At 38.4% G+C, this 144,179-nt stretch overlaps 2 protein-coding genes and 1 long non-coding RNA gene across 3 annotated transcripts in view; 2 read left to right on the plus strand and 1 right to left on the minus strand.

Moving 5' to 3' along the window:
- The first annotated feature begins 26,871 nt into the window (after window positions 1-26,871).
- Window positions 26,872-113,806, plus strand: LOC131054846 (ras-related protein Rab2BV-like). The gene is made up of 2 exons (XM_059209840.1): window positions 26,872-27,577; window positions 112,915-113,806. Exons 1-2 carry the CDS (start codon window positions 27,413-27,415, stop codon window positions 113,401-113,403), a joined length of 654 nt encoding a protein of 217 aa, XP_059065823.1. The 5' UTR covers window positions 26,872-27,412; the 3' UTR covers window positions 113,404-113,806.
- An 8,642-nt stretch (window positions 113,807-122,448) lies between these two features.
- On the plus strand, window positions 122,449-123,342 carry LOC131054858 (uncharacterized). Its single transcript, XR_009108065.2, has 5 exons — window positions 122,449-122,514; window positions 122,611-122,679; window positions 122,776-122,844; window positions 122,937-123,050; window positions 123,166-123,342. It is a non-coding gene; the product is annotated as an uncharacterized LOC131054858 (long non-coding RNA).
- A 20,267-nt stretch (window positions 123,343-143,609) lies between these two features.
- Window positions 143,610-144,179, minus strand: part of LOC131054857 (uncharacterized) — an 833-nt gene continuing 263 nt past the window's right edge. Inside the window, exons 1-2 of the mRNA XM_057989482.2 lie at window positions 144,076-144,179; window positions 143,610-143,739 (exon numbers count right to left, since the gene is read on the minus strand). The exon at window positions 144,076-144,179 is cut by the window's right edge and continues 263 nt beyond it. Coding sequence (XP_057845465.2) covers window positions 143,723-143,739; window positions 144,076-144,179 — 121 coding nt within the window. The 3' untranslated portion in view covers window positions 143,610-143,722. The remainder of the gene's footprint in view (window positions 143,740-144,075) is intronic.

Raw genomic sequence — 144,179 nt, forward strand, 5'->3', positions numbered from 1 at the left:
ATTTCATAGGGAAGGTGAAGAATTCATCCCTTCCATTCCTATTCCATTGTCATCCATAGAAATTTCAGTTCAAGAAATTAAGACTTTGCAACAACAAATGAGACATGACTAGTCCTAGCAAGCATAGGGATTGGTTAGAAAAAATGATGAGGGAAGTGATAGCCAGGATACCTCTAATCAAAAGGGAATCATTATCATGTCAACATTCCTTCTCTTGTGAGACCATTCAAACATGCCAACATTCGTTCTCCAACAAAATCATTCCTACTTCATGTCAACCAACATTAGAGTTAGTTCAACCAACTTTTTCTTTCAACCCAACATATCAATCGTATCAATCACATCAACCCAACATTAAAACCTCTTTCAACCAACATTAAACCTCTTTAAACCAAAGTCCAACTCAACCATATCTATCCATCATTTCATCATCCCCTAAAGTCACACAAGAACAATCCACACCATCTCTATCCAATAACACAATCTCCCAAGGGCTATCCATAATACAAATCCAATCTAGATTCCAAGTCATGATGCTAGTCCTTTCCATGCTTCAGAAATTCAAGATCCAACGCTGCCATATATTCCATTTCTAAGAAAACCCACTTCAAAGAGTCTCATTCAAAATCCTTTCTCATCAGGCCAAAGTGTTGAAACCTTCCAAAAATCTCCCATACATATCCAAACTCCTTTTTGTGTCAAGAGGATAATCCAAAATCAAAAGAAATGAGTCATGAAATAAATCAAAATCAAGAACAAACCCTTTCATCCTACTCAAATTTTTATCAAGATTCTACCTATCAAGAATCCTATGATGATCCCCTCATTCTTTTCTATTCCACTCATAATGATATCCTTTTATTTGAATAACAAAGTGTCCTTTCAATTCCCATCCAACATCTACCTCATAAGCAAGATCTGGACATCCCTTACATCCTTCCTAATAATCCCTTTCCAAGTCAAGATCAAAGTATGCATTCACCTTCATGTCCTAAACAAGATCCCATTATTTCTCTAGATCCTTATCAAGATCCCTTCATCTCCATATCATAATCCTCCATATCCCTCACAAGAATTCTACTCACCAAATGAATCTACCATTTCTCCTAGTCCCCCTCATGATCTGAATGCCTCTACACGTTGTTCATGAACCCCTTATCAATGAAATTACCAATCCAGATCATACTACATAGGGCAACTTGTCAACACTTGTATGTGCACCCTCATCAAAAAGCAATATAGTGAGTGTAAAGTGGAATTTTGAACCCTAGTGATTCCCCACCTAGAAGAGAGAAAGCAAATCACTAGGATGGTTTTCACTTGGGAGATACTTTACATTCAAAAGAGGGGTTGAATTCACTAGATCCAAACCCTAGAGTGAATAAGGATTTGAATACTAATTGAATTGCAAGGGTGCAATGCAATTTACCCTCTTTTGTAAGCAGAAGAGTTGACTTGTTGACTATGCAGAAAATGAAGACAAAATGGGTGAAATAAGGAGCTACCAATTCAGGATCGCGATGTAACTTCAGATATGAGATATTTAGACTGATATAGATCTACCTTGCAAATTTGGAGAAAATTCGTCAGGTTCAGGTTGAAGTTGCACCCGGTCCTCCAAAAAATCTGCAAGTCGAAAAGGGTTTTTTCATCTTTGCAAATGAAGCCTAAATATGCAATTACAGTTGTGCACCTACAACCTATACACAGAAAAGAAGGGAAGAAGGGTTGTGGATAGGGGTTTTCCTTAGTCAAACCCCGGTTGAGGAATCAACCTTGAAATAAGGTAATTGCAAATGCTTAAATGTAAATAATGGAAATGTATACCTTGTAGATCTGCAATTTGATGATGATGCTTGCTTTGCTCCTTGAATGTAATCACAAGAGTTGCATAAAATGGCATGTAACATGACAAAAACCTAACACACACATGCTTACAAATGAATGTTGTAATGTTTCTCCAATAGATGAATGAAGATGACACATGAAGAAGAAGATTTGATGGATGCTTGACGATGATAATGAAGACCTTCTGCTTGTTTACCCAATTCTTGCTTATCTTTGTTTATCTAATTTATTCTTATGCAAATGAGAGGACTAGATCAATTTTTATACTTGCCTAGGAAGATTAATTTTCATCTCATCGAAGACCGACATAGGGGAGATTAAATCCTGAAGAGCAAATTGGGTCCAAGGGTCAGATGGACCCATTTTAGGGTCACCCAAAGAGGGAGGACAGGGGTGCCACACCCCTATCCAAGGGGACAGGGGCACCATGCCCCTATTGTGCCCTATTTTAGGGCTTGGACAAGGTCACAAGGTGATACAAGGGCTGAAACAGGAGGGGATTTAGAAGAATGATGTAGAAAGGGGTCCCAAATGACTAGGTAGATGCAGTCGCCAATGTGAGGGCCTAAAACATGGTAAAAATTGTAAGGGTTGCAATTTTATGATGCTACAGATAGAAACAAGCATAACACCAGTTAATGGGATCAACTCTTGGTTGGATTCATCATCCTCTTCAAGCACATCAACAAAAACAAGCGTAACATATGTTAATGTCACAACTACAGGGCCAAAATCTCTTATCCAAGGAATCAATAATATCTCAATAACCAAAATAGGATCAATAATTGCTTTGCATGACTATGAATTCTTATCTCTTCACAACAACAACATGGGAGACATAGACAGATCTTATGACAATCTCCCAACAATAGATGATGGAATCACTTATGAAGATAAGGAAATAGATCCAAATTCCTTGAAAAGCCACTATGATAATTAGGCTTGCACAATATCGATAATCCATAAATTTGATAGAAGTATTTATCTCACACACCCACACTTGAAAGATTGGGGGCAAGAAATTCTACCATAGCTAGATTGGTTTGAAAATAACGAGGCTATAGTAGAAACTGTACATGAAATACACCCAGCTGAATATCCTATGAAAAAATAAAGGTTTATCCAACTCTTCAAACAAATACCAACAAACTACCTACACAAAACTCCTCGACCCTATGAACAAAATGCACCTATAAAGATATTACATCTAAGGGATGGGTTTGTTTAAATTTTTTGTACTGTATTTGCATATTTCTTTACTGCATTGCATCACATATCTCCATTTCAGAGTGCATCATAATTGCTTGCATATCACCATTGCACAACATATAGCTACATATCATTATTGCTTTCTCATATAGTTGCATCAATAAAACAAAGACCATTGTTTGAGTCATTTCACATGTCTGCACTGAAAGGAGCAAAGGTAGTCTCATTTCCTCGACACTGGAACATGAAGTTTGTAGGAAGCCTTAGAACACTTATCTTCAATGTCATTTTGTGATTAAGATTTATCCATGGTTGGGTAGAAGTTTCACTATTGAGTCTTGTTATCCAAAATCTATCAATTGTTATATCTCACACATTAATCGTATGCTCTAAGTCATTATAGATACCTAGTTGGTCATGTGGCTAGTGAAAAATCCAATATTCTACTTCAACACTGCTGTAATCGTCATACCCAAGTAGGTTTCATTACTTACAAGTCAAGGCAAGAAAATAAAAGAAAAAGTGTTATGCCAAAATCCATATAAAAAATATCAAGGCAAAAGACCAAAGATATATAACCGAAATATCATGCATACAAGTGCAATAAAAGCTTGATTATGGGAACATGCAAGTAACTCCATCAAGGCTATGGACGCCTGCTAGCAATAAAGCAATATTCGAGAGATTACAGTGTATAACCTCATCGAGGCTATAAACATTTAACTGGTGTAGCGAGGCTCTATCCAAGATGCTTTTGAAGTCAAAATAACTCACGTAGCTAATCACATTGGATTCTAAGGGTCTCTAATGGTTATAAGAGTAAAAAAAAATTCAATTGCACACAGATGGGCAAAATAAGTTCAAAGTCTCAAGATTCGGTGGGGAATTTTTCAATGTCTCCATTTATAAATCTTGGTTACATAGTGTGTTAAGTTGGATGGTCTAAGATCTTCTAAGAATGGATTGAACTCCTATCTCTGAAACATTTCACACCTTTAATTCAATTAGTGCATTTCAGAATAAAAGACACATACAATCATCCTTGTTTGAATTGGAAATGCATCTTTATCCTACATACTACATTAACATAGGTCATGCCAAAAATTCATTGTCTCCATGTGCATTTTGTAGATCAACATATCATACAGGTCTGCATACTGGGGGCATAGCTGACAAAATCATAAAAATCATAAAAAGTCCTGAAAAAATCCTTAAAAAAAAACCTAAAAAAAAAGCAAAAATCCTAAAAATCAGTTAATGTCCTGAAAAAATTTGAAAAAACAAAAAATTACCAAAAACATTAAAAAGTAGAAAATACCAAAAACATAAAAAATCCAAAAATCAACCAAAAACATTCAAATACGATTATGAAAAAACCCTAAACATCGAAAACTCGAAAACAAACTAAATATAGAAAAAAATTAAAAACTTGCAATAACATGTCTCGCAAGAATCAAACACCCTAGTAGATATCCAATAAACACTTCGCACGAAGTTCACAAAAGATAAAACTATCTAATCAACATATGCAACCAAACTGATCAAACTGTCTTATCAATTGTATCACTATCCATATCAAGTGATCATTATCTTGTCTTAAGCAGAGATGGATACACTCGAAACTAGACAGGTCACTCTTAAATAGGGTCCAAGCTTTCTGAAAGCAGACATTATCAACCATCACATCAAGCAATCAAAATGAAGACATAGATCATCAAGGCTACCAGATGTTTGTCCTATTCGGTCTTTATCTTTTTATCAATTGGCGATCAATCATGTTACTATGCTACTCAAGGATGTCCAGAAGTGACTAGATGAGCCGTGATGTGCATGATCTTTTTTTGTTTATTTTTTTGTTTGTGGTGTGAACCAATGAAGTTCTTGGGCAATAGATCTCGTGGGTGTTTATGATTAGTACGTTCATTCGACAAGTATCCTATGCAAAAATTAAAGTAAGAGATATCTATGCTTGTGACTATCGCACATACCTCGACCCCTGGCGCTATTCCCAGAATGGAGGGTTCACTCCTTGTTTGCTACTTGTTTGTTTCTACAATGAGATATCTTTACATCTTGGTTCCTTATACCATGATGTACAAAGATTAATTGTTACATAATAAGGCTTAGTGATGAATATATATTGCGCTATGAATAAAGGCACAAAAGTTTGTGTATCAATCATTAATCTCATCATGCTAATTGTATCAATCAAGATCATTCTTTTATCAAGTATCTTTTCGTGGATCGACCTGATTATTCTTTCTGATCATTTCATTCATCTAACATGGTCTCTCTCATCACTTAATTCCAATATTTTCATCTATAATTCTTTCATTTTCTCACATCAACTATTCTATATCTATCAATCAATTATTCTCCACTTTCATCATATTTCATCTTTCATCCAATTTTCATCATATTTAATTATTTGTCTTATACAGGATGTGTCCTTCCTGAAACTAAACGTTGTGATCATCTATTTTTGTCTTATACAGGATGTATCCTTCCTGAAACCAGACGTTTTGATCATCTTTATCTTATAGAAGACGTGTCCTTCTTGAAACCAGACTTGATCTTTATCCTATCAATCAAATCAATCAAATCAATCCTATCAATCCAATCAATCAATCTAAAAATCACTCTAACCATTTCTTTTCTCTAATCAAACCCATTCATGTTATCAAACTAACCATTATTCTATCTCTCATATAACACTCTTTTTCTTTCAAGAGATAATCCATGCCTTCAATGCACAAATAGTCTCTTGAGGGGGCATCCTCCCTCCATTATCGAGGCATAATTTTTTTTGTTTTCTTTGAAACAACATCGTTTCGACATTGTCTCAAAGAGGGACAAATGTAGACACCTAAAAATGTCTCATTAATTATGCACTAATTATTCATCCTATTAGTTAAATAAATCTTTAATTATTTAATTAATCTAATTAATCTTATTCTTCTAACTTAATCATCATCACCGATCTCATTAATTAATCAATTTCTATTCTTTAATCAATCCATCACCAAACCCCTTTCTCAAATATTAAATTTTTAATTATTTATGATTTATTCCTTAATTAAATACTCTTTATTATTTGATTAATTCCATTTCTAATGATTAAATAATTTCATTTAAATTATTTAATTTATTTTTCCAATTTCCCTAAATTCAAATTTCAACTAATTTCATCTAATTCCAATTTCCCAAATTTGAATTTCATCCCATTTCAATAAATTTCATGTGCATTTCATTATTCGAAAATCAAAGTTCAAATCCAAATAAACATGAAATTGAATTTCAATTTATATATCCTACAACACATATTGAAAATCAGGATTGATTGATCAAATCAATTAACTAATCATTTAACCCAGTTAACTCTCCAATCTCTCCTTTTCTCTCCAAATCACCTTTTCTGACTAATCAATCAATTAAGTCTTCTCCTCAATCAATCTAGTTAATTGGCTAATCAATTGAGTCATCTAGTCAATCAATTGATATGTCTCTTCAATAAATCCACTTAACAGATCAATCAAAATAATTTCACTAATCAATCAAATCAGTTCAACTATCAATCAACACTTCAGTTCAATTTCTCACCCAATCTATACAAAAATCTATAAAAGAAAGATCATTTCTCCATTCTCAACAATCATGAACTTTAAAATCTTTGTGTCACTTGTAGGTTATCAACGCAATATCTGAGAGCCACCATACCACAAAGATGAGAAGAACAATGGACGTTAAAATGCAAAATATGGAGTTCTATTTGTTAATCATTTGATCTTATTTTACATTTATTTCTATTGATTTAGGTTTAGAATTAGTTTAATTAGTTAAGGAATTTCATGATTGTTCCTTATTTCTTAATTCGCTATGATTCCTAATATGATTTTAAGCATGAACCAAAGGTCATTGTATGATTTATCTTGTTGAACATATATCTAACATTTGATATATCTAATGTGTGCATCTAGCGGTGTAGGCTTGTGTACAGGAACATGTCGTAGGTCAAGACATAAGAATTTATGGGAAGAAAAATCTCACGTATGAGGTGACAAGTTGGTTAGTTGAGTGTTGCTTAAATCATAATTCATTGTTACAGTGTGTATAATTATAATATTTAAGTAATGTTGTAATTTGTGATTGTTTAAAAGAAAAAAAATTGTTGCCACTTTTTAGTGATGTTCGCTTGAGTAAGAGTGGGCATTACACCAAATATTGGGGAGTGGGATGCTTTGGGCGACCTGCTCCCCCCAGTGCGGCCTCAAATTGGGAACTAAAGTCCAAAATGAGAAGGAGATGCCAGAAACAGATGCTAAATTGGGATTGGATCAAGCATGTTGGGCACAAAAGGCCAAGAATGCTAAAAAGGGGCCTAGCTAAGCAAAAAATTGCATAGGAATGAAATTTATGATGCTATAACTACAAATTGATCAAATTAATTAATTTAATCTAGGACATTACATGTATCATCCCCTCTATGCACACATGACAAATGATTATAGGGATTATCTCTTGTTGATTCATGCCTATTGGAGATTGTGTAGTTCCTAAAATATTGTTGAGCTCTCACATTGTACTAATCTATAGAGCTTAACATCATTTGAAATATTTTTTCTCTCCCACTATGTGAAATGTTCATTTTTCTCCCTCCACACCCGCGTGGTTTAATATTATTGGCTATACCAATATTGAAGGTCCATTTCCTTGTGTTGAGGTGTTCTTCTTCTAGGGATACCACATATGATCATGGTTAATGTAAACATTCCAAAACATAGAACACTCTCCAAATTGAGATATGACAAAAAAAAGTCAAAAGAAACATAATTCTATTTGTAGACACCTAAAAGTTGTACAACAAATTAAGTGAATTTTATTCATTTAATTATTCCCAATTCTTCCAATTAATTAAATTAAGATTTAATTAATATTCGCATTCTTCTAATTAGCCTATTAATCAATTTAAAGATTTGATTAATATTTCCCTTCTTCTATCTAAGCCATTTAATTAAATCCCCCCTCTAGCCGTTTTAATTAAATTCACATTTAATTAAAAATCTCCATTTATGCCCTTTCCCCTTTTAATTAAATCCACATTTAATTAAAACCCCCTTCGCAAATAAATAAATCAAAATTTATTTATAAATCTTCCCACTTGCAAAATTCAAAATTCACATTTAAATAAATTAATATTTATTTAAATCTATCAAATGCAAGTTGCAACCAACAATTGAAATAATCAATTTTATTTTAATTAAATCCTATTTTCCCTCACCCACTTGCAAATCCTACATCTCCCACATGCCTCCTAATTATCCTTCTAGAAACCTCTTAATCCCCTCCTAATCATGTCTAATATCCTAATCATGTCCTTTCCCTAAATTTGAGGAGGCCACTTCTCAAGTTTGGAAGAAAGTCTTATAAATGCATTAAAGACTTTATCTCTTCAACAAGTTAACTTGTTGAGTTCCCCAAATTTGGAAGGATTCTTTCAAATTTTTCCCTCAAAGTCCTATTTGTTAGGGTTTCAAGCAGATCCGAAGCAAATATGAACTAAAAATTATATGCTGATTTAAATACAAAAGATAAAGGAATAAAATAGGACACAGATAACACAGAGATTTAACGTGGTTCACCCAGAATGGGTTACGTCCACCATACACAGCCGTCCAATCTTTCTTATTATCCAGCAAAAATAGTACATCAACCTTACAATGCCTTAAGCATCCCAGCCGCTTATAACATGCGTTTTTAGGGCAACAAACAAAGTCGGCCTTTTTAGGGTTTTATTACAATGTCGGTTTTCATCAACAAAAAAATGGCAAAATTTTTTTCCTCAGGGGCTACCGCCCCCGAACCCCCGTAGCGGGCTTCACCCACTTTGGGGGCTGTCGCCCCCAAACCCCCACCCAGGGCCCGGCTCGGCCCCGGATCCCAACAAGGATACATGCTGAGTGTACAGTACTTTGCTGATTAGTCGCCACATTTAAACACTATTAACCATTAATGGTTAATTCAACCTCCCCTCATGGTTAGAGACTTTCTCTCTAACTTAAATCTCATATAACCCAAGGGTCTCATCAAGCACTCATGCCTTTGACCCTAGTTATCCTATTAACCCTTGCACAAGAGTTTACCCCTTGGGTAAAAGATTTAACCATTTGTTATCCACTAAACCAACCATAACCTTACCTCCTAAGGTAACCACCATGTCTCCTCGGGAATTTAATGCCTCTTACATCTCCTCTGAAGCCCTCTCAAGGTGACATTTGTCAACTTGGGATTGGATTGAATCTATCCCATGGATTGATAACTTTCAATCCTAGTCCTTGTTGAGTTTACTCAATCTCAACCATGAATTTCTGTATTTTCCCTATAAATAGAGCCAATTCCTTCTTCAATTTATCCAGGGATAACTTTAAGAAACCACCCCCCGGGCGACTATGTAAAATCCTGGTGAATCAGACATTATTTGCGGGGGGGAATTTTCATATTGATGGCGAATTTGTTTTTCAAAATAGGGCAAAAAATTATTTTGTATTGGCAATTTTTTTCTAGGGTACGAAAAATTCCATAAATTTCTGGCGAATTATACCTTGTTCTGTGGGGAAAATATATATTGTAGGAGGCGAATAATTTTTGTTAAAAGGAACAAATATATAATTGTATGGGCAAAAAATTTTACTCCCAAGGAAAAATTATTTAAATGTATTGGCGATTTTTATCCACCGCTTGAAAATTATTTAATTTGTTTTGGCGAATATTTTGTTATTTATGGAAAAATATATAATTTATTGGCGATTTCATGAATTCATTGCTATTAATAGACAAGGCACATCACATCACATTAGTACATCACATTGAGTCCGACCTCTGCACGATGTATCAATAAACGTGGCCTCTTTGACACGTGAAGGGTGACACATACCTAAAATCGATCAATGATTTTAAATCGTTCAATGATCGTAGATCAATGGCTGAAGTTTTATTTTAGCCCATTTTTCTAAAGAGAACATAGCTCACCAGAAAGTGCCCAGAATGGAATTGGATTCAATAGACACGTATCAAATGTCAGGAATCACGATCGATAATTTCGGTCATTTAATATATATCTATTCAATTACTGCAATCCACTCCGTCCCCATGACTTCCAATGTGGTACTTGCCAACTTGGTACTGGTTTATAGTTGTTTCCAATTTCGCACACTCGTGCATTTATGGAAAAAATTTATAGAGATATAAAATATTTTAAAAAAATTAAAGCAATTAATATGGTTAAAGAAGTAATTATTACAATCAAGAGCTTCAATTATTTATATACGATCTCTGCTTCTTTAATCTTAATTAGCCCTTGCCATTTTCTAGATAAATCGTCAGAGCTCATGATATTTAAATTCTTCCTTTGGTTTAGGTTTATAGGCACAAGTTGTTTAATTTGTTAATCTAGTTTCTCAAGATGGACACTCCCATCCGCTTGAGAAGCATTTCTGTAGAGGACCAAAGGGCCTTTCTGGGCTTCATGAGAGACCCAACCCTCCAATTAGTTTGCAAGGAGGTTGGGTCATTCACCAATGAGGTTGTACGGATGGTGCTGGGCAGAGAGTTTCTGTGAAACGAAAATAGATACCGTGTTAACATGGATATTACATCTCGATTCTTGGCATCTTTTTAGGATTTGGGAGGAGACAAGGTGGATATGTTGATGTTGTTGAGGAAGGTTTTTAAGGAAGACTTCCTTGGAGATGACATTACTGTTGTCGTCCTTGCAGAAGTAGGGGTGGGGATCCCTTGGGCGAGTGAATTATCCAAGCTTCTCCTCCCTGAACAAACAGTGTCAGTGGCCAGGCAACCGTTTCTCCTAAACCTGAATGCGGAGCACTTGATGCGTCACATGAAATGGGCGCAGATTGGCAGGGACTTCCTTCGGAAATGGTTGCTCCTGGATGACTTTCCAAATTGGCAGGGACATGTGGCTTGAAGAATTCTCTCAGCTTATGCTCTCTGAAGAATTCTACATGGAAGGAGGGCCAAATTCTTAGGGCAAAGCTATAAATCATCCACTACCTGTGCCCTAGCCCCGACCCCCTAGTAGTTTTTTTTTTTTGCCTATGTCCTCGAAACCTCACAGGCTCAGTGACTCACTCATTTTGGCTTTTAAGTTTTTGAGGGATTCAAGTCTCAAATGTAAAAATTGTAAATTTCCAAAGCATAAATATTAATGATAATTGTTCAAATTCCAGTTTATTTCAGTTTGCCTCTTAGAGTCTTATGGATATAAAAATGTTTTCTATAATTCTATTTCATTTTTATTAATGAAAGTTTTTGAAATGCTTTTTGTCTATGAGCTACAATATTTCAATATATTTGTTAAACAATGGAAATAAATTTAATATTGTGATCTTTTTTATGTAATGCTTCTTCCTCTATATTTAATATATAAAAATAAAAATTCAGTTCATTCCATTAATTATTTGTACATTGATTATGGTTGATTATAATTTTATAAATATATAGTTAAGATTTGAACTAAAACTCCAACTTACTTGTTAAATTTTTGAACTAGTGCATGTGTGGGTTGGTACTGGGTACATGCTATGATTTATAGTTAAGATTTTGTCATAATGAAGAAATTTGAGACATTTATGAAGGGTAGATGGGATCACTTTCATGGAAGAGAATAAAGGGCAAGGATGTCCCAACTTCACACAAAATTGATCTGAAGTAGGATTTAGGAATGATAGCAAAAATGACATCTAAGCACTTAGTACCAACCTTAATGGGAACAGGAAGAGTAATAGAACCTATAGTAGGACAAGATAAACCATCTAAGAACTTAACCGCTAATCAAATTTATCATATCAATATGTTACTTCATGCAATTGTAAAGTATAAAGATATTGTTAACTTATTACATTCACCATACATGTTGGATCAATCATCAATGAGAACCCCTCGTGAGAGTATGTCTTCGACCTTTGCAGGTGATATATAGACTTATAGTGGGCCATCAGGTGTTTCAAATTTCAATTTCCAATAGTCTCACTAGGATCAAAGCCAAAGGTAATCCATATTGCATAGGTCCTTAGGAGGTGTAGGTTTATCAATAAGATTCACCACATTATTTATAAATAAAATTATATTAATTAAAATTTATATTAAACTAAATTTATGTTGAACTTTTATATATATTTTTAGTCTTTATTTATTTATTAAATTAAAATTTATATTACACTAAATTTATGTTGAACTTTTATATATATTTTAAAACTATTTTTTAAAATTATATATCGTAAACATATTTTTAAAGAATTTTGTTAAACTTTAAATTAATATTTTAGATTTAATATTGTGAATGTTTTCTTTTTTATATTAAACTTTTACCTTACAAATTGTATATCAAAATTTATATTTTTATTTAGTTATTTGTTTTATTCTAGAAATTAAGTTTCATGTTCTATACTATTTTTGAATTTCATATTTTTACAAATAATATTAACATTATATTTTTAATAGTTATCTCAAACTATTGCACATCTTTAAATGTCTCTTATTATGGGACTGACGACATCTGACAACAAGTACCATCGTCCATTGGATGACCAAAGATCAACACCTTAAGGTGGATTTCGGCACGAATGTGAGAAGTGAACACATTTGTGAGAACTTCGCCAGGAATTGAACATTTTAAATTTAATTAAATATAATTAAGTCTTTAAAGCTCTTTTTCGGGCGGAAGTTTAAAATGATTAAACAAACTTAAAAAATAGTCTCGAAAAGTGACACAAGTATGGTGACGTGCCCGAAAAATGGCAGAAGTCATGGGACCCATGACATCTGACAACGTGTACCATCGTTCGTTGGATGAGTAAAGATCAAGAACTTAGGGTGGATTTTGGCCCTAATGTGATAAGTGAACACACTTGTGAGAATTTCGCCTGGAATTGGACATTTTAAATTTAATTAAATTAAAATATAATTAAGTCTATAAAGCTCTTTTTCGGGCGGAAGTTTAAAATGATTAAACAAACTTTAAAAACAGACTCGAAAAGTGACACGAGTATGGTGACGTGCCCGAAAAATGGTAGAAGTCATGGGACCCACAACATTTGACAACAGGTACCATCGTCCATTGGATGAGCAAAGATCAATGGCTTAGGGTGGATTTCGGCCTGAATGTGGGAAGTTAACATATTTGTAAGAACTTTGCGGAATTGAACATTTTAAATTTAATTAAATATAATTAAGTCTATAAAGCTCTTTTTCAGGCAGAAGTTTAAAATGATTAAACAAACAAAAAAAAGACCCGAAAAGTGACACAAGTATGGTCATTGGTGACGTGCCCGAAAAATGACAGAAGTCATGGGACCCACGACATCTAACAACAGGTACCATCGTCTGTTGGATGAGCAAAGATCGATGGCTTAGGGTTGATTTCAGCCTGAATGTGGGAAGTGAACACATTTGTGAGAACTTCACTCGGAATTGAACTTTTTAAATATAATTAAGTCTATAAAGTTGTTTTCTTGGCGGAAATTTAAAATGATTAAATAGACTTAAAAAACAGTCCCGAAAAGTGACACGAGTATGGTGACGTGCCTAAAAAATGGCAAAAGTCATGGACCCATGACATCTGACAACAGGTACCATCGTCTGTTGGATGAGCAAAGATCAATGACTTAGGGTGGATTTTGGCCCGAATGTGGGAAGTGAACACATTTGTGAGAACTTCGCCCAAAATTGAACATTTTACATTTAATGTCCTCAGAATTTATACTGAAGTAATGAATGTTTTGTCCTTCAACATCAAATACTTATTAATAATAATTAATAAAATTACAACATGATTCTAGATATTTTGCCCTTTAGGTATTACTTTTGTACTTTTCATAGTTTTCAAAATAAGAAACTCATAAATCATAATCGTATTTCATTTCATGGACAAACCAGTAAATCGAGGGAGATTCAGAAACAACTACTAGATTGACGAATGCAAGTTGCAACAGAGATTGGTTGCGCCAATCTAGTGAAATAGAAATTCTGGGTAAAATCTAGAACACCTACATCCCGCCTTTTTTTCTTTTTTTAATCTCATGGTCCAATTCGAGGGTTAGCATTTTCAGGTTTTTATCTAGCATTATTTTGAATTATTAACAATAACAACGATGGGGAAAACGGGAAGTAGTAGTTCAACATGAAGCCAAGTTAAAAAAAAATGTACCTAACCGAACTGGTTAAAACACCAAGTTTCACTGATGAATACCATGATATTTATGACCTTTCTATCCATGGTGAAAAGCGTATCATAGATATTAGATATGCATTGTCTAGTAAGGTGGCAGATGCATGCATGGCAAAATTTACTGTTTTGAACCCAATGTTAAAACAAAGAACATATAAAATCGCATCGTGGGATGCTGGATTGGGAAGCATGGTGTTACTTGAAGTATTCCCTTGCCTTGATTTTTTCATGGTCTGTGCCGAAATTATGATGAAGATAAAAAATCAATTGTCAATAAAAATACAAAAGAAGAAATTCTATCCATAAACGAGGGAGAATTTGCTTGTTTGTTGAACCTAGGATTTGAAGCCCAAAACTCAAATGTCCAAATTGACCTTGGAAAGCTGGCAGGGAATTATGAGAGTCTCGATCCAAGTCATAGAAATTCATTTATCAAAGCTCTAATAAAGAGTGGTACTATTATTGTGTTGGATCAGAATCATAAGCCTCCTTATGATTCTAACATTTTTGTTCCATGGGTTGGGGATACTATTTCCTTGCTATCGTTTTGCCTGGGATTGAAAAATGATAGGGAAGTGGGTGCAAGCCTTCTTGAAATGATTTATAATATCCATTGTGTAGGTCAACTAGTAAGATATAATTTTATTGAGCACATTGTTAAATCCATGCAAAAACAATTACTAATGATCAAAAAAGGTTCCTATGAGACATTTAGGTTCTCAACCTACTTGTGCTATCTCCTTCTATCCAAGTATCGTGCAATATTCGAAACCAACAAGCTTCAAATTATGAACTATAAGATTGATGAGAAGAATGGGAAGAGAATAGAGTGTCCAATATATGAATGGACACCAAAGATAAGGATGCATGATAATAGAAAGAACTACAACCATTTTGTAGACTTCTTTTTGGCACCAATGTATAATGAAATTACAAGCACTCCAATGCCTAGGTTGCCTATGTCTTGTAGAGATTGCATTCAACTCGGAAGTCAAATAGAATTGGCTGAATGGTTCTTCATGGAAGAATTCACTATGTTAAGGTTTTACGGATTGGCAGTAAAACCATACAGACTTCCAATACATGTGACATAGAGGGTATTTGCATTGGAGTATGTACGACAATTGGAGAGCACATATAGGCACTTCCATGGTTAGCAAAAGAAGAGCATATTTCCTTCCTTGCCTTTCTCATGTGGAGGGTTCACATTTGAGAAAAAAACAATTCAATGTGGCACGTGATTTTTTAATAGTTTTTAACTTTGGTGAAGAGGGTCTCTGGCAATATGATCCAATCGGTGTACTAGTTCAAGAAAGGCTTAAGAAAAATGGGAACTCTTCAACATTATGTCAACATGAAAGTAAACCATTGCTAAAAAATCTTAGAAACATGGACTCCTGGGATGAGGTAAAAAAGAGATGGAGAAAATTGTAGCTGACAATAGCATTTCAACAGAAGAAATTTCATCACATATTATGACATTGCACAGACAGAGGACAATAGAGGAGGGTTAGGGCATCCAAAATAGGAGGTCCTACAATTTCTACCAAAAATTTGCTAATCCATCTAACAAATCTATTCCCAAAACAATTCTGCAAGAATGTAAAGATTGTTTTTGAACTGAAACCAAAATAAATGATTTTTGGACTATGAGGAAGAATCTGGGTGAACCAAAGACCAGTGCAGAATTTGAGACCATTGACGAGGATGGAGAGTTTAGAAAATTGTGGAATATGGAGCATCCCACAACAACATATGACATGAGTGAAGATGATGATGAGTATGAGGTTGAGCCCACTCCAGCAACTACTACAGTCCCTAAAAGATTAGGTGGAGTCAATGAGTCCATGAAAGAAAAATATAGCAAAGGGAAAGCATTGTGGAAAAAATGGGTTTTGAAGGTGGTGGTATAGGTCACAGAGGAGAGGGCATTTGGTATCCACTTTAGGTACAACTTCCATCAGATTCAAAATCAAAAGCTCCTATTAAACCAGTCAATGGACTTGATTTTTAGATTTATCACAGATAAGTACTGCTCACTACCCTCAGGGTCCATCTACATTTGTTTCAAGTTCAAATCCACAACCACCTATTAATCTACATCATGGTATTCCCATTGGTGGTGAATCAAGTGCCACTGCCACAGGTGGAGAATCTGGGGATAGCATTCCCATTATTGTTCAGTCAAGTGACGTTGTGATTGGTGGGGTTGGCATGGGTACTACTACTGATACTAGTTGTCTTGGTGTTGGACAAGGGCTACAACAAAATATCTCTCACAAGAGGCCACTAGTGTTAGATACTCATACTATTCAGAATCCTATATCAAATGCCACTAACACTACAAAACAATCATTTGCAGCTTTAGATCACACACCTAAAAAAATTATGAAAACTACACATGAAAGTGTCAGTGGGAGTGGGACAAGATCAGGAATTGTTGTTGGTAATCCTAGTCAAGCAATAGTTAAAACCATAGGAATAAGTGGAATTGGAGCCTCTGGTATTTCTATGTCACCTTTCAAACATTCAATTGCTTCAGCAAGCCCAAATTTTCAATTTCGTGATTAGTATGAAAAATATGAACACACAACAAAAGAAAATAAAGAAAAAAAGAAAGCATTTCATAGGGGTGCCTTGACTAAAGTTTTAGATGAACAACTTGCAAGGAACAGGGTATTTCCAACATATGACCCACATAAAGATATGATGGAGTTCATGGTTGTTATGCCCCTAGCCACAACTAAAGATAAAAATCCACCAACAGTTAGATAGATCCCTCTGAATTTCAAGTTAGCACCCTCCAAATGGATTTTTCCAAAGTACATAATGTGGACAAATTAATGTGTCAAAAATTACTAATGAAGTGGTCTACACTTCACTGCTAAAGGTAGAGATAGAAAAAAATAAACTAGAAAAACAAATAGAAAAGCTACAAGCAGACCTGGCAAACGAAAAATCAAGGAGGAAAGTAGCAGATAATAAGTGCAATGATTTACAGAAAAGGATAAAAAATTTGGGCTCTGCAGTAGAAATTGCAGAGCAGGAGAAGATGGATGCAAAATTGAAGGACCTGACAGAAAAACTGGCTAAAAGCAGTAAAATGATCGATGAGGAAAGAGCTAGTTTTAAAAAAAAATACAAAAGTTATGAGTTTGTTGCTGCCGAAATAAGAAAAACACAGGACCTATTGGATCATGGGAAGGAAAAAGAAAAACATTTCCAATAGGAAGTAGAGGAAGAAAGAAAAAAATGTGCACAAATGAAAGAAGACCTGCACAATGCAAATGATAAAATAAAAACTTTGGAGGATAGATTGAAAGATAATATGAAAAATACAACAAAGTATATACAAGAAAACATTTGGCGGCAAATAATGCAGAGGAGTGACAAGTTGTGTGAATGGTTTGTGTAGACACCTAAAATTGTCTTGTCTAATTAAACAAATATCCTTATTTATTTAATTATTTTAGCCTAATTCTTCTATTAATTAAATAAATCTTTATTTATTTAATTAATTCATTTATCCTCTTTTAAGCCTTTCCTTATTTAAATAAATACTTTTATTTATTTAAATTATCTTTTTCCTAAATTAAATAAATACTTTTATTTATTTAATTGATCCCACTTCTATTAATTAGATAAATATTTATTTATTTAATTATTTCATTAGCCTTTTCTATCTATGACACGTGTCACTCATCTCTTAGTTCCTACACTACCTACCCTCTCATTATTTACTTATTTCTTTTACCTACCCTTTAATCCTAGCCGACCATTTATCTTTTACACCTCTCAATCTTATCCCTCTATTTCTTATAGTGTCTTCTATATAAGGAGATGCTTCTTTCATTATTAACCCTAACAAGTTATTCAACTCCCCAACTACGCTTTCAAATTTTCATATGCGATCAAGCCTACTTGCAACCACATTTCCGTTCTTTGTAGAGCTCTTGTGCACACATAAAATCTGAGAGCAAATATATGAAGCAAGATCAATGGAGATAGGAAGAATGAAGATTCAAACCCTATTGGACGTGTGATGGTATAATCTTTGTGATTTCATTTGATTTGCATTGTCTTAGGTAATCTTCATATGTTATGGTGGATCTTTGTTGTTGTTAGGTTAGGGTTTTGTGGTTGAATCTATTTAGTCTTTCAATATTGTTGTTTCCACTTTTCACCATAAACAGTTTGAATTGAATGGAAGTCTGAGAGTAGTTTATATGAAAATCAAAGGGCACTTTGAGAAGAGCATACATGTTTATTCAAAAGAGGATATGGCAAAAAAGATTATGTAAGAAGTCTACAAAACCAGTGACAGCTACTTGGCATCCAAGGGAATTAAGAGCCGCATTGATGCCACAATTAAGACATCATCTATCATTCAAAAATGCTAGAAACTAAGGGAAACATTAGAAGTTATGGAAAAATGTGGAAAAAAGATATTGAAGTTGCAAGAAAAGAAAAATAATTTGATTAAACTTGGTTTGCCTAAGACCGTTGACCCATCAAATAAACTCATTGGAAAAGAAGCTTACAAAAAAAAACATGGAGATAAAAATGAAGTCTGATTTAGACTTGCTTCCTAAGGACACAACTCCCCAAAGCTTTCTGGAATTCATCCAACCATTTACAACTCTAAATTCGGTATTGGATGAAACAGTGATGTCAAGTCAATCTTCTAAATATGGATTGTTGACGAAGTTGCAGTTGACTTTCCATAGTTTACAGAATATTGACCTTCCATTAGATGAAGAGTGGAGCACCCTACAAAAACTGGCACATAAATCTTAAGAATCATAGTATGTATTGCACAATTTTCTTCTTTTACTCTTAATTTCAAGGTTTTATGTTTTTTTTTGTTTGGAATTTGGCATCGCCTGAAATAACTATGTTTTGTGAATAGGAAAAAACCAACACTCGCTATTGCTAATTTGCTAATCCAGCCTATGAATCTATGATGCACAGTGTAAAACTTCAGCCAGTAAATTTGTATTCTCAAATTATCCCTTGCTTTAACATTTTTGCATTTATCGATTTTTGATTACTAGGTTTTAGGCACTGCTATTATCTATATTTAATTTGTCATGGCGTGAATTAATATTTAATTTTGAACTCTATTTTTTGAACAGGAGATATCAAATATGTAGCAGATGTTAAATTGCTAATACAGTTTGTGATGGCCATATAAATTTTTGTTGAGTTTGTGATTTTGATGTTGAGTCTTCACATGTTGCAAACTTGCAATTCGACCTGAAGCTGTTGTTGCTCCCTTGTTTCTATAAAAAGGAAATATCAGGGTTATTTGCAAAGGGTTCTGAAACTTTGTATTCACTTTTGTATGGACATTAGAGAATCACACAGGAGTTGTTTTTGCTCTCTTGTTTCTATAAAAGGGAATTCAGGGTCATTTTCAAAGGGTTCTGAAACTTTGTATTCACTTTTGATTGGTGTATTACTATTGAATGAATTGTATCATATGGATATAAGCCTATATATTGAAATAATTAATGAAAGTCTAAGTTCTCAAACATGTCTAAATAAACAACAAACATCTCTGTATCAATAAACACATTATGGTATTTTATTATGCTATTTTAAATCTAGAAATAGAAAGTTGAAAAATACAATTACAAATCAATATTAATTCTAATTGCAAAAAGTAATATGCTTTTGTAATATGAATGATGAGATACAATAATAAGATTAATAAATACCAGTCTCTTACAGTTTCCATTCATCCTCATCAAATTTAGGGCTTTCTTGATTCTTGTCTGTGGTTTCTTCACTCTGAGTCTTCATACCTTCATTGAACTGCATCTCAATGCTACTAGTAGGTCCAGTACATGAGTCAATAGTCCCATTGGAACTTTGGTTTGAAGTGTTGCCCAAACCTCTTTTTTCACTTTTGGACCTCCAAATTTGCAGTGCCCCATTGTAAGGAAAAGTGTGGACATCATACCTAGATGTATAGAGCCTCAAGCAATTTTCCAAATTTTTGTCTAGTTTATTTCTTAGCTTTGATTTTAGGAACCCCAAAGCACTGAAAACTCTCTCATCTTCCATCGAACCCAACATCATGGTAAGACATAAATCAGCAAGCTTCAAATATTCTGGCATTGAATCACGCAACACTACGTTCTCAGCTATATATTTCCAAAGCCTTGTTACTGATCCCTCTTTGCGGGGGTTCTCCATTTTTCCATATTGTTCTCTCAAAGTGTATGCAAAATGAGATGATTTCTCTCGAAGATGAGTTTCATCTAATATTCCATTTATCGTTACTCCATTCAATTCTCTGGATATGCAAAATTATTTTATCAAAGTGAGTAGCTTACTTCGAAAATTAGTTGCACTGTTGAGGCTCCAATATTGAGGAAACATAATAGACATGGCTTTGAGTAGGTTGTCAGGAGGGAATCTGCTTCTAATTTGTGAGGAAAGTTAATAGGCAATTTTCTTCACAGAAGTAGTTATAGTTTCAAGAATCTTGTCGAAATCTTCCCTTGTAACTCTCGCTAGTTGCTTCCTGGAGTGTTTTCCTAGTCCCTCGGGGTTGACCATGGCATAGAAATGCATTGGTATCTCAACTCCCCGTACATTGGCACATACCTCCCTATTTGCACCGATTTGTAAAAAGTTATCAGGATTGTTCAAATCTGTGAGTGTCCGCCACTTAACAAATTTTTCATCAGATAGTGTTGGTTGATTTCGATAGAGATTGTCGAGGGTCATGCATGTCATCTTACATAGAGTAGCATATTCTGCAATATACAGAGCTCTTTTTTGGGCAGCCTTCATAATATTCCTCATTTCCTCTAGCATGGGCAGAAGAGCTGCTAAAGTTAATAGTGTCTCAAGATTACTTAACTTCCGAAGAAGGTCAAGAAATTTTGGTTGTTCTGATTCGTCGCGAGTTGTGTGAAATAGTCCAATCAAGGATGGATATTCTGAAAAAACTCGATGCGCTGGACCATCCAAAGAGATCCATCTGGCATCATTATCCTTGAGAAGCTTGTTCCCATCAGTTATTCCATCAACAAAGTGTTGAAATTCCATAAATCGCTTGGGACTTCGACAGAAGTGTGAGTAGAGCTCTCTGATTAAAATTTCAATTTTTTTTACCAAAGCATACTTGCTCACAATTCCATAAGCTAGATTCATTCTGTGACCCATGTAGTGAATTGTAGTAATGTATAGTTCAAATGAAGTTTCAATTTTTGTACAAAGATCATTCTTGTGACCTTGCATTACTAAAGCTCCATCTTCTCCAACACACACCAATTTTTTGGCAACCGTCATGTCATCCATACCTCCATATTCAATTAAACTTCTCTTTACCACTTGAAATAAATTTTCCGTTATCGCACTCTCCTTCATTTTAGCAACAGATAGTAGATGAGGTTGGCAGGCATGATTCTGTATAGTATAAACATGCATGCATACCCATGAAGTATTGTTTATTTTTGTAACTTCGTCTAAAGAAAATGCAATAAAGTTTGACTCTCTTATTTTTTCCTTTACATCTTCTTTTTCAACCTCAGCAAGACAACTTACCCATTCCCATCCACTGTTTACTGACTAATGTCTATTAGGATAGTTAGGAACTTTCAAATAAGTTTAATAAACCACTAATTGATGGGAAATCTGTCATAGCGTGCCCTACACTCAAAATATAAAAAACAACGCTTAATTGAACAACTTTTCCTAGTTGTTCTATTTGCATTGCTTTTCCAAAACTAGATTCAATAGAACCTTTAACTTCAGCAGGCTTCGTCTGTATTTTCTCATGAAAATAATACTCTTCGGCATTCCTCACATGCTTACATTCCTCCTTTGTTTTCCATTGTATCACTAATTTTTCAACTCCGTCTATCATTTGTTTTTCATAAACTTTACCCATATGCTTTTCTATGGTGTCAAATTTTAGCTGCAACCTAATTTCCTTGTTATGTTTCCAAGTGCAAATCTTACAACTGCATTCTATTGGAGGCTCTCCTTCAATTGTATTCTCCATGGGTTCAATGAATGGATACTTTGATGCCCAATTAATTTGAAAATTCCTCACTGACATATCCCACTCCCGATCCTTTTTTGATTGTGGTTCACCCTTTTTTGATATGGCTTTTCTTTTCCCCTTCAATGCATTATCATCAATGGCATTATCACCCAAGTCGATTATATCATTCCGACTAACTTGGGCATCTACCAAATAATCTTCTTCAAGATCATCCTGATATGAGATATCAGGTTCATCGTCGTCTTCAACATGCAGTATAGGTGGTGAATTTTGTACTTGTACTTGTGATGATGTACCTTCCTGATTTTCACCACAATATTTTCCAATGCCAAAGTACGAAGACAACGTTCTGCTTTTTGTTGGCCTCTCATGGCCTTCCCCACATTCAGGTTTCCTACCCCTCTTCCTGTTTGACATCTCCAACGAACTAAAGGCTACCAAAAAATATCAATTTGTTGAAGAAGCAATAATAGACTATAATGTATAATATATGTTTCATTGGCCCTACGACCTACAATCTATATGTCTGAGGTCTGAATGTCCCCCCTGAGTCCTGACTACTTGGCACTGATGGGTCGCCACTAAATAAAAATGAACTCAACAATGCAAACAAATATAGATAAATTTAGAATAATATTATAACACTTCAAAAATATGATCGCTCACCTTTAGGTCACTAGCAGTCGCCAATGCAGTCAACAACAATGATTTTCCTTGGTTTGAAACTTCGCTATTGATCAGAATTCAGAGCCTAGTGTTGAGATAGATCTGATCTTTGCATGTATTTATACCAATCCTTATATGGCGAATTCCGTAGGAATTTTATATGGTATACAAATATTTGGCGAATCTTGCGTAACTATAACATGACATGTAATTTTCGAGGCGATTATAGGTCGTCCAAATATGACTTATGTAATTTTCGAGGCAATTATAGGTCGTCCAAAAAATTGGCAAATACAATATAGTTGGTGAAAGTTGGGGTGAATGGAGACACGCGTCGACAAAATGTCAGGCGAATCGGGTCCTCCTGGCTAACAAATATTCACATGCCTATAGGCGAATTATGGTCATCTATTAAGGCAACCTCAGAGAGTGTAGGCGAAAAAATTAAGTTTACTGTGTGTCCACCGTATATTATATTGGCGAAATCATTGCATAGAAACATTTAATTGCATAAAACATATGGTGATCAGGTCATGACTTTGATGAAAATTGATAATGTTCTGGCGACATGGCCACCCCCAGTCGGTACAAAATATTCGCCATTTCGGCATGGCTGACGTGAAAAATTTGCCATTGGCGAATATTCGCCACTAAAGTAATCTCTGAATTTATCCATCTTCATTTGCATCTAATCTATAGCTAAATTGTTTTGTGTAGGTTACTAAGGAGCTCCATTGTCTTCTCTTAGCATTTTTAGACCATCTTAGTGGCATCATAGCATAGATTTCATCATGTTTTAGTATATCATGCTAGTTTCTTTTCCATGCTAGATCAATCTCATCTTCATAACATTCTCATGCTAGCTTAATCTCACACTAATGTTCTCATCTTGGTAACATATCTAGTTTCATATCCATTTAACATATCACTAAGATCTCAGTTGCATTCCACTTAGATCTTAGAATCATACATATCTCTCATTCTTTAGGTAGTCATCCTAGAGATCAAGTGCTCTTCCAAGCAGAGAGCCACCTTGATTTGAAGGATCCTTGGAGATCGAGGACAATGAGAAGCTTTTAGAGTTTTTAGCTGATTAATATGTTTTGCTCATTTGAATCCTCTAACACAATGTTTCATTGGTGTGTTTGTGTTGTTTGTGTCTCTTTTCCAGGTACCACAATCTAAGCATACCCTATTCATTTAAGAGCAAGAGATATTTTATAATGAAGGAAAATGGAATACTTATAGATTGCTAGAAAGGGAAAATATAATTAACCATTGATCTAATAAGTTAATTTGATGAATGAGATTAAATAACATGTTAACCTAAAAACATCAATAGATTACTTGTTACACAATCCTCATTTTAAGGGAGGAGAAGGAGACGGGGCTAGCTGGAAAAAACTATTATATTTAATTTAAAGGAAGTTGCTTCAAATAATAACTACTACATGTTATCCATCAATGAATTTTAATGAAAGATATTGCTATTGGCTAGTTTTGTTTGCAAGGGTTTGAGTCTTAAGTATTATTATGGTGTTGTATTAAAGGAAGTTCAAGTAATGCTAGGGAAAAAATGTTCTACACCTTGCACACAAAAATAATTATCTTTGGAGATGTGGCCATATTAAATATTTATTTGGATCCACTTACAAAGTTATATTATAACACTATTCATATATTTTATGTACATGAATTGTAAATTGGAAATTAAAAAAAAAAAATTAATATTGAAAAAAATTATTACCAAAAAATATATATTGGGGTTAATGAGGCCAACACCACTTAGTGGTTTTGTTGAGCTTGAATCTACACAAGTAAGAACGTGTTTAGTTTTTGAGGTTGGCTGTCATTTATATTGAGCTCTTTTGAAGAGTACACATATGAAATTTCGCATGATATGTTTGGTTGAATGGTTACCCATGTTATGATTGAACACATGAAGGATACATTTGAGGAGCTTGATATTTGAGAAGTATTCAATAAAACTCTAAGTGTATTGCAATGTTACATTGCTGAATAATATATTTAGTGGATACTTTTAGAGGCTAGATTTTTTCTTTATGGGGATTTTTCTAAAGGCATGTCCTGCATAATCTTATGATAAGTCTTTGATCTTTGCAAATTATGTTTATTTTGTAGATTTGTATGCATGCTTTTCTCTTATAGAGTTACGTGGGAAATGGTTTGATCAACCCAGTACTTTCCTAATAAGAGGAAGCTTGTAGAAGTGGATTTGTGAATTGTTTGAGAGATGAGTAATTGTTGGTTATTGTTGTGGTTGTAATGTTTTTGTGTCATTACATGTGACATAAGGGAAACTTAGAAATTTATAGAATGAAAGGTTAACTAAAATGTAGAATAAAAATAAACACTTGAAATGAAGTGTTTTCCTATACTTAGTAAGTTTTGTGTTAGTCTTCTCAATAATATAAATTTAACTTAAGACAACAACAATAGTTACTTTTCATATTTAACTAAGTAAAAATATTGTTGAATTGAGGTCAAGTACTTGAGTTTATGTAAGTTACGAAATTTAGACAAGAGAAGGAATAGATAAATTGTATTTAATTTAGAGGTTGTAGAAGTACTAGTAGTAGGCTTGGAAGACATCAATAAATTTTTTATGGGTTATTGAAATAAGGTTTTGGAAATGCCACAATTCGAAATGTTCTAATACTTGTTTTAATGTCCAACAAATCTCAATGGTGTCTTGATAATCACAAAAAACATTCCAACAATGAAAAAGTGTTTACTACGACATTAAAGTGTCTCTTGGGCATGACTTATTTTTAGACATGATCTTCACTTGTACATGTAAAAACTAGAGATTGCTATCACTTGTGCCACTTGCTACAACACTTGTCAATATTAAAAAGTAGGGGAAAAAGGATGCCCGTGGTGCAAATAAGAACTTCCATTGATTAAATTCATAGAAAACATGCTTTAGTATAAAGTATCATAAAAGAGTCCGAGACAATTGGCATTAAGATTTTAGTGCTTGAAGGTACAAGAATGAAGGTGGATATGTGTTCAACAATTATAGAGGACATCTCAGGTGGTCTTAGAAAAAATACATATGTTTAGATGTTTTAGAATGGTGATGACTCTTTTCCATTTTTAATAATGAATTCAAGGAAGCATGCATAGAGCTAATTTTTCTATTAAACAAGAGTTAAGGTTAAAATTTAATTCTATTAAACAAGAGTTAAGATTAAAATTTAAGAAAAACGACATATATGTAAAAAAAAAAAATGATTTTAAAATATATAAAATATTACTATACAAATTTTATCTCCCAAAAAGAAAACATTTAAACTAATATTTCGTACTACAAAGTGTAAAATAAAGATAAATTAAAATGTTCGTGATATAAAAAAGTCATCAATTCTATTAGATTTCCACAATCCATGATAATTAAGTGAAGAACTTCTAGATTTGATTGTGTGCAAGTTTTTAATCATCAACGTTTCGGATCACACTCAATGATCCATCGTAGAATGAATGAATGAGAATTCAAAAAATTGATAAATGTCATATTTATCTAAATATGTAACATAAACATTTAGAAAATATCAAATTAATCCACATATTTAAAGAAACACCAAACCAAAGTGCACAACGAATGGAGTTTTCCCACATACCAATACAAAATTTGATGACCGTTTGCAAGATTAAAACAAGGTAACACTGTCTTATGCCCACAACAAATAGCAATGTAAAATGCCAGGCCCTCCATAGATAATTACAAAAATGTTCTGGGACAATGAAACAAGACAATAAAAGAGGGTCCACACTTCTGTCCTTCCAATATTTGAAAAACCGTTGTGTTTACATGCATATATCCTACCTAGTATAAATTGATATTCATGCTAAATAAAACCAAGTTTGTGATGTCTTTCAAACGAAGCTAAGGCAGAGTAGATTCAATTACAGTAGAAGACAGGAGTCATAATTCCTCACAAGAATATAGTTTTTGTTTTTATGTCATGCTCCAGCACTGTGAATTTGACAAAACACCACATAACCCACTTTGCAATCAATTTTGCGTTTGCGATGGAGGAAATGTGGGTTTTAAGGAAATTTCGTTTTCATGCTAATAGGAAGGCATCCGTTCGGTCTAACTAAATTGTGAAGAAATCTCATTCTGAGAATGTATTGGAGACCCCTATTTGTTTTTGTTTACCCAGTAGTCAATTGATTTTGTTGATTCTGGGGTTGTGGGTTTTGAGAAAATCTTATTCTCAGGGTGTTTAGGAGATGCCCATTTGTTACTTTTGCATCATAACCGACACTGCTTCTGATCACTCTTGATTTGTGGGTTTCGATGAATTCTGATTCTCATAGAATTTAGAGAAGGCCCATTTGCTCTGTTTGCCCTGTGATCAATTTTTTTATAATTGGCTTTGGGATAAATTTTGAAAATGGCACACAAAGTTGATGATGAGTATGATTACTTGTTCAAGGTGGTATTGATTGGAGATTCAGGAGTGGGAAAATCTAATCTTTTGTCAAGGTTTAGTCGCAATGAATTCTACTTGGATTCCAAGTCTACCATTGGTGTAGAATTTGCAACAAAAACAATTCAGGTAACATGTCAGGACACTCTACAATTTTTGTAAAATGAAGTGATTTATAATTAATTTTTTTTTATGTAATTCTCTATATATTGATGATAATAGTATTCCTGGATTTGATATTGGCATTAAGAACATTCTTGGAGGTCGTAGGTGGTTTTAGGGAATTGTAATTTTGGCTGTGAGAATTTGCTTGTCTTGTGTTAATTCAAATGTTAAGATGTTTCAATTTTCTTTTTCCTGTTAGTTAGCGAGAATTCCCTACTGATCGTTTGGGATCGGGTTTTCAATGTTTATAATCTAACAAAAAAATTCATCGCCAAATGCTTTTCGAATTCTAAATCCAATTTTTGTAGCTCATCGTGCTTGAGAGTTTGACATGATAAAATATACGGGGCCGTGTGCTTAAGAATTTGTAGCCCATTTTATTTGATATATCTTTATCATCTTCTGTTTCGTGTTTGTTCAAAAATCTCGGGGAACATTATGTGTTGCCTTGATATGGTGTGGGGTATGCTTGGATTACATACTTAAGATTCGCTTCCCAAATCTTGGGTGACATTATGGGTTGCCTCGGATACAGTGTGGAGTACCCATTCTTAAATTTTGCTTCGTCAATCTTGGGTGACATTATGGGTTGCCATGGAGACGGTGTGGAGTACCCATGGATCTTATTCTTAAGATTTATAAAGTGTTTCATGATAACCTTTACATTGCAAACTTCATTGTATGTCTGCTGGAGTTGTAGGCCATCTCATTGTGTTCAGTGAATTTGAAAATTTGTCATGTTTTTAGTAGTGTTCCCCAGTACCGTTAAAACTTACATCGCAATCCCCTGGACCCTTTCTCTGTAATCTAGAGCTCTAGGTTTGATTTCTATGAATTTTTTTATTTGAGAAGTTCTAGATGAATTTTTATTCAGGCTTTGGATCTGGCTGCCTTTTGCTTTTGTTGTGTTTTTAGGTACAGGATGTTTAATATTTCATATTTATGGAAATTGCAAACCTGCTAGATGTTTTAAGGGATTTTAATTTTGGATGCTTTGTGCTTGATTCATCTTTTTTTTTTTTCATTCCAAGGCTATCCGAGTTGAGGTTTTCCATTTTTCATGTATTTGCTGGGAAATCAAAGGCTGTTCGTGATGTTTTCAGCTTGTCAAAGTTTAGGTTTAATACAAAATAGTTTATTTGCCTCCAACTATCTCTGTAGTTTGTTTTTGTGTCCATTGCTAACTCTTCGCAACAAAGTAACAGCTCTGTGTGTGTAGGTTGGTCTTTTAATTCCAAGAACCCCTTTTCAGATTAGGATGGTGTCATCTCTCCTCTAGTCAATCATCTACATGTATCTTCCATACATGTACGATGTTTGTGTGAAGTGTTATTGGACATGATGACAACACTAATGTGTTAGTTGTTCACCGTGTGTGATACTATTGTCTAATGTGAAACATTTGTTGGCCTTTCTTTGCATGTTTTGTCCTTGGCACAATTTGGGCATTACAGATTCTATTCAGGAGTTGAGAAGTAAAACAATAAGCTGGATTAGGCTGGGACACTTCTCAATGTGTCCACTGTTGTGTTAAATTGCATTCTTAAGTCTTCATGAAGAGGTTTTCGATACCGATGAAACTTTCCTCCCCTTCTCAAAAGCAAAGGTGATGTAGAAATACCCATTCGAACAAACTTAACACCATGGTTTTGCATGAAGTGGCATGAGCATCTATTCAGCATGTGGGAATATGGACAGTCAACCATAACCCCATTAACTTGCATATTAGAATCATCTCATGGAAGAACGTAATTGGTAATTTTTGCCTCCATGTGTTTAGGGAGGAAAAATAATTTTGGGTTAGAAGCAGCGGTGGGGAAGCAGCTGGAAACAATGAAATAAGCCAACAAGGTGCTTTTGGATGAGGAAATCTCTGACCACCACCCTAACCTTTTTTGCTCAGGTTGCTACTAATGGGAAGGCAAGGAAGGGGCACCCATGAGAGCCACCACTGCAAAGATGCTAACAAACTTGCCTGAACAAGCAAAATTGTTGACAGCTAGCTGCAGGTTGGGGAAAGAGGCTGAATCAAAGCCAACCTAGTGAACATATGAAAAGTTGTAGCTTACCCAAATCCTCAGACCACTCTAACTCTGAGACTTTAGGAGAAGATTCATTCATTCTGTGATAATCAGTTAACCAAGCATAGAGAAAGAACAAGCATTATCCCAATTTCTCATAATTGATGGTATTTGAGCTGAACAAATATCATTCAGCTTCCATATGCCAGTAATCACAAAGCATTGAAATCTAAATGACATTTATGTTGCTGTAATCTCAATGACAAGAAGACTTTAGTCTATTTTCGTTTTGCAAGCAACTATTTCATCAGCAAGTGAGAAAAAATGCAGTGCATTATTAGAATGAACTTATAACACAGCTAAGATGATTTTTTTGAAATACCATAGCAATATCAAAGAGTTGAGGGAAGGTAAATTATATGACTGCCATCTTCAAAGAAGTGATATAAGGGTAGAGAAAAAATGTTCTGAAGACTAGCCAATACAGATACCAATAATTTGCAAGGGAGATGGTTGAAGATGGATACCAAAAATATAAATAGTTTTGGACTCTTTTCTGTATTATCAATGCACTCCGACTGTGCTCAGCAGAGTTTCTGTTTCACAAGCATTCAACAAAGAACACAGATAACAAAGATGAGGGATCTTAGGATATGGAGGTCAAAGATGCTTCATACTCATATTTGTTTGGTGGCATCTATACTTAATCTAAAAAAGGGTTCAATGGAAATTGAAAAGAAGATGTGGAGGGTACACCACGCTGCAAATAAGAACTAAGCATATAACAAACCACAAATTGGGACTCAAGTCTCAAAGGGAAAGCAACTGTTGTGTTGACATGGGAGCAAAACTGGAGAGATTTACATTCATCTACTTCATTATGCAACATTAGCCTACCTCGCACAAGCTCAAAACTTGTTATTTTTTCAATCAAACCTTGCTTTTGATTTTGACATGTGCTTTTGCAATGTGGAACTATAGTGGCCCACGAATAATGCCAAATAGAACCTTTCTTGGAGATTTTGCTAGCAGTGTAAAAATGCTTAGTGGACTCAAAATGGCATCTCATTCCATATTCAAGAGAAAATAAGGCAATTGTGCCATGAGATAATATCAATGTGGATTATGTTCTACATAAAAAATGCATAAGATTTGATGTTTACACTCAAATTGTAATGTTCCGGACCTATACGGTGCCAAAAGGCTGAATTACCGTACGGTGGAAGGGACACCCGTACGGTAGCTGGGTGGTCGTACGGTAGGAGAGGAAGGAGAGTCGTACAGTGTAAGTGCCGTACGGTGGAGTGATGGAGGGCGTACGGTGTAAGAGCTGTACGGTGATGTCAAGCAGGTTGTACAGTGGAGCTCAAGAGGGTCGTACGGTGGTGAGGAAGGTGTATGGTGGGGCCAAAGGAGGCCGTACGGTGGTGAGGAAGGTGTACAGTGGGGCCAAAGAAGGCCGTACGGTGGTGAGAAAGGTGTACGGTGGGGCCAGAGAAGGCCGTACGATGGTGAGAAAGGAGGGTGGTAGTACAGTGTGAGGCTATGAAGGTGCAGTGGTACGGTGAGCTTCAGTAGTTGTGTGGTGATCTTTCGGAGTAATGGATTCCGAATATTAGGAGTTCTCCTTATGCATGTAAACCAGATTAACAGATATGCAACTGGAGAAAGTGAACAATGATAAAATTCAAGATTTGCCAGATCTGGAACGAGTACAAAGACAGAATAGGGTGAGAGGTGAACCTCACCGAAATTGCAAATACCAAATAGGGAGGATCTTTCACCTTCGAAATGGCGGATAACAGAACTCCAACAGGAATTCGCACAATAGAGAAAAGATACCAAAAATTCCCATACCTACAACTATGATAGACTCGGCCATAAATATGGGCTCCGGGAAACTTCCCGAAGGGTTACAAACGGGCCGACATAAACATAACTTAACTAATAAAATAAAAAAGGGGCCCAACAGATTTTATTATTAAATTTAGGGCCATACAATAATTAATATTATTTAATTTAATCTGGGACATTACAAATCCTCGCCGCCCAAAGATTGCTTGCCCTCAAGCAATCCATCATTAAATGGTTTGCCCACTGCAGAGATCCAGGGATCGGAACCAAGCACGCACACGGATAGCCATATCTGAAATCTTCATGCCGCAACATGACCACGTGCCCACACATGGAAGTACGTGAGAAGAGTAAACCTCCCTCCAACTTCCACTGCTCCACTCTAATATAGACGTTGCCATCTCCGGAGTTGTCAAGATCCCACTGAAACGAATCATCAAACACATCGATGCCCGAATCCCAAGCTATCATGCCATCATGGCAATCAGTCATTTTCCCATTGTGGTCTGGAATCTTGAAACTCATCTGCAATAGGTTCTTCTCATGTAGATGCCGCTCTTCCTGAAAAGTAACGCTCATGTCTGTCACATGTTCTTCATACCACTGTGGTGTTCCAGAATCCCTGTCACTCACTATGTTCTGCGGAAGATTATGCAGGAAAAATACCTCACGGAAGAACCACCCGGCCACTTGGGCTGCCTGGTATCCAATGGAGATGGAAAAGAATTGGGCATACTTGGTCAAACGATCTGCCACAACGAAGATGCAATCCTTTCTTTTCACTAGGGGAATTCTGGTAATGAAATCCATCAAGATGCTATCCCATTTCTGGTCAGGGATTGGCAATGGTTGTAGTAGTCCAGCGGGTAAGGTGTGCTCAGATTTGTTTGGTTGATAGGTGGAGCATTTCCGCACATACTATAGAACGTCGTTCTTAAGTCCCTTCCAGGAAAAACTCTCCCAGTCCTGTCTGTAGGTTTTCAAGTATCTCGGGTGTCCGGCCAAGGGAGAGTTGTGCATTTCCTTCAGAATCGTCTCCTACTGTAATGTTCTAGACCTGTACTGTGCCAAAAGGCTGAATTACCGTACGGTGGAAGGGACACTCGTACGGTAGCTGGGTGGCCTTACGGTAGGAGAGGAAGGAGAGTCATATGGTGTAAGTGCCGTATGGTGGAGTAATGGAGGGCGTACGGTGTAAGGGCCGTACGGTGATGTCAAGCAGGCCGTACGGTGGATTTCAAGAGGGTCGTACGATGGTGAGGAAGGTGTACGGTGGGGCCAAAGGAGGCCGTACAGTGGTGAGGAAGGTGTACGGTGGGGCCAAAGAAGGCCATACGGTGGTGAGAAAGGTGTATGGTGGGGCCAGAGAAGGCCGTACGGTGGTGAGAAAGGAGGGTGGTAGTACAGTGTGAGGCTATGAAGGTGCAGTGGTACGGTGAGCTTCAGCAGTTGTGTGGTGATCTTTCGGAGTAATGGATTCCGAATATTAGGAGTTCTCCATATGCATGTAAACCAGATTAACAGATACGCAACTGGAGAAAGTGAACAATGATAAAATTCAAGATTTGCCAGATCTGGAACGAGTACAAAGACAGAATAGGGTGAGAGGTGAACCTCACCGAAACTGCAAATACCAAATAGGGAGGATCTTTCACCTCCGAAATGGCGGATAACAGAACTCCAATAGGAATTCGCACAATAGAGAAAAGATACCAAAAATTCCCATACCTACAACTATGATAGACTCGGCCATAAATATGGGCTCCGGGAAACTTCCCAAAGGGTTACAAACGGGCCGACACAAACATAACTTAACTAATAAAATAAAAAAGGGGCCCGACAGATTTTATTATTAAATTTAGGGCCATACAATAATTAATATTATTTAATTATATTGGGGACATTACACAAACCTTTGCCTGTCATGTCCCTTTTTGTTTAAATTTGGATTTTAGCAAATAATAACCCATTTTATGTCTCTATGGGTTAATCAGAAAAGTATAGAAAATAGAAGAATTTATTTAATATTTATTATTGTTCGTTCAATTCCAATAACAAAGGGACAAATAAATATTAAATAGCATGCCCCTTCAGTTCTACAAGTGAAAAGTAAATTACACGCAAAATAAGGTTTCGGAAAATGTGTCTTTTGGATGAAAAATTCAAAAAGCAAATGAAAGGTTTTTGGGGGCAACTCAACAATTGGCAACTCAATAGTCATGTATCCCAATGGACGATGGATTTTGGATGGTTATAAATATGTTTGTTTGGGTCATTTGGAAGGATGTTGATTATTATGATATTATCTCTTCTCTCATTTTTGCAAATTTGCAAACAAATTCTTTAATGGACGAAAACCTGTTGAAGGAGAAGGCTTGTAGATGAAAACCCATGAGCTTTGGGTGATTAGAGAATGGAAATCCTTTGATTGCAAAGGGCATTCTCATCCAAAGATTGCATTTGATCTTAAGAAAATTAGTAAATCATTTGTCATTTCTTTTCAAGATTTAGTGGCTCTTTAGGTGTTGTTTTCAGTGATTTTCAGGCATAGTTGTGTGGATTTTTGGTTGTGTTGAGTATTATGGATGTGCTAGAGCAATATATTGTTGTTATTATAGTTGTGATAAGATTCATATGCTGCTATTTTCATTTGGATCTCAAACAGTATCAGTTTGTGGCATTTTGAGTTAATTGAATGTACCAGATTTGTCATATTTTGTGATTTTGGTGTAGAATTTTGGTGTTCAAATCTTAGGTCTGATTATTTGTTGTTGAATATCAGAACATTCATTTCTTTGGTGTTCCATGAAGTTTCATTTGGTTTTGTATTCTTTCAATGAAGTTTCCTGCAAATTGGGTAATCTAGTTTGGCATAATTTTATGGTTTTGTGGGAGATTTTCGAGTATGAAGCTATAGCTTTGTTGCTGTTGTAACATGAAAAGCAAGTGCCAAGAGATGGAATGGATCTAGATGATTTAGATATTCATTATTGGATTTCTTTCACCATGTACATTCATGAATCCATTCTTGTCAATTTGACATTTTTCTAACCTTGAAGCATAATACAATGCACAATCCAGTGTTCATTTTGTGCATTATGATAACTCTTATATCGGATGTTCCATTATGCAGTGAATGAGGATAAACTTTGAACTTAGCCTTCAGGATCTTTTTATTTCTAATTATGTCATCTGCATTTATATTAAATTTTGATGTGCGATAGGCATGATGGAAGAGGAAGAGGCAAACCTAGTCCCGCATCATTTGTTGTCCTGGCAAAAAATACTTAGGGCTGCATTCTAGGAATATTCTCAAAACTTCTGATTAGATCTTAGAGTATGGTAAAATATTCTCAAAACTTCTGATTAGATCTTAGAGTATGGTAAAAATCAGCATCAAATACAATCTCTAGCCATAAATCATAGAAGAGTTATATTTTCTAGAACCAACCAATTCCTTAGAGTGCATTTTCCTAGACTAAACATTAGCAATAAATCATTTGGAAACTTGATTAAAAACGGAAATATAATTCAAAGTGCAAATTTGTTAGAAATAACATTTAAAGTTTAAATGAATGAATTGACGTTTTTTTGAAAACTACCATTATTATGTGAAGAAAAAAATTTAAACCATAGTTGTATCATCAGATGGGGACTGCTACTAGTATTGGAGACGGGGACAGAAATTGGCACACCATTATAAAAAAAAAATTGAAGACAGGTGCTTGGAGATGTCAAACGTTATATATATAATATGAATTTAAAACTTTAAAGAATGTAAAATTGAAATGCTTTAAAATTAAAAAATTAAAATTTGGAAGTATTGAAATAGATGACAACAAAAGAAAAGATTAAATATGTTGATATTTGATAATTGTCACCACGATATAAAATTAATAATTTTAAACCATAATAACCTAAAGATTAAAAACAACGATTGGAGGGGAATATTGCTATTTTAAAACATGGTATGTGGTCCCTCAAAGATGACTATATTTTCAACCAATTGATAAAAATTCAATGTAATTGTATGCATATGTCTTAAGCTTTATTATTATTTTTCTTCATACTATTACTTCTATGGGATTTTATAAGAATTTTTTCTGCTACAAACAAACTTATACATATTATGCCAAAAATAAAAAAAATTATAAATCTATGGTTTATTTCTTTAATTCTTTTAGCTTTCGTCAACCACATCTCGGGACTTTAAAACAAAAACATGTGTAATTTATAAGATATATCTTAGAAACTTTTATAGGAAATTTCCCAATATTCAAGGAATGCTTCTAGGAGACATATAGAGATGAAAGGAAACTCCATATGAAGTCTCCTGATTTTTCGAGACATCATCATAAGAGTCTCTGAGATTGGATGCATTTCCAAGACTAGAACATGTTTTCAAGACATGAGATGAGTACCAAGGGCCAAGGTAAAAGTGTTTAAGAAAATTTTAACAACCGCCCTTTGGTCACTACTAATTTTTTTAATCTTTAAATTTAATTTGCAACAACTTTAAACTTAATCAACCCCTCTTGTCGTGATGACTCAATGTCACCACGTATATGCTTACTCTTGGAGGTGGCGAGTTCTCGATGTCAGGGCATTCCTAGACCTAGACCTAAGTCTCAAGGGTTAATTCCAAATGACCTTGCAAATGTATACCCTTGTGGGAAATCAGAGGTTTCATAGTTTGCCCACTTATATCAGTGGTCATATCATTCCATAATCCCCCAATTCCCATAGCGAGTGACTTGAGCATACATCACCTATACATAAGGTGACTAGCTCATACGCATCACATATACATAGTGACTAGCTCTAGCATATGTCACATATACACAGTGACTAGCTTGTAATGTTCTCTGATCGTACTGGTGGAGGAAGCAAGGGTGTACGGTGGTGCGGTCGTACGGTGGTGAGGAGGGAGTGTAACCGTACGGTGAGGGGGGGTACGGTGGACTTCAACTTGTGAAGGGGTTAATCTCCCGCAAGTGTATTGAGTGATGAATTCGGAATATTAGGAATCCTTTATGCATGTAAATCAGATTAACAAATACGCAATTGGAGAAGTAACAATGATGAAATTCAAGATTTGCTAGATCCGGAACAAGAACACTGAACAAAATAGGGTGGGGTGAATCCCACCGAAACTGCAAATACCAAATAGGGAGGGTCTTTCACCTCCAAAATGGCGGAAACCAGAACTCCAACAGGAATTTGCACAAGAGAGAAAAATATCAAAATTTGCATACCTACAACAATGACTAACACGGCCATATATATGGGCTCCGGGAAACTTCCCGAAGGGTTACAAACGGGCTGACACGACCAACCAAAACATGCCTAATCTAATTAAATAAAAGGGCCCGAAAGATTTGTTATTAAATTTGGGGCCTTACAATAAAGTAATTAGATTTATTATTTAATTATATCGGGGACATCACAGTCCTCCCAGGCCAAAAATTGCTTGCCCTCAAGCAATTGCTGACTTGGATGCTCCAGAATTTGCTCGCCTTCCCAGGTGGCATCCTCGATGGGTAGATTCTTCCAACGTACAAGGAACTCCTTGACTGTGCGTGTTCTCAACCTCTTTTCTTTGACATCGATGATCTCCGCCGACTCTAGAATTAGTTTCCCTTCTTCGTTGATGGGTGGCAAATCCTTGGACACTGTGACGCGCTGCCCGACGACCTTCTTTAGACATGACACGTGAAAAACATTGTGAATCCGACTCCCCCCAGGAAGCTCCAACTCGTAGGCAACTTCACCCACTCTCCGAACCACCCTGTAGGGTCCATAGAAATGCGGCTTCAACTTCTCCTTACCACTTGTCTTCAAGGAGGATTGTCTGTGTGGTTGAAGTCGAAGGTAAACCAGATCACCAACCTCAAAATTCCGCTCAATCAGGTGTCGGTCAGCATACATCTTTTGCTGGTTCTGATCCCTTTGCAGGTTGTCTTTGAGAGATGTCAGGATGTCTAAACTCTCTTGAAGCCAATCTTTGGCCATCGGTGCACGACTGTCTCCCAATGCCAGGTCAACAAATGAAGAAGGTTCATAACTGTACAGTGCTTTGAAAGGTGGCATGCCTATCGACATGTGATAAGTGGTGTTGTAATAGTGTTCACCCAAATGTAGCCAGCGAACCCAAGCCTTCTGTTGAGCTGAGACGTAGTTCTTGAGATAACCCTCCAGCCATTTGTTCACAATCTCGGTTTGCCCGTCTGTCTGTGGATGGTAGCTCGTGCTGGGGGACAACTCGGTTCCTGCCAACCGAAATAACTCCATCCAGAAGGTACTCATAAAACGGCTATCCCTGTCATTGACTATGTTTCGTGATAAATGATGTAGGCAGAACACCTCACGGAAGAACAACTCGGCCACTTGAACTGCTTGATATCCTGTGGGGATGGCAAAAAAATGTGCATACTTGGTCAATGGGTCAACTATGACAAAAATGCAATCCTTTCCTTGCACTTTGGGGAGTCCAGTAATGAAATCCATCGAGATGCTATCCCATTTCTGGTCGGGAATTGGCAGTGGTTGCAGCAGTCCGGCCGATAGGTTATGCTTAGATTTGTTCTGCTGACAGGTGGAGCATTCCCACACATACTGCAGGACGTCGTTCTTAAGCCCCTTCCAGGAAAACCTTTCACGGATCTGTCTGTAGGTTTTCAAGTATCCCAGGTGTCCAGCCAAGGGAGAGTCGTGCAATTCCTTCATAATCTTTTCCTTCATCTTGGATTCGGGTACCAGATAAATTTTGTCCTTGTAATAAATGATGTCGTCAACCACCTTGTATCGGTCATCCTGCACTTGACCATCCATCAGTTCGCAGGCAAAAGTGTTCTCGGAGTATTCAATCAACAGGTATTCCTTCCAGTCCGCCGAAATCTGAGATAAAGAACATATGGCAGGCCTTCTTGACAGGGCATCAACGACCACATTATTCTTTCTCTTCACATATTCAATGTCGAAATCAAATGCCTGGACTTTGCTCACCCATTTCTGTCGTCGTTCATTCAGATCTCTCTGCTCCAAGAAGTATCACAAGCTGTTGTGGTCTGTCTGCACAACAAACTTTGCTCCAACAAGGTACTGCCGAAACTTCGTCAGTGCGTGTATGATGGCGAGCATCTCCTTGTCGTAGATGGAATACAACTGCTCAACTCCCGAGAGCTTCCGACTCTCGAACGCAATGGGGTGACGGTCTTGCATCAACACTGCTCCAATGCCTTCCTCCAAGGCATCGCACTCCAGGATGAAAGGGAGAGTGAAGTCTGGTAGTGCTAGAACCAGACACGTACTCATAACTTCTTTTAATTTGTCGAAGGTCTGTTGCGCTTGCGCATTCCAACGGAAAGATCCTTTCTTTGTCAGATCTGTCAGTGGTACTCCAAGTTGTGAAAATCCTTTCACAAACCTTCTATAATAACTACACAAACCAAAAAATCCACACAGCTTCGAGAGAGTCTTGGGTGGAGGCCAATCCAAAATGGCCTGAATCTTCTCTTGTTGAACTTTTACCCCCTGGGCGCTGATGACGTGACCCAAGTACAGGACCTCGGTCATTCCAAATTCACATTTGGACCTTTTGGCATACAGTGATTGTGATTCCATAATCCCCAATACTTCATCCAAATGCCCCACATGTTCCTCCCAGGTCTTGTTGTAGATGAGTATGTCATCGAAGAATACCAATAGGAACTTATCCAGTTGCTTGTTGAAGATGTGGTTCATGCATGACTGAAAAGTGGCTGGAGCATTGGTTAATCCAAACGGCATGACCAAGAACTCACAGTGTCTGTAACTCATAGTGTCTGTAATGGCAACGAAAGGCTGTCTTTTCCACATCTTGCTCCCTCATACGGATCTGATGGTAGCCGGAGCAAAGATCAATCTTGGAGAAATAGATTGTGCCATGTAGTTCGTCCAGTAGCTCATCGATCCTGGGAATGGGGTACCTATTCTTGATAGTCTTCTTGTTCAGTGCACGATAGTCGACACACATTCTGAGAGTTTCGTCCTTCTTCTTCACCAGTACCATCGAGGATGCAAAGGGGCTAGAACTGGGCCGGATCCATCCTTCGAGGAGTTCTTGGATCTTTTTCTCTATCTCATCTTTGAACTTCTTCGGATGGCGATAGGGTGTGGTGATAACGGGTTTTGCTCCTTCCTCCAACTCGATGGTGTGCTCAAACCCTCGGTGTGGGGGTATACCAGGTGGAATATCAGCGAAGACCAAACTATGCTAATCCAGAACCGACTGAAGTTCCTCATCCTGGTAGTAAGTTGGTTTCTTTTTCACAGGTTTTGTAGAGATCAAGCAATGTGCTGCCCAGACTACTTCATCATGTTTGAAGATGGCTTCCATCCTTTTGGCGGAAATCTCCCTCGGGCCGCCATTCGACATTCCCCTGAGAACCACCTTCTTGACATCCACCTCGAATGAGAACTCCATCCTTTTGAAGCTTTGCGTGTACTGGTCGAGGGTCTCCATCCATTGAATGCCCAATATGACATCCGTGTCATCGAGATCTACAACAAAGAAATCGTCGGTCACCGTGTAATTTCCCATGGTGATACTCAGTTGCGGAACCAGGTGAGTGCATGATAGGAGATTGCCTCTTGCCAACTTGACATCGAACCCTTCATGCTCCTTTGTACACAAACCCCTTCGAGTGGCGAGTGATGAGTTTATGAAGATGAGCGAGGCCCCACTGTTGCGCATAACAAGAACTCGTTGCCCTTGGAGTGTACCACGTACTCTAAATACACTGCATCTTGGGGTACCCGCCAGTGTGGCAATAACGCCCCCCCTCCGTACTGTTGTGCGTATTGCACACCCATCCCCGTCTTGGACAAGGACCCCTAGTTTGTGCCTTTCTGTCCTTGTGGAAGAGGAAGGGGATATGAAGGGTCAAGTGCCGCTAAAACCAAATTCGGCCTCTAGGGCCATATTGCAAACTTCAAACTCCCCAATTCTCGCAAAGTCGCCTAAATGTGAAGAAAGATTTAAAAGCCTGCAAAGACATTGAAATGCCGATTTTCGCCAAATGGGGGTTAAAAGTTAAAAATATCATAAGTTTGAAAAAGGTCACAAACCCCCAAAATTCGCCAACAATGGATAAATTGCAAAGGTTTTCAAAAGACTCTATTTCGCCGAAGTTCGCATTAAGGGCGAAATTTTATAAAAGTTTGCAAAGAGACGTTATACCCCCCGAAGTTCGTGATGTATGGAAAAGAAAATCACGAAAGTTTTTAAGGTTTGCAAAAAAGCTCCATACAATCCCAAAATTCGCATACAACAGAGAAAAATGTCAGTTTATAAAGTTTGCGTAAGTGTCAAAATCACCGAAGTTTGAACTAAGGCAAAATCGTGAGTTTTAAAGTTGAAAAAGAGACCTCAAACGCTGAAGTTTGGCATCCATAGGAAGATCGCGGAGTTTTAAAGTTTGCATAAACCTCTCAATCACCGAAGTTCGGCATCCATAAGGAAATCGCGAAAAGGTTAAATCCTTGCAAAAGACCCTATTTCGCCGAAGTTTGCATAAAGTCTAAAATCGCCAAAGTTTTAACCAAGTAAGTCACGGAGTTTAAGTTTGAAAAAGATCCGAAAGTCCCGAAGTTTGGCAACAGTGCGATTTATTATAAAGTCTAAAACGCCGAACTTCGACCCAAAGCAAAGTAAATCGCGAAGGAGTATGAAGGCTTGCGGAGATGCAAAACCCCATTTTCGGCAACACCATAGTTAAAGCCTTGCAAAAAGCTCTCAAAACCCAAAGTTCGCAACCTGGAGGAAAATCACGAAAGGTTAAAGGTTTGCGAAATGGTGCATTTCGTTGAAGTTTGATAAATGAGGAAAATCGCGAAATATAAACCCTGCGAAAAGCTTTAAACACCCTATTTTCGGTGACATAGTAAAACGAAGAAGTTTGAAGGTTGGTTGAAGGAGAGCAAATCGCCCAATTTGGACCGCTGGAAGATCTAGAGGAGAGCATTGCCAGCAAAGTGTGGAGTGCCTACCTCACTGCAGATGAATACAGAAGATCGCAAAATCAATACAACACCACACCTTTTGACGATGTTAAGTTGGAGCTATCAAGTGCTGAGCAAGATGAACCAGTCAATCAGACCAAGGCAGCAGATGAATTTATTATCCTTGCAATTGATGAGGACAGTGTTCAAGAGGATGATCCAGTGAGCTCCATAGATCAACCCGACACTGAGGGGCAATTTGCAGTAGGCTCGCTAATAGACGATGCAGTCCAAGAGTCCGTCAAGGATGTTTTTGGGGGCCAATCAATCGAACGGTCCCTGTTGTTTGAGGACGTACTGATAGAAGTTCATAAGGCCGCATTGTTCACACAATATGAAGATGCACCAGCAGATGATGCACCCCTCTTTCCTGAGTTCGAGTTCGGTTTCAAGACTGGTTTTCAGCCTGCGCAACCTAATGTGGAATGTGATGCTGATTTGCATACACCAAGCGCTATCGAGATGCTGCACCACCAATGGCGACCTCCTGATACAACAGTTGAAGCCTTCTCGCCGCACAATCCACCGTACAATACTCCGCATGACTCAGAAACTTGCCAGGTTGTTTCTTTCCCTCCTGCTGTTAATTCTGAAAATTTTCCGTTTAATTTTGAATATTTTGGGAAAACAACTTGTAAATGGATTAACCACGAACCTAATGAACTCCCTCAATTAATAATTCTATCTGATGTCCTGGTTAAACCTGAGAGTGGCCAACTGAAAGTTTTCTTTTTAGAATATAGAGACAAACAGGCCAAACTGAGAACTGTTCCCACTGCCTTTTTACTGCTGCACATACTGAAAAATCATCCTGGGTCGGGAACGCATGCATGCACCCCGCATTTTGTACAGTCAGTTTCTCCTTGTACATAGTTTGGGTTTTTATTTTCTGTTTTTGTTCGTTTTCTGTTTTTTAGCTTAGATTTCTTGTTTTTGGCTTTAGTTTAGTTTGCTTTCCGTAGTGTAGGTGTCCTTTCGGAAGGGGTTGTCTCCCTGTCAGTTTTTGAAGGGGTTTGTTTGCTTTTCCCAGCACTAGTGTACGAAGTCGGAAAGTTTTTTTGGCTCATTTCTTGGAAGCTGACTTTGGTAGAGCACCTAATTGACGGTTGCCCCCGTAGTCAGCTCATTTGGTTTAAGGCTTAGTCATTCTAAAAATTTAGTTGCTTAATGCGTTTTGTCACCAACGTCATGATCACTGCACTTTTTAACGCTTAAAATCGCTTAAGTCTCTCGTTTTGTCAAAGGGAGGTCTTTGCAAGTGAAAAATCTGAAGCTCTACTTCAGCGACCACTGTAACGCTCAATCCCACGTAAGCTTCACTGCTTACCAACCAAGGTGAAAAAGTGAAAATAAAAGAGAAAAATCAAAAGAAAAGAAATTGAAAAGCAAAGAAATATTAAAATGCTTGGCTTTGGGAATGCAGACACCTTTGTCGATTTTCAATGAGAATTTATTGGAAATAGAAATGTTAAAGGAAAATTGGTTCGCAACCTGGAGGAAAATTGTGAAAAGGTTAAAGGTTTGCGAAATGTGGTGCATTTCGCCAAAGTTTGATAAATGAGGAAAATCGCGAAATATAAACCCTGCAAAAAGCTTTAAACACCCTATTTTCGGCGACATAGTAAAACAAAGAAGTTTGAAGGTTGGTTGAAGGAGAGCAAATCGCCTAAGTTCGATGCCTAAGGGTTAAACGCAGAAGTTAAAAGTCTGAAGAACCATCCAAAACCCCCATATTTGTCGATTTTCGGGAGATAAAGGAAAACTTTTAAAAATAGAAAGGCGTTAAGTTACCAAGTTTGCAAAAACGTGTCTTGAGCCGAAGTTCGGCAAATAGAAGCAAAAGGTAAAATCGTTGAAACCAAGTTTGCAAAGTGGCTTTTAGCCCAAAAATGCCAATGTAGAAAGGGGCGTTAAAACTTGATATTTTCAAAACCAACTTGTAGGCCGAAATTGAACAATAGGGCAAAATCACTTTTTCGCCAGTCAGCCAAGAAGCTTTAGTGGATTCAGATCGCCCAAACACATCAAGACCAAGGATTAGATTTCACGTTCGAAGAGAAAACGACATTTCAAGATACATCTCACAATGAACTTCTCGGGCCAGACGACGTTAAAATTTAATATTTGTTAAGTTAAATTATTTAATTTTTCAAATTGATTTATTAAAATGAAATTGATCGTTTGCAGGTCACATGACGTCATCGCAGAAAACCAAGAGCCAGGCACTGAAAGCTGGAAAAGAAAAGGATGTAGGAACGCGTTGCAAGAGCGCGAGATCTGAACCGGGCATTGGGAAGCATGCCGCTGGAGGACAAGCTGAAGTTCACCACCAAAGATTGAAGAACACTTCGGATACTACAAAGCATGCGTTCTTAGGAAAAGTACACAGCTGGATTTAATTCCAGAAGTTCAGTTTCTGTAAACTGAAACAGTTTTATTGAAAAAACTGCCTATGGGTCCTGTGCAAGATATTTTTGTGGACAGTTATGTCCAACTATCGGATAGACTCAAAATAATGCCAAAACAGTTGTAGGTAGTTGAAATTATGGTTGGTTGGATAACTGAGAATTGATTGGGCATAGGTTAAAGCTGCTAGCATCTGGAAGGCAGATCAGGACCCTTGGATGCAGTCCATCCTAGCCTTCGATTTAGTATTGTAAATTCTATAAAAGGTAGAGGCATTTCTTTTGTAAAGGGTTAGAGATTTTTGTTAGATAGTCAGAGAGTTGGTTAGAATTTTGTAGTTAGATTTTAGAAGTTAGAATAGATTAGATTTTAAGCATAGCATAGAGATGCTGCAGAAATTGTTGTAATGGCAGCTGAAGCAAATATATGAACATTGAAATATGGTGTTTGTTGTCTTTGTTTTAGTTCGTTTGCATGGTTTCTTTCTGCTGGTTAATTTTAGAGTGCAGGGATTATAATGGTGAAGTGTGGAGAGGTATTTGATGCATTTCTGGTTCATACCATTGGGGATCTACTGATTGTAGGTCACTATGCATGGTTAGTCTGAACCCAAACTGTGCTTAGTTCAACTGCAGGTGTTCGTCTTAGGCTGCGCTAGAATTGGGTGCCCAAAATGAGTGTCTTCGGTCTAAATATCCTTCATCCCTTGGAGCTTGCACCGTTTTTTGTCTAGTTGTGAGGGTATCTCTGGCGAAAAAAGAACCGGTTTATCGAAATTTGTCTACCCACTACATCAGTTGTTATCATCCTTGTCCTTAGGCTTCCTGAACCCTTCCCTTTTGATTTTATTTTGTAGTCTGAGAATCGCAACAAGCTAGCTTGTTGCAAATCGTAAGTCCCCTTCTGCTCCCAGCAAATCACATCGACTGTTGAGCTATCCTGCAGTCAAGACCTGACAATCAAAACCTTGAGGTTGTCCCCTTTGATCAACTAAACTAGCATTAGGGATTTCCTTATCTCAAGAGGATAGGATACTCGACTAGTACATTCTGTTATGTGTTGGCCGGATGAAGTCGCAAGTTCAGCAATTTTAGACACGTCAACAAAATTTATTGTAAACTGAAAACTGAAACTGTTTTATTGTAAAACTGCCTGGGTCCCACTTAGATATTTTGAAACAAAGGGGAAACAGGTCGGTTGTGGACAGTTATGTCCAACTACCGGATAGACTCAAATTAAAGCCAAATAGTGGCAGGTAGTTGGGATTGTGGTTGGTTGGATAACTAAGAGTTTAATGGGCATAGGTTAAAGCTGCCAGCTTCGGGAAGGCAGATCAAGACCCTTGGATGCAGTCCATCCTAGCCCTTGATTCAATATTGTAAATTTTATAAAAGGCAGAGGCCTTTCTTTTGTAAAGGGTTAGAGATTTTTGTTAGATAGTCAGACAGTTGGTTAGAATTTTGTAGTTAGATTTTAGAAGTTAGAATAGATTAGATTTTAAGCATAGCATAGAGATGCTGCAGAAATTGTTGTAATGGCAGCTGAAACAAATATATGAACATTGAAATATGGTGTTTGTTGTCTTTGTTTTAGTCTGTTTGCATGATTTCTTTCAGCTGGTTAATTTTAGAGTGCAGGGATTTTAGTGGTGAAGTGTGGAGGGGTATTTGATGCATTTCTGGTTCATACCATTGGGGGTCTGCTGATTGTAGGTCACCGTGCATGGTTAGTCTGAACCCAAACTGTGCTTAGTTCAACTGCAGGTGTTCGTCTCAGGCTGCGCCAGAATTGGGTGCCTAAAACGAGTGTCTCCGGTCTGAAAATCCTTCATCCCTTGGAGCTTGCACTGTTTTTGTCTAGTTGTGAGGGTATCTCTGGCGAAACAAGAACTGGTTTATCGAAATCTGTCTACCCACTACATCAGCTGTTATCGTCCTTGTCCTTAGGCTTCCTGAACCCTTCCCTTTTGATTTTATTTCGTAGTCTGAGAATCACAGCAGACTAGCTTGTTGCAAATCGTAAGTCCCCTTGTGCTCCCAACAAATCACATCGACTGTTGAGCTATCCTGCAGTCAAGACCTGACAATCAAAACCTTGAGGTCGTCCCCTTTGATCAACTAAACCAGCATTAGGGATTTCCTTATCTCAAGAGAGGATAGGATACTCGACGAGTACATTCTATTCTGTGTTGGCCGGATGAAGTCGCAAGTTCAACAATTTTAGACACGTCAACACGTACCAATGTGGAGATTCTCTTCGCTAGGCTGGTTTCTTCGGCAAATTCTTCCCTTGGGGGTTCACTTTCCTCATGCTCCTCTTCTCCATCGGACATCATTTCAATATAGTGAATCTTTCCTTTGCCCAAACATCGGTGTCGTGGTTCTCATGGTTCCTTGCAGGAGAAACAAAGCTTCTTCCTTCTGAGTTCCTATCTTGTGGCTTCATCGAGCAATGAACCCTTCGGAAAGGGTTTATTATCCTTCTCCCTCGGCGAAAGGTGGTTTGGTATGTGCAAAATTTTTGGAAGAGGAAGATGTTGCCATGTTATGGGCCTTTTTTATTGCTTCCGTGAGCATGCTGGGGTTGAACCCTTTCACCCAACCTTTTAGTGGTTCCATCGATCGGTCCATGAACAAGACCACCAATCTCCGCTCTGAGATGTCAGTTACCAACATGGATAGTCTCTGGAATTCTGTGATGCAACTGTCCACAGATCCCGACTGCTTTAGTTGCGCCAACTCCTTGAAATTGAGTTCTGGATCCTTCCCGTCAAATCGATCTATGAGCTTCTCTATGAATTCGGCATAGGAAGTTATTTGGTCATGGCCAAGAGTGACCATTCCATGATGCCACCATTCATGCGCGACCCCTTCCAGGTGGAGTTGGAAGTAAGTATCTGCTTTTTGAACCTAGGTTTGTGCCGAGGTCGCTCTGGCCCCATCAAAGGATGACAGGTTGATCTTGCCAACCTTCCGCTTGATGTCATTGTTATAGTGTCCATAATGGCCCCGACTTCTGCCACTCGAGTATTTCATCCGGCGCTCCACATAATCCTTGAAGGATATGTCCCCCTCGAGATTTGCATCCCTCCAATCTTGGTTCAACTGTGCTTGCATCCCCTGAAAGGTGGGCTCTTGCTCCCTGTGTGGTGCTTCTGATTTCTGAGGAAAAGTTGGCATTAGCGGCCATGAATGTGAGCGTTGGATGTTTGACCTTCCCGTGACCGAATCATCGCCCTGCCCATTTTGTTCTCCATTCGTTTTTCCCAAGGCCAATTGTCGTAAGGTTTCCTCCATGATTTGTTGTCGTTGCTCTCCTCTGGTTAGGGTGTCATTGAGCTGAGCTTGGATTTTGGTTAGCTCCCTTAATAGTGCCATGACTTCTCTTCCAGGATCCTATGGTTCCCCCATTCGATTGGCCGAACGGTACTTCCTTCTGGTGTACACTTGCATCCACTACACGACAGGCTGGCAAGATCACAAGCTCTGATACCACTGTAATGTTCCCTGACCGTACTGGCGGAGGAAGCAAGTGTGTATGGTGGTGTTGGAGCAGGCCGTACGGTGCTTGAGCAAAGGCTGTACGGTGAATGAGACTGGGTGTACGGTTGTCAAGAGAGGGCCGTATGGTAGTGTCGAGAAGGCCGTACGGTGGTGCCAAATAGGCCGTACGGTAGTGTGGAAGCAGGCCGTACGGTGGTGAGGAGGGTGTGTAACCGTACGATGAGGGGGGGGTACGGTGGACTTCAACTTGTGAAGGGGTTAATCTCTCGCAAGTGTATTGAGTGATGAATTCGAAATATTAGGAATCCTTTATGCATGTAAATCAGATTAACAAATACGTAACTAGAGAAGTAACAATGATGAAATTCAAGATTTGCTAGATCCGAAACAAGAACACTGAACAGAGTAGGGTGAGGGGTGAATCTCACCGAAACTGCAAATACCAAATAGGCAGGGTCTTTCACCTCCGAAATGGCGGAAACTAGAACTCCAACAAGAATTCGCACAAGAGAGAAAAATATCAAAATTTGCATACCTGCAACAATGACTAACACGACCATATATATGGGCTCCGGGAAACTTCTCGAAGGGTTACAAACTGGCCGACACGACCAACCAAAACTTGCCTAATTTAATTAAATAAAAGGGCCCGAAAGATTTGTATTAAATTTGGGGCCTTACAATAAAGTAATTAGATTTATTATTTAATTATATTGGGGACATCACATAGCTCCAGCATAAGTCACATGTACAAAATGACTCTCACTTGTCCATAATGCATCCCAAATAGAAAAGGAATGTCAGTGCATTGTACACAACACCATGTGTCACATTCTTTTCCTTGATCTTTTGCACCAACGGGCTAGTGGCAAGAGGATTCAATGTATCTTATACTACACCGATGCCCGTCCTCAACCCAACAAGTTCAAGTATACCATTTCCACATTAAGATATGCCAAAACTATACCATGAGCTGGTCCAATTGTTACCTACCTATTCTTCATTAGAAACTCTCTTTCTCCTGCACTTCATCAAACAACTAAGTAAACAAGGACATCCAATGGAATCCGTCTAGGCCTCTAGAGTAACACAGTGTATCCCTTGCTTGCATGTTGCTAGCTCCCAAGCCAACATGCTACCAGCGAAATCCATCCTACTAAGTGTTATGACTAATAATGCATCAGCATAGTATGCTCCTTAGCTATTATCAATCTCAAGCATCAATAAGCTTATCCTTGAGCGGGTCATAGGATTTATCCTTGGGTAATCACCTCGGATGGAGAAGAGTAGTCTATGTAATAGAGGTATACAAACTCTACCTATGCCCTCGTATGGTCCTTACTCTATCCCTCCTATCGTAAAAGTTAGCACCTATACGTAGCTTAGCACTATAACTAGAAAATATATTCCTAGTTAAGAATAAGTAGATCATAATCAACTGATTTAGGAGTCTATACACAAAATCCTATAGGTTAGGGATTAAATTTCAAAAAACATAAAAATCACTTGGATCCAACACAAGATGGCCTCTACTTAATAGATAAACAAATACTGACTATTAGGTAGTTAACTTGTTCACTCCATTCAATTTGCTAATCAAAAGCACATTATGTATTTGGTTTTCTTAACTCTTTTGTAATCATCTAATACCCATTTCATCTTCATACTGAAGCCTATTGAAGAGGAAAGGTCAAACCAATTAGGAACAACCCCAAACCTTGGAGTTATCCAACCTCCCCTTGTGAACTTGACGTCGCAAGGACACCCTTTGCCCAAGGATTTCCTACATACTTGCTTTCAAACGAGATCAAAGTCACACATAGTTCTTCCTCACAAGATCTCTCAAGGGATCTACATAGAATTTCCCATATCCAAGGTTTCATCAGTGATTCCCTTCAATTATTAATGTCCACCAAGATGTAGGAAAATGTTTAGCTTAGCACACAATATAGTAAACCTATACTAAGGATCTTTCAACAAGGTCCTCCATGTCTCAACTTGCCCTCCCATTAATATTATTCCTAATTCAACATGAGCATTTGACAATATCTTATAGGCCTCTTTAAAGAACATATGGTAGTGTAATGGTGAAAATTAAGGTTTCACCAATTAAGTTGACAAAACCACTAATTTTGCTTAAGAGACCATTACATTTGAAAGAGGGATGGACTTAATAGATCTAGGCTTGATCCCTCTAGGGAAAAAATTCTGAAATACTAATTAGGTTCCACTTGGGTTAGGGTTTTATTCCCTCTTTCTAAGTTGAATTGGGAAAATGCTGAAATTAGGGTAAATGGGTGAATATTGAAGAGATCAGGCATAAACAGTGAGCTATAGTCGTTGTATGGATACACCAACTTGGATCTGAGCAGAAGAAGATGATTTGGATCTGTTCCTTGAAGTTCGACTTGATTTTTCGAGACTGTGTTATTGGTCGCCTTGGTCCTCAGAATTTCTTGCTATCAAAAGGTGAACCTGTTTGTCTTTGCAAATCTTGTCAATCCTCTCGAATGCAGCTCTGTACCTATTTATTGCACACAAAAAGAAGGGGGAAATTGCTGGGAATATGGGTTTGCTTAAGTCAATCCTTGGTTTAGGAATTAACCTTGAATGAATAATGCAAATATTGAAAAAATATACCTCGGATTTGCAATTGTTGATGATGATGCTTTGTTCTTTGAATGTAATCACATATGTTGTATGAAATAGTATGAACATGGCAAAACCCTAATCACACAAACACATGCTTGCATAGGAATGGTGTATTTTTTCTCCACAATGGTTGGCTAATGAATATGCAGCCTTAAAGATCTTTGAAAATGCTTGATAATGAATGCTACATAGATGCACAAGTGATAAGAATTGATTGCTTAGAATTGATAGATTACTTGGATGAAATTAGGTTGATAAAATGTCTTTATATAGGGGTATCTACATGAATTACCGATTAGGCCGACCTCCAACGGTCATGCGAAGCCATGGCACCTGCCCCAATTCAAATTTGACCCCCATTGAGAGGGACCATGACTGCATATAGGACCAAGATAAGGCTTAGGGGGGAGGGGTACCTCACCATTTTCATGGCCTCAAAGCTAGATAATAGACACAAAATGAACCTAGAAAGGTGATGAGGAGAGGACATGCTAAAGTAGGGGCACAAACATGAGGTGTAAATTGGCTTGGTGACAATTTACGACGCTACATTTAGCCCCCATTTTAACGGGAGTATGAGCCTATGAAAATACTCATGGTAGATGAAAGAGAGGAGCAACTAGAAGCACAATCACAAGGATATAAGACATCACTAATTTCGAGGAACCAAGCCCCCAATCTTAGTATCTTAACTCACATAATCGCATGCAAGAGCACACAAAACAAGACAAAAACAAAAAGGCAAACCATAGTTCCAGGACTTGCCAAGTCCCGAGTCGAGTGACCCTAGTCGAGTCTCAGGGACTGGGGACTCTCCAGGACTCGCTCTAGGCAAGACTCACTAGAAATTGTTTTTTTCGCCAAGTCCTGCCAATTTTTTGCCAAGTCTCGAGTCGGGTCAGCCTTGCCGAGTCCGCACTAAGTCCCAGTCTCGTTTTTATGAGGCAAACAAAGGCAAACACAGACAAAAGACACAACACAAAAAGCTAAAAACCAAAAACAAGACCTCAAGTCAACTAGTTGAAGAGACCTTGATATCAAAATGTCTCAACCACTAATATCATTCTTGAAAAATGCCATCTCAAGAACATAAGTGATCACATAAAAAGAACAAGAGCACGCATCATCCATGAACTACAAATAGCAAAGCTATGAGCTCATGAGAAGAAAGGGGAGACATGGATACACCCTAGATGTATTTTTCTAGGTGATCCATGAGAAGAAGAATGAGAGAAGACATGGATACACATTCTAGTTGTGTTTTTCTAGCTGATCCATGTTGGGGAAAAGAGTAGGAATAATCTAGCTGCGTTTTGCTAGTTCCACTCATCCTACTGTGTGTGCAAGTGGTGTTTGGTTTCAGGTGTTAAGCATTTCGTATAAGAGTTTGTTTTCTCTGGTTTCGAGAATGTGTAACCTCGTGTAAGACATATAAATGCCACGTCTAATATTGGGCATGAAGCATCTCATGTAAGAGTTTGTTTCTTTGGTTTCGAGAATGAACACCTTGTTTAAGACATGCAAAAATATAGTACAATATGGTACAAAGAGGTCAATTTGTATGCCTCGCTTCTCCCCACCCCCCTTCCCCTCCCCCTTAAGATGTCAACATAGCCCTCTGTTGATGTCTTAAGGAAGCTAGAAACAAGGATACCCACCTTCAACATGAAGGAGATATTCTTTAGGCGACAATGTTCATAAATCCAAGCTAAAGAGGCAATACTCTTACAAGCAAGGATAAGATAGTTGAAAAAGAGATATCTTGCAACAAGTGTAAAGAGGATCCTTGGAGGAGAAAAGATCTTTGCTTAAAAGGCATCTACCTCCAAGAGGAGTTTCTTGAATGAACATAACATCTTCTACCAAAAGAAGGGAAGGAGAACAAAAATGAATACCTTCCTCCTATTGCTAGGTAAAAGGGATTCTTGATGAAGGATGGCACGCTTTTGACCCAAAGTGAAGTGTTTGTTTATAATAGATATACACTACCAAGTATAGAAGAGGTTGTAGTCAAGGATACACACCTCTTGCATAAGAGAGAATTCTTGAGCAAACAACAACTTCACAAGGAATCACATCACATCATAAGCAAACACCACTCAACAAAGGAAAAGTGGATCTTTAGGAAGGAGAAGAGATCAATGCCCCCCAAGCATAGGGACAATGAGAAGAATTACACAACCTCTAAGGAGAGATTATAAATAAGCAAATGCACAATGTACTCACATGAAGGAATATTCAATGTAAGAAAAGACATCAAAATATGCAAAATGCTAGTCTAAAGAAGAGGTAATATTCAAAGAGAGAGAATTAGATGAAGGATCACAAACTCCCCTAAGGAGAGATTAATCATAAGAGACATACCATTCCATGCAAGAAAGGACATCAAATTATGAAAAATACAACCCCTAAAGGGAATAGTGAAACCTTAGATAGAGAGAAGAAATAGGATAATATTCTTGCCCCCCAAGCAAAGAAGCAAGAATGAAATATGTTGCTGCCTGTTGTGACCATTTCACACATCGCCCCATTAAAATGGGGACCCCCTCTTTTTGCTCGGTTTCGCCTGTTCTTCTCTCTGCTTTTAGGGTTTTGGGTTAGTGAGTCAGTTGTCTGGACTAGGGTTAAGCCTTAGGGTTTCCATTTTGATGTCTTCAAACCGGTGTCTAGTCCAATTTTGAGAGCTATTGAGCATCCTTGTTTGAGTTGCAATTTTGAAATAGGGTGAATCTGTCAGGAGGTCAAGTGAGTCTGTCTAGGTTCAATCGGAATTTTGAAGGCAAGTCCAAATTTGCCTAAGTGTTAATGATGGGATTTTGAAATTTTGTCCGATTGAGTGATTTTGACCAAATTTTGGAAATTTTGATAATTGATCCCAGGCATTGGGAATAGCTTGATTTTGCCTTGTGAAGTGACTGAAGTCCTAAAATCTTGATATTTTGGCCTATGGAAGCAAAATCGCTCCTGTCCTCCAATCAGGGACCAGGGCGAAATTGGTATTTTATGCATCTTGGTTGTTGACTTCTTTCATTTGTCTTGTGCAGGGTCGCCAGGAGATGCGGTTGAACACTAATTGAAAGATTTGGAAGATTTTTGAGACTCAAAATGGCAAATTTTGGAAGTTTGAGGCCAAATCGCTCCTGTCCCTCAGCCAGGGACCAGGGCGAAACAACTAACTTAGACCATTTTGACCTCATTTTGATCAAATTGAAGCATCAAGGACGTGATGGAAGGTGAAATCAACATGATGGAACGCCAAGATTTAGCCATTTGCAATAAGAAGTTGAACATTTGCCCTCAAGGACAAAAATCGCTCCTGTCCCTCACTGAAGGATCGGAGCTTGTTTCTCAAAATTCAACTGTCCTTGCAGGACCAAGACGATTTTTGGATTGAAAGAGATAAAGGAGGACATCTTTTGTCCATTGAATATAATTTGAAGAAATTTGCAAACAAGGAAATGTGCTATAAGGACAAAATCGCTCCTGTCCCTCACTGAAGGACCGGAGCTTGAAATCCAAAATTGCCTTGTCCTTGAAAGATTTGAACGATTTCGCGATTTGAGAAGAACAAGGGAGGTGCATTTTACTCGTTGAATATAATTTGATTGCACCTCGGAGGAGAAAATTGGCCCTAGAAGCAAAATTGCTCCTGTCCCTCTGCCAGGGACCAGGGCGAATTTCAATGATAGCTCCCGTCCCTCTCTCAGGGACCAGAGCGATTTGCTTGAAAGACAGGTTTTTGGCGAAGTGAAATGAAGTTTTAAGTTTGAGGCAAGTAAAAAGGAGCGTAACGAATCCATTGAAGATAATTTAAAGATTGCAAGACACCAAGTGAAGCCCATATTGTCCTAGGCGCTCCTGTCCCTCTCCAAGGGACCAGGGCGATTTCCTCCTAAAAGCAAATTTCTCACCAAGTTGAAGCAAATTCCATGTCAAAGATAAGTGAAGGGGAGCATAGCGGATCCATTGAAGATAGTTTTAAATGTTAGCAAAGAATGATTGAGTCTATAAATGCAAAATCGCTCCTGTCCCTCTGTCAGGGACCAGGGCGAAATCTTGGTTACTTAGCCTTCCCCTCCGAATTTTGGTGAATCCAGGCCAAGGTACAAGGTGACAATGATGTTTGGAACGCCTCGAAGAAGAACGAAGTTACAAGGACCGCGAGAACTTGATGAAATTACCCAAGGCGCTCCTGTCCCTCTCCTAGGGACCAGAGCGAAATGTCCAAGTGTATCCAATTTTGACTTACCACTCCCTTTTCAAACATTCAAGAAGGAGTAAGAGGCACCATTTTATACTTTGAAGGCGATTGAAAGTTGATATGAACAAGGATGAGCGCAAGGAACAAAGGTTCGCTCCTGTCCTTCAGTCAAGGACCAGAGCGATTTCAATGAAGACCTTCATTCCTTCCAAAAACCACGCCAAGGTAAAGTTACACAAGATCGAATATGTCCTTGGAAGGACGATGGACAAGGAACCAAATGTCAAAAAATGACTAACTTGAGCAAAGATGCAAAATCGCTCCTGTCCTTCAGTCAAGGACCAGGGCGATATTCATTAAACTAGTCATTTCCTTCAAAATTTACGTCAAGGCGAGGTCGCACAAGGTTGAAAATGTCTTAAAGAAAGGTGATGAACAAGGAGTTAACGACAAAGGGTTGACAAATTTGAGCTAAATGCAAAGTTCGCTCCTGTCCTTCAGTCAAGGACCAGGGCGAAAGTGGTTCAAGAGGCATTCATTTCAAAACGTTGAATTGATCAAGCTCAAGGTTCCTATTTAAAATGCCAGTTTCAACGTAGAAGAAGTAACTTTGAACGTAAAAGGCGAGAAATTCAAGACCAAAAAGCTAAGGCGCTCCTGTCCCTCTCCTAGGGACCAGAGCGATGTGGTTTGTATCCCTTACTTCTCCCATATTTTGGCGCCAACATCATTTTCAAATTGCATTAAATACTAAATTTCGATGAACTTTGATATTTTTTAATTAAAGTTGGCATTTAAAATAACGCATAACTCATTTAATAATTAATTTATGCCTTTTAAAAAAATCGAAACAACTAATTACGAAGGCATTTAATTAATTAATTAAAAAATTGAATTAAATAAAAGAGCGCTTGGGTTTTATTTTAAATATTTTGCAAAAGTCGGCCTCCTTTTATTTTAATTTTTTGTTATTATTTACCTTATTTCAAAAGTCGGCCTATGGGAGATTAAGGAGATGAGCGCTTATATAAGGAGGGTACTTTCAAGCATTTCAAATCATCATTTAAACATTCATTTGCATGCGATTTGGAGAAGACAAGGAGAAGTGCGAATTTCATCAAGGAGCAAGTGCGAAATCTCATCAAGGGGAGTGCGAATTTGATTTGAAGAGGAGCGAATTCTCTATCATCACGTTGGAGACCCCCTAAAGGTGGTGGAATTAACTAAGGAGGTGCCTTTGCTACAGGAGGATCACGTTGAAGACTTCAAACTTCGTTTTTGCCTAGGCGAATTTCCTTATTTTTGCATCTTTTTAGAGTTAGCTCTCAAGGCGAGCTATGGCGAAGTCCTCTTTATTCAAGTTGAATTTTGATCGTCATAGTCTCAATCTAAATTTTTTGAATTTTGAAAATTTGAAATTTCCAGTAGCTCAATCGTATTTAGGAAATGATAACTCAAAGACTTATCATGAAGTTTCCTAGATTCAATCTTTAATCTAATCTATGTTTATACATTGCAAAATCTATTTCTTATTATGAAATGTTGTGTAGGTGTTACGATGGCGACCCCGAAGGCGGGAGCATCCACCAGTCGTCCAGCTCTCATGAAGGAAGATCAAAAGAATGAAGAATTGGAGACCAAGATCGTGTCAAAGTGGAGCAACATTGGAGATACCAACTTGGGAAACTTCAGCACGAAGAAGTTTCGAGAGGTGCCTTACATTGGCAAGCCATCCCTTGTCGCCAGGAGAATAATTGAAAGTGGCATCATTAAGGCGGCCGGCTTCCCTCCAGCAATCCAGTGCCATGAGTTGATGATCGAGTGTGCTCGCCATTATGATCCACAGTCCAGATCGATCGTGTCCAAGGAAGGAAACACTTTAGCTTACCTTTCAGAGGAAGCTATAAGTGAGGCTTTCCATCTTCCAGAGCACAGAGATATGATCTACAAAAGCATAGAAGGAGCCAGGTCCATGTACAAAGATGATCCAGACACTTGCCTAAGCATCATCAATAAAAACTGGTTACTCAAGAGTCGTCCTCGCCTGAGCAAGATTCCGAACACACCACATAGGATCGACTTCCAGGAGGAGTACAGAGATTTGATAACACTACTCAACCGAGTCACAGGAGCTCCTCAAGCCTTCTATTTTGAGAAGTGGATGTTCTACTTCATCCAAGTGACAGTTCAGGGAAAAGGAACAATTCATTGGGCTAGAATGATTAGCCATTGCTTGGACGTACAGTTAAGGAGACTGAAGGCTACCAAGTCTTTCCACATGAGTTCATACATCATATATGCCTTGATCAGGAGCTTTGAGTATGCAGGATTACTTCACAGAGGAGTGATTGGAAGAGGACTCGGCGAGGTCAGAGTTTGTGATTCCTATGTTCACTTGCATCATCCGCTAGGAAGTGACTACAAGTTAGTCAATGATACCTTCACGATGAACATCACCAAGACATTGCAAGGCGGGATTCACAATCGGCTATCTCAGGATGCACAAGAGCTAGTAAAGAGGTACGGTGCTTGGTTTATCCAATTTCCGAAATTTACATATGTTAGAGTGCATGGTTGTCCTTCACCTCCATACATGTTGCCGAGATATCCGACAGACAGAATAGTGTTACTTGAGGTAACTAGACAGTTTGCAGCTTATGCGAAGGCATTCAGACACAGACATGGAAATGGAGTTCCTGTGCCTGTCATATTAGGGAATTCAGTTGAGGTATGTCCTAATGTCCCAGCGATGGATGACGCAGAGAAAGGGTTAGCTTTATATTCATTTTCATTCTTTGCCTTGAGAGAGAGCTTTGATCCTTATGGGTATATAGAGGAGACAGTCGGTAAGAAATACAAGCATGAGTTTCAGATAGAAGATTTTGTGATGAATCTCTCAGATGATCTTGAAGTGAAAAGAAAGATGCATTCTAGATTGCCTTTAGACTTCATCAGGAAATGCAAGATTTACAGAGTGGCCGACCAAGCTCAGGACAGTGGCAGGCATCTCCAATCATCTTATGATCGAGAAAGCAAATCAGTGAGGCTGGATTGGAATGAACCCGAGGTTGTGGATCTAGATGCTTTGATGGCTCCAGTTTTGTCTTGTACTCGCAGATGGGTTGATGTGCAACATCAGAAGTTGAGAGAGCAGGGCATAGCTATGACTTTCACTTTGGAGGAAAGACCAGCAGAGGGTGGAGCAAGTGTAAGTGAAGGTAATCCTAATCCCAGAAGTGCAAGCGAAGGCAACCTCAGAAGCGTAAGTGAAGGCAATCCCCATCCGAGAGGTTCGAAGAGGAAAGAGAGACTTGAGAAAAGAGAATCCTCCAAGAAGAAGCCAGAGGCCAACCGAGATCGTTCATCCGGCACATCTTCTCGACAAGAGAAGAGGACACTTGAAGTGGAGGAGTCTATGGAATCGATGGTACAGAATGATAAACAGGAAGAAGGACAGGCACCTCGAAGGTCACTAAGTGGATCTCTCCAAGCTAATGAGCTGCATGAAGACAAGGACGATAACGAGGTAACATCTCCTCTCAGAGAAGAAGAAACATTGCATAAGGAGATACAGGTTAGAGAAACAAGATCTGCCATTCCAGATTGGTTGAAGGAGAGACTGACAAGGGTGATTGTGATCGAAGACGAAGACAATGTGATTGATTTAGAGAGCCTTGTTGGAAATTCTCAGGAAGTGACAGAAAGGAGGAAGGCTACTAAGATGTCCAAGATGATCAGAGATGAGACAGGATCCAGGAAATTGCAGATAGCTACACCGGCAGTGGACAAGTATGAAGGTGAGATCCTCGCAGAAGAGTATGATGTAGAGACATTTGAGCTTGGTCCACCCATAGCCGAACAGACACTGGATGATGCCACCGATTCGTTTGAAGCACTAAAAGACAAGCTTAGAGAAGAAATGGAGAAAAATAGAAAGCTTGAGCGAGAGGTCGGTGCATGGAGAGGCTACTTTAGCCATCTCAATCAGCCTTTAGGACGTCAGGATCCAGCAAGATCTTCTGTACAGGCACTTCCCCTTCAATCAATTGGTGAGGCAGAGAGATTCAGGAGTTTGGTCCAGCTTATGAGCTCTTGGATTGACAAATCCCATACAGTTGCTATTGAGTTTGCAACAAGAATGATGCAGACCATTCACCGAGCCATCCAGGTTTTTGAGATCATCCACAACCTAATGATAACGGTAGCCGCCTTTGCTCATACTAAAGATGTTATCATTCCTGTCCTGCAAGTAATCAGACGGACTTCAAGGAAGGTCCTAGCACAAGAAAAGATAATGGATGGAGGACCTCATAGTTTACTTCAGTGGTCGACTTTACTCCAGATGAAGGAAGTTCTCTTCGAGGACATCAGTACCAAATGCAACCATGTTGAGGAGGTGATCCACCCGATCCAGGACAGAGTGTTTGGGGTTTTATGTACTATTCTTGGCAGGAGGATCGAAGTTGAGACAGATGTGGATTTACAGGAATTGGAAGAAAGAGTCAAGGTCATCTTTTGCAAAGATGCAAATATTATCACAGATGAGCAACGGGATCAGATGTTTGCTACCATGCTCCTGATTGAGAAGACCAAAGAACTTGAACCTGAATGGGACGCTGCTCTTCTCAAGGCTTTCGATCAGGTCATCCACTTGGAAGAACGAATGAGGAATCTTCCCGAGATTCCAATTGCTGAGATCGAAGGAATCGTATCTAGATTCATTGCATATGCTAAAAAGGAGCATTGGAAAGGGAATAAGATTCTAGAAGAAAGGTTGTTATAGATGACATGGCACCTTAATTGTCATTGGTCTATGTCTCCTAGATTTTTGTGCCAAATTTAATATTTGGATATGCATTTAATATTGTTCAATAAAAAGGGGGCTATTTGTAATAAACCCTAATTAGGGTTTAGGTGTCATAATCTTGGCCATTGATCTTCTTTTTGATCTGGACCGTTCATTGTAATTGAGGATGCTATATATACCCTCATTTCTTTTCATTTTGTCATTAGAAATTAGATATCAGCATTAGACATTAGTGATTAGAGATTAGCAATTTGAGAAGTAAGTTACTTTGTAGCAAGATTGAGTTTGAAGAAGGAATTTCAAACAATTGTTGTTCATGATGGCTTTGAGATCAATAAAATATTGAAGTTATGGTGTTTTATTGCAATTCTTGTGGTTATCTTCATGGTTGTTCACTTTCTTGAATCATTCTCAATCAAGATAGTATTTTAGTTTTTGAAGGACAAAGTGTTGGACTTGATCTTTGGTGAGATTCAATTTCCAAACCACTAGCTTCTTGCTGATTGTAGGAACGCCTTGCGTGGTCAACTGGAGAAACTTGAATCATTTAAACCTTCAATCATTGTTGTATCTTGGATATGTGCCTTTGTGGTAGTGTCCATGATCCTTGATGATTTGAAAGATCATTTATTACCTTAGAAGATCGCATCAATTTCAGTTGAGTTGTTATTTTATGGCAATATTGAAGTTGGTAGAATCTTGCCAAGTCTTGTCCACATTGAGTCATTCTTAGGGTTAGATTAGACTAGATCTGTTGTAAGCCCTCCTCTTTTGACCTTTTTTGAAAATTTGTTTAGTTTAGGAAATTCTACTTCGGAAACGTAAGGCCCCTTGATGACATAGCAATCACAACGACCACTGGTGCTTATCCACACATAGAGACCCTACTTAAAAGAACATTGGAGTCACCCTGATAGATCCTTCTTGCGATATCTTCAGCTATCAGAGACTTTATTCAAGAGAGGATAAGGTACCCTTGGGTATTTTATTCTGTGTATGATTGTGTACAAAATACACGTCAACACTGCCCCAAGATGACTGTAATTGAAATGGAATCACCTCTTATGACAAAAAGCCCCCAATGAAGTTAACTACTAGTGCCATAGGGTGAGGAGCAACATGAAGGGTGAACAATTGTTATGGAGATGAAATAAGATGAGTTACCCCATTGTCAATCAAATACTTGAATGATATGAGCTATAAAAAGTTGTTGAATTCTAATTTCCAAATCATTACACTCATTGTTAGAATGGCCATGTATTTGATGATACTTGCAAATAGAAGGATTGTCCAAATGTTTCTTACAATTCTTTCTTCAATTTTTCAAAGGTAGAGTAATTAGATTGGCTTTAAGTAGCCCATGCAAAATATCCTCTTGTTGTGATGAAAAGTCAGGAATAGATGTAGTAATTAGTGGGAGAAGAGCTTTGTGATATTTTGAAGGGTCAAGGGGATAAATAGATGAAGGAATATCCTTTGAGGGGAAATTTCCCTTTCTATCATCATTATTCATGTTTTGTTTGATTTGTTGGGAAGGAAGGTCCTTATCATCTATGGCTTCATCGTTTCTTAATGTTATGTGAGGAAATAGATCATCATCTTTCTTCTCTACAAATTTTGTGATGACTAGGAGAACAAGGAAAATCTAAAGGGATTGATAAACAACATTTTGGTCTTGCTCCCCTTGCGCTAAAGTATCCTTATTAGAAGAGGATTGTGTTATGTTTTTCGTCAATGCTTTCTCTCCATTAGAGAGATCATTGATAGGAGTATTGACTCTTTCCTCATGAATAATAGGAATTTTAGGAGGGGTTCAAAAACTCATTAATGCTTCTCCTTTAGGAGTGATACCATGTATAGAGGGTAAGGTGATATTAAGAAAGGTGTTTTGATATCATCCTCTTCTAAGATCTCCTTATGAGAGGAGGACTTTTTAGGAGAAAGATCAATATCATTCATCAAAACATCACTGTGAGGAGAGAGAGTTTTAGAAGAAGTGTTAATAATCTCATCTTGCACTAAAGTGTCCTTATGAATAGGAGAATCCTTAGAGAAGGGAAAATCATAATTATGCATGAAAGAAAAACATGAGCTATCATCATATGCACAAAAGGGAATCTTATGGCAATCTTGAATTAAACTTGAAATTGATTTAGAAAAGCAAGATAACAACTCCATTTATCCAATTAGCAAAGCAATGTTCACTAAAATGCATACAAATTAGATTTGAGAACACAGATAAAAAATAGTAGTGTAAGGTGTCGGGTTCACCAAAATGTAATGGTGAAAATTAAGGTTTCACTAATTAAGGTAACAAAACCATTAATTTTTCTTAAGAGACCATTACATTTGAAAGAGGGATGGACTTAATAGATTTAAGCTTGATCCCTCTAGGGAAAAAGCTCTAAAATACTGATTAGGTTCCACCTGGGTTAGGTTTTTATTCCCTTTTTCTAAGTTGAATTGTGAAAATGCTGAAATTAGGGTAAACGGGTGAATATTGAAGAGATTGGGCATAAACAGTGAGCTGCAGTCGTCGTACGGAGACACCGACCTAGATCTGAGTAGAAGAAGATGATTCGGATCTGTTTCTAGAAGTTTGGCTTGATTTTTCGGGACGTGCTGCAGGTTGCCTTGGTCCTCTGAATTTCTTGCCGTCAAAAGGTGAACCTGTTTGTCTTTGCGAATCCAGTTGATCCTCCCGAACGCAACTTTGTACCTATTTTGTGCACACAGAAAGAAAGGGGAAATTGTTGGGAATAGGGATTTGCCTAAGTCAAACCTTGGTTTAGGAATTAACCTTGAATGAATAATGCAAATACTGAAATAAATATTGGAAAAATATACCTCAGATTTGCAATTGTTGATGATGATGCTTTTTTCTTTAAATGTAATCACATATGTTGTATGAAATGGCATGAACATGACAAAACCCTAATCACATACACATGCTTGCATAGGAATGGTGTAATTTTTCTCCACAATGGTTGAATGATGAATCTTCAGCCTTAATGATCTTTGAAAATGCTTGATAATGAATGTTTCACGGATGCACAAGTGATAAGAATTGATAGCTTAGAATTGATAGATTACTTGGATGAAATTAGGTTGATAAAATGTCTTTATATAGGGGTATCTAGGTAAGTTAACGATTAGGCTGACCTCCAATGGTCATGCAGAGCAAAATAAGGCTTAGGGGGGAGGGTACCTCACCATGGGGCCCATCAATGGGTGTTCAAAGCTGGAGAATAGGCACAAAACAGACCTAGAGAGGTGATAATGAGGGGACATGCTAAAGTAGGGGCACAAACATGAGGGGTAAATTGGCCTGGTGACAATTTATGACGCTACAGGTAGTAATTGTAAACTTGTTTTAAATCAATGCTCAAATCCTACTCAAGAAAGTTGGCAACATTGTATCCATTGGACCAACCTACGAAAATATAAACTCAATAATAGTATTACCAATAATATTCTAAATCATCTAATCTCCTTTTCCCTATGGTGCAACTCTATATTCTTATAATAGTCTAGTTTGTAGACTGAATACTTTATTCATACTTGCCATTTATGCTAAATCGGACCTCGATGGTCAGATGTAAGGCATCAAGCGATGTTGCATACGTTGATTATATAGGGTTTATCTCTTCTTTCTATCCCAACAACATTGTCAACTTAAACGATATTTTCCTTCCATTTAGTATGCAATCATATTGTGGTTCACTAAAAATAAATATGCTTCCTCAATTCACATGATAATTCCCATAGCAAGGTTTTGTTATTTAAGAGGTTGATAGACATCATGTTGTCATGTTAAGCCTTTACCCTCAAATCCAAAGTGGATTACCTATACTATCAAGTTATAATATTTAAAATATGTCAAATACCATGCGGTTCTAGTACCACTGAATGAATCTATCATCCCTTATATTATTATGTAACTACCGATGAATTAGAAACAACAACAATATACATGTAAGGTCTTTCAACTCAATGGTTAGTCATCACCATTTAGTATTAAAAAATGGTAGAACATTTCTTAGTTCCAAACATTTGAGAAGGATTTAGATACTAAGGGAATCATGCCTCAAATCAATAAGTGGTTTTCACTACACTAAATTCAGCTCAATGTTTCCCAAAGGTGTAAAATGCTACAGTCATTGATGCCAATAGACGTGACGATTACCTTATCATAACATGATGACACTAATAAGTCAAAGGTATATTTATAGGTATTTATTTCACTCCAATATACTTAAAATAACTCAATAATATCAACTTTGACCATATATCATAAGGTCCTCAGCTTCATAATATTTATGCATGAATGCTCTACTTATGTAGTTGCATCATTTCCACCTTGTAAGTTATAAATACACATCTCACCCTACAAATGTAATAATATGCTTATTGCACAAGCAATTTATATTTTCAGATTAGGACTTCTCATTTTATGTGTCACATGATCAAATGACAAGACTTGGTATATCAATACCAAAATTTAATGATTTGATTTCTAGCATAGACGTACCAAACATAATTGCTGCTCCCTGCATAGTGATTATCTATTTATCAATATGTAAGGAACACTGATAACATACAATATCTTACCCTTGCATCATTATATTTCTCAATAGCATAGAAATATAACAGGAGAATAACCCTTAATTTTTAGAAGTTAAAACTTAAAGAAGATATATGCCTTTTATTATAAATGTGATAATCCTATTTAGTTTTACCTCCAACTAGAGGAAAAGTCCACTTTTCCACAAGTTAAAGTTTAGTCACATATCCACCAAGTGATCATTATCATATGATTATAATAATTTGGCATGGTATCATCACCTTTTTAATGCACATAGAGTGCAATGGGAGTGCCATTTAAATTCATAACAGCAAACAATAACATGATTTCATAAACCAATTCAATATCACAATGCATTGGAGGGCACTGAGTGCCTTCCATACAAACATCGATTGTATTGCCTAAAGATGTTAGACACTAGAATATCTTTTCGATTGTTCTTACCACTTCAAATACACTATATAAATATTCATATACTTATATGGACATATAGTAATTGAAATATCATTCTCACCCTAATACAAATGCTGGCTTACTAATATTTTCAACCCTATTCTACCAAGTTATCAACTTGATATTGGGCCCCTAATAACTGAGAAGGCTAATGAATCACTTGTAATAAACCATAAATACCAGACCAAATGGGAATGAGAAAACTTTAATCCATTTTACAATCTTCTTTCTAAAACTATTATTCCAGCCATTCTACTCATGGATATTTATGGTCCACAGGGCTTGATAACCAATCATATACATATTTACTTATGCATGCATACTGTGCATGAATTGTTGAATAAAATACATCCCTTTGGACACCATAATCACTCATTATTCAACCTTTGTTAGCAATGATTAAAGGATGATTTCTGTATGTATACAACTTGTACATTTGTCTGCATCTATTTAGGTATGTACTCAGTCGTATGTAGCCTACTTCCATACACAGCCATACATATATAAATATATATTATGATTTCACTTTCTAGAATCTCATCTATATATGGCCTGAATGTAGAACTGATATAGTAGGATATATCAACTCTTTTGCATCAACAATAATCACAATTCTGTGTACAGTAGCAACACTAATGATAAAATAGAAGATCATATTTCTGAGGCATTTTTTTAAACAATTCACTCACCCCGTTTAGGCTTCCATATATTTAGCATATAGGTACATATATACAGAGAATAATTTTATTATATGTGCTAGGATAATACCTTAGTATGTGACAAGTCTCAGGAATCATGGCAAATGACTTAAGTCGAAAATATCACCTTAGTTATCTTTTGCTATTCTTACCAAAGTCTTCCTTATAAATCTTGAAAATCCTAAACATGAAGTTTGCTTTCATCCTTGAATTCACAAAGTTTCGCTCTCCTAGGCCTAAACATGAAGTTCGCTTTCATCCTTGAATTCACGAAGTTCGCTTACTTATGCTTAAACATGAAGTAAACCTCATGAGGACTTGGAGATGAAGTAGATTTGCAAAATGAGCTTATCTTCAATCATTTTTTTGCATATTGATTCAATCCTTAGACTATCTCATTCAAATTCTCAAACTCATATTCACACATATACTCAAAGAAGGCACTCAAGGGAAATTCGCGCTCCTACCTGTCAACATGAAGTTCGCTCTTATAGCCTAATTCTTGAAGTTCGCTCTCCTATAGCCAAGCCTGAAGTGCGCTTTCTTAAGGCTTTAACATGAAGTTAAGGTTTTGGGGGGCTTGGAGAATGAGGTGAATTGAAATTGAATATTACATATTTTCTCATCACCTTGTTTCATTTTCTCCATTCAAATTCACAAGATAAGGTTTCTTGAAACAACTTCGGTTGAGCTCATGATTGACTCACATGACATCTAGACCCTATAAACTTACTCATTTCACCTGCGAGAGGGAAAGACTAGAATAAGAGGCTAAGACTTGAAGAAAAAAGGGGGGGTCCCCATCTTGATGGGGCGATGTGTGAAATGGTCACAACAGATACCTCTAGGAAATACTCTCCTAGGTTTAGTTGAGCCCAAAGATGAAGATGAGCATACCTGTTGACGTGGTTTTAATGACTACGTCGAATATAGAATAAAGTTACCAACGGTCACCTTATTCTCTCTTGATCAAAGTGCGATTGTATGCTAAGATTGCATAAAGTTCAAACAATCAACTCCAAGGTTCCTAAATGCAACGGACGTGACTCAGTTGGCAAATGTGATATACTGGTAACCCAAGAGGCCTTATGTACTCTTAAAGAAGATTAGACAATTTTGCAATTTCAAGGAATTAACTCGCGAACGATTCAGCAATGAAGGGCTCGTTTTTCAAGGATTTTGGGGTTTAAAATTTGCAGAAAGTAAATAAGAAGGGTTTAGAAAGCTAGGCTAACTTAATCTTGAGCTAAGAACAAGGAGATACAGATTGCTCAAGTGAGACCAGACCACACTCTGCTTCGTCACCAGGAGATAACTACATGGAGGTAGTGCAATCTGTGAAGGTTGTGTGAAATATTTTCAGACCATCAATGGACACCATCAATGAACAATGTCCACCGATGATCGAAGCTAAGTTTCCACATAGAAAAATCTTAGACTAACCTTGCACAGTTAATAAAACTCAGCTACCAACCAACGGTATGAGTGAGAGTCTACACTATAAGCAATCTCATCAAATCCCGTTCATCTAACAACTTTAAAGCAATTCTAATCTAAGTGAAGAGAGTGAGACCATGCAAGTCATAAAACAACACAAGAATGCACCAACAAATTGAACAATGTATTAAGTTATCTGCTTCAAAACTTATAGCAACAATCTCGAAATCAATCTCTCCTCCCTTACAAATGAGGGCGGCCACCCCTTTATATAGGCTTCAAACCATGAGGACATGCAATCCCTAATTAGGGTTTTCCCCCAAAAGATTCCCCACACATGATGCAACAAGGTGGGAATATACAATAAATGCCCATGAAACCCATATACAATTAATTCAAACATGCTCAAAATAGCATCCATTTGTGCATTAAATGCACCACTTACATCAAGTTCGTACTATATGCAATGAATATCCCATGCAAAATCGTTCATGCTGCCATAAATGGCCATCATTCCTTCGTACGATGGCAACATGCGAGAAAAATCTGTCATAAACTCATAAATGTGGCGGTTGCATGCAAAAGATTCTTCGTAAAGTCAACATGCATTGACCGGGCCGCCTCGTAGTCAAAATATTCCATCAATAAGTGTGCCACCACTACTCGGTCAAAAGATTCTCGTCTAGGAATGGACGACCGTTATCTTGTTCATTAATGGCATAAGTGATAAATTTGGTGATGACGGCTTCCAGTTTCCTATGGGGACACTTGGCACACTCTCAATCTTGAACTCCATCAAGGTGATTTCCTCTTCGCTCTTGGAGAAGTTCTCCCATTCCACCATCATTTCCTGCATCTTCTTCATTGTGCTGGAAAATGAAGAAACATTCTCAAAATGTTCCTTGGAAAATGGCCCTACAAAGAAGAATTCATGCAACTGGGCTCTCAGGAAGTTCACTGTTACTCCGTCTTCATTCAGCTTTTTAGCGAACAATGTTTCAATCACGCTGATAATTTCTTTCTGTACCCTTCTAATTGAGTCTTTTAAAGCTAAAGACTCCATGTTGAATCTTCCAAATATATCCTTTTTGGAGCAAACGACGCAAAACCATCATGGAAAATCATAAATCTCATTATCTTGAATCACTTTCCCATCAATTAGCGTTTGCTTTGGAACTTTCATTAGGGCTCTGAGTCCCAGAATGATTAGGTCTTGGTAAATGTGAACATCCTCCCATAGACCATCCGCCACTTCTAGTCTGTTTAGAAGGGCAACAAATCTGGAGTGAAGATGAGCCAAGTCTTCAATGAATTTTCCAGCTGCAGCAAAGACGTCTTCGACCCATTCCTTGGAATATTGGGCTATTTTCCTGATTGTTTCAGCGTCATCAATGATCTCTTTAGGAAGAGAGGGAGGAGGAACAAAAGACAGATCTATCTCCCTAAACGGATGTTGAAAACTTTTAATATACTCACACAAGGCCTTGTTTTCACTTTTTAGCCTCCTACATTTTTCTTTCATTTTTTGCATCTTCTCTTTCATAGCCAAGGGACATCCTTCAAAGACTTCCACGTTGTGGAAGCGCGCCCCAAATCAATTTCCCTAATCACAAAATCACTTGGCACAATCTCATTTCTATCCTTATTTGCCGCGGGCTTGGCTAAATGTAGAGTCTGGATCCAGACTCATCTTTCGTGATCTTAGAAAACTTCCGGGAAGCCTTCTTCTCTGCCGGTTGATCCATTCTCTTCAAAAGCTCTTCCAATTCCCATGCTGGATCAATTTCCTTTACTGGTTCCTTCCTTAGTCTATCTTTCAGCCAATCAGGAGCGGAAACTGATTGATCCTGAATCTCCTTTTGCACATGTTCCTGTGAAGTATCCTCCATTTCTTCAAGGATCATCTCTACGAAACTATCTTGATGAGAAGAAAGTTCTTGCCTTTGCATTCTTGGCTGATTTGGCCTATGTGAAGTGCTGATACTAAGAACATCCCATTCTGGAGTGCTGGAAAGATTGCCTTGTGTTGGATTTGCTGGATTTTCTTGGGCAAACATTTCCACCTCCCGCACACTGTAAGAGCTAGCCGGCGATTGAATCCCTTCCATTCTTGCCCTTTTCTGTGGCGGTTCTTCATGTTTGCCTTCTTGTTGAGTTTCCAGCTAGATTTCTTTCTTCCTTGTTGTTCTTGGCCTTTTCGGGGCACTCTTTCCTTTACTAGGCTCCGCTTCTTTCTGTTGAACTTCTCCTTAGCTTGAGATTGTGAAGATCCTTTAGTGGCTTCACTATGGGAATCTAGACTTCCCATCAATTGGTAGCTTAGGTGGATATTTCCTTCTTTCAACCTCTTGAGATGCCAATCAACCCAATGTCTGGTGAATTTCAGTACGGGTCTGGCCAAAATGTCCAGATCATCAATTTTTGGCTCCGACCAATCAGGAAGCTGAATAGGTTGATCTTTCACCTTTTTGAATTTTGGTTGTACTAAGTTTGAGTCCTCTTTGACCTGATCCGACATTTGTATTATTTCACCTACCCTAATTGTGTCAAGGGGTAGCCTGGAAAACATTTTCTTCCTAACCTCAAGGTCATCCTTGGCACCTGCCCAATAATCTTCTAGGTGAAACTTATGCACAAATTTTAATCTAGCAACCTTTTGGATTTTGTGATATGGATCATAATGAGATCTAGAGGTGTAAAATGCCAAGCAGTAAAATACCAATTCCTTTGTCGCTTTCTTAGCTGCTGCCAAGTTCGGGCACACTTCTACATAATCACTGAGAACAACTGGGAATTCAATAGATAACTTTCTTTTCTTCTCCTGAATTTGGTCATAGGCTGTCAATTGCCTCTTAAGCTCCAACAAAACCAGTTTATTAGATGGATACCTCGGTAATTTATATGGGTGGTACAAGAATCCCTAGGTCTTGATATAAGTGAACTTGGGAAACTGTAGGAATGTAGCTCCAAATCTCTGTACGAAAGCCCTGGCTTTTGGCAACACTCTCTTGTGGAGTTCGTTTTGCATAAATCTAGTCAAGAACATATTTAAAGTGTCATTTGCTAGTTTGAAAAAATTAGTGTTGTAGAGGTGCAGCTGAGGATAACATTCATGAACTTTCAGCTATGCTGGACCGTAGCCCAAGAATCCTTTTCCCGGCAAACCATTGATGCCACCCATCCTTGCAAGTGAATAAATCACGCAAGAGCTCATATAGAAGGATCAGGTCTTTTTTCTCCTTCAAATCTTTCAGCTGTTCATGCACATAATGGCTGATTAACCGGGCCTAGTCCACTATTCCATTGACATTTATGACTTTGCCAATGTATATAAACATACATGATTCAAAATTTATGGCATATGGACACCCCATTATTCTGCTTAACATCATTATCAAATCCACATACTATTGCTTGAATTAAAAAATGGTGAGTGTCTTAGGCTTTTTGGAGATGTGAGGCCTAGGCTTCTGCAACCAGTTCTTATTGATGATCTCTGCACATTTGTCAGGACCTGCATCGTATACTGCCTTATCTCCATTCATAATCCTGTAGGTCATGGAATGATGTGAAGGAATTCCAAAGGTTTCACCAATAGCCTTCGGAGTCAAGTTGGCCAATAGCTTGCCACTTGTGGTTACAATAGCCCTTCTCTCCAGATTGTAGTGTTTTGTGCATTCCAAGATCAATTCTGAACATTGAATAGGAGAAAAATTTGCTGCCGCAACAATTCCACTTTTGACAATCCTGGTAGTGGGTAGGTGATGGATTATGTCCGGCTGTCCCAAACATCTTGATCCTGAAAGCAGCTGAGTTGAATGTCCCCAGATTTGTGTTGCTGATTTCTTTCCACCTAGACACCATCTTGGATTCCGGAAAGAATCTCTTCATTTTTGCTTTTATTTGTGCCTGTCTAGTGACAGTTGTTGCTTTACTTGGTTCAACCATTAGCATTTCTTGCGAACAAAGCTTCCCGAAAAGAATAAAATATTCTCCAAGTTGGACTTGTTGCACTTTCTCTCCAACTTTTCTTTCTCTAAATTAGCACGTGAAGAATGAATTGTACTTGTGCGTTTATATAGAATATCTCCAACATGCTGCTAAGTTGGCAAAGGTCAATTTAGGCAATTGTTTTAATGATGCGTCATAGTTTCTTTTCCAACATGCCATGCAATCAAGACCCACCCTTGTAGTTGAGTTCCAAAATGAAATTTTCTTTTAATGCCTTGAGTTGTGCATCATGATTTGGAATATTCCTTTTCCAACTCGCCAACCTTCCATTTTTCGAATTTTGGAGGGATTTTGGAAGATTCACTTTATCCATACATTTGGCAGAAAAACCCTAGGAGAGAAAACTTCAGGAGAGAGAATTTTTGACTTGGGAAGGATTTTTTTGAAGTTTTTTTAGCTTTCCTTGCTCTGGAGGAGATTTTCAATGATTTTTCAACATCTCCTATTTTTTAGGGATTTTCCAAAATTAGAGTTTTAGGTCCATGTTAGAGGATATTCTCTCATGAACCCAAATCTGAAAGAATTTGAAGTTAGGATGAGATTTGATGCCTAAAAATGGATTTTTTAAAATTTTCCAACATCTATTTTTTAGGGATTTTCCAAAATTAGGGTTTCAGGTCCAAGTTAGAGAAAATTCTCTCATGAACTCAAATATGGAAGAATTTGAAGTTAGGATAAGATTTGATGCCTAAAAATGGATTTTTAAAAAAATTTTCTGAGGGGAATTTTCCTTTTCAATCTATCCTTGACCCCTGAATTTCCATGCCTTAGAAATTTTTTCCATTTTGACTTGGGCGTGGAAAATTCGCTAAGTGAAGGAATTCTCATTTTTCCTTGATAACTTCATTTTGGAGCAAATCACTCTCCTTGGGCGCTAAATCACCTTGAGGGTGGAATTTTCAATTTCTTCATCTTTCCTTGGCATTGGGGTTTTAGTGCTTTCTCCTTGCCTTGGGCGCCAGATCACCTTGATGAAGGAATTCAACTCTAGCATGTTTTTCCATTCCTATCTCATTTTGGCGCCCTTCTCCACCTTTGGGCGCCATTTCTCGTGTGAAGGAATTCCATCATTTTTGGATTTTCCTTACCTTCTCCATTCTGACAGTCTTCTCTGTGCACGGGCACTAGATTGCCTATGTGGTGGAAATTTGGATTTTGTGTGTTTTCCATGGTGAATTGACTTTGGTGCCCTCACTTCATCTTGGGCACTGTTTCATTCTGGGCAAGGAATTTAACTTTCACATGCTTTTCCTTGACTTCTTCTATTTAGTGCCTTGCTTCTACCTTGGGTGTTAATTTCACTTGAGGAAGGAAATTTGATGTTTTTAACATTTTCCATGCCTTTGTCATTTTAGCGCTCTCTTCCTAATGCGCTATTTTGCCTTGGTGATGGAATTTCCACTTTTTTCAAGTTTTCCATGCCTTAGTGATTTTGGCGCCCTTCTCTGGACTAAAATCACCACATGGTGGAATTTTGGCATTTTAAGTTCTTTTCCAGACTTAGCCATCATTGCACATTTTTTGGATCGAGGTACCATCTTGGGGAATTGGAGTGATTTTCCTGCTAGACTTAGAAGATATTTGTGCTTTCCACTTTTGGAATGGATGCTCACACAGCCATTTTTCGATCAACTGCCTGCTTTTTTACTTTTCGGATTTAGGAATGTTCATGAATACCTGGTCTTCAGTGCTTGCCTGCGAAGAACTTGACACAAATAGACCTTCCAAAAATAGAAAGTATTTCAAAATGTCAACGTTAGGGCAAAACAGTACGCAAAAGGACTTATTAAAAATAGAAATTAGTAAGTTTGATTTTTGGCAAAGCGAAGACAATCTGGGAGGCAGTGAAATCCCTAAAAAAATAGGAACTTTCTAAAAAAAGAAAATTACTCAGAATTCGCTCAAATTTCATGTGTAGGTTCCTTAAAAGGGTCCTAATTCCAATGCAGTGGTCAGTTTTTCGAAAAATCTAAAATCTAGGTCTAAAGGACAAAACCCTAAAAATGACAAAACGAGCTCCAGACTTGGCCAAATTTGCTCAAATGAGCTGCAGAATTGATCAAATTTAACCCCACTCACTTGCAAACTTAGAGGATTGACGAGACTGCCACAAAAAAGACACAAAAGACCAAAACCAAAAGACCAAAAGGGCCTAGAAAGTAGGGGGTCCCCATTTGGAATGGGGTGATGTGTGATTAGGTCACAACAGTACCCACTCATAATCATTGGTCCATTCATGTGCATTTTGATTATAAGTCTAGCCCACCACCTATGTCAACACTCCTTGGCCTTGGGTGTTGGTGCAAGTCTTTAGAGATAGTGGAATTACATGTCTGAGCACCAAGAAGTTGGCACCATTGTCAAGGATATGACATCTTGGCTCTTGTTTTTAAGACCTTTGTAACACAGTCATTGAAGAAAGTTTTGCAGCTGTGCTCTTTTTTTTGTTGTTGTGAAATTGGCATCTCATCAATTGACACCAACAAATTGGTGCCATTGTCAGGGATGCATTAAAGGATTCAAGATTGTTGAAGACTTTGCTGGTGGAAGGCAACTCAATATTTTTTTCCTCCTTAGTGTTTCTCTTGCTCCAAGGTTTTTGTCATTTTTTAAGGTAGCAACTTTGTTGTCATGAATCAAAGTGTTTTGCTATTTCTAATACTACCAGTTTGTTGACAGCATCACAAAGTTGTGTCTCAACATGTGGCATTGTAAAAGGGTAAGTCCCTCTTCTCCTCTTTCTCATGGTGATATTGTGATTCTTTAGAAAGGAAATGTCTACTTGTAGGAAGTGTGTCCTGATGTGCTATAAATTTGCAGTTGTAGCCTTTAGAACTAAATACACTGATAGGGCTGTTCCTCCATATGCCTTTTCCTATTCTTCAAGCCCTTCTTATTTTGTTATTGAGAGTGACTCAAAATATTACAGTGATGCATAGTATTGTTGTGGTAGTTATACTCCAACTCGTAGTCATTCCCAAAGCCTACAAGTATCTAGGCAAATATACGATCAACTCATTAGGCAACAGAAGGAACTTGAAAGACAAATCAAGTTGCTTGAATCTAAACTGTGATACAATGCTCTACTTGCTGCCACAAAGAATCATGTTGTTCAAACTCCCATCATTCCCCTTCATACTATCTATAGGCAACTTGACTTGTCATGGTTCAAATATGAAATGAAAACAATGATTGGAATTGTTCTAAATTGATGTATTAGTTTGATGGGCTTGATGCCATTGAAGGGGTGTCACACATTATCACAGTATTTGATTTTATGGAGGATCTTCATTTTGAGGATGAAGACTTGTGGATGTGGTTCTTTGTTAGGTCTTTATGCGGGAAGCCGCAAAGCTGGTTTAGCAGCTTTTTGTTGTGGTAGTTCTTTTCTTGGAATGACCTTATGACTCATTTTGTCAAGTACATTTGCAGTGCTGATCATGTTTCTCCTTTTGAAAATTGATTAACATCAAAAGATAAGAAAGAGAGTCTGTTTGTGACTTTAGTCATGGGTTTGTTATGGGACATTCGTGTATTCCAAGGAAGTACAAGCCTGGTATATTTGCCTCCATTGACTTATTTTTTGATGCATATGAGATTGGTCTAAGCATAGTGATGTAGTTAATTAAATCACTAGCTTGCAGTAGGCCTATGCATGAGTTGACAACCTTGAAAAGCAAGAGATGTATATATAAAGGGGTTGTCAACTCCAAAGGCTCATATCGAAAATATGCTGTCTGTTTTGGCTGCCCAAAAGATCCTTGTTTTGGTGACTATTCATTAGAGGTTGATGATGATGGCATAACAACTTGGGATGGTTTCATTGACAAGGTGGGTAGTGTTTGCACCAATTTGCAGTTGGGTGGGTCAGCTCCTGAAGATTATATTGCAGGTGTTTGTGTGGAAGGAGAAGTGCATGATATGTCTTGTGGTTCTTAAATTTTTACTTAGTTTGTTGATGATTTATGCATTGACTATTATTATTTAGATCTAAGTTACCAATTTGGGTTTGGGTTCGGGGGTTTAGTTCATGGATTCAGTCAAAACTTTTTTGGGGTTGGGTTTCTCCATACAAAAACATATAAAAATCAGAAATATATACATATTTGCTGCAGTAATTAAGTTCAAAATACAACAGTATATTAAAAGTCAAATAACATAGCAAAATACATCACCATATTAATAGTCAAATATTAGTCAACAATCAACCATCATTGCTCAAATATCATATGGATCATCAAAAATATTATCAACATAACCATTCATATTAGATGATGTATGTAGTGGTACATTAGAACCACAAATAGTGCCATTGGCATTGGCACTAGCACTAGCACTGACACTGACACTGACACTAGCTCTCTCCTACTCACTAGTTGGCTCATAGTCACCATCAACATCAAGTGCAACAAAGTGGGCAATGGAAGCATCCAAGTCAATACACTTTGGCTCAATATCCACTTCCTTGTGTCCCTTATTTCTAGCCACTTTCTTTGTGTGTAAGGAGGTAGACGTTTGGATGTTTTGTATGTCATATTTCAGGGTTAGGGGGGTGAATGGCACTTTTTGGAGTAAAATAAATGAAAAAAATTGTGAATTCATCGATTGGGCGTGTGAGGGAGCAAAATTCTTTATGGGTTTGCTTAGGTTTGTTTGGGCTGAACCCAAAACCTTTCGGAAGAACCCTGTATAGATCCACATGGGACTAGACTCGGACCTCGAACTGGGTTTGAAATGGACCGAGATCTAGAGCTCAATCCGACAACCAATGATATCAAACCTTCTAACCACAAGGGCATCAATCTTGATGTGAACCTGTTGGATATGTTGTAGATATGGATATTACCATTTCAACAATTTCTTTTGCTTGCATGCAAGCAAAGGAAAAAGTAGAAAGTGTTTAACAGTTTGGTGGTAGAAATAAGTATGATATTGTAGGTTGCAAAAATGAAATTAAAATGGAGAGGCAATGGGATGGATTTAGCCCATTATTTTGAGATGCCTTGTTTTGACTCTTATGCTGCTGATAATAATGAAAATGTGGACTATGAGTTTGATCCAAGCACGAAGTAGCCCACCAACACATGTGAAGATGATGTATGCTGGCCACAAGTTATCCAAGGGCTTGATGTGAGCACACGCAACTATGGGGATTTGTTTTGTGAAGGATAAACTTCTAATGTTGTGGATGATGGTGATGCCTTAGAGTTGGAATGTTTCACATTAATCCAACATACAAGTGGGAGTGGCATTGAGTTGTATCACACATATGAACTTGAAGACGAACATGTTGTAGCACGACTTGATTGTAATATACTAGGCTAAATATTTAAGTCAATATTATTTAAAAAACCTCTGCAAATATTTGATATTTTGAACTATTAAAATTTGGGTTTACATATTTTAACCCTATTCTTGCAAATTGTAACTAACCGAGTCAAAATGTGATGCAAATAATCTGATATTTAGGATAAATATTATTTGAATCGAGTATGGAAACTTTAACCACTTTAGCATGTAAGAATCCTATTGTGACCTAATCACACATCACCCTATCCTAGATGGGGACCTCCCCTACCTTTTAGGCCATCTCGGTCGTTTAGTTTTTTTTTTTTTTGGTCTTTTGTTGGCAATCTCATCAGTCTCTCTGCTTTGCAAGTGTTTGGGTTTAAATTAATTAAGTCTTCTTTTTGTTTGAGTGAATTTGGTGAAGTCTGGGGCTTGTTTTGTCAATTTTAGGGTTTTTGCCTTTAGTCCTAGATTTTAGGGGTTTCTATTTGGGTTTTTGAAAATCTGAACATATAACTGGAATCAGGACCTTTCAAGGAACCTCCCAGTAAAATTTGAGCCAAAATGGAGCAACTTTCTATTTTTAGAAAGTTCCTATTTTTTAGGGATTTTACTGAGTCTAGAATGTCATCATTTTGCCAAAAATCAAACTTACTATTTTTAGTAATTTCTATTTTTAGTAAGTTTCTATTTATAGTAAGTCATTCTGTGTCTTGTTTTAGGGGTCTAACACTGAGGTTCTGAAAATTTTCTATTTTTGGCAGGACCATTAAAGCAAGGTGATGAAGATCAAGCATCCACGACTACTTATTTCGGAAAGTCAGAAAGAAGACAAAATCACTCAAAAAATGGCTAAGTGTTTGAAATCCATTCCTGAAAAGGAAAGCTCAAGAAATTCACCTAAGTTCGGAAGAAGCAAGAGTGAAATTCCCTCCCCTGGAGGAATTCACACTCAACTGCCAAACAGGGCGCTAAACTGGAGGAGTCATGGAGGATTCAAAAAAATACAATATTCCATGACACATGCAAAATGCCGCCCTAGGGTGATGAAGGGCGCTAAAACTTAAATGTCATGGAAGGAGGAAAAAAATCATGAATTCCTTCCCTTAGTCAAATTTGCGCCCTAGCACTGAGGAGGGCGCCAAATTGGGAGGTGCAAGGAATCCATGGAAATGTTGAAATTCCATGGCCAAGTCAAAATGGCGCCTAAGAATGATGGAGGGTACCAAAACCAAGGGAAGATGGAAAATCCAAATGAAGTATGAATTCCTCCTCACCACCAAAAATCCGCCCAAGAAGGTCAAATGGCGCCAAAACATGGTCAACAAGGAGAATGGAGAAAGGAGTGAATTCCTTGGCCATGGTAAAAACCTGCCCTACTCCCTAGGAGGGCACCAAATTTGAAGAGTCAAGGAAGGATAGACAAAATCATGAATTCCTACCCCAGGTGAAATTTCCGCCCTAAGACATGGAAGGGCGCCGAAATGTTGTATGCATGGAAGGATAAAAAATTGTAAATTCCTTGACCTAAGGGAAATTCCGCCCAACACTCAAAGAGGGCGCCAAAGAGGGGTAATGAAGGAAAATATTGAAAATCATGAATTCCTCCTTCCTTGAGAAATAGCGCCCTAGGGGAGAGGAAGGCGCCAAAAGTAAGGGGTTAGGGAAATTGCAATATGAAAAAATTCCTTCACAATAGGAGAATTGCACCTTGGCTGAGAGAGGAATGTTGAAATGGCTAAGTCAAGGAGAGTCAAGGAAATGACAAATTCCAAGACATAGTGAATTCCATGCTTAAGCTTGAAAACTCGAAAATTTGTCTGAGGCATGAAAATCCAAGGGTCAAGGAGGAATGAAAAGCAAAAATCCCCTCGGGAGAATTGTTGAAATTTCCATTTTAGACACCGAATCTTATTAGAATCTGGAAATTTTTATAGATTTGGAATCGTGAGAGATTTCTCTCTCTAATGGACTCGACTCCTAAGTTTTAGGAGGATCTCTAAAAAATAGGAGATGTTGGAGAAGCATGGAAAATTCCTCCCGGAGCAAGAAAAGTCAAGCTAAGATGATGAATAAGGCGAATCTTGAAGAATTCCAATTTCCCTCCGAAATTTGAAAGAATGGAAAGTTAATGAGTTGGCAGAATGAATATTCTAAGTATGACACATGACTTAGTGCATTAAGTGAAACTTCCTAATTCGAACTCAATTACAAGGAAAGTTCCATTTGCATGGCGCAGTGATTGGGAAAGTATGACGCATATTAAATTCAATTACCAAATTAATGCCTCCCAACTTAGCAGTACGATTTGAAGAATTCTATTTAAGCATGAAGAAGCGTTTCATTTCTCACGTGCAGGATTTAAGAAAAAAGAATTGGAGAAGTGAAGAAAGGTCATACTTAGTCGATTTTTCATCATTTTCAAGGTGCTTTTTCAGGATGGCGGAATCAAGGAAGACAACTACCATCACCAGACAAGCATTGATCAAGGCAGAGATGAAAGGTTTCCTTCCTAGTTCCAAATGAATTCTAGATGGAAGGAAATCAGCGATACAAATTTGGGCACATTCAACCTGGCTGCCTTCAAGATTTGAATGTTCAAAACAACAGGGCATAATCCATCACCAACAGTTGTCAAATTTGTCAAGAGCGGAATTGTTGCGGCAACTGGTTTTCCTCCTGCTATTCAATATCCAGATTTAATTTTGGAGTGTGCAAAGCATTATAATCCGAAGCGGAAGACAATTTCAACATCAGATGGCAGGCTGTTGGCGACATTGACTCTGGAGGCAATTGGTGAAGCTTTCGGAATTCCTTCACACCATTCCATGACGTACAAGACTATCAGCGGAGCTCAAGCAGTGTATGATGCGGGTCCTGCCAGGTGTGCTGACATTATCAACAAACAGTGGCTGCTGAAGCCTAGGCCGCATATTTCCAAAATGCCAAAGACTCTCACTATCTTTGAATTCAAATAGGAATATGTGGACCTGATAAAGATGCTGAGCAGGGTAATGGGATGTTCACATATTGTGAATTTTGAAACATGGATGTTTTTCTACATTGACAAGATAATGAATGTAAACGGGCTGGTTGATTGGGCTAAATTGATTAGTCATTACATGCACAAACAACTGAGGAACTTGAAAGAAAGAAAGTCTCAATCCTTCTTCATGAGCTCTTATCTATATGCTTGCACGAAGGGGAGGATTTGATGGTCTGCCAGCAAGTGGAATCATTGGTTGCGGACCAGCACAACTGAAAGTGCATGAGTGTTATCCTCAGCTGCATCTTCACAATGTTAGTTCTTATAGGCTGGCGAATTACACCTTCGCTATGTAGTTGACGTGGCTTATGCAGAAGCAGTTGCACGTAAGGGTGTCGCCACAAGCAAGGGTCTTGGTTCAGAAGTATGGAGCCATATTCTTACAGTTTCCAAAGTTCACTTACATCAGGACGCAGGGATTCTCATTCCAGTCATACAAGTTGCCAAGGTATCCATCAGACAAATTTATACTGCTGGAACTCATGAGGCAGTTAACAGCCTATGATCAGCTACAAAAGAAGAAGAAGAAGAAGCAGTCCATTGAATTCCCAGTTGTCCTAGGTGATTTCATGGAAATATGGCCAGGTTTGGAAGCAACTGAGAGTGCAGTGAAGGAGTTAGCATTTTATCGCCTGCCATTTTATACATCCATAGCTCAATATGATCCTTACCGCCAAATCAGAAAGGTTGTTGGTATAAAATTCATACACAAATTCCACTTAGAAGATTATTGGGCAAGTGCCAAGGATGACCTTGAAGTTCGGAGGAAAATGAATTCTAAACTTCCCCTTGACACCATCAGGTTAATTGAAATCTACCAAGTGCCGGATCAGGTGAAGGAGGATTCGGACCTAATGCAACCTGAATTTGAGAAAGTGAAAGATCAACCCATTCAGTTGCCATATTGGTCGGTGCCCGAAATTGAGATTTGAATGTCCTGGCTAGACCCCTGCTGAAATTCACTGAACACTGGGTTGATCGGCAGATAAGGAAGTTGACGGAAGGAAATGTTCATTTTACATATTAGTTGGTGGGAAGTCTGGACTCCCATAGTGAAACAACTAAAAGATCTTCCTAGGCCCAGGCAGAAGGAGAAGTCCGGATTGATAAAGGAAAAAGTGCTCCGAAGAGGCCAAGGATGGCAAAGAAGAAGGATATCCAGCAGGGAGTTCATCATGAAGCCCAACATGAAATCCATCAGGAAGTTCCTCAAGAAGTTCAACAAGAGGTGCAACAGAAAGAACCTCCGAGAAAGAGAGCAAGGGTAGAAATGGTGCAGTCATCGGCGAGTTCTTCTAGTGTACATGAGGTAGAAATGTTCGTACGAGAAAATCCACCGGATCCACCTCTAGGCGATACTCCAACACTAGATTTACTCAGTATTAGTGCTTCACACAAACCCAATTAGTCAAGTAGTCAAAGACAAGAAAGTCCTCCACACTAGGAAGAGACTCATCAAGATAGCTTCGTGGAAGCCATCCTTGGTGAAATGGAGGAAGAATCACAGGAGCAAGAGAACATGGAAATCCATAGTCACTACATTCCTGCTCCTAATTGGCTGATAGAGAGGCTGAGGAAGGAACCGAAAAAGGAAATTGATCCAGCTCGGGAATTATAAGTTGTTGAAGAGGATGGATCAGCGAGCAGAAAAGAAGGCTCCCCGGAAATTTTCTAAAGTCGTGAGCGATCAATCTGGATCCTGGACCCTGCACAAAGCTGAGCCTGCAGTGGATAAGGGCAGGAATGAAATTAGGCAAGAAGATTATGTTATCAGATAGGTTGATCTTGGTCCTGCTTCCACAGGACAAGTAATTGGAGACTTCGAAGGATCTTCCTTAGCCATGAAGGAAAAGATGCTGAAGACGAAGGCAAAATGTAAAGGCTGAGGGAAGAAAATAGAGCTTATGTGAGTACATCAGAAGTTTTAAACGGCCACTCAGGGAAGCAAGTCCTTCATTCATTCCTCCTTCCCTTCCTAAGGAAGTTGTTGATGATGCAGAGGTAATTAGAGCAATGGCACAAAATTCCAGGGAGTGGGTAGAGGATGTTTACACTGAAGCAGGAAAATTCATCGAGGACTTGGCTTAGCATCATTCAAGGTTTGTTGCCTTTTAGAACAGATTGGAAGTAGCGGAAGGATTGTGGGAAGATGTTCATATATATCAGGACCTAACCATTCCGCGACTCAGGGCTCTAACGAAGAATCCAAGGCAAACACTAATCGATGGGAAAGTTATTCAAGAGAATGAGGTATATGACTTTCCCTGGTGGTTTTGCATTGTTTGCTCAGGAAAAAACACCTTTGATAAATTCAGCATGGAATCTTTAACCTTGAAAGACTTGATTAGAAGGGTGCAGGAAGAAGTCATCAATGCAATTGAAACACTGTTCACAAAGAAGCTCAGTGAGAATGGAGTAACAATGAACTCCTTGAAATTGCAGTTGCACGAGTTCTTCTTCGTAGGTTCATTCACTAAGGAACATTTTGCAAATGTTTCTTCATTTTCCAGTACAATGAAGAGGACACAAGAAATCATGATGGAATGGGAAAGCTTCTTTTCCAAGAGTGAGGAGGAAATTACTTTGATGGAGTTTGATATTGAAAATGTGCCAAGTATCTCCATCAGGGAGTTGGACGCTGTTGTCAGTAAATTCATTGCATATGCAATTAATGAACGAGATAATGGTCGTCCATTCTTGGACGAGAATCTTTTGGCCGAATAGTGGCGGCACATTTTCTGTTGGAATATTTTTTGACTTAGTGGCAGCCCAGTTAATGCATGTTGAATGCATGAGGAATCTTCTTGCATGCAGCTGTCTTATCAATGGTTTTATGACAAATTCCCTACGCATGTAGCCGTCGCATGGGGAATGACAGGCATTTATTTCTTGCATGGAATGTTTGTTGTATTTTGGGCAAGTTTGATGTAATGGGGTGCATTTAATGCACAAATGGATGCCATTTTGGGTTTTGAATTAATTGTATATGGGCTTAGTGGGCATTAATAGCTGATTCCCGCCTTGTTGCTTCTTGAGTGGGTAATCTGTAGGGTTTGCATGTGGTCAAGGTCAGAAGCCTATGGGGTGTTCCCCCCTCGTTTGAAGGGAAGGAGAGATTGTTGTCAGAGATTGTTGGTAAGGATTGTTGAAGTAGCCAACTTAATACATTGTTCGATTTTGATGGTGTATTCTTGTTCTATTTTAGCAATCTGCATGGTCTTTCTCTCTTCAGTTAGAATAGATTTTGCTTTATCTTGTTAGAAGAACTGGATTTGATACAATTACTTGTTGCAAAGTCCGAGCTCATACTTTTGGTGTGCAGCTGATTGTTGCATATAGTGCAAAGTTAGCCTAAGCCTTTGTTATATGTGTATGCTTAACTTCGATTATCAATGAAGATTGTTTGATTTGATGGTCTACATTGGTGATCTGAAAAACCTCTACACACCCTTTGAAGATTGCACTGCCTTCGCGTAGTTGTGCTCTACTGGCGAAACAAAGCGTGGTTTGATTTTGCATGAGTGATCCTGTCTCTTGTTCTTAGGATTAGATTAGCCTTAGCCTAGTTCCCAAAACTTTTCCTCATTTACTTTTCTGCATATCTTAAATCCAAAAATCCCAAAAATAGAGCTTTCATTGCAAATCATTCATATAGCAATCCTTGAACTTGCATAAATTTGTTGTCCTCTTCAAGTGAATGTGTAAGGCCCCTTGGGTTAACAACAAACCCATCAACTGACTGAGTCACGCCCATGCATTGAAGGAACCTTGGAGTTAACCGTTTGAACTTTTCGTGCAATCTTAGTATACAGACTAATTTTGATCAAGAGAGAGTAAGGTGGCTGTTGGAAACTTTATTCTGTGTTCGGCGTAGTCATAAAAAACACGTCAGCAAACCCCTATCCCTTTGCTCTTAATTTTCTTAGTTTGGGTTGTTTGACATTTTGTCAAACACTTGGCATGTATTCATCTTAAAGTCTGATTTTCTTAATTTCCTTGAGTTTTTTGTTATGGCAGCCCAGTATGTGTTTGTTGTTTTGGTTTTGTCTTGCAATGTGAATAAATATTGAAACCAACTAACACACTCAGCAATACTAATAATCACAAATACAACTTCAGATGTTTCTAAGCATGTATGACACTGCTGTAGCTGGTTTTGGGCATGTATGGCACCTCCTCAGCCCAATATGACTCACACAAACTCCCAGCAAGTACAGATTGGTACGGCCAGCAAAGGGAGGATGACCTTCAGCAACTTGCACTCAAACTCCTCCCTCAAACTCTCAAATCGACTCCAATAATCACAAATACAACTTCAGATGTTTTGGTTTTGTCTTGCAATGTGAATAAATATTGAAATCAGCTAACAAACTCAGCAATACTAATAATCACAAATGCAACTTCAGATGTTCCTAAGCATGTATGACATTGCTGTAGCTGGTTTTGGGCATGTATAGCACCTCCTCAGCCCAATGTGACTCACACAAACTCCCAGCAAGTACAGATTGGTACGGCCGGCAAAGGGAGGATGACCTTCAGCAACTTGCACTCAAACTCCTCCCTCAAACTCTCAAATCGACTCCAATAATACTATAAACCACATTCAAATGGAAGTAGCAAACAATCTGATTTTACCTTGAAGCTCAATCAAATCCTCAGACTTTGTCTTTTAACATCATAGAGATTCGTTAGCAAAGAGAGATTTCATCCTCCAAGCCCTTGAAGATAAACTCACCAAATAATCTCATAAATTTCTTATTCAATCCAGCCTGCAAAATTAAACTCTTGAACCCAAATAACTTCTCAAATTGATCATTGAAGCACAATGTGAATTCTGAAGTAAATCCACTGATAGATGGAATTGTGTTTTTGTCCAATCCAAAAGAACCCAAGGGTTTTGGTCCTAGGGCATGAAACTGAAAGCTAGAAGCTCCCAAATTCTCCAAGAGAAAATAGTAAACCAAGCATGCCAAATGAACTTCACTAGTTTGCTTTTATAACATTCTCAAGAGGCTCCACTCTCTTTACTAATCCATGTGGGATAAAACATTTCTCTGCAAATAAGCCTCACATGAGGACATAAAAGGGCCACCCTTTTAAAACAACATTTTGCAACTAGGCCAAGGGGTACAATTCACTTTAGTCATAAAGTGACAACATAATAGACTTAACTAAAATTCAAAATATATTTCTTTTAACACAATTAAACTTCACCCAACGTCCAAGAATGACATATTTCACTGCTAGGAAAATGGAGGCCAACTCATTGCTAAAAATGTTGATTTTAAGGTAGTGCTTGTTAACCACAAGCAAACATCAGATCTGTTGGCTTCCCAACCATAGACGATAAGCTCTTATTGTCACCCCCGAGCACGCTACATAAATTTCTCACCATCAATTGATCTGCTTGTACATGAATTTGATCTGCTTGATTATGATTGAATTTGCTGTCTCATCTCTGTTCCAAAGAGGGAAGACCACGTCCATATATATCTGTCGAAAGGAGATGTCCAAGAGTCGGCTCTCATCAAGGAGGCACTACCTTCATGAAGCATCGCATGCCTTCAAATGAGGGGTAGCAAACTTTAACCAAAAGTCGGCCCCTTTGAAACAAATCCGATAAGTCAAACTCGATAATGTATGTTTAATCATTAAACCTGATAATGCATATGTGACTTAATAAAGATATCAAAGGATTAATATAAGTTGATAGATTCATCAAATGTGTAAGGCCAATAGGCCATTCACACATTTGATCTTGTTGAGTTGGCCTGTAGGATTTCTACCGACGCTATATCATCAACACTCCCTCTTAGCTAGGGAGGAATCCTTCTTAATCTCTACAAGTCACATCACCTCATCATGATGACTAACATAATGACTACACTCATGTGAATGAAAGAAGCTTATCACCTTAGACCACAATGGCTACTCCCAGAGGGTGAATACACACAAATGCTAAGTCATGGAGTCTCTCACATGACATCCACCATACCTACTCGCAGAGGGTGGAAGAAGGGCTGGAACCTCAAACTTCTCTCACAGAGAAGAATGCACAACAAGGGTTGATACCTCAAACTTCTCTCACAGAGAAGAATGCATAACAAGGGTTGATACCTCAAACTTCTCTCACAGAGAAGAATACATAACAAGGACTGATACCTCAAACTTCTCTCACAGAGAAGAATGCATAACAAGGGCTGAAACCTCAAACTTCTCTCACAGAGAAGAATGCATCTCCACCATGCCTACTCGTAGGGGGTGGATCCACCTTACCTACTCGCAGAGGGTGGAATGAGGGCTTTTACCTCAAACTTCTCCCAGAGAAGAATGCATTAACAAGGGATTGCACCTCGAACTTCTCCTCACAGAGAAGAACTCATAAACAAGGGATTTCACCTCGAACTTCTCTCTTTCAGAGAAGACCTCATTAACAAGGGACTGCACCTCGAACTTCTCTCTCATAGAGAAGAACTCATTAACAAGGGATTGCACCTTGAACTTCTCTCTCTCAGAGAAGAACTCATTAACAAGGGCTTTCACCTCAAATTTCTCCATCAAAGAGAAAAATGCATTAACCAAATCTTCATGATGACGTGGCTCCCTCTGAAGCTGAAATGTTAGGCTCCCTCTGAAGCTGAAAAACAAATTCACTCTGAAGCAAATATCATCCTTCTGACCTCTTCGTCCAAGGTTACTTCTGATGATATGTCAGACTCCCTCTGAATGTTGATTCTTCCTTTGCGAAGAAATGCAAGCAATCTTGCTTCCTTGAATAGAGATTCGTTAGTGCCTGAATCTTGGGTAGAGGGACCGCCAATGAAAAGCATAATTTTGGCAGCAGTGCCAGGCACACAAGCCCCAACCAGCCCCGCGACCACGCTGAGAGCAGTGCCAATGCAACGTGCAACTCTTGCATCCGTCTGCGTCGCCCACGGATCCTTTTGCAACTCTTCGAAAACCAAATTCAAAGTGAATTCACACTGGGAAGTTGGCAACAAGAATCGGGCGATGCTCTGAGCAAAGAGGTCGTCCTTGACGTTGATTACATCATCAACAAACTTGCAGATAGCGTCAAGTGTTCTATCAATCTGTTGCCACAATTTAGGAATGGGAGCAATACTAGACTTACTGAGCCAATAATGCCCGACCATGCGGCCCTTGTCCGGATTGGCAATCGAACCAGCCTCAAGTTCTTCCAAGGCCTTAAAAGCGCTTTGAAACTTGGGTTCCATTGCCACCATGAATTCATCTGTAAACCTGATTCGGTTGAATCGATATACAATCCGAGCTCCTTGTGCTGATAAAGCCAATCCAAATACCGATTCCACAGGGCTGCAGGTTTTGTCTCTAGCTCTTTCTTCTTCAAAAAAAATTTGTATTGAGCACAAAAACCTCTCCAGCCACAACAGCCCGAGTTCGAGTCACAAGCCGACATCTTTCAACGCTGACAATGCCGAGCTTTGAAATCTTGGGCGAAATCCTGTGACTGGGCAGCAGGCAACTTTTTTTTTGCACAGGTTGTTGTCGGTGTTCCCCCACAGAACTTCAGACGCAAAGGATTTTGGGCCATCATACTTGTTCTCGAGGCCTGGGGAGACTCGATCCCTTGATTGCCACCAGATTTGTTTAGATACCTGATCGATGCCACTGTGAAGGGCGGAGGTCAGCAAGTGTAATCGTTGCATTATCCTCTGTAGTCGCCTTTCGATCTGGAAGAGATCTTAAATTTGCAATTGTTTCTGATTGAATTTCCCTTGAGAGCACATGATCTACCTTCAAGCAGTTAGGCTCTATAGAAGGAATCCGCTCTGATACCATGTTGATTTTAAGGTAGTGCTCATTAACCACAGGAAAATATCAAATCTGTTGGCTTCCCAACCATAGACGATAAGCTCTTATCGTCACCCCTGAGCTCGCTACATAAATTTCTCACCATCAATTGATCTGCTTGTACATGAATTCGATTTGCCTGATTATTATCAAACTTGCTGTCTCATCTCTGTTCCAAAGAGGGAAGACCGTGTCCATATATATCCGTCGAAAGGAGATATCCAAGAGTCATCTCTCATCAAGGAGGCACGACCTTCATGAAGCAGCGCATGCCTTCAAATGAGGGGTGGCAGACTGTAATATCCCTTGCCCAAACTGACTGATTTTGGTTCAAGGAATATTGTCAAACACTTTGTATGCTGTCTTTCTCTATTTTGATTTTTGTATTTCAGGTTGTTTGATACACTTTGAAAGTTGCCAAGAAATTTAGGAAGTTCGCCAATGATGTTGACAATACCTCTTACAATGAACTAGTATGCGAGTGCAGTTCTTTTTGGTATTTTTAATGCATATACATGAAAACTAGATATGGAATGCATACCTACAGCCAACTGACATTTCGACAAACAACTGGCATGCAACTATTATGCTGATCATATATGCTATTAAAAGGACATTTCGTCAAACAAATGGTATGCAACATATATCTTCTTTATTGAATTCATTCCTGAGTACAATGCTGCTATGGATTTGCCAAGACTAATTGGCTTACAAAAAGACTACAGCAATGCCAAATCTGATTCTAAGTTATCACTTACAACAGCAAAATTATATGCCTAAGATTTCAATACTAGCTACTAATAGTTGCAAGAGGAACCTGATAATAGTGATGCTCGATGATGGAGATGAAAGTTGCAATCGGAATCAAGCACAAATACTGTAGCGCGGCACTGTTCACGCGGCACTGTTCACGGGTACTGTTCATGCACACTGTTCATGCATACTGTAGCAGCAAGAACAAACTTTTAAAAGAACGATTACTAATGGCTGCCAATGAATCTTCAGGTCTGCACTCGATAGTCCTCAATATTCTTCAAATCCTTTCTGTTATTCCTTTACTTTAAGCACAAATAGAACTCTAGAGTGAAGCTCTCTTGAAATGCCAAATTCAGTGGATATTTCACCACCTCAAATGGTTGCAACACTGAAGAATTGACGTTCTCCAATGGCTAACTGAAATCAGAAACCCTTGGCTTCTTCTCCCAATTTCATATCAAATGCAATTGACAATAATCCGATAATAAGAAAGAACCTCTCATGTTAATTTATTCTTCCCTTGTAGGAGCTCACTTACTTTTCTTCCCAATGTGGGATAAAAGATTTTCTTATATTTGCACCTTATAATATTAAAGTGACTTTACTATTAAAAGTTACTTTATAACTTTATAATAACATTAAAATATTTAAATAAATCACTTAAGTCACTTAAACTTTAATATCTCTTGAAATACTTGTCAGATTGCTATGCCGTCTGAAATAGGAATCTCTCCTCATAATTCCCCATGTGACCAAACACACTTTCTAAAAACAGAAAGGGTCCATCTCTATTACCCCTGACTTACTATACATAGTAAGTATGGCAAATGGAGTCCAAATGATATCGAACAAAGGCCAATTCCCTAAATGTTGGAGAAGAATCAATCCTCAGAGGACCCTCTAAGCATCCACATTAGCCTACGAGGGTCCAATTATAGGCTAATCATTGGCTAGCATGATGTCACTAGCTAGAAGGGGACACCACAGTCTGCCCTTCCTGAAATTGCTTGTCCTCAAGCAATCTCAACTCTAGATGCTGTAAAATCTCCTCGCTCTCCCAAGTAGCATCCTCAACTGGCATATCCTTCCATTTCACCAAGTGCTCCCGGATGGTACGTCTCCTCAAGTTCCTTTCTCTGAAATCAATGATAGCCTCCGGTATCAAAACAAGTTTTCCCTCATCATCCAGGGGTGGTAGTACTATAGAAGGCACAATATGATGTCCTAGCGCCTTCTTGAGGCATGACACATGAAAAATGTTGTGCACCTTGCTCTCCGCCGGCAAATCTAACTCATAAGCCACCTCTCCCACTTTCTTGATAATCCTAAATGGACCATAGTATCGTGGCTTAAGTTTCTCGGCACCACTCTTCTTGAGAGTGGATTGACAGTAAGGCTGCAACATAAGATACACCATATCTCCAACCTCAAAAGTCCGCTCAGTCCTCTTCTGATCTGCATACTGCTTCTGCTGATTCTGTGCCTTAGTTATATTATCCTTGAGAGTCTTAACAATGTCTTGACTCTCCTGTAACAAATCACCTGCACTGGGCACTCTACTGTCACTCAAAAGCAAATCCATAAAATTGGGTGCCTCATACCCATACAGGGCCATAAAGGGTGACATCTGAATAGACATGTGATAAGTGGTATTGTAGCAATACTCACAGAGATAAATCCACTTTACCCATGCCTTCTGTTGCCCTGCTATATAATTTCTAAGATGTCCCTCCACCCATTTGTTCACTATCTCCGTTTGACCATCTGTCTGAGGGTGGTAGCTAGTACTCGGAGTGAGCTCTGTCGCACAACCTGAATAGCTCCCGCCAAAAGTGACTCATAAACCTGTTGTCCCTGTCACTCACAATGCTTCGAGGTAAGCCATGTAATCTGAATATCTCCTTGAAGAACAACTCTGCCACCTGTGTAGCATTGTATGTAGCAGTGATCGGAAAAAAGTGTGCAAACTTCGTAAGGCGATCCACAACCACATATATGCAGTCCCTGCCTTGGGCTCTAGGCAGTCCTGTGATGAAGTCCATAGACAAACACTCCCACTTCCTATCAGGAATCGGAAGTGGCTGAAGTAAACCAGTTGGATAGGAGTGTTCTTGCTTATTCTGCTGGCAGGTGGGACACTCCCTAACATACTGAAGTACCTCTGCTTTGAGCCCTTTCCATGTGAAGCGCTCTCTAATCTGCCGGTATGTCTTGTAGAAACCAAGATGTCCTGCCATAGGTGAATCATGAAAAGATTTCAGAACCATCCTCCTCACTGCTGATCCTGGAACCAAAAATATTCGCCCTTTGTAAATGATGAGCTCATTCACAAGCGTGTATCTGCTGTCCTGAATATTCCCATCTATGAATCCAACTGCCCAAGTATCCTTTGCATACTCTGCAAGGATCAAGTGTCTCCAATCCTCTGATATGTCTGTCAATAAGCTCAAATGGGGCCTACGTGATAAGGCATCAGCAACTACATTCTGTGTCCCCTTAAAATATGTAATGTCAAAGTCATAGGACTGTAACTTGCTCACCCACTTCTGCTGCCTATCATTGAGATCTCGCTGCCCCAAAAAGTATTTTAGGCTATTATGGTCGGTTTTGATACAAAATTTGCTACCTACCAAATATTGCCTGAATTTAGCCAAAGCATGCATAATGGCTAACATCTCCTTATCATATATGCTGAAGCTCCGCTCTGGCCCTCTCAATTTCCTGCTCTCATAAGCAATAGGGTGCTTCTCCTGCATAAGCACCGCTCCAATGCCCTCTCCGGAAGCATCACAGTGTAGCTCAAAAGGTTTGCTGAAATCTGGTAATGCTAACACTGGACAAGAAGTCATCAACTCCTTAAATTTCTCAAAACACTCCTGTGCCTCAGGAGTCCACAAGAAAGCTCCCTTTCTCATCAAATCTGTCAAGGGTGCTGCATGCCTAGAATATCCATCCACAAACCTCCTGTAGAAACCACATAATCCCAGAAAGCCCCTCAACTATGTAAGGTTCACCGGTGAAGACCACTCCACAATGGCACGAATCTTTTCAGGATCCATGTGTACGCCCTCTGCACTGATGATGTGACCCAAGTACAACAACTCTGTCATGCCCAAATCACACTTCGACTCCTTTGCATACAAGGACTCTCTGCTCAATATATCCAACACCGTGTCAAGGTGAACCAAGTGCTCCTCCCAAGATCTACTGTACAACAAGATATCATCGAAGAAGACAAGTACAAATTTCCTCAACTGAGGATGGAAAACCCGATTCATTGTTGCCTGAAAGGTAGCAGGTGCGTTAGTTAGCCCAAATGGCATAACTACAAACTCAAAATGGCCACAATGACATCTAAAGGCTGTCTTCTCAATGTCCTGCTCTCTAACTTTGATCTGGTGATAACCTGATCTCAAATCTATCTTTGAGAAGAAGCAAGCTCCATGAAGCTCATCTATCAACTCATCGATCCTAGGAATGGGGTACCTGTTTTTAATTGTCTTCCTATTAAGCACCCTGTAATCAATGCACATCCTCAATGTCCCATCCTTCTTCTTCACTAAGACCACTGAAGAAGCGAAAGGAGACTTACTTGGTCTGATGTGGCCCATAGCAAGTAGCTCCTTTACGGTTTTCTCAATTTCATCCTTCAACCTCTTCAGATGCCTATAAGGTGTAATCATGATGGGTTTAGCCCCCTCCTCTAACTCAATGATGTGCTCAATACCCCTGTCTGGTGGTCTACCTGGTGGAATGTCACTGAACACCTTAGAGTGTTTAACTCTAAGCTCCTGAATATCAGGAGGATATTCAATCTTCTGCTGTCCCTCCTGTGATGGCATCAACATGCACTCTGCTGCCCTCTCTACCTGATCATGTCGAATCAATCTAGCCATCCTCCAGAAAGAAACCATCCCGAGATCACTGTCCCTGATTGCCTTAAGAATATGTGTCTTCCCATTCACTTTAAACCTCATCTCCATCTCCTTGAGGTTAAGAGTGAACTCTCCAATATCATGCAACCAACTCATCCCAAGGACTATATCTATATCTCCCATAGGCACAACATAGAAATCTGCCTTAAAGTCATAATTATTAACTTTCAATGGGAGTCCAGTGATCTTACGATCACATTTGAGGATATAGCCATCAACTACCCTCACTCTAATTCCCCCAAACTCCTCTGTTTGTATGCCACACTTCACCACCATCCTAGCATCAATGAAATTATGAGTGGCACCTGTATCAACCAAAGTTATAACTCGCTGTCCAGCAAGCACTCCTCTCATCCGGAATGACCCTTCCTGCCTAATACTAGTGCGACGAGCTTCCCTAAGTTGCCCATCTCCTTCCCCATCCTTGGACTCCATTTTAGACAAGTTTTCAGCCTTGTCTTCCTCTTTTTCACCATCTATTTCCTCTATATCAGACTGCTGGTCTGAATTATCTGATTCTGATTCCTCATAGTATGCCCACATAACTCTGTTAGCTTTGCCCTTTGGTCTAAGAGGACAATCATGGTTTGCATCATAGGGTCCCTTACAGTAGAAACATAATTTTTTCTTCCTCAAATCATTTAATGTTTCCCTGTCAAAAGGTGTTGGAGTTTTATCTTTAGAATCATTTTTAAAATCAGTCCTCTCTGGTTTTTTATAAAATGGTTTATTATCCTTACTAGAAGATGCTCCTTTGGACTGAAATTTGTTTGTTGGGACTGCATGTTCCATACTTCTTGCCTTTTTCATAGCTTCCTGTAAAGAAATAGGATCAAATGCCTTTATCCAACCTCTCAGTGGTTCGGATAGGCCCTCAATGAAAAGAACTATCAATCTACGCTCTGAAATGTTTGGCACCATGACTGCCAACCGCTGAAATTCACCAATGAAATACTCCAAGTTCCCTGTTTGTTTTAGCTGTGCTAAGTCCCGGAAGTAAACCTCTGGATCTTTCTTGTCAAATCTTTCAACCAACCTATCCACGAAGTCCTGGTACTCTGTCACCTGATTATGCTGAAGTGTTACCATACCATGGTACCACCAATCATGTGCTACTCCCTCCAAATGCAAAGTGGCGTATTTGATAGCTTCAATCTCTGTCATTGGCCTCAGTGCCAAAAATGTGTCAAGCTTATGAATCCAAGCTTGAGCTGTCATCTTACCACTCCCATCAAATGTAGGCATAGTAAGCTTGCCTGTAACCCTATTCAGCTCACTATTTTGACCTCTAGGCCTCCTATCCTGTCTGAGTGACCTGTAATGCTCTCTCCTCTGATTAACAAACCTCTCGAATGTCATCCTCTCTCGCACCTGTGGAGTTAATAAATCCCATTCGTCATTCGTAGCCATGAGGATATCTGCAAACATCTCCTCTTCTGGTTCTCCTGTAGGTGCTACCTCAGGCTCATCTCTAATGAAGGTAGGACGTGTAGGCCTGTTTGCTGTCCTGGAATGAGTCCCATGAGCTCTAGTTGACCCCACTGCACTCCTGTTATCCCCTTGCTCCTGATTCTGTCTGTCTTGTGGGTTCATGCGCTCAATCATGGTGGTGAGTGCCTGCAAGGCCTGAGCCATCTGCTGCTGTCCTGTAGCCATTGCTCTGAAAAATTGTCCTGTAGCCATTGCTCTGAAAAATTCCCTTGTCTCTTGATCATCATTATTCCTGTGGCCTCTGGGTGGGCTATTTGATTGCCTCTCACCCATGGCGTCTGGTAGCCTGTCTACCTGTTCTCCTTCCAACAGTGCCCTTCTGCGTGTGTAATACCTGTGAGAACCAACTTCTTTCTGCTGCATGTAAATTTCGTAACCCTCAGGATGGTAGGAAATTAGCTCTGATACCACTGTAGTATCCCTTGCCCAAACTGATTGATTTTGGCTCAAGGAATATTGTCAAACACTTTGTATGCTGTTTTTCTCTATTCTGATTTTTGTATTTCAGATTGTTTGATACACTTTGAAAGTTGCCAAGAAATTTAGGAAGTTCGCCAATGATGTTGACAATACCTCTTACAATGAACTAGTATGCGAGTGCAGTTCTTTTTGGTATTTTTAATGCATATACATGAAAACTAGATATGGAATGCATACCTACAGCCAACTGACATTTCGACAAACAACTGGCATGCAACTATTATGCTGATCATATATGCTATTAAAAGGACATTTCGTCAAACAAATGGTATGCAACATATATCTTCTTTATTGAATTCATTCCTGAGTACAATGCTGCTATGGATTTGCCAAGACTAATTGGCTTACAAAAAGACTACAGCAATGCCAAATCTGATTCTAAGTTATCACTTACAACAGCAAAATTATATGCCTAAGATTTCAATACTAGCTACTAATAGTTGCAAGAGGAACCTGATAATAGTGATGCTCGATGATGGAGATGAAAGTTGCAATCGGAATCAAGCACAAATACTGTAGCGCAGCACTGTTCAGGCGCACTGTTCATGCGCACTGTTCACGGGTACTGTTCATGCACACTGTTCATGCATACGGTAGCAGCAAGAACAAACTTTTAAAAGAACGATTACTAATGGCTGCTAATGAATCTTCAGGTCTGCACTTGATAGTCCTCAATATTCTTCAAACCCTTTCTGTTATTCCTTTACTTTAAGCACAAATAGAACTCCAGAGTGAAACTCTCCTGAAATGCCAAATTCAGTGGATATTTCACCACCTCAAATGGTTGCAACACTGAAGAATTGACGTTCTCCAATGGCTAACTGAAATCAGAAACCCTTGGCTTCTTCTCCCAATTTCATATCAAATGCAATTGACAATAATCCGATAATAAGAAAGAACCTCTCATGTTAATTTATTCTTCCCTTGTAGGAGCTCACTTACTTTTCTTCCCAATGTGGGATAAAAGATTTTCTTATATTTGCACCTTATAATATTAAAGAGACTTTATTATTATAAGTTACTTTATAACTTTATAATAACATTAAAATATTTAAATAAATCACTTAAGTCACTTAAACTTTAATATCTCTTGAAATACTTGTCAGATTGCTATGCCGTCTGAAATAGGAATCTCTCCTCATAATTCCCCATGTGACCAAACACACTTTCTAAAAACAGAAAGGGTCCATCTCTATTACCCCTGACTTACTATACATAGTAAGTATGGCAAATGGAGTCCAAATGATATCGAACAAAGGCCAATTCCCTAAATGTTGGAGAAGAATCAATCCTCAGAAGACCCTCTAACCATCCACATTAGCCTACGAGGGTCCAATTATAGGCTAATCATTGGCTAGCATGATGTCACTAGCTAGAAGGGGACATCACACAGACTTTAACCAAAAGTCGGCCGTTTTGAAACAAATCCGATAAGTCAAACTCGATAATGTATGTTTAATCATTAAACCTGATAATGCATATGTGACTTAATAAAGATATTAAAGGATTAATATAAGTTGATAGATTCATCAAATGTGTAAGGCCAATAGGCTATTCATGCATTGAATCTTGCTGAGTTGGCTTGTAGGATTTCTACCGATGCTATATCATCAATAAAAATTAGACACTAAAAATAGTAATTGTCCAAACACCAAACTGGCCCAATCTGGGATGCACTAAAACTTACTATAAATGGTAAGTGCTAAAATGGCCATTGCTAAAAATAGTCTCGAACAAGTTGTCCGAAATCACTCCAGGAGGTATTGTTCATCTCCATTAATCCATCTGAACTCACTGGTGCACCAGAAAACCCACAAAAGCCAACACCAACTACACTACGAGAGAACCTTGAAGAAATGGGGACATTACATAGCAATGCCCTACATTCTCTTCCATGACTTATCCATTAATTGTTGTAATAACTTGAACAATTATTTTAATAAAATACTTTTGATTTAATTATGTTTAACCCTAACTAATGATAACTCATATTTATTCATTGATTTGCATTCATTGATACGCCAAATTACACTAAAACTAAACTCATGGTTTTAACTAGAAAATTTTGGATTCAAGTGTTTAACCAAATTGGCCAAGGGCTTCGATTTTCTTAATGTTAACACAACAATATTAATAACCTTTAGGACCCATGAGCCAACTCTTAGAGAAAAAACCTTTGGATCTTTCTTATTAAAATAAGTTAGAAATACATTCGAGGACACTACAACATCTACAGATTTGATAGCATAAACTATTATGCTTAAACGTACATACCTAGTAGATTTTGTAACCGAATGCAGCGTATTTAACATTTGACTTGAATCTAACATAGATCTAGAAATTTTCTTCATGTTTACATAATAGCATTACAATCAAGAATATAAATCAGACTCATAAAGATGCAAGATAAATAAGAGAGAATTCTCTATAATAGCTGTTTTGAAATACATTACAATATTGCAACGACAACTATAACAAACTGATAAATATGGTGCTTGCTCCCACAATAACTGGAATGTTGTGCAATTCAATATAGCTAAAGATCTGTGACCTTGAAGATCACGTACAACCTTTGAGAGATTGTCTTGTCAAGTAAAAGGGTTTCCATTCTCATGCTTGGGTGACCAAAGGGTTTTTGTCCTTTGTTCTTTGCAAATTTGAGGGTTTTTGTCTTCCAATTTGAATTTTCAAACACTAGTCTGCAAAACAATGTCAACTGGGATTCCAACTTGGAGAATGATTAGTAATCTAGAACAATGAAATATCCTGAAATATATCTCCTTTGGTGTAATTGAATGGCCTGGGGAAGAGATTCATCACTATCAGCCCTTAATTTCATTACTATTAGTGGCGCCCTTTGATCTTTGTGTAGGGTAGAGAAGACCTTGCAGAAACCTTTGAAGTGGTGACAAAACTCAATCACCATTTTAATAAAACATGGTCGTTGTCATCCTTCAAGTTGTATGATCATGTGAATCTACACCCCTGTTAAGATTAAACAATGTTTCTAGCCAAGAAACCCTTTAGGAGTTGTGTAGTCAACTTTGGCATTGATGGTGGCTCAAAGCTGTGTTGGGAGGTAGATGAGGTGAACATTATAAATAGGTATTAATGTTGGAGTTTGAGGGTTAAGGATATTGCATGATGCATACCATAGGTTGAGAGTTGTGTAGGCATTTCGGTAGGTAGAAGTTTGAAACTTTGATAATGGGAAGGTTGAGAGTAATGTTTGGCAGAAAGGTATATTGTGATGGAAAAGTATGAAACTTTGATAGGAATGGAGGAGAAATGGGGTTGAGCAAAAAGGCACGCTAATATGGTAAAGTTTGGAAGTTCGGTGGGAACCAAGGAGAAGTTGGACTTTAGACAAAAAGACATGTTGGTACAATGAACTTCAAAAAGTTCGACAGGAACTAAGGAGAAGTCGAACTTAGACATAAAAGCATGCTGCGACAATAAACTTTGAAAGTCCAACAACTTATGGACACTTAGAAATATTACATAAAACACCCCACACTTAGAATATTTGAGACCTTTTGTAATGTCCCTTTTATTGGATTACCTTGTAATTTTCCTTAAATTAACAAATCCAAAAGAAGCTAGGACCATAATATATTTAGAGGTGTAATCCTTTTGAATAAGATGAGATAAGTCTGCCTTGGAAATCTGCAACCAAGTTAGATAATGATGTAGATATAATTCATAGAATATTTCCATTTCTAGAGCCAAGGGATATACATACTTATTTCACATAACAAATCTAAATGATTATATGGGGGTTCAACCATAATGAGGGTAGAGTTGGGTGACATGATAAGGTGCCCCAAACATCCCCTACCATAGGCCCAAGGGTGGAAACTTTGTCTCACTTGGCCTCATGTGGTCCTTAACCATTCTCATGAGGTGTACCTAGTGGGGTTTTGTTGATGTGTCTTTTGTACACGACCAGACACAAAATAAAATACCTAAAGGTACCTTATCCTCTCTTGAACAAAGTTTCCCGATTGCTGAAGATCTCGCTGAAGGATCAATCGAAGTAACTCCAAGGTTCTGATATGTAGGTTCTCTAAGTGTGGATAAGCTCTTTGCGGTACGATGTGATTTTGCTGGAATCACAAGGGGACTTACACTTGATGACCTGAGCGTCGGATTTGCTGGAATCACAAGTCCTATTTACTAACTGGAAGATAAAGAAATGGCAAAAGATACAGGGTTCAGGAAGTCTACTCTAAGACCTAGAATGCGAGAAGATGGATGAATGACTAGGTGGAGTCCTACTGGGCTGGGTCTCACCATTAGGTTGAACAATTCAACACCAACTCAGTGCGATCTTTTATGGGATGTTTCAAATATGTCCAAATCGTACACCATCAGATACTGATCACCATTCAAGATAATGCGTGAACTACAGAGGTGTTATGACTCAGGATTAAGCTCGTTCTATGCCAGTTGACCACGCAAGGCGCTCTTACAGTCAGCAAAAGGCTAGTGGTTTGGACTAGGTGGATTCCATGCGAGTGCATTCAATAACTTCTTTCATTCAACTTAATTATCTATCATCTAAAATGAAGATTCAACAAGAGACCATGCATATTGCAAAGAAACAACACACTTCACCATAACTTCAATGAAAATGGAGTTTATTTACAATCAATGGCAACAATTTCTTGCCTTGTCCTCCTAATCTACTCTAATTGCTATTCTATCAGTTGACTATTCACTATTTCTAACTATTCACCCACTATTAACTATTAACTAACTATTAACTTTTACAAATGAGGAGCCATGGCTTATATAGAGAAACCCTTTACAAATAGACGACTCTGATTGACTTAGAACCAATGGCTAGGATTACAAGATAGAAACCCTAATTAGGGTTTGTTACAACAAACTTCCTTAGCCAATTAGAAAATTACATTTCAAGAGTGAGGACCAATAAGAAGCAGGGGTAGGTACCTCGAAGTTTGTGTCGTCCCTGATGAGTCAGGTACATTGAATCTGGACATGCTGAGGTGGACCAATCCGACTGGAGTAGTGACTGGGCTGCCACCTTGTCTGATGTCTGTGTCTTGGTTGATCTCCTTTCTGTCTCAATTTGATGAATGATGTACCTCTTTTACTTCCAAGTGCTTGATGAGGCCTTCTTATCGTCAAGTCTTCCTTCTCCGATAGCATATCTCGCCCTGAAGTGCTGGCAAAGCCTTTCTTTGTCATCTTGTGGTAAAATGAGGTCTTGAGGCTAACTTGAACCCCTTGAACACCCCTAGTCTTCCAACGCTTCAAAGCACCTTGAATCCTCCCTTTTGCCCATGGAACGTCCTTGATGATGATGGACTGGAGGAGGTCGTCTTTGTCCTGGCTTGGTCTTCTTTCATCTGCAAAACAAACCAAAAGATGATTAAGGACATAATAAATTCATTCTAACATAGCATTTTCTACCTTAAATCATCACCAAGAAGACATCAAAATGAAGTTTGCTCAAGATTCTCCCCAAGGATAGGCCCTATAAGAATTTCGCTCTGGATCCTTTGGAAGGGTCAGGAGCAAAATTTGCATTCCTGGCCAATTTAGACCTCATTTCATCATAATCTCACAACTAGCCCTTTGCCTAGCTCAAACAGGGTAAAAAAATAGGAGTTTCAAAGGATTTCGCTCTGGCCCCTCTGGAAGGGTCAGGAGCGAAATTTGCATTTTAGGACAAAATCTTCACAACTTGTGACCACAACTTGCTCAAATGCATGTCTAAGGATCCCTTTAATCTCAACCAACATCAAGCTTGATGCAAAATTGGAGAAAAATGGAGTTTTTGAGGATTTCGCTTTGGACCCTTTGGAAGGTTCAGGAGCGAAATTTTAGTTTAGGCTCAAGTTCTATCACTCCTCCACTCCGAAATATCTTCCAAGGCAAGCATACACTAATATTTTCTCCACCAAGGCCTAGTAATCCATCTCCTGATCTTCATTATGAGCAATTTAGGTGAAATTAAGAATTTCACTATGGACCCTTTGGAAGGGTCAGGAGCGAAATTCATTCTTTAGCTCAAAATCCTTACCTCTTGGACTCATAACCTATTCAAATGCAAACTTGTGGCAATCTTCAAGCCCAATCCACCTTGATCACTATCTTGGCCTAGCACAAACTTTGGAGGATAAGATGGTTTTTTAGGATTTTCGCTCTAGACCCTTTGGAAGGGTCAGGAGCAAAAATCTTGTTTTGAGCTTATTTCTTCATTCTTTCAACCTGTTGTGACCATTTCACACATCGCCCCATTAAAATGGGGACCCCCTCTTTTTGCTCGGTTTCGCCTGTTCTTCTCTCTGCTTTTAGGGTTTTGGGTTAGTGAGTCTGTCTAGGTTTAGTCGGAATTTTGAAGGCAAGTCCAAATTTGCCTAAGTGTTAATGATGGGATTTTGAAATTTTGTCCGATTGAGTGATTTTGACCAAATTTTGGAAATTTTGATAATTGATCCCAGGCCTTGGAGATAGCCTAATTTTGCCTTGTGAAGTGACTGAAGTCCTAAAATCTTGGTATTTTGGCCTATGGAAGCAAAATCGCTCCTGTCCCTCTGTCAGGGACCAGGGCGAAATTGGTATTTTTATGCATCTTGGTTATTAATGTGTTTCATTCGTCTTGTGCAGGATCGCCAGGAGGAGCAGTTGAACACTAATTGAAAGTTTTGAAGATTTTGAGAGTCAAAAATGGCAAGTTTTTTAAGGTTTAAGGTTAAATCGCTCCTGTCCCTCAGCCAGGGACCAGGACGAAATGGCTTACTTAGACCATTTTGGGCCTCATTTTGATCAAATTAAAGCGTTAAGGACATAATGAAAGGTGAAATCAACATGATGGAGCACCAGGATTTAGTCGTTTGCAATAAAAAGTTGATCATTTGCCCTAAAAGGACAAAATCGCTCCTGTCCCTCACTGAAGGACCGGAGCTTGTTTCTTAAAATTCAACTGTCCTTGCAGGACCAAGACGATTTTTGGATTGGAAGAGATAAAGGAGGACATCTTTTGTCCATTGAATATAATTTGAAGAAATTTGCAAACAAGGAAATGTGCCAGAAGGACAAAATCGCTCCTGTCCCTCACTGAAGGACCAGCTTGAAATCCAAGATCGCCTTGTCCTTGCAGGATTTGAACAATTTCACGATTTGAGAAGAACAAGGGAGGTACATTTTACTCGTTGAATATAATTTGATTGCACCTCGAAGGAGAAAATTGGCCCTAGAAGCAAAATCGCTCCTGTCCCTCTCCCAGGGACCAGGGCGAATTTAAAAGGTAGCTCCCGTCCCTCTCCCAGGGACCAGAGCGATTTCCTCCTAAGGCGAATTTTTCACAAAGTTAAAGCAAGTTTCATGTCAAAGATGAGTGAAGGGGAGCATAATGAGTCCGTTGAAGACAAATTTGAAAGTTGGCAAAGCACGAATGAGCTTACAAATGAAAGTTCGCTCCTGTCCTTCAGTCAAGGACCAGGGCGAAATCTTGGTTACTTAGCCTTCCCTTCTAAATTTTGAAGAATCTAGGCCAAGGTACGAGGTGGCGATGATGTTTGGAACGCTTCGAAGAAGAAGAAAATTGCAAGGACCATGAAAAGTGATGAAATTGCCCAAGGCGCTCCTGTCCCTCTCCTAGGGACCAGAGCGAAATGTCCAAGTATGCTTAATTTTGAGGTGTCACTTCCGTTTCAAACGTTCAAGAAGGAGTAAGAGACACCATTTTACGCTTTGAAGGCAATTAAAAGTTGATATGAACAAGGATGAGCACAAGGAACAAAGGTTCGCTCCTGTCCTTCAGTCAAGGACCAGAGCGATTTCAATGAAGACCTTCATTCCTTCCACAAACCACGCCAAGGCAAAGTTACACAAGATCGAATATGTCCTTGGAAGGATGATGGACAAGGAACCAAACGTCAAAAAGTGACTAACTTGAGCAAAGATGCAAAATCGCTCCTGTCCTTCAGTCAAGGACCAGGGCGATTTCTACTAAACTGGTCATTTCCTTCAAAAAATTACGTCAAGGCAAGGTTACCCAAGGTTGAAAATGTCTTTAAGAAGATGATGAATGAGAGGTTAACGACAAAAGGTTGACAAATTTGAGCTAAATGCAAAGTTCGCTCCTATCCTTCAGTCAAGGACCAGGGCGATAATGGTTCTAAGAGGCATTCATTTACAAAATTGAATGGATCAAGCTCAAGATTCCCAATTAAATTGCCAGTTTGGACGTCCAAGATGTGATTTTGAACGTAAGAAGCGAGAAATACTAGACCAAAATGAAGAAGCGCTCCTGTCCCTCTCCCAGGGACCAGAGCGATGAGGTTAATGTTCATTTTTCTTCCCATGCCTAGGGGCCAACATCATTTTCAAATTGCATTAAATGCTAAAATTCGATAAAACTTGAAATATTCAATTAAAATTAGCATTTAAAAATAGCGCATGAGGTATTTAATGATTAATTTAACCCTTTAAAAAAAAATCGAAATTATTAATTATAAAGGTGTTTAAATTAATTAATTATTAATTTAAATAAAAAAGGGAGAGCGCTTGGGTTTTATTTTTCATATTTTTACAAAGTCGGCCTCCATTTTTATTTGAAATTTATTTATTATTTGCCTATTTTCAAAAGTCGGCCCAGGGGGATTGTAGAGGTGAGCGCCTATAAAGGAGAGGTAGGTTATGGCATTTCAAATCATCATTTAATCATCGTTGTTCACATGCGATTTTGGAGAGGTGAATAAAGAGCGAATTTCATCAAGAATACAAGGTGCGAAGTCTCATCAAGGGGAGTGCGAATTTGGTTTGAAGAGGAGCGAATTCTCTATCATCACGTTGAAGACCCCAAGGTGGTGGAATTGACAAGGAAGGCGCCTTCGCTAGAGGAGGATCACGTTGTAAACTACAAACTTCGATTTGGCCTAGGCGAATTTCCTTATTTTGCATTCTTTTGTTAGAGTTAACTCTCAAAGTGAGGTATGGCGAAGTCTTTCTTGTCAAAATTTTGAATTTTAATCGTCATAGTCTCAATCTTGAATTTTGAATTTTGAAATTTTGAAATTTCTAGTAGCTCAATCGTATTTAGGAAATGATAACTCAAAGACTTATCATGAAGTTTCCTAAATTCAATCTTTAATCTAATCTATATTTCTACATTGCAAAATCTATTACTTATTATGAAATGTTGTGTAGGTGTTACGATGGCGACCCCGAAGGCGGGAGCATCCACCAGTCGTCCAGCTCTCATGAAGGAAGATCAAAAGAATGAAGAATTGGAGACCAAGATCGTGTCGAAGTGGAGCAACATTGGAGATACCAACTTGGGAAACTTCAGTACGAAGAAGTTTCGAGAGGTCCCTTACATTGGCAAGCCATCACCTGTCGCCAGGAGAATAATTGAAAGTGGCATCATTAAGGTGGCCGGCTTCCCTCCAGCAATCCAGTGCCATGAGTTGATGATCGAGTGTGCTCGCCATTATGATCCACAGTCCAGATCGATCGTGTCCAAGGAAGGAAACACTTTAGCTTACCTTTCAGAGGAGGCTATCAGTGAGGCTTTCCATCTTCCAGAGCACAGAGATATGATTTACAAAAGCATAGAAGGAGCCAGGTCCATGTACGAGGATGATCCAGACACTTGCCTAAGCATCATCAATAAGAACTGGTTACTCAAGAGTCGTCCTCGCCTGAGCAAGATTCCGAACACACCACATAGGATCGACTTCCAGGAGGAGTACAGAGATTTGATAACACTACTCAACCGAGTCACAGGAGCTCCTAAGGCCTTCTATTTTGAGAAGTGGATGTTCTACTTCATCCAAGTGATAGTTCAGGGGAAAGGAACAATTCATTGGGCTAGAATGATTAGCCATTGCTTGGAGGTACAGTTAAGGAGACTGAAGGCTACCAAGTCCTTCCGCATGAGTTCATACATCATATATGCCTTGATCAGGAGCTTTGAATATGCGGGACTACCTCATAGAGGAGTGATTGGAAGAGGGCCCTATGTTCACTTGCATCATCCGCCAGGAAGTAACTACAAGTTAGCCAATGATACCTTCACGATGAACATCACTAGGACATTGCAAGGCGGGATTCACAATCGACTATCTCAGGATGCACAAGAGCTAGTAAAGAGGTACGGTGCTTGGTTTATCCAATTTCCAAAATTTACATATATTAGAGTGCATGGATGTCCTTCACCTCCATACATGTTGCCGAGATATCCGACAGATAGAATAGTGTTACTTGAGGTAACTAGACAGTTGGCAGCTTATGCGAAGGCATTCAGACACAGACATGGAAATGGAGTCCCTGTGCCTATCATATTAGGGAATTCAGTTGAGGTATGTCCTAATGCTCTAGTCATGGATGATGCAGAGAAGGAGTTAGCTTTATATTCATTTTCATTCTTTGCCTTGAGAGAGAGCTTTGATCCTTATGGGTATATAGAGGAGACAGTCGGTAGGAAATACAAGCATGAGTTTCAGATAGAAGACTTTGTGATGAATCTCTCAGATGATCTTGAAGTGAAAAGAAAGATGCATTCTAGATTGCCTTTAGATTTCATCAGGAAATGCAAGATTTACAAAGTAGCCGACCAAGCTCAGGACAGTGGCAGGCATCTCCAATCATCTTATGACCGAGAAAGCAAATCAGTGAGGCTAGATTGGAATGAACTCGAGGTTGTGGATCTAGATGCTTTGATGGCTCCAGTTTTGTCTTGTACTCGCAGATGGGTTGATGTGCAACATCAGAAGTTGAGAGAGCAGGGCATAGCTATGACTTTCACTTTGGAGGAAAGACCAGCAGAGGGTGGAGCAAGTGTAAGTGAAGGTAATCCTAATCCCAGAAGTGCAAGCGAAGGCAACCTCAGAAGCGTAAGTGAAGGCAATCCCCATCCGAGAGGTTCGAAGAGGAAAGAGAGACTTGAGAAAAGAGAATCCTCCAAGAAGAAGCCAGAGGCCAACCGAGATCGTTCATCCGGCACATCTTCTCGACAAGAGAAGAGGACACTTGAAGTGGAGGAGTCTATGGAATCAATGGTACAGAACGATAAACAGGAAGAAGAACAGGCACCTCAACGATCATCAAGTCGATCTCTCCAAGTCGATGAGCTACATGAAGACAAGAACGATGACGAGGTAACATCTCCTCTCAGAGAAGAAGAAACATTGCATAAGGAGATAAAGGTTAGAGAAACAAGATCTGCCATTCCAGATTGGTTGAAGGAGAGACTGACAAGGGTGATTGTGATCGAGGACGAAGACAATGTGATTGATTTAGAGAGCCTTGTTGGAAATTCTCAGGAAGTGACAGAAAGGAGGAAGGCCACTAAGATGTCTAAGATGATCAGAGATGAGACAGGATCCAGGAAATTGCAGATAGCTACACCAGCAATTTCCTCGCAGAGGAATATGATGTAGAGACATTTGAGCTTGGTCCACCCACAGCCAAGCAGACACTAGATGAGGCCACCGATTCATTTGAAGCATTAAAAGACAAGCTTAGGGAAGAAATGGAGAAAAATAGAAAGCTTGAAAGAGAGGTCGGTGCATGGAGAAGCTACTTCAGCCATCTCAATCAGCCTTTAGGACATCAGGATCCAGCAAGATCTCCTGTGCAAGCACTTCCCCTTCAATCAATTGGTGAGGCAGAGAGATTCAGGAGTTTGGTCCATCTTATGAGCTCTTGGATTGACAAATCCCATACAGTTGCTATTGAATTTGCAACAAGGATGATGCAGACCATTCACTGAGCCATCCAGGTTCTTGAGATCATCCACAACTTGATGATAACAATGGCCGCCTTTGCTCATGCTAAAGATGTTATCATTCCTGTCCTGCAAGTAATCAGACAGACTTCAAGGAAGGTCCTAGCACAAGAAAAGATAATGGATGGAGGACCTCATAGTTTACTTCAGTGGTCGACTTTACTCCAGATGAAGGAAGTTCTCTTCGAGGATATCAGTACCAGATGCAACCATGTTGAGGGGGTCATCCACCCGATCCAGGACAGAGTGTTTGGGGTGTTATGTACTATTCTTGGCAGGAGGATCGAAGTTGAGACAGATGTGGATTTACAGGAATTGGAAGAAAGGGTCAAGGTCATCTTTTGCAAAGATGCGAATATTATCACAGACGAGCAACGGGACCAGATGTTTGCTACCATGCTCCTGATTGAGAAAACCAAAGAACTTGAACCTAAATGGGACACTGCTCTTCTCAAGGCTTTCGATCAGGTCATCCACTTGGAGGAACGAATGAGGAATCTTCCCGAGATTCCAATTGCTGAGATCGAAGGAATCGTGTCCAGATTCATTGCATATGCTAAAAAGGAGCATTGGAAAGGGAATAAGATTCTAGAAGAAAGGTTGTTATAGATGATGTGGCACCTTAATTGTCATTGGTCTATGTCTCCTAGATTTTTGTGCCAAATTTAATATTTGGCTATGCATTTAATATTGTTCAGTAAAAAGGGGGCTATTTGTAATAAACCCTAATTAGGGCTTAGGTGTCATAATCTTGGCCATTGATCTTCTTTTTGATCTGGACCGTTCATTGTAATTGAGGATGCTATATATACCCTCATTTCTTTTCTTTTTGTAATTAGAAATTAGATATCAGCATTAGACATTAGAGATTAGAGATTAGCAATTTGAGAAGCAAGTTATTTTGTAGCAAGATTGAGCTTTGAAGAAGGAATTTCAAACAATTGTTGTTCATGATGGCTTTGAGATCAATAAAATATTGAAGTTATGGTGTTTTATTGCAATTCTTGTGGTTATCTTCATGGTTGTTCACATTCTTGAATCATTCTCAATCAAAGTAGTGTTTTTTAAGTTTGAAGGACTAAGTGTCGGGCTTGATCTTTGGTGAGATTCACTTTCCAAACCACTAGCTTCTTGCTGATTGTAGGAATGCCTTGCGTGGTCAACTGGAGAAACTTGAATCACTTAAACCTTCAATCGTTGTTGTATCTTGGATATGTGCCTTTGTGGTAGTGTCTATGATCCTTGATGAATTGAAAGATCATTTGTTACCTTAGAAGATCGCATCAATTTCAGTTGAGTTGTTATTTTATGGCAAAATTGAAGTTGGTAGAATCTTGCCAAGTCTCGTCCACATTGAGTCATTCTTAGGGTTAGATTAGACTAGATTTCTTGCAAGCCCTCCTCTTTTGATCTTTTTTGAAATTGTTAGTTTAGGAAATTCTACTTCGGAAACGTAAGGCCCCTTGATGACACAGCAATCACAACGACCACTGGTGCTTATCCACACGTAGAGACCCTACTTAAAAGAACATTGGAGTCACCCTGATAGATCCTTCTTGCGATATCTTCAGCTATCAGAGACTTTATTCAAGAGAGGATAAGGTACCCTTGGGTATTTTATTCTGTGTTAGGCTGTGTACAAAATACACGTCAACACAACCTCAGTCAACTTCAAAAGGCAAGGACACACCTTCTCACTCCCATCCACGCCATAAAAACAAAAAGTTTGACTTGATTTGCAAAGAGAAAAGGTGATCTTAATAATTTCGCTCTGGACCCTTTGGAAGGGTCAGGAGCGAAATTCATGTTTTTGCTCAATTCCTTCAAGTTTGAAGATCACCAACAAGTCAAAGTCATGCCTAAAGACATCTCCCATCTTAATTCACCTTGAACTACCGTAGACTTAGCATAAAATTGAGGGAAAAGAGTGGTGTTGTGAAATTTCGCTCTGGACCCTTTGGAAGGCTCAGGAGCGAATTTCTCATTCTAGACTTGAATCTTCATCTTTTCAACTCCAATCTTCTTTGCAATGTAAAAACATACCAATTCACCATCCAACATGCCAACGCCTAGCCAAAACAAGGAAAAATAAGAGCTATAAGGATTTTCGCTCTGGACCCTTTGGAAGGGTCAGGAGCGAAATCCTCTTTCCAGGTTGATCTTGCACTTCATTCATCCAATTATTCTTCAAACACAATCAATTCAACTTCCTTTCACTCTAATCAAGGCAATTCGCTATCAAACTAGCTCCCGACAAGGTCACTCTATGGCCTAAGGCAAAAAAGAAGGTCAAATGGAGGATTTTGCTTTGGACCCTTTGGAAGGGTTAGGAGCGAAATTCTCCTTCCAGGTTGATTTCCATCATTTCATCGTCTCAAACCTCCTCTCTAAGGTAAATATGCATCCAAGTCTCCTCAACTATGCCTCAAAAATCCAAAACTTGGCCATATCAAAGAGCAAAAATAGAGAAAAAGTGAATTTCGCTCTGGACCCTTTGGAAGGGTCAGGAGTGAAATTCTCCTTCTAGGCTCATTTTCACTTTTTTTCCTCTCTTCTTTGGCTTGGATATAGCTCATTAGGCTTCTCCTGATCATCCTCTAGTCCAAGTTAGCATTCACTTCAAGGCTTTGTGAAGAAAAAAGGGGTTCATATGAATTTCGCTTTGGACCCTTTGGAAGGGTTAGGAGCGAAATTCTTGTCTTGGTCAAAAATCCTTCACTCCTTCACATTCTATCACTTGGAAAGGCAAAGACACATCATCTCCCTTAAAATACGCCCAAGGAACAAGGTTTGTAGTCTAAGCAAGGAAGCAAACGAGGCTTATGAAGAATTTCGCTCTGGACCCTTTGGAAGGGTCAGGAGCGAAATTTCTATTTTAGGATAAAATCCTTCACTCCTTCACTTTTAGTCACTCCCTAAGGCAAGAACATATCCATCTACCTCCACCATGACCAAGGAATAAGGCTTTCAGTGCAAACAAGGAGGAAAAAAGGTGTCTTCTAACTAGACCCTTTGGAAGGGTCAGGAGCGAAATTTCTTTTAGGCTCAAATCTTGACTTCATCTCTCACATTTCTTCACTCCAAATAAGTGTTTTGCCCTCAATAATGCCTGGGAATGAGTTAGTCCTAAGTTCAGATCAAAGTAGAATGTCCTATAGAGGAATTCGCTCTGGACCCTCTGGAAGGGTCAGGAGCGAAATTGAAATTTGCTTTGGACCCTTTGGAAGGGTCAGGAGCGAAATTTGACATTTTGGTCTCTCCGTCAGGATTCATATATGGAATATAACATTTAAGTATAAGTGATTCTTTCTCATACTTTAAGTTATATTCCATATATACTGTCAGGAGATTTGAGAGTGGTTTCGGACCTCCAGGAGTTATAATGCAAAATCTAATTTTTGGAGGATTCTTCAATTTTCCAGACTTAGTCAAATTTCAGGATCAGGATGACATTCTAGACTTAGCCAAATTTCAGGACATTTGAAGATCAGGATGACATTCCAGATTTCATCACTCACCAATTTGACCTAACTCAGACCTTCAAAGATGATATTCACTCACCAAGCTTCATTGACCTCCTGAAACTCAAACAAGACACCATTAGCAACAAGAGCAAGACTAGGCCTAAGGGAGACTTTCAAAGAAACCCTAAACTACAGCCCATGCTGACTCCCCCTGGCTCAAGCAGAGCCTATCATCCTAGCGATCCCTCTAGCAACACTCAGCATGCAAAGGCTAACAGACAAATCCCTAAAAAACCTAGAAAGCAAACCCCAGAAAGCAAAAAAGTAGGGGTCCCCATTTGCAATGGGGCAATGTGTGAATACGTCACAACAGGTTTGTACTTTGTTTCCATCGGCCCATCCTTCTCTCCTCTTATGATTGAGGATCCCTTCTAGCTCATATCAACAATTGATCAATATGGGGTTCGTAGGAGAGACATGCAATAGGGTGCCCCTAAACTGACCCTTGACCCTAGGCCCAAGGACCAAGTGGAAGGGTGCATCCCTCCAATTAAAGAGACATAGCCCCCAACCGTGGAAGGTATATAAAGGGGAATCAATTGAGAGGAGGACAAAAAAAAAGATATCAGTCTGTCCTAAAGGAAGAAATAGCAGATCGGACATGAGCAAAATCCCTCATATTCATAGCAGGCTGATCAGAATAATAATATTGAATTATTGTGGTATGCTGAAAACATTTATGTTACCTATCCATATGTATTTGTATTATTCATATGTATATATGTGTGTTTGTGTGTGTGTATAGTATTTAATAATATGAATTTCTGTTTGCAATAATCGATCATGCTGTGGGAAAGGAAGGGAATGCAATCTCTCTCTCTCTCTCTCTATATATATATATATATATATATATATATATATATATGAAATTCTGTTTGCAATAATCGATCATGTTGTGGGAAAGGAAGGGAATGCAAGGAGGGGGAACAATGAGGGATACCTCACTAGGCATGCCACCTCATGAGAATAGTTAAGGACCGCATGAGGCCAAGGAGGACAAAGTTTCTGCCCTTGGGCCTAGGTCAAGGGTCAGTTTAGGCGCACCCTATTGCATGCCTCCCCTATGAACTCCATATTGATCAATTGTTGACATGAGGTAGAAGGGATCCTCAATCATAAGAGGAGAGAAGGATGGAATGATCATGTGAATTTCTGTTTGCAATAATCGATCATGTTGTGGGAAAAGAAGGGAATGGAAGGAGGGGGAACTACGAGGGATACCTCACTAGGCATGCCACCTCATGAAAATAGTTAAGGACCACATGAATCTAAGGGGGACAGAGTTTCCGCCCTTGGGCCTAGTTCAAGGGTCAGTTAGGGGCACCCTATTGCATGTCTCCCCTACAAACTCCATATTGATCAACTGTTGACATGAGCTAGAAGGGATCCTCAATCATAAGAGGAGAGAAGGAAGGAATGATAGAGGGAAATGGCATACAAACCCCACTATGTACACCAACTCATGGGAATGGTTAAGGACCACATGAGGCCAAGGGGGATGGAGTTTCCACCCTTGGGCCTAGGGTAGGGGATATTTGGGACACCTTATCATGTCTCCCAACTCTACCCTTGTTATGATTGAACCTCCATGTAGTCATTTATATTTGTTATGTGTTATAAGTATATATATTCTTTAGCCCTAGAAATGGAAGTTTTCTATGAATTATGTCTACATCATTATCTAACTTGGTTGCAGGCTTCCAAGGAAGACTTATCTTATTCATGAGGAAGGATTATATCTCTAACTATATTATGTTCCTTGTTTCATTTGGAATTGTGAATTCAGGGTAAATTACAAGGTAATCCAAAAAAGGGACATTACACCTTTGCTACTTCTAACACATTGGCAGGCATCTAGGAAATGATGAGGATGTTACTTGTAGGGTTGGTGTACTAGGTATGATCCAAATGGTCTTGAGAATGAGTTGAAAAAAGTTGAATAAAAGTTTCTTTAGAAGTTTGGGCACCCAAAGCTCAAACATGTAAACATAGCCTTTCTAGAGGAGATTTAGCAAAAACTAGGAGATTGTTTGCAAATATGACCAATACCTCAAGGAATTGGTATAAAATATTACTCAAACCATTGATCTTGCCTAATAGCAGGAATGGTTTTTTGGAGGCTTAATGAATCGCATTCAATGGGAATTAGTGGAAAGAAATTTCACTAATTAGAAGGCAGCACTAGAGGTGGTCTTGTGCCTTGAAGTTGTTGGTGAACCTTAAGAGTATGGGGCTACATGACTTGAAGAGAAGATAAACACTAAGTTCGCATGGATGGAATAGCGAGTGGGTGCACAGGATACTAAACATGGCACCTGTTGTATCAGTGCCACTTGGAACGACATAAGGCAAAGGATTGTGTGATGGTGAGAGCTCAAGCGATTATTATTGCCCAACATTCTTCAGAGATACAAAGTTATGCCATTTATTTTGAACAACATAGCAACACTTTGTGTGCCTTAGAACTATAGCTGAAGGGATTGGCATAAGGTATGAGAGTTCAACTCATGGCATGTGTACTTAATAGAGTAGTGTAGAACTTGTGTGAATCTAGAGGAAAACAAATGATGAATGTTAGTTTGCAACAATGAACACCACAACCATACTATGCACCACCTCTTATGGACCTTACCAACTACATGAACAACAACAATTGTGTGTACCTAGATGGCAATGAAAAGGTGGCAATCAACAGGGCCATGGAAATGGAAGCAATAACCAAGCCACATGTTCACATTCCTTAAATTAAGAGAAAATGGCCAAGAACCACGCAAGTATATTGAGTTCCCTATATGTGTGTTTTGTGACACTCCACATCAAATAAAAGATTACCTGGCCTTATTGCAAATGTTTGAGTTCTGCAAGAAGGCTGCACAAATTACCCACACTGGAAAACAAAAGCAAAGGTACAAGGCACAAGTCACAACTAGACAAGCTTGTCCTAGTTGTCAAACAAAGTGGTGCATATACCTTAAGCGATGCACAATCTGACCCATGACCAAAGAAAGGATCCTAGAAGGGAAACACAGTTCTGATAGAAGTAAAAACAATGCCCTTTGATTTGGCTGAATGGTGAAAGTTAGTCCATGATGTTGTGCACCTGTTCAAAGAAGCCAAAGAAGAGATTGATGCTAAGTGTAGACCAGTAAAGGAAGAAACAAAAATCAATTATGATATCCTACGCCTATTACGACAATGTGTAGTGCTTCCAAGTTTGAAACAGTTGTTGGAACAAAGGGCTATTTCCAGTAGGAAAGCACTAGACAACTAAGCACCAAGAAAAGGTGCACGTGGTTATTAGAGTAGGAGAGAAAAATTGCTAGTTGATGCCTAAGTCCATCAGTTGAAAATGCAAGTCTGTCAGCAAATGGAAAGTGAGAAGCACAGCATGCACTGAAAGATGAATTGATTTGTCTGTTTCAGTATCTATTGAAAAAATGTTTTGAAGAGCAATGATTTTCTGAACTGATTCTTAGTAGGGAAATTATATTTATAGTATCTGTAAATTTTAGTCAATTGAATTGAAAATAGGTTTTTTCATATTTAAAAAATATACATAAAATAAGGTATTTTAGGATCATTATTCACACTGAATGTTGCTAAAAAAGACAACTCGAAAGAAAGAAAATCAATGGCAGTTATTTTTCCAAGTTTTATGTTTTCCTACTTTTGCAACAAACAAGAGTTGCCAAAATAAAGGCTATGCACTCAATTATTAAGTTCGGTGGAAATCTAAATGCTAAAAGAATAGAAAAAAGTTCATGCAATAATTATACAGGATTCCCAGAGTTTCTTGTATGTTCTCATGCATGTGGAATTAAAATTGATTTTCCAAAAGGCCTTTTTTTATTAAGCATGTTTCATGAATCATCGATTCAGTATTTCTTTCCAATGATTGTTTCTTTTGTTCGGGAGCTTTTTGAAAGAGTCTTTGAGGAGCTGCACCAAACACTCTCTTATTATGTGTCATTTGGGTGAGGCAGACTGCAAATGTGTTGGGCCATACAAATCTTTACTAAAATTCATCAGTATGCTAAAGCCACATTGGCTATATTGAAAATTTGAAATTTCAGAGAAGCCTTTAAGAAATTGGTTAATTGACTTCTGTTTTAATTGTTTGCACTTCAATGAGAGAATCCTTGCCCTGGGAGTTATATACTATAGGTCTTATGCCAAGTAATTTATTTTTGTGTTGGTATCATGTAATCATTGATAGAAATATTTATTTAATGTGCTTCTATCCTTTTCTTGAAATCTATTTATATGAATGATTCCAGTTTGTTTCGTTGGTGTTGAATGTGACAGCTGTTGTGTTTTTATTAGATTGATACTTCATTGTCACTTTAATCATGGAACTTTTTCTGAATTAGTTAGTCTCACACTCCATTCTGGTTCATATGCCTTGTACTTGTAGTAGTTCCATTCTGCAAAAGTGTAAGAATTGTCTCCTTTTCCTTTCCTAATATATGTTTCTGAAAATACTTGAGTTCTGAATCCTTTTCAATGTACAACAGATAGATGATAAGACAATTAAGGCACAGATATGGGATACAGCGGGTCAGGAAAGATATAGAGCAATCACAAGTGCTTATTATAGAGGTGCTTTGGGAGCCTTGCTGGTTTATGATATTACGAAGAATTCTAGTTTTGATAATGTGAAGCGGTGGCTACGTGAGCTTAGAGATCACGCCGATTCAAACATTGTTATCTTAATGGCAGGCAATAAATCTGACTTGAATCATCTACGAGATGTGTCAGCAGATGATGCACAGATATTTGCTGAAAAGGAGGGCCTCTCTTTTATTGAAACCTCTGCCCTGCAGTCTACAAATGTTGAGAAAGCCTTTCAATCAGTTCTTACAGAAATATACCATATAGTTAGCAAGAAGTCACTTGCAGCAGCAGAGGGGTCCTCCAGTGGGCCTGGTCAAGGGACTGCGATTAATTTTGAGGATACTGGAGTTACTGGAGCGATTCTTAAAAAGAAAAGCTGTTGCTCTTAAGTGATGCTGCATGCATTATTTGTTTCCATCATTTCCTAACTTCTGACAGGTTATGTGAATTAGGTAGGCCATTGTAAAGTCGAGATTCTGATGCGTGTTGTCTGGTTTTCTTATGTTAAACTAATATTTATTAGCCAAGGTTTTCTGTCTATTGTGTCTTAGATTAGTGTTGTTCTTTTTAAGCTCTGGGCAGAGTGGCCTCTTTGCAAGCAGTTTAGAGGGACACCTTGCATGTCACTGAGACTACACTAAGTGTGCTCAACTAATTGTCATGAGCTTATAGCCAGCCTACAATTGGTTTAGGTTCATTTTTTATCTGACATTGTGCTTTAAGGTCATACATACATTTAACAGTTAAATATAGAGAATAAAAATTGTAGTGGTGTACAAATGTTTAAAGTTATATTGGTTGCTGCAAATGATTGACAGAATGTCTTTACAAGGGTCTTCAATGACAACATTTGAGTTTTCTTCTTCAGAGTTGAGGATTTATTGTACACATCATCTGAAACTCTGGGGGACATGAAGAATATGGAATAAGCATGGATGATATTGTGCACTTATGAACAACAATAGACTAATAAAATAAAATGTATTGAAGGATTAATTATTAGAGGGAATGTTTTTAGTATGAAAGCTCTCTAAAATGTAATTTCCGGAGAAGGCACAAAAGGAGCCGTTAGAAAGGGCTAGCATAGACTATGCAACAAATGGAGTCTTTGGAAGGAGTGGACTATGTTTGACTAAGAACTACTGATTTTGTAATCAGAATTTTGTCGTTTTCTAGAAAAACTCATTTTTGGACTGTAACTTCTTGATGGCAACAATTTCAAAACTTTCAGAACATTTAAAATGCACCAAATTTAAAATGTAGCTGGTTTGCATGATTATTTAATTGTAACCTCTTAGCAATATGTCCTTGTATCCTTTCGGGATACAAATTAAGCTACAACCTTGTAAAGATAGGTTACAAATAACCAGTATAGAAAATCAGAAGCTTCCCAAATTGTTGGAACTGATAAGTTCATGCCCTCTCAATTGAACCCGTATTTATGAGAGTTTGATTTTTGAGTTGGGTTTCAGTGGTTATACTAAAAGCAGCCTGGGTGACCTCTGCCTAGGGTGGGTTAAGCTATATGAAAAGGGTGACAGTATTATTGTGCTGTGCCTCTAGATTCAACTGTGTAGAATTTATGTGCATCAACATTTCGGATTACACTCCAGGATCCATCTTCTTTCTACAACTCTCTCATTCTGATGATGGATCATGGAGTGTGATCCGAAACGTAGATGCAAATAAATTCTATGCAGTTGAATCCAGAAGCACAGCGCAATAATCATTATTAAGTGTGGAAATCTAATGTCCCTGATGGTGACAGTATTGACAGTATTGACAGTATTGTTATGCCTTTAGGAGCTCCTAGTTCTTGCAGGGGATAAAAGTAAAAGATTCATACAGAATATTGATTTCATGGTCTTACAATATTAGATATCTAATGCATTAATGCCTCTTAACATCATCATCATCAAGAACTATTTTCGAAACCTCTGCACTACTTTTTGATCTATGTTGTTTATATGGCTTATATGCACATTCTTGCGTCACTACTTGTCGCGATTTTATGTGAACATGATTAGTACCCAACACAGTGGCAATATCTTTCTTAACATATGAAGGCTTCTTAAAATTGTTTAATCGGTACTAGAAACAATGAAAGATGTGAAGTCTAAGTGGTCTTAGATAAGCGGGTATGGTGTCCCATCCCCACCACTTGCATGAAAACAAGAACCTTGTGATAGATGACATGGGTAGCAGGAAATATGAATGGATTCTAATTACGTTTGACATAATTTGTTGATCTTGATTTATTGTTAGGGGTTGATAAACATATTGCATTGGAAATGCATGTGCTTCGAGCTCTCTAGAATGAATCACCATCGTACATGTTTCAAAGATAAGTGGGATAAACAAATAGAAATAAATGATCATATAAGTAGACATTTGTTGGCCTAAACATTCCAAACATTTAATTCTTGCATGTTGCAAAGATAGGTGGGAGAAACAAATAGAAATCAATGATCATATAAAAAGACATTTGTTGGCCTAAACATTCCAAACATTTAATTCTTGTAAATTCATAATTTTGGAAAAGAACATGATGAGTCATAGCACCATTTGAATAGGAAAGGAGAGGTATAACTAGGAGTAGTGGAAAACCTTACTGGTGGCAATGTGCATAGGCATGACACAAACATGCGTAGGTTGTATGCTCCTTATCTTTTTTAATTCAATGTTTACCAGTGCTGGCCTTCAATAAACACAATCTCAATTACCTCTTTTCTATAGCAATTCAATCCATCATTCCACTCCTTAGGTGACCTTGCTTCTCTTACCAATTTGAGACTTTGGAGGGACATCCATCACTTATTCCTTGAGTGCATATAGACTCTAAATAAACCATCTATGGTAGGTAGTTTCTTTCCTCTCATCTTGAATACACTTTTGAACTTGGAGCCTATTGTGATAGCAACTTTAGAGGTAATTAGCCAACAAAAGTAAGAACAACTTCTTTGTATTGATGGATCTATGGGGCTAGTTAGTAGTGCATATAGGGAACTCATAATTGAATACTTGGAGTTGTGGCCAAGACATTAGATATCTTGGCATGTCACAACTATGTGGTGCTTCCTTGAATAAAGGAGCTGGCCTTTAGAGAACACATGATGTCTTGCTGCTTTGTGGAAGATTCAAAATTTATAGTATTGTGTCTCTACCTAGTATTCTTTAGTTTGGCACATTTGAGCTATTTGGGAGTTTTACTATAAAAAAATATTGCAAATGTTGAGCTCTTGTTGCTAGTAGTTTGCAATTGAGATATATGATAAATTTTGGGTGAAGAAAAAGCAACATATGCGCGAGATGACTAAGCTTTGTTATTGCATACGAACCATGATAGAGGTATATTTGATTCTTGGTATGAGAGCTATTTTTCAATCTCAAAATAAGAGGGGTTATAAATAAAAAGATATATTGGTAGGAATCTTGGGCTTGAAGGTATTTGTTTATGAAAACATGAGTTAAAAGTAGGTATAATGGTAGACTTCCTTGGTGATTAAACCATAAATTAGCCAAGTAAACTCTTTTCTATATTGTTAGGAATATTACATTGCACATATTCTCGTAGTTAGGATTGTTACAAGTTCTATTCTACATTACACATTTCACAATTTTAGACACCTATTACAACTTTAAACACACATACTGCAATTTCAAATGCACTTGTTTTTGCTTCCAAAGTATGCATATTTGTAATCTTTTGTACGAACAAGTGCATGACCAATTTATTTAATTTGTATTTCAATTAGGGGGACGGGGTAGCAAAGTGGGGACTTCCAACAACCATGTTGACAAGTTGGTTGACTAGTGCAACTACCACCAAAAGGAAAGGTCCCCTCATTGTTTTGATGAAGAAGAGGAAATGGCTATTGAATGGTGAAAGGAGATGGCTATAGTTGGCCATGGGCTTGAAATGGTCAATTGAAAGGTTGAAGCAGGGCAAATATGCCAAACAAGCCCAAATCCAATCAAGGATGGACTACTTGGTGTGTCTTCATGGATAGGTTTCAAAAAATGGCATCCCGATCTTATTTTGAGGACAATATAAGGACTTGATTGAGATAGGGAACTCAATTTGAGGCATGTGGTGGTTGCAATGTTCTATGACACATTGTCAAGGGCTTACGCAACTAAAACATACGATTCTTCTAAGATTTCAAACTATAATGAGATGACATTCGAGCTGATAGAAATAGGGCAATGGGGGTGCTTGCCAAAAATGAAAGCATAAGTGTTTCATACATCTAATTGAAGAGCTAAGATTGAATGACAATTTGATGTTGTGAATGTTGTTGGGCAAAAATTCTAGGTTTTTTCTTGTTTAAGAGCAATAAACAAATAAAAAATTACACTGTCAATTGCAAATTAGGTGCATGCATGGCTACTAAGCCCCATGCATAGATGACAAAAGATCTCTTTCTCAATTTGCTGCACCATTTTACAAGATCTCTTTCTCAAAGGGCGTTCCATCCACTAATAGACACCTACTAATAGTTGATGGCCATGGAAGCCATGTTGCCTTCACAACTATTCAAGAGGCAAGGTCACTAGGTATTGACCTACTCACTATACTAGCTCACACATCTCACAAGTTGTAGCCACTAGATGTTAGCGTCTTTTCAACTTTCAAGACATATTATAAGATTGAAAGAGAAACATGGACAACAAGTATCCCAATATAGATATTAAAAGGGTAGAGTTGGCAACACTTGGTAGCCTTGCTTTTCAAAAAACATTGATTGTTGATAACATAAAATTTGGTTTTAAGAGGACATGCATTTGGCCCTAAAATACAGATGCATTAATGGAGGATATGGGACCAAGTGACGCATTTGAATTCACTTGCCTTGAGGGTACTTTTGATGCAATTTTTTTAAAAAGTCTATCAAGTATTGATGTGCTACATTCATAAGCGGAAGGGACACATGAAAATCCTATCTATGAAAGATTTGAGCCATTGATGGAGGAAATATGTGCTCCAATAGAAACACCCATTTCCCTAATCAACCTACTAATGTAGAAGAGGCACTTTCTCTATTTATTGAACTAGAGCAACCATCATGGTTGTTGCAGGGGCTTGCAAATCTTGTTATCAAGTTTAATGTGGATAAAGACTAAAGTCTCTCATTTCCATTACCAAACACCATGGGCTTGTTTGCCTTGGTGCATTTCTATATTGATTGTGGAGAATGTGAAGGTGTTGAATTGAGAGAAGATCAGGATGTGGATGAAAATGTTGGTGAGGTGTAAGCTAAAAATGGACAAAAATCCAATGAGCCATTGGGAGGCCAAATTAGTTCCAACATTAACAAATTCTTGAAATTACATGTTCATCTAGTGAAGAATATGTTGAACCTTTAAGTTGACTATGGAATTTGATTTAGTAGACAATCTCAACTCCTCACAATAGATAACTACATGAACATTTTAATGGATCAAGAGTAGAGGAATACGGAAATCCAAGAGTTGAAAGTTAGGAAGAGAGAACATATGGAATAGAGGAAGGTTGAAAGAATTGCAACAAGCGACATGAAGACATGACTGAGAATGAAAGTGAGCTTCAATGACAAGCAATTGAGCTACATATAATTTTAAAGGAGAGAGAAGGAACATAAAAAGGAGAAACCGAGAGAAATAATTTAAATGGCCAAAAAAGAGTTAGAGAGGCAAAGGTATTTGAGTAATCTTGTAAATCCTTTGCTAGAATAACATACAATATTTAGGGACTTGGTCTCCATTAAGTACCATTACTATTGTACAACAATGCTTAACACAATTTTTTGCTAGAGCCATTCATGTAATAGTCTTGCAGCTTCTTGAACAACCACCATGGATGGCCAATTGGTTGGACAAGGTTCACCAAACAATAACACATCAACAAACCGCAAGCCCCTCATCTAGGTTCTTTCAAGCATGGTTTGAACGAAAACAATGTTAGATTGTAAGGATTGAACAATTATCTGGGAGTCCTGTAATTCTCACATTGACACAACATGATAGATTGAATGCCAATTTTGTTTCTATTATTGTTTTGAAGGCGATCCATTTAAATAAAATGAACCAAGTTTCTAGTGAATACTATAATGTAATTGACTTGAAAAATCAGTTGTAATTTGAATTTACTTGAACAATCAATGTAAGTTGAATGTCATCAATTACCAATTTTAAATGTGTAACAATCAATGTAATTGAACAACAACCATACATTACATATAATCCACTTGAATGTAATTAAAAAAATACTTTTGGTTAAATGCTTGCCCAAAACATGTTGGTCTTAAAACTAATTAAATTTGAAGCCCTATATGAATAAAGGGAATAAGTGTGGTCACAACTATTGATACATTGGGCAAAACAAAAATAAATTATTTTTTCTTAAAATTGACCAAAATATTTATTTTCCACAATTGATCTTGATTACCTACAAAGAAAAATGCATATTATACTATTTGTGATTTTATTTTATGGCCCATGCAATACACGCGCACACACACATAATATGGTGTTGTGATGATTGATGCTAAAAAAATAGTAAATTACAACAGAAACAAGGGTATGCCAAAAGAATCAATATAAGCCAAACATTATAAAAGATATATCATTAGACATTAATATCCAAATAGTTTTAAAATTTTATTGTTAATAATTAGATATATAAATGTAATGGTAAAATTTGTATATCCATACCATTTCCTATTTATTTTTTAACATATTGTAGAAGAATTTATTCAATATATATCTACATATTGATAAGTGACACAATCTTGTACACTTTTTGATCCCTTTCCCTATGTTATCTACCTACTTCATTACACAACATTCTATGTACCTATTTTATTAATTTCCTTTCCCATTTTCACACACTTTTTATATGTTCATCCTATAAACTAATTTATTATGCCTATTATCACTCATTCCTATAAACATGTTATCCAATGTAATATAGATCCTTTGCTATCTTCAAACTAGTTTATAATTTAGTTAAGGGGTTGTCCTCAAAATTAATATGTTGTCCAACCCTAATTTAAAATTTTGAATTCAAATTTGGTTAACTTTTCACCTTTATTCTTTCTTCCTATGATTTATTAAACACAAGTTTGTGTGATATGTTGTGAATATTGTCTTTGTGTATAATTTTTTTTTTTGTGTTCATGATAATTATTTAAAAATATTAAGATAAATCATTCATCTATCCTTAAACTTTTCTATTCTAAAAAAGGATTGATCAAAGTGAAGGTCCATCATGGGGTATGTGCACAAAGATGGTGGTTAGAAAAGTGGACACCACCCAAAAAAACCATGGAAAAACAAGCAGCACGTACGCGGTTCTAAAATTTAAAATTCTCGCGTACGCGCTTAGGTTTGTTCTTCCTGAGCCTAGAGAAGGTAGTGCGTACGTGCTACACCTAGGAAAATGAGCGCGTACGCGCTAATAATCCAAATATAACCGCGTACGCGGTGCCTGGTAAAAAAGTTAAAAAAAAACTGGGTCTCATTTACCCATGAATAGCGCGTTTTTACTTCGTTTTTTTTCCATTTCCTCTCCTAAACCGCGAACGGGGTGCTAGATTTGTCCTCCAAGCTATGGATCAAGGTTATTTTTTGTTTATTTTTGTTTTTCTTTTCCGTTTGTTCAATTTGTTTTACATTTTTAATTTAATTTCATTAATTTTGATTAGGTTTTTTCATTTTTTGTTTCAAAAACCAGATTCTTCTAATCCAGAACAAGAACAACCAAATGCACCTCCTGAAAACCCACAAGAACAACCAAATGCACCTCTTGAAAACACACAAGAACAACCCCCAATTCCTCCTTTTGACCACACCCCTGAAACGCAGGAGCAATTAATTAATCAGTTAGGACAAAATACGTCTAAAATCAATAGACTGATTGTTAAATTGAAAACTTCTGAACTTGAGCATCATCAATCCCTCGCCACTAGCCTAGAAACATTAGCTAGTGGTGCCATAACTATTTCCACACAAATTACCAAATGGGGAAGCTTTAGGGATAGGTGTCGTCAATTCTATGCTGATGGGCTATCATACAATGGAGTAAAAAACAAAAATGTTACTAAACAACAAATATGTGCTCTTTTCGTTGATCCCAAAATTGGTCAGTCATTATCTCTTAATGCAAAGAGGTTTCCCATAGATTGGTGTACCAATGTGCAGATGAAGAATCTTTTTTGGCAGAGGTGGTGGATGGTCTTTGACGATCCACCTCGTAATAATTATGAGGTGCCATTATATTTTTTGAGAAAAGTATATTGTGAGTTTGTGCTCAATGTGCGCCCAAACTATTTTGACATGAGAGAGTTCCATGGTAGAGGTGGTGACTCTGCCAAAGATAGACTTGGAGCCCATAGGCGATTACCCACGGAGAGTTGCCGCCCCCTAGCACCCAAACCCAATGTGCATCAGGTTGTCCCAGTAGAGCTGAAAGAGTTGATGGAGCTACAGACTCTTCAGGCGGCCACAACATTGACTGGTGCCATCATCCAGCATGGGATGTCATTAGCACACCCTATTGTATTGGATGATGAGCCATTAGGTGGCGATAGAGAGCCCATCCAACATATGTGTATCGATTGCTCGAGGATATACTCGAGGATAGATGATGCAACCGGTGCAGATGGATCCTCATCTCATCTGTGCATGATTTGCGGGAGTAGATGTCAGGCGCACACGATTGAGGATTTCGCGCTGACAGATGAGTTGATGGACATGGTGTTCGCCCATGAGCCACAAACACAGGTGTGTTGATTTGAATTCATAGCATTTTATTTATCAGTCACTTTAAATTTGTAATTACATAAATGAATTTTCATGTATACATTGATTTAAATTGAGACAAATAATATGCATTTCAGGATGCAGCAGCAGTATCCCATACTCCTCCCCCAGTTAATATAGTTGCAACTTCGATGCCTGAGGTATAAATTTTGTAACATACATTAAAAAAGAATAGTACACTTTGAATTCAAAAAAATACAAGATATACTATCTTTAATGCTTGGTCCAATTTTTGGTTTGTAGGTGTTGACAGGGGACGAAATGTCCCAGATTGATGACATCATGCTCTGAGCGATCGATTTTGGCCTACAAGGCTATACGGTATCATATTTTGTACAACCCTTTTTATGTATTGTTTTGATGGAATATGCAAGTCATTTCATTTTAGATTTTTAAAATTATGTTTAATTTATTATCTGTACTAATATCTCATGTTAATTTTATTTTTTTAGGGTACCCCCTCCGCATCTAGGGCTCGTCCTAAGAAAAATAATTCCTCGAAGACGCCAAAACGTGTGAAGAAGGTAATTGAACACATTTTTAGTTGTATAATTGTTTGAAAATGTTGAAATCAAGTATTAGTTGGGGTATGTAGATTGATTGGTGTTTTTTTGTATATTTTACATGTACAACGACCACTGAGCTATGTGCATTTGTTGAATGCACTCGATTCGCTCGTGGATCAAGAGAGGGCGGAGGTATGTATCTCTACTTTATTTTATTGATTTCATGATTATATGCACGCGTACATGTGAACTTGTGATATATTATAATCTTATAATTTTTTCATACAGGATATATCCATACCTATTTCATCAATGACGAACCCTCCTCCGTGCACTGGAGAAGCATCTTAGGATCCGGTACACTTTTGTTTGATATGTAAAATTAATTGTTTTTAACCTTCAATACTTATCATTATATTAATTGTATTTAATCTTTGAACATTTTTTGTATAGGTAATAGCGACCATTTCTACATCGATGGTGAGCCATCCTCAGTCCATTGGAGAAGCATCTCAGGCACAGGTACGTCATTGTTCTCTATATTATAGCTTTTAAATGTTTTTGATATATTTATGTTAGTACATTGTATTAATTGTACATTTAATCTACAATAGACCCCTTCGCGGTACGACCATAACGTGGATCCATTTAAGTATGTCTTCAAGAAAACTCTTAAGAGTGACAAGGAGAGGAGAGCGAAGACATTAGGTCCTAGAGCAGCCGATGAGGTAATCTACATTTCAATTGAAAAGGAATTAAAGTTAAATGCATAGTTATGTTGTTAATTGTGAACTATTTTCTACAAAAGAATTCTAACTTGGCTTTTGAATTGTGGTTTTGCAGCCATCTACAGAGTCGCGTACTGCATCGAAGAGGCTTGATTTTGATGATCCACCACAAGTTTAAGATCATATAGTGTTAGGTTTGGTCATAGAATGACCAATACATGTAGATATATTCTACATTTTTATTGTATATCGATTTGGACATGGCATATGCCACATTTTTGTAATACTTGTATTGACTTGGCAGACATGCCTTATATATATATATATATATATATATATATATATATATATATATATATCGATATTCGATCCAATAAATGTGTACTGAGTTCATTATTTTGTATTCGTTGTATTTTGTGGTTGTCCTTTTATAAATTAAAATGAATATTTGCATATGTAATCAACAATATGAATATAAACAACAAAAATATATGATATAAAACATTACAATCGTGGAATATGATTTGATAAAATTTCTAAAATGTTGAATTAACCCTACAAAACTCCTTGTATTTAGTTCATTATTGTGTATTCGCTGTATTTGGTGGCTGCACTTTTATAAATTTAAATGAATATTTGCATATGTAATCAACAATATGAATATAAACAACAAAAATCGACAATATGAATATAAACAACAATATGTGTTTGGTGCGAGAGCACCCTCACGCTCGCAATGGTCAAATTTTGTTCATCATGTGCACAAACCGACGTCGCGAGCGCGTCTGGGTGGGCAATTTTACGCTAGGCATGCCCCTATTGTGCATCCCAAAGCGTCAGAACGTCGAGAGTCATACCATACCGGTGCGATCTCTCAAGTGCCCCGAGTCCACAAAATTGTCAAAATTTGACGAACTGTTTCTTCAAATCCAGGACACATATGGTCGATCCGTTTGAACCCGTGGGGTCGCGTGAGGCTCCTCTACAATGGCCTATCTCGGTTTTCGACGATTCAGAGCCATTTTCAATTGGTAGCATTTTTTCACCAGTTGCAAAAACCGTTAGTTGCATGCAGTGAAAAGTTGCAAGATTGGCTAGAATTGATTCAGTTCGTCGTGTGCACAAACCGACGTCGCGAGCGGGTCCGGGTGGGCACGTTTACACTAGGCATGCCCTATTCGTGCATCCCAAAGTGCCAGAAAGTCGAGATTCATACCATATCGATGCGATCTCTCAAGTGCCCCGAGTCCAAAAAATTGTCAAAATTTGACGGATTGTTTCTTCAAATCCATAACACATATGGTCGATCCGTTTGAACCCATGGGGTCGCATGAGGCTCCTCTACAATGGCATGTCTTGGTTTTTGATGAGTCAGAGCCATTTTCAATTGGTAGTATTTTTTCGCTTGCTGCAAAAACCGTTAGTTGCATGCAATGCAAAGTTGCCAGATTGGCTAGAATTGATTTGGTTCGTCGTGTGCACATATCGACATCACGAGTGTGTCTGGGTGGGCATGTTTACGCTAGGCATGCCCCTGTCGTGCATCCCAAAGCACCGAAACGTCGAGAGTCATACCATACTGGTGCGATCTCTCAAGTGTTTTGAGTCCAAAAAAATGTCAAAATTTGATGGACTGTTTCTTCAAATCCAGGACACATATGGTAGATCCGTTTGAACCCATGGGGTCGCATGAGGCTCCTCTACAATGTCTTGTCTCGGTTTTTGATGAGTCGAAGCCATTTTCAATTGGTAGCATTTTTTTGCTTGCTGTAAAAATCGTCAGTTGCATGCAATGCAAAGTTGCCAGATTGGCTAGAGTTGATTTGGTTCATCATGTGCACATATCGACATCACGAGCGTGTCCGGGTGGGAACGTTTACGCTAGGCATGCCCTTGTCGTGCATCCCAAAGCACCGAAACGTCGAGAATCATACCATACCGGTGCAATCTCTCAAGTGCCCTGAGTCCAAAAAATTGTCAAAATTTGATGGACTGTCTCTTCAAATCCAGGACACATATGGTAGATTCATTTTAACCTGTGGGGTCGCATGAGGCTCCTCTACAATGCCTTGTCTTGGTTTTTGACGAGTCAGAGCCATTTTCAATTGGTAGCATTTTTTCGCTTGCTGCAAAAATCGTCAGTTGCATGCAATGCAAAGTTGCCAGATTGGCTAGAATTGATTGGTTTGTCGTGTGCACGAACCGATGTCGCGAGCATGTCCGGGTGGGCATGTTTACGCTAGGCATGCCCCTGTCGTGCATCCCAAGGCGTCAAAACGTCGAGAGTCATACCGTACCGACGCAATGTAGAAGTTGCTTGACAACTTTTTTGACAATTGTTTTGACAACAATGACAATTTTTGCTCAAATTGTATCTAGTCTCAATCTATGACCCCTATGACTCGATAATGACTCAAATAATTCTCCATGATTATACAAGAATCAAGAATGCTCATGATTGACTAGGGACACATCACATATACTCAAAACATACTCACAAAACATTGACACACAAAATAGTCACAAAACATTGTCACATATTATTCAAAAATTTGCCTCTAAATATGGTCAAATCAGCTCTTGGTTATTTGATTATACAAAAAAATGTCTTACAAATCATCTCATGGGCTTTTATACAAAATTTGACATTACAATATGTTCAATTCAACTCATTGCCATTTTAATATACAAATCATCTCATGGACTTTTATACAAAATTTGGCATTACAATATGTGCGATTCAACTCATCGCCATTTTAATATACAAAATTTGGCATGTACATATGCACAAATCAGCTCATTGCCATTTAAATATACCAAATTACGCCCCTAAACATGTAAAAATCAGCCCATGGGCATTTATATATACAAAAAATAAATATAGAACAATTCGTCGACGATTTATACAAAATTCTCAAAATCATTCTACTCTGAACCGTAGAATCAATCAAGTGAGCCTTCAGGATTGACCCATATTGTGTCAAGTATTGCCTCGTGGTCAGATTCACGAACTTTCCATAAAATCTTGTTATGAAGTCTACCACGATACTTCATCAAATGAATATTTGTTGCAAGAACAAGGTTAGAGAAATGAAGAATATGTTTGTGTGTTTCAAAGTCCTCAAACAACCAAACATCAAAATTCTTGATAAGGTATCTCTGAAGCCATGTTCCTGTCATGACAACAGACCCTATTGGGTACTCAATACCCTCTCAGTCAATGATTATGGTTGTCAATTTTCTTTTAGGCTCAACACAACGACACAAATAGTAATATGTTCCTTCTTCATTGTTCTCTTCTACAACAATTGCATACACATGACTTGCATTTTATAAAGTGTTAATTAATACCAAAAATAAAGTATGATGTACAACAAAATGAACCAAAAACAATACTTGCAAAAAAATTATCTCAAAAAATCACCTGAATCCACTAGGTCGGATACATGGTCAAAATCCACTGATGTCTCCATCTGGCTCAATTGTGGTTCTTTGGGAATTTGATATGAATCAATGGGAACCAATGGTCTACAAGATCATTTGTCAACCCACTCTTGTGATTCACATTCTTCCCACAAACAATACATGCATGAAGAGCAAAAACATACCATCTGTCTCGTATAAATTACCAGTGAACTTGAATTTGAACTCATAAATGAGTGCATGTCATTCGATCCTGCAACTGTACAACAATCTAGATAGTTTTTAATGTTAGATTTAGTGATCAACCAAAAATATCTACGAACCATTGACGTACCTAGATTATTTGGACCCATCATAGACGTACACCATCGCACAATTGTTTCTGCATCTATCAACTCCACACCACCTTTGTACTTCAATTCTTCCCTAGCTAGGGCTCTTTTCACACATGCTCTTGCACCATCGTGCTCTCCCTTACCATGTCCAGCCTCAGTGAAATTCCAAAAATGTTGTACAGCGCTTGTCATATGCATCCTTGTCAACCAATAAAACATCCTTGCATTCTTGAATTGTGCGGTGCAATTATCTGACCATATTAAGTGTTAGTTGTATCGTATGTTCCTTTCCCTTAAACTATCATAGAAAACTTTAAAGCATCCTTGTACAAACTCTGATGAATGAGTACGATAATCACTTATGTAGAAGTGATACTCTCTTACAACCTTTCTATCCTCCTTCGTGCTATCATCTGCATGCATGAATGCTATGTGTACAAAAATAGAAACTTGTGTAGAGTGATAATACATGGATTGCACTTCATTTTGAGGTTGTAGTGTATAATTTTTAGCGAAATCAACGATAGAGACAATGGTGCCAAGAGGAAATGTGTCCTTACATAACTTGAATTGCTCATCTAACCATCGAGCTCTATGTGTATTCATTATGTACTCATAAACTAGTTTCTCTTGAAACATTTTCATAAATTGAGCTACACATATATCATTTTTCACTAGCTCACATCTCTTCAAATATATTCCATCTTTAACTCCATATGTGACTGTCTTGTATTTTCTGAAAGAAACTAGTTTTGTACCAATTTCATGTGTGCTCTCCAAATGTATGCATCTTGGTAAACATTGCAAACCACCACATATAGCACAAGAACCTTCCAAACAAGGCATCTTATAATAAATGTAACCATCATGTCTATTACATAGCACACTTGAAATAAATTCTCTTACCGACTTAGGAGGTGCTTGTATATTACATTCCTGCAAAACATCGTTAGTGTGCAAAGTAGAACAAATATGACGAAAAATATCATAATGCATAGAAAATTCAATATGCATCCCACAACAACACGTGGTGCATACATGATTAATATTAATATAAAAAGGTTTTGCCATTTCAAAAAATCTTTGAGAAATTCTTATTTGAGGAAACTTTTGAAGGAATCTTTCATAAAATTTAGTTTGAGTCATATCCAAATAGTGTTTGGCATGTGGCTCACGATTTGTAGACCCAATTCGCCTTCTAACAACATCTCTTTGGTTGCGCGAAACTCTTGTGTTGTCATGCCAAAAATTTTCAATTAATGTTTTTAGTGCATCAACAACAACCTTGTCTTTGCGTGGTAGACTACCCGAGAATGCCCAGAGAGAATTATTGTTAGGTTCCTCTATTTTTTCCCACCTCTTTAATGCTTTACTTAATGTTGTTCTACTAATGTTTAATGACTTACTTGTTTTGCTTATCAAACGATCTTTTTTTATTTTCTTGCTCATTATGGTTGATGTAATGACATGTCGAGTAGCATTACAATTTTTAGTACGTGATTTTGAACCAATAGCTTGATATGCATCAAATAGATTTCGCACAATAGTTCTTTCACTGTTACTTTCAGATGATCTTAGGCCTAGAATATTCATCGTCTCTCTAAAATTCAAATTTTTAATCATTTGAACAATTAATTGACATCTTGCGGTTTGATTTAAGTTTTTGATTAAGGTAAAAATAGGTTTTGAAGGGACCCCGAAACCCTTTACAAAAGGAACTTAAAAGAAATAGCGTTTAAGAAACCAAAAGGAACAAACCAACGAAAAGCAAGAAAAAACCCAAAGAAAACCAGATAAAGCCTCAAAAAGCCAACAAAAACCAGCCAGACCCGAGAGAAGAAACTAATTGATATTTTTTAGGGCATTAGCTAGGGTATTTCTAATCCCATACAAGTCTTTGATATTTTCCCTAAGATTAGGGATATCCTTAGCAGAAGCAGCCATAGCTTTCTTGACACTTGCCCTGGTCCTCTTTGCAGCACCACCTGGAGTAGCTTCCCCACTGCCAATCTCGATAGTTTCTTCATCCATGTCAAGGTCCACCATCGGTTTAGGAGAGCTGGAATTATCGAGGACCTTAGCAATATCCTCAAGGTTTTTAGTGACAGCTGACAGGATATTTGGGATAATGCCCAGCAAATTTTTTATCACTGCATTCCCTTCTTCTAGCAAGGTATGTGCACCAAGTTGTGGTACCAAAAGGGGGTCTTAAGATGCCACTTTTTTTTTTTTTTTTCTGAAATCATCAAAGTCTGAACTTCAACGACAAATTGAAGATAGTTACACTCCAAATTTGAAGATGAAACAAGAACAAGAGTCAGAGTGCTTCGAGTCTACTTTCTAAACTACTAATTTTTTTTGAAAATGGTGGAGATTAAGGGCTTCAAAAAGGGGGGCCACAAAAAGTGGTCCTGTTTTTATGCAAAAAACATAACATAGCGTTTGTTGTGCCCCCCCTAAAATGTTAACTTTTTTTTTGAATTTTTAAAATCGCTTCGGTGAGAAATTAGCTAACACCTTGTAGTTTATGCCAGATTTTTCAGCTTATTTTTTAATGAGTATATGATTTTTTACTAATTTTCGAAGTGGACACATCCTGAAAAATAAAAAATTGAGCGTGCTCCCCCCTAAAATCATTGAACACTAATCAAAAATCAAAACTTTTTCTTTTTAAATTGTGTAGAATGGAGTCTAGTTTCTAAAAATGTAAGTTTTTTCAAAATCTGATGAACGTGTAAAAATCTATACCCAAAATAGTGCATGTTGGTTTTTGACAAAAAACAGACACACTAACAAAAGAAATTATAGATGAAAGACTTAACGAAATCAAAATTTGAAATAAATTACGTTGTTAGATAGCTAAGAGGGAGCTCAAGTTTACCACAATATTTTTTTTAACTTCATTGAAACACATGCAAACCTGACGGAGAGCATGACCAAAAATATGTCAAAATTTTCAATGTTCTGATAAAAACACGTCTCTAGCCTGAAATGGTCGTCCAAACGTTTGGGTTGGATGCCCAAGGCAAATCCAACACATAGGTTTGGTGTTTCCCAAAACGGGCCATTTGGCGCATGCCAAATTTGGCGCTCGCCCTATTTGGTGTGCGCCAAATGTGATGAATGGATTTTTCTATTTGGCGCACGCCAAATGGAAAAATCCATTCATCACATTTGGCGCACGCCAAATAGGGAGAGTGCCAAATGTATACATAGAAACCCCCATCTCGTAGTTCCATCTCTCTCTATGAACTAGATCTCATATTCTCTCTCTCCCCTCACGCCAAATGGAAAAATCCATTCATCACATTTGGCGCACGCCAAATAGGGAGAGCGCCAAATGTATACATAGAAACCCCCATCTCGTAGTTCCATCTCTCTCTATGAACTAGATCTCATATTCTCTCTCTCCCCTTGCCTCTTCTCGAGCTCTTCATTCTTATAGATACATACTCTTCTTTGTCCCTCCCCTCTCTAGCTCTCACAATTCCCTTATTCTCCTATCCCTCGAGCTATCTCCCTCTTCATCCTTACACCCATCTAATTCCCTCTCTCACCTCTTTCCCTATGTTTCTTCCTCAGTCCCTCCTCTCTCTAGGTCCTAAGGGGTCATAGGACACCATATGACCCCTAATGACACCTAAGGGGTCATATGGTGTCCTAAGGGGTCATAAGACACCATATGACCTCTTAGGTTACCATAGGACCCATAACGACACCATATTCTATCCTAAGTGGTCATAGGACACCATATGACCCCTTAGGACACCATACAACCCATAACAACACCATATGATGTCTTAATGGGTCATATGACACCATATGACCCCTTAGGTGTCGTTACGGGTCATATTGTGTCCTAAGGGGTTATATGGTGTCCTATGACCCCTTAGGAGACCATATGACCCCTTAGTACACCATATGGTGTCATTATGGTTCGTATGGTGTCCTATGACCCCTTAGGACACCATATGAGCCCCTAGTACACCATATGAGGTCAGTATGGTCTTATCGTGTACGATGATCCCTTAGGACACCATATGACCCATTAGGACACCATACGACCCATAATGACAACATAAGGTGTCCTAAGGGGTCATATGGTGTCTTAAGGGGTCATAACACACCATATGACTTGGTAAGACACAATATGATCCCTAACGACACCTAAGGGGTCATATGGTGTCTTATGACCCCATAGGACACCATATGACCCCTTAGGACACCATACGACCCATAACAACACCATATTGTGTCCTAAGGGGTCATATGGTGTCCTAAGTATTCATAGGACACCATATGACCCCTTACGACACCATAAAACACATAACGACACCATATTGTGTCTTAATGGGTCATATGGTGTCTTAAGGGGTCATAGGACACTAGATGACCCCTTAGGACACCATGTGACCCCTTAGAACATTATATAGTGTTGTTATGGGTCATATGATGTCCTAAGGGCTCATATGGTATCCTAACGGGTTATATAATGTCCTATGACCCCTTAGGATACCACATAACCCCTTACATGTTGTTAGGGTTCACATTGTGTCTGAAGGGGTCATATGGTGTCCTATGACCCTTTAGCACACTATATCACCCCTTAGGACACCATATGGTGTCATTATGGGTCGTATGGTGTCCTAAGTGGTCATTAGGTGTCTTATGATCCCATAGGACACCATATGACCAATAATGACAACATAAGGTGTCCTAAGGGGTCATATTGTGTCTTAAGGGGTCATATGGTGTCATATGACCCCTTAGGACACCATATGACCCACAACGACACCATATTGTGTCCTAAGGGGTCATATGGTGTCCTAAGGGGTCATAGGACACCATATGACCCCTTATGATAATATGCGACCCCTTAGAACACCATATAGTGTCGTTATGGGTCATATGGTGTCCTAAGGGGTCATATGGTGTCCTAACGGGTCATATAGTGTCCTATGACCCCTTAGGATACCATATAACCCCTTATGTGTCTCTAGGGTTCACATTGTGTCCTAAGGGATCATATGGTGTCCCATGACCCCTTAGGACACTATATGACCCCTTAGAATACCATATGGTGTCATTATGTGGCGTATGGTGTCCTAAGGGGTCATAACACACCATATGACCCAATAAGACAAAATATGATCCGTAACGACACCTAAGGGGTCATATGGTGTCCTATGGCCCCATAGGACACCATATGACCCCTTAGGACACCATACGACCCATAACGACACCATATTGTGTCATAAGGGGTCATATGGTGTCCTAAGGGGTCATAGAATACTATATGACCCCTTGCGACATGATGCGACCCATAACGACACCATATTGTGTCCTAAGTGGTCATATGGTGTCCCAAGGGGTCCTAGGACACCAAATGATCCCTTAGGACACCATGTGACCCCTTAGAACACCATATAGTGTCATTATGGGTCATATGGTGTCCTAAGGGGTCATATAGTGTCCTATGACCCCTTAGTACACCATATAACTCCTTACATATCGTTAGGGTTCACATTGTGTCCTAAGGGGTCATATGGTGTCCTATGACCCCTTAAGACACTATATGACCCCTTAGGACACCATATGGTGTCATTATGGGTCGTATGGTGTCCTAAGGGGTCATATGGTGTCTTAAGGGGTCATAACACACCATATGACCCATAAAGACACAATATGATCCGTAACGACACCTAAGGGGTCATATGGTGTCCTATGGCCCCATAAGACACCATATGACCCCTTAGCACACCATACGACCCATAATGACACCATATTGGGTCCTAAGGGGTCATAGAACACCATATGACCCCTTAGGACACCATACGACCCATAACAACACCATATTGTGTCCTAAGGGGTCATAGGATACCATATGACCCCCTACGACACCATGTGACCCCTTAGAACACCATATAATGTTGTTATCGGTCATATAGTGTCCTAAGGGGTCATATGGTGTCCTAACGGGTCATATAGTGTCCTATGATCCCTTAGGATACCATATAACCCCTTGCGTGTCGTTAGGGTTCCCATTGTGTCCTAGGGGGTTATATGGTGTCCTATGACCCCTTAGAACACCATATGGTGTCATTATGGGTCATATGGTGTCCTAAGAGGTCATATGATGTCTTAAGGGGTAATAACACACCATATGACTTGTTAAGACACAATATGATCCGTAATGACACCATATGACCCCTTAGGACACCATATGACCCCTTAAGACACCATATGACCCATAACGACACCATATTGTGTCCTAAAGGGTCATATGGTGTCCTAAGGAGTCATATGGTGTCCTAAGGAGTCATATGGTGTCCTAATGGGTCATATAGTGTCCTATGACCCCTTAGGATACCATTTAACCCCTTACGTGTCGTTAGGGTTCATATTGTGTCCTAAGGGGTCATATGGTCTCTTAAGGGGTCATATGGTGTCCTATGGCCCCATAGGACACCATATGACCCCTTAGCACACCATACGACCGATAACGAAACCATATTGTGTCATAAGGGGTCATATGGTGTCCTAAGGGGTCATAGGACACCATATAACCTCACCATACGACCCATAAAGACACCATATTGTGTCCTAAGGGGTCATAGGATACCATATGACCCCCTATAACACCATGTGACCCCTTAGAACACCATATAGTGTCATTATGGGTCATATAGTGTCCTAAGGGGTCATATGGTGTTCTAACGGGTCATATTGTGTCCTATGACCCCTTAGGATACCATATAACCCCTTACGTGTCGTTAGGGTTCCCATTGTGTCCTAAGGGGTCGTATGGTGTCCTATGACCCCTTAGGACACTATATGACCCCTTAGGACACCATATGGTGTCATTATGGTTCATATGGTGTCCTAAGGGGTCATATGATGTCTTAAGGGGTAATAACACACCATATGACTTTTTAAGACACAATATGATTCGTAACGACACCTAAGGGGTCATATGGTGTCCTATGGCCCCATAGGACACCATATGACCCCTTAGGACACCATACGACCCATAACGACATCATATTGTGTCCTAAGGGGTCATATAAATTCCTAAGGGGTCATAGGATACCATATGACCCCTTAGGACACCATACAACCCATAACGACACCATATTGTGTCCTAAGGGGTCATATGGTGTCCTAAGAGGTCATATAATGTTATAACGGGTCATATAGTGTCCTATGACCCCTTAGGATACCATATAACCCCTTACGTGTGGTTAGGGTTCACATTGTGTCCTAAGGGGTCATATGGTGTCCTATGACCCCTTAGGACACTATATGACCCCTTATGACACCATGTGGTGTCATTATGGGTCGTATGGTGTCCTAAGGGGTCATATGGTGTCTTAAGGGGTCATAACACACCATATGACCCATTAAGACACAATATGATCCCTAATGACACCTAAGGGGTCATATGGTCTCCTATGGCCCCATAGGACACCATATGACCCCTTAGGACATCATACGACCCATAACGACACCTTATTGTGTCGTAAGGGGTCATAGGACACCATATGACCCCTTAGGATACCATATGACCCATAACGACACCATATTGTGTCCTAAGGGGTCATATGGTGTCCTAAGGGGTCATATAGTGTCCTATGACCCCTTATGATGCCCTTTAACTCCTTACATGTTGTTAGGGTTCACATTGTGTGCTAAGGGGTCATATGGTGTCCTATTACCCCTGAGGACACACTATATGATTCCTTAGGACACCATATGGTGTCATTATGGGTCGTATGGTGTCCTAAGGGGTCATATGGTGTCTTAAGGGGTCATAACACGCCATATAACCTGTTAAGACACAATATGATCCCTAACGACACCTAAGGGGTCATATGGTGTCCTATGGCCCCATAGGACACCATATGACCCCTTAGGACACCATACGACCCATAACGACACCTTATTATGTCCTAAGGGGTCATAGGGTGTCCTATGACCCCATAGGACACCATATGACCCCTTAGAACACATTACAACCCATAACGACACCATATTGTGTCCTAAGGGGTCGTATGGTGTACTAAGGGGTCATACGACACCATATGACCCCATACGACACCATGTGAGCCCTTAGAACACCATATAGTGTCCTAAGGGGTCATAGGACCCATAACGACACCATATTGTGTCCTAAGGGGTCATATGGTGTCCTAAGGGGTCATATGACCCATAACGACACCATATTGTGTCCTAAGGGGTCATATGGTGTCCTAAGGGGTCATAGGACACCATATGACCCCTTAGGACACCATATGACCCATTAAGACACCATATTGTGTCCTAAGGGGTCATATGGTGTGCTAAGGGGTCATAAGATACCATATGACCCCTTACGACACCATATGACCCATAACGACACCATATTGTGTCCTAAGGTGTCATATGGTGTCCTAAGGGGTCATATGGTGTCCTAATGGGTCATATAGTGTCCTATGACCCCTTAGGATACCATATAACCCCTTACGTGTCGTTAGGGTTCACATTGTGTCGTAAGGGATCATATGGTGTCCTATGACTCCTTAGGACACTATATGACCCCTTAGGACACTATATGACCCCTTAGGACACCATATGGTGTCATTATGGGTTGTATGGTATCCTAAGGGGTCATATGGTGTCTTAAGGGGTCATAATACACCATATGACCCGTTAAGACACAATATGATCCCTAACGACACTTAAGAGGTCATATGGTGTCCTATAGCCCCATAGGATACCATATGACCCCTTAGAACATCACACGACCCATAACGACACCATATTGTGTCCTAAGGGGTCATATGGTATCCTAAGGGGTCATAGGACACCATATGACCCCTTAGGACACCATACGACCCATAACGACACCATATTGTGTCCTAAGGAGTCATATGGTTTCCTAAGGGGTCATAGGATACCATATGACCCCTTAGGACACCATACGACCCATAAAGACACCATATGGTGTCCTAAAGGGTCATATAGTGTCCTAAGGGGTCATAGGACACCATATGACCCCTTAGGACACATTATGAACCCTAACGACATGTAAGGGGTTATATGGTATCCTAAGGGGTCATAAGACACTATATGACCTATTACGACACCATATGACCCCTTAGGACACCATATGATCCCTTAGGGAACAATATGGTGTCATTATGGGTCGTATGGTGTCCTAAGGGGTCATATGGTGTCCTATGACCCCTTAGGACACCATACGACCCATAACAACACCATATTGTGTCCTAAGGGGTCATATGGTGTCCTAATGGATCATATAGTGTCCTATGACCCCTTTGGATACCATATGACCCCTTACGACACCATGTGACCCCTTAGAACACCATATAGTGTCGTTATGGGTCATATGGTGTCCTAAGGGGTCATAGGACACCATATGACCCTTAGGACACCATGTGACCCCTTAGAACACCATATAGTGTCGTTATGGGTCATATGGTGTCCTAAGGGGTCATATGGTCTCCTAACAGGTCATATGGTGTCCTATGACCCCTTAGGATACCATATAACCCCTTACATGTCGTTAGGGTTCATATTGTGTCCTAAGGGGTCATATGGTGTCCTAAGGGGTCATATGGTGTCTTAAGGGGTCATAGGACACCATATGACCCCTTAGGATACCATACGACCCATAAAGACCTCATATGGTTTAGCATATTGGGTTGTAGGGTCTATGGTTATTGTATAGGGTCGAGGATTTAGCATATTTGGTCATACGATCTAGGGTGTTTGTTATAGGTTTGAAATGGTTTAATTTTTATGGTTGTGGCTATCAAACTATAGCTTATAGAGTATAGATTATAGGGTTTATCAAAGGTTAAAAAATTTCAATGGAAGTCATTTGGCTAGCGCCATATTTGGCGCTAGCCAAATGAGCTACACTAAAAAATGGTTATATGGGACCCTTGACCCATGATCCAAGCCCACATTCTCTCATAAGGTGCACGCCTTATAAGGTGCACACACTATAGGGCACGCGCCTTATAGGCTTGGTGTGCCAAGCCTTAGGCTTGACACACCAAGCCTATAAGGCGTGCACCCTATAGTGCGCGCGCCTTATAAGGCGTGCACCTTATGAGCATTTTTCATTTTTTTTGAAGTGTGGCACCTTTTTGGTACCACAACTTCATGCATATACCCAGCGATTTAACCTTCTCCTCCATATCCTGCTTCCATTTTATCTGATCCCTATCATAATCCTTCCTTTTCTCGTCCGTGTGTTTCCCATTTTTTTCCAAGTTCTTCAAAAGTTCATATGTCCATCTGTCATAATCCAATCTAGCCTCAGTGAGTTTTTTAAGGTTGTCCAGGAATAACCCTTTACCAACACTTTCCTTATCCTCACTTAAACTGTCCTTAGTCATATCCTGCTCAGGTTCCTTGTTCTCCTCCCTCTTAGAATTCACATCTTTATCCTCGTTATCCTTGTCTTCCATATCCACCATAGGTTTGCTGTTGTAATTGCCAGGGCTAGCACTATGGATTGGGCTGTCATTATCAGACTCATTCTCACCACCTTCATCCTCTACACCCACCTCCTCATCTTTCCAGTTGTCTTCACCATCAGAATCATCTGTATCCATTTCACTACCATCTTTACCAGTTTCCATCCCAGAGGCACTCTTACTTTTTTTGCTAGAGGTTGCCTTCTCCTTGCTAGATTCACCTCCTCCTAGTTTTGTCTTGGCTTTCCCTGGAGAGGCGGATAACCTCTTGTTTTCCAGCAAGGCGAGGGTTTTATAGTGCTCATAAATGAGCAGCAAAATCCCGCAATGGAGAATCGAATTTGAGGGATTCTTACTATATTTGTTGAGGGACCTTGAAAGGGACCTAAAAAGGTAGTAGGGCAGGGAAACCCTTTTGTCATGTCTGAAATATTTTAAAAGGCGGTTTGATTTAAGTTATTAAAATAGTTTTGCCATATTCTTTTAACTATTCTCCTACAAGTTCGTTCATTCATTTTATTGGGCATTGACTTCAATATATTCTCATCAATGTCAATTAGATACTTCGGTTTCCTACGAATGATTCTAGGAGGTGTTAACATCGGTGCATTATGTACATTCAACTCATCAAGTAGAGAAGGTGTAATATGTTCATCATTTAATTGATTATTCAATGCGGTATGTTCTTCAATTGCATTAGGTGCATTATATTCATCTGGTAAAACGAACTGAGATGTTGAGGATGACATACCTTCTTCTCCCATTGTTCTTATGTCACACAATTTCTTCATATGCTGCCTTTGTCTTTCCTTTTGAGCCTCTTGTTGTTCCATCGTTCCTCACTTGTTCTTTCCCATGGTTGATATCGGTTGTGCTCAATAGAATCATATTACATATATATGTAAACAAAAGTTCATAAACAAACAAATAACCATAAATATGCATCTTATCACTATCTTTTGGAATCAAACTATTAAATAATCAGAATACTATTGACAAAAAGTAATAAGAACAATTCAATCATTTGAAATCATGGAAAAACAAAAAATTCACTTACTTCTATGTATAAAACAGTGATAGAAGTGCAAACACAGTTCCAGTGGGGCCTTCAATGACCTCAAAAACTTCTTTTGATGCCGTTGAGGCTCTTGGGCAACTAAAACTATTTCTATGAACCGCATACGCGCTATATTAATAACCGCGTACGTGCTGTTAGTCCATAAAATGTTGACAAGCCCAACAGTATTCTTTTTTCCCATTCTAGACTAATAAGTAGCGCGTACGCACTCCTAAGCCTAAAAGTGTCATCATAGGGTAACGAATAATGGGCTTAGTACCCTGTACATTCTTAACAAGTAATAATTACCACGTACGCTCTCCTTTGCCTTAAAAAAGTTATGGTAGGCTAGTGAACTAATAGTTTTAGTACCTCGTACATGCTATTGGTAGTAGAAAAGATGTGAATGAAAAGGGAGGGAGGGAGAGAGAGAGAGGGAGATGGGGGAGAGTAGGGTGGAGGGAGAGAGGAGGGGGGGCGGAAGGGAAGGAGGGAGGGAGAGAGGGAGAGAAGAGGGGGGAGGGTGGGAGAGAAGAAGGGGTATGGAGGAAGGGAGAGGGAGAGTAGAGGGGAGGGAGGGAGAGGAGAGGGGGGAGGGAGAGGGAGAGAGAGGGAAGGAGGGAGAGGGAGAGAGGGAGAGAGAGGGAGAGAGAGAGAGAGGGGGAGGGAAGGTAGAGAGAGGGAGAGAGGTAGAGAAGAGGGGGGAGGGTGGGAGAGAAGAAGGGGTATGGAGGAAGGGAGGGAGAGAGAGAGAGGGAGAGGGGGGAGAGTAGGGGAGAGGGAGAGAGGGAGAGAAGAGGGGGTAGGGGGGAGGGTGGGAGAGAAGAAGGGGTATGGAGGGTGGGAGAGGGAGAGTAGGGTGAGGGAGAGGAGAGGGGAGAGGGAGATATAGAGGGGGGGGGAGAGGGAGAGAGAGAGGGAAGGAGGGAGAGGGAGAGAGAGGGAGAGAGAGAGAGTGGGGAGGGAAGGTAGAGAGAGGGATAGAGGTAGAGGGAGGGAGAGAGGGAGAGAAGAGGGGGGGAGGGAAGGAGGGAGAGGGAGAGAGAGGGAGAGGGAGAGGGAGAGAGAGAGGGAAGGAGGGAGAGGGAGAGAGAGGGAGAGAGAGAGAGAGAGAGAGAGAGAGAGGGAGAGGGAGAGAGAGGGAGAGAGAGAGGGGGAGGGAAGGTAGAGTGAGGGAGAGAGGTAGAGAGAGGGAGAGAGGGAGAGAAGAGGGGGGAGGGTGGGAGAGAAGAAGGGGTATGGAGGAAGGGAGGGAGAGAGAGAGAGAGAGAGAGAGAGAGAGAGAGAGAGAGAGAGAGAGAGAGAGAGAGAGAGAGGGAGAGTAGGGGGAGGGAGAGAGGGGGGGGAAGGGAAGGAGGGAGGGAGAGAGGGAGAGAATAGCGGGGAGGGTGAGAGAGAAGAAGGGGTATGTAGGAAGGGAGAGGGGAGAGTATGGGGGAGGGAGGGAGAGGAGAGGGGAGAGGAAGAGAGAGGGAGAGGGAGAGGGAGAGAGAGAGGGAAGGAGAGAGAGGGAGAGAGAGGGAGAGAGAGAGAGGGGGGAGGGAAGGTAGAGAGAGGGAGAGAGGTAGATGGAGGGAAAGAGGGAGAGAAGAGGGGGGAGGGAAGGAGGGAGAGGGAGAGAGAAAGGACACAAGACACCATATGACTAATCTCGATTGTGACTATAGGAATTACAAAAGAAGAGAAAGAGGGAGGGAGAGAAGAAGAGAAAGAGGGATGGGGTATGGATGAAGGGAGAATGGGAGAGAGCGAGAGAGAGAGGGATGGGGTATGGAGGAAGGGAGAAGGGGAGAGAGAGAGAGGGAGAGGGAGATAGGGAGAGGGAGATAGGGAGAGAAGAAGGAGGGGGGAGGGAGGGAGATGAAGATATATTGAATCCAGGACACAATATGACCCTTAGAAGACAATATGACCCCTAGCAACATCTAAGGGGTCATAGGGTGTCCTAAGGGGTCATATGACACTATATTATCCCTTAGCACACCATAGGACCTATAACGACACCGAATGGTGTCCTAAGGGGTCATAGAACACCATATATAGGACCCTTTAGAACACCATATGGTGTTGTTATGGGTAATTGGTGTCTCGAGGGGTCTTAAGGGGTCACAGGACACCATATGACCTCTTAGGAAATAATACGACCTTTAATGACACCTAAGGGGTCATATGGTGGGCTAACAAAATGATATATTAAATTTAAAGTTATGAATAGAACACCATACAACGAGACTCCAAGCGAACAAACAACGAGGCTTCGCTAAAAAGCAAGCGTATAAATATATTATATATTATATATTATAACAAAGTTTAATATATTATATATATATACATATATATTATATATTATATGTATATACACATATTATATATATATACATATATATTATATATTATATGTATATACACATATTATATATAAAATATCATATTATACACATATTATATATTACATATATTATATGTATATGCACATATTATATATAGAATATCATATTATACAATAGCGCGTACGTGCTGTTTATAGTAAAAAGAGTGAGTACGCGCTGTTTATAGGAAAATGAGCGCGTACGCACTGCTTACACCATAAGTACCCCGTACACGCTTTTTAAACTTGTAGTATCGTGTATGCACTTTTGACTATTTAGGCTTGGAAATAGGTTTGGATGACAAAGCTACGGTTTGGAAGTTTGATTTCCCTCCATTTCTCTTTTTTTTGATGTGTTTTATTTTATCAACTTGGTTTATCGACTTTGTCATCATCAGGTTTACACTTCATCAAGTGGGTATTTCTAAAATTGCCACCATATTTTCACCATCTTATGAGCTTTCTAACCATATAATTTTTTTTCAATTTGAACAACAATAACATATTATTATTGAATTTCTTTTACTACTGTCTCCATAGTTCTCATAGACATAGGTGCACCATTTTTTGAATAACTTTTGATATACTTATCCAAATTTAAAAAACTTTATATATTATTGTAGTGCACTTGATTATTTACAATTTTAAAAAACAAATTTTGCATTTTCGATTTGTTTAGTGCAACTTATGCTTCGCGCACGAACAGGTACCTAATTTTCAGGATGTGCTCAATTGGAAAAATCATAAAAAAAAATACTACACAAAAAATTATAAAAAAATACACATCTTCTAGTGCTCACTCTTAACTATCTTTCTGCCAAAAGATTTGTCAAAATACTAAATCTACTATGACTTTTTTGATGCGCACATCAAACATTATGTTATGTTTTTCAGAAAAAATCAGGGTTAGTTTTTCGTGCGCGAAGGATTTGACCCCCTTAATCTTATCCAATTTTGAAAAATTTTAGTAGTTTGGAAACTAGATACAAAGTACTACAATATTTGTTCTTTGATTATCTTCATATCTTAAGTGGATGACTTTCAAATTTTGCCTCCAAGTTCAGGTTCACTTGATTTCAAAAAAAAAAGTGTCCACTTATACCCGCCTTTTTTACCACCATCTTTGTGCACCTACCCCATGACTTGGTCATATCATAATATATCAAAGGTATTTATCAATATTACCATCCTTATAGACATACACACTTCACGTAAAGTAAAGAGAATTACCTTCTAAATCATACATCAATTTTGTAGATGCAACATAAGATCACAATTGTACATTGGATCTAGATAATCAAACTTATCCTTGTATAGAGTCTAATTTTTTTTAATTTTAAGGTCATCATTAGTTTTATGATTATTATTCTAAGTTCTAAAACTTAGTAGATCTAGGTCTCCTTCATTCAACTTGCATTAATTATTAGACTAGCCACATTTATTTTAGATTTACATTTAACACATTTTTCTTAACTCTCTCTCCTAATTAATATTTAACTCATAGAGTTAATACCACAAGTTAAGAAAAACAACATTATGGAGTGTGGAAATCAAATGACTACAATCAACATCCTTTATGGGAGGGAATTATGGATTATATACTTATGTGTTTTATAATATAATTATGTAAAAAATATGATATTTATAAATTGTACTAATTAATATTGAACTTATTATTTTTAAACATAAATTAATAGAAATCACATATATTTAAAAAATTCTACATTTAAAATTATTATTATTATTATTATTATTATTATTATTATTTTGTAAAAATTAAAATAAATAAATACATCATCTATTTTAAAAGAAATTATAAATATTATAATAGAATTATGTATTCAACTTTCAGTTTTTCATGTTCAACTTATAACTTCTTTGTAATTTTTAAAAATGTCTCTATATTGTCGATAAGATATAAATTGAAATTATATATTGATGAATATGACCATTAACTATTAATCTATTTTGAATATAAATTCTATTTTTATTATCTACAAATATAATATATCGACCATTTTAATTATTATATATATTTTTTATTTAAAAATTATTTTATTTTATTTACATTTTTTAGTTTATTTTATTAATATTTTTTATAGAAGGTAAATATTTTTGATTTGGAGTTAGCACCTCAATAGAATTTAAACCTTGATGGTAAGAACAACAATACCCACAACTTAACCATCACATCATGCTAATATCATCTAGTTTTTTTAAAGTTGTTTTATTTATTTAAAATCTATTATTTAATTGATATCCTTTACTAATTTCAAATAAATTATTTAATCATACAATTATTTTTTATTTTATCTACTAAAATACATAAATATTTATTTATTTATTTATTTTTATATTTAAACTCTCTAATAATATTTGTTCAAATGTTTAGATCATCCTGTAAACCAAAATATTATAAGTACAATAATTTTAAAATAATATATTTTTAAAGAAAAAAATAAATTTCTAAAAAGATTATATAAATAATTGTTATATTAAAAAAACCAACTTTACAAAATAATAGTAAAATCTTTTATTTTTTTTTCCATCATAAAATTGTTGCCCCATAATTATAATTTCATTTAATATACAAATATGTTTTATAAAAAAGTATATTTTACTCAAGGCATTGAAAATAATAATACTAGAACAATTACATTAAAAAATTAAATAAAAATACTTGTTAAATATTTTCCTCAAACAAAAGATGCAAAATACTACATATTAAATAAGAAAATTCATTTTCCAAACAGTATATTGTGTCGAATGGCTTAGTAAAAGAAGGTTCTAATCGACGCACATGAAAGAAAACCAAGTTTCATATAAGCTTGTGATATTTACATATAATCGAGCAAATTAAAAGTTGGCTCTTTATTTTTTATATATAAGCTTCAAACATATATACTATATTATGCTACTACAGCAGTATGAGTAGAAGCTATCCCACAAAGCACTAATACTGTCACTAACAGTAAGTAGTCTGCCCCAGTTTCCTCCATTCTTTATGGCAGTGTGTAGCCTATAAAACACAGAAAAGAGAAAATGAGGATCAGTCATTGTCAAATAATTTTGTAGAATGTTTTGCTGTTTTCAGATTCGATTGTGCGATAGTTTTTGTATCATTCATCATCAGGATGAAAGAATGTATAAGAAGAAGGAGATGAATGTACATAAAAAATGTGATCCGAAACATTGATACACAATCGAATTCAAAAACAGCAAAACATCAGCATAATAGATTGTGGAAATCAAATATCATTAGATTTAAACTATTAAGCATATAATGGTGATGAGAAGAGAAGAACATATGGAGTTTAAGAAATGTATATATGATTGAAGGAACTTTTATTCTTACTTCCACACTTGTAGCCTGAGTGTTTGAGCTGAAAGTTGCAGCGCTTTGGAATGGTGAGTGCAGCCTGTGGATTGAAGGCCTTCTGAGATTCACCCAGCTTTATG

The sequence above is a fragment of the Cryptomeria japonica genome, chromosome 8, assembly GCF_030272615.1.
Source record: "Cryptomeria japonica chromosome 8, Sugi_1.0, whole genome shotgun sequence".
In the NCBI taxonomy this organism is placed as follows: Eukaryota; Viridiplantae; Streptophyta; class Pinopsida; order Cupressales; family Cupressaceae; genus Cryptomeria; species Cryptomeria japonica.

Excerpts from the sequence above, each read along its gene's own strand:
- LOC131054846 (XM_059209840.1), top strand. The coding sequence starts at position 27,413 with ATGGCACACAAAGTTGATGATGAGTATGATTACTTGTTCAAGGTGGTA. Across the intron at positions 27,578-112,914 it reads TTGCAACAAAAACAATTCAG|ATAGATGATAAGACAATTAA; the intron begins GTAACATGTCAG and ends AATGTACAACAG.